This window comes from Cryptomeria japonica, chromosome 10 (assembly GCF_030272615.1).
Source record: "Cryptomeria japonica chromosome 10, Sugi_1.0, whole genome shotgun sequence".
NCBI classification, from domain to species: domain Eukaryota; kingdom Viridiplantae; phylum Streptophyta; class Pinopsida; order Cupressales; family Cupressaceae; genus Cryptomeria; species Cryptomeria japonica.
The window spans coordinates 84831243-84975421 of NC_081414.1; positions in this window are offsets into that span (position 1 = coordinate 84831243).

Here is a 144179-nt window from a genome sequence, read left to right on the forward strand (position 1 = left end):
AGTTTCTATAAACACAACTTCATAACCTTGATTGAACATCCGACTAACTCTCAATAGACTATGTCTCAAACCTCCTACATACTAAACACCATCAGTTTTATGCTTACCATCAATCAAGATGCTTCCTATACTAGAAATTGATGCAACTTGCTCTGCTACAAATTTTATTGATCCACCATCATATTTCTTCAGAGTGATAAATTTATCTTTGTCTCTGGTCATGTGATTTGAGCATCTAGAATTCATGATCTAGGTTCAACTTTAGACTGCAGTGTAGTCTTGTCTTCCAATCTTTCAAATTTCTTGATAATTCTCCTCTATAGATAGAAATAAAGACTCTTCATTCAAGTCTTAACCATCTTCTTCTTAAGATTAATGTGTCTCCATAGAGAAGAAACTTCTTTTCCCTTTATCTATATCATCCGTTCCTTAAAATAATTTCTTCTATATTCACTTTTCTTTTCATCATCCTCAAGCTTTCTATAATCTTCAAGTTGTATATACATTTAGAAGCATAATGACCAATTCTACAAAGTTTTCTTCAATCTCATCTAGGTTCTCACTTGTTTCCTATTCATTTCTTGATATCCTTGAAATGTTGAATGCATTTTCTCTTTGATAGGACTTTATGTCTTCCATTTCTCCAATTTCATAGGTAGGCAATGTACCAATAAGCTGATCAATTGTGTAGTTGTTCACATCATGACATTCTTCAATACAACACTTATTCAGTTTTTAGGGTTTTGTCAATGTAAACAAGATCTTCCTAATAAAATCACTTTCTTCAAGAACTCCACCAATAGCTAAGATAGCTTCTACTATATCATTCACTCTATGTATGTAGCTCTCAATGCTTTCATCGTCATCCATTCAACCTTCAAATTTTTGCTTCAGGTTCAAAAGTCTTTCTTGTCAAGTTTTCAGATCCCCTTCATATGCATAACACAACTTGTTCTAGATTCCCTTGGCTTCTTTCATTCCTTTAACCTTTCCAAATACTTCATCACTAAGACAGGTGATAAGGATTGTTCTAGCCTTTGCATTTGTCTCCTGAGCCTTAATCACATCTAGAGTTGATGGTTCATGATGAGGGCATTGATAACGTGTTTGAATAATCTCCCAAATTCCATTATGCAATGCTTCCTAGTAAGAACCCATTCTTTCCTTCCAATAATTAATTTTTTTTGTATCAAATGTCAAAGCTTTAACATAAAGGTCCTATGCCATCTCTAGATCTACATCAAGCGGTTAAGCTTTCCATAAAGGAACCTTACTCTGATACCAATTGTTGAACACCCGACCCTTCTAATTCACCCTTCCTCTTAGTCTTACTAGGTGTTCAACATAGAATTCACATTTCTTCTCTCTATTCTCTCTGTACTCTCACGATAGGGTTCTCCTTGCTATATTTTTTTCTCATGCAGATACATATGAATTCCTCTACTTTGGAGCATTAATTCTCCATCTTCCCTTGCCCATTCATTTCTCCCTACATTGCAATTTGTGTAGCTATTTTCCTTTTTATTTCCCACAATGTATCCTTTCCTTTCATCACACAACCTTCTTGAATTTTCACATTTTGGTTCCTTGTATGAATTTTTTTCTCTTGTAAACTTTGAAATGTTCTAAATTTTTTGCATAGTCTCTTTAACTTCAACATTTTATTTTTCTCTCAACTGCGTGCCCCATTGGAATATGTAATTATGTCTTATTTGAAGAAAATGATAGAGTTAAAGTGAAAAGAATACAATAATATAAAGTTCATCCTAGTTTGGAAAACATCAAACCAAAACTAAAAAAGAAATTAAAAAACAAAATCACAAATCCAACAACAACTACACAAAATTAATAAATTGATGCAAATTAAGTCCATCCAAGATGCTCCAACATCAGACATGTTGGGTAAGTAAAATGTTCCATGAGTTGATAAAGTCAGGAACGTAAGGAGATGCATGGGATGTAAATCCTATCTTTATTTATGATCCACTTTTTCTCCTTGTCCATGAGAGCCTTCCCTCTTCTATTCTTGTTTTCTTCATCAATTTCAACACACATCCACCTCTCTAACCATTACATTATTTGGATTTTTTGGCTAAATATTTTGTAAGTGACAAAAAATATGTACTACTTACAAAATAATAACTTTAGACATAGTGTGTGAGATATAATATCTCCTTTTGGAAAAGGGGGTCCACCCTTCTTACTACCACTTAAATCAACTAAATACTTATCTAGAAATTTAAATTAAACTATTATTGGGATGTTACATATATCAATTCCTCTTTCTTTAGGAAGGATCCACTCTCGTTTGCAACAACCTTGATACAATCTCACAATTTCTACAACTTCACTATAAAGCATCTGTTGGAGCAATAATACCAATATGTATAGTGTTTGATGAAAGAAAAACCATATACATACCAGTGAACTAACTATAAGGAAACTACACGAGCACAAAGACTTATGTACTATTCCATAATGATTTATTCAACAAAAGTGCAATATATGATAGCTCAAAGACTTTATATATAATGAAATTTGGAATCTATAAGGGTAAGAAGAATTGTGGCACAAAGACTGCAAGTTCTCCTTGACACAAGTACTAACTATTTAGTTTAAACTTGAAGTTTGCAGCTCAAAGTCTGCAAGAAATCATATTTAATACTCTCTTAAAAACACAATAATACTCTCACATATATTTCAAATGAACTCAAAATAATGCTATCACTATGACATAAGAACACAATGATTGCATAAGATAAAGATTCAACACAAAGATTGAACACTCAATCGCTCTTTTTACTAACTTGAATACTAGATTTGCAATGTAAAATCAAAGTGTTATATCACTACAAATTTTGATAGAGTTTTCTTGCTTGCATAAAATATAAATATTTACAAAGATCCCCCTCCTATATATAGGTGAGGGGCTATGAGACAAAAAATAGAACAAATATAAATAACTATTGACTTATTTCACATTACAATCCTAATTTATTTTGACTTCTAATGTGACCACGTGTCAAACAAAATTACATAACTCTACTTCCTAGAAAGCATAGAAAAATGACTAAGTGTCATGAGACACTTCTTAACTGTCTTCATTCTTGGCCATGAATTCTTCAAACTTGCATAATGAAGCTTGAATCTCATTGTTGTTTGGCCCAAATGTATGACTTGCAACAATTGTGACTGTTGTGATTACATCTCCATAGCTTATGAAAGAAATTTTATATTTCCCTAGAATACCTTGTATCTTGTCTAAGAATACTTGACCTGTGAATTTATCAATGGAGGAAAAAGAGAAATAATTGAACTTGAGTTGTGTTTGGACAAGTGAAGTGAACTCAAAGAGCACAATATATTCAGGAAGCAACACTCAATATTCACCTACTAACTTGTAGTGAATCTCTTCAAACTTGGCAAGGATATCTTGCCCCTTTTTAGTACTTGACTTGATAGATGATTCCAAATCATTTATCAAATCTTCAATTACTTGAGCTTTGTTATTCATGAGTTATTTAAACTCAATATATTATTTCTGGTAATATATTACACTATTATCATAGAACACCTCCAACTCCAAATTTGTGAATTTGAGCCAAATTTCTATATCTTTCTGCTGATATTCTAAGTCTTGAGACATGACTTCCAAAGTGTGCCCCAAGCTGGATTTGATCTTCTTAAAATTTGTTAGTGTAGACACCTAAAATTGTCATGTCTAATTAAATAAATATCTTTATTTATTTAATTATTTTAGCCTAACTCTTCTATTAATTAAATAAATCTTTATTTATTTAATTAATTCATTTATCCTCTTCTAGCCTTATTTCTCATTTAAATAAATACATTTATTTATTTAAATTATCTTTTCCTAAATTAAATAAATATCTTATTTATTTAATTAATCTGACTTCTTCTATTAATTAATAAATTTTTATTTATTTAATTAATTCATTAACCTTTTTTACCCATGACACAAGTCATTCATCTCTTAATTCATACACTACCTACCCTCTCATTATTTTCTTATTTTCTCTACCTACCCTCTAATCATAGCCAACCATTTATCTTTTACACCTCTCAATCTTATCCCTCCATTTCTTATAGTGTCTTCTATATAAGGAGATACTTCCTTCATTATCAACTATGCATCCCGATGCACTCAACTACACTATGCTTTTGAACATAGGCGATCCTACTTGCAACCACATTCCGTTGTTTGTTGAGCTCTTGTGCACATAAAATCTGAGAGCAATTATATCAAGCAAGATCAATGGAGATAGGAAGAATGGAGATCCAAACCCTATTGGACATGTGATGGTATAATCTTTGTGATTTCATTTGATTTGCATTGTCTTAGGTAATCTTCATATGTTATGGTGGATCTTTGTTGTTGTTAGGCTAGGGTTTTATGGTTGAATTCATTTAGTCTTTCAATATTGTTGTTATCCATTTTCATCGTATACATTTTGGCACGCCCGGTGGGACCCTTGTCTCTTTTGCATTTAACATCTTTCATTGCAAATTTTGTGTTTTTGAAGTTGCAGATCTGACATTTCTGACAATATTTTGATATTTTCGCGTTTGTGTACTGTCGGATCGTGTTTTTGATTTTTTGCTGCGTCTGTGACATTTGGAGTCGCATCTACGCCCTCGACAGTATTTTTTTTTTTTGCAGATTCTAGGAAACACGTCTATGTTCAGGAACCGCGTCTGTGTTAGATCTAAATGTGTCCGTGTTCAGGAACCGCGTCTGTGTTAGATCTAATCGCGTCCGTGTTCAAGAACCACATTTGTGTCAGATCTAATTATGTATGTGTTCAGGAACCATGTCTATGTTAGATCTAATCGCATCTATGCTTCTGGTAACTGCATTTGTGTACAGTTGTTGCATTTTGATTTCTTTGATCTAGTTATCGTCATTCGGATTTCAGATCTGGTTTATTTTGAGCTAACATCTTTAGATCTAGCTAACGATTTCGGGTGTAGCTTGTTTTGAAAGAAAAAATCATTTTGTTGAAGGCCCCTATTTCACAAAGTCTTTTGGATCTAAAAAATTTACTTAACTTGTGTGGTTGCAGGAAGGGGTGATCATTTGAAACAATCCAAACTACTAATAGATCTTTGTTGTAGGACCTTGGCAAGGGTTTTTGATCTTTATGTATGCCTTGTTTTCATAGATTAGCAAACACTTCAATTGGTGCACTAAAATTGAGCCATTGTTTTTTGTGTCTTGGGCAATAGGCTATTTTTGTTTAATCTTTAGAGGGCCTATCTCCCCGTGTGGTCATTAGGACTACTAGTGATGAGAGAATGACCCAAGTGGTAGCGAGGAAAACCCACCTCTTCCGAACCACTATAAACAAATGTATTCATGGTGAAAACTATGGATAACATGTGTTGATTAGTTCATACCGACACTATGTCTCCCCATAAACCTGTTTGATCAAATTTATTTGATCAGTTTTAGGGCGTAACCCCTACCGGCTGGGAGCCTTCTGTATTTATAGAGCTAAAAGTGTCGCATGTATGGCCACATGAGTGGATGCCCTTACTAGGACCTTTTTGTTTTAGAAGCCAAAATCCTTCTAGTTGTTGGGGCAGGAGGTCGGACCTCTGAAGCGGCCCACACACATACGGTTCTTAGTAGAGATACAAAGTTCACCATGAGGAGTTTTCATGGGGATTGATGCTTGGCTGCCCTGAGAAGTGAGTGCCGAGGGTGGAGCCAGTGGGGTCAAGCATCTAAGTATCCACTCTGAATAGCGTAGCCTCATGTGGGAAGCAACAACTATTGTCCTGGCTAGCCATAAGAATTGTGCTTGACTTATTTTAAACAATCAAATATTCAAGATCAAACATTAAAACATTGTGTCTTTTGTGTCTTCAAGTGTATGCAAAACATTTTTTACATCAAACAACACACTTTTCTTTGAGTCATTTTTGAGTCTAAATAGATGCAAACATTGAGTCCTCATCAACATTGTGTCCTCTTGTCATGGAAAATAGTCAAACATTCAGATTTGGTCACAACAAGTCACTTCATAGATTGGAAAAATTGCACAAAGTTCTCAGAAGTGTGTCTATGTCAGATCTAATCATGTCATATAACCGCGTCTGTGAAGGGCAGAAACATGTATGTGTTCTCTTGAGCAACATTGCACTTACAACATCTCAGAAACACGTATGTGTTTTCCAGAACCACGTCTGTGTCATTTAAGCGTGTCTGTGTTTGACATAATAGCGTCTGTGTCATTTGAGCACATCTGTGAAGTATATAGGCACATTTGTGTTCAGAATTGAAAACTTTCATAATCCAACAAACAAGAACAGTCAATTTCAAACTTATTGAGCTTCCTAGTTATCTCTCTGGGTTTTCATCTAGCATTCAACTTGTCTTTGGGTCTCACAAAGTCCATCATTGATTTACACCTTGCATTACATTCACATTTGTCTAAACTTGAGTCAAAAGGTCACTTGTCCTCATCATACTTTGTCAACACATTACATACAACAACATTTTGCTAAGTGGTCCCTCATCAAGGTCTATCACCTTTGTGTCTCATTTGGTCTTACTTAGAGTCAAGGTCAATTTACCTCATCAAGAGAAACTATCATCTCTTTGGAAGCCACACCTACTCTACTACACACATACTTGGTCTTACACTTTGGACATTGCAAGTAAACTTCAGATTCATTTACATTCTATCCAACTCTTGGTCTTCCATACTCTTTCCATTTTCATCTAGTCTCAAACATCTTGGTCAATACCTAGTTCATGTTTGAAACCCATTCCCAAAAAATAGGAGAGAAGCTAAAGAGGCTCAAGAGTCCACAAACATGAGTTCCTATGAGTATGACAATGATATATTTTTCAATTATGAGGCTCAAGAGTCCGCAAACATGAGTTCCTATGAGTATGACATTCCTATAGAGTATGGTATACAAGGACAAAACAAATATTCCATTCTTCATCATGACTCTATACCAAGTGGTCCATATACGCAACATCATTATAGACCTCCTCCATATGAACATGTCTATGATCAATATCATCCATATATGCAACATGCTCCTCCTCCACTCAATGGTTCATGCATGGGGTATGCTCCAAGAATTTGGTCTCCACCTAAGAATAATTTGGAACAACAAATCAAGGACTTACAAAAGAAAATGGAGGATATAAATGCACCAAAGCCAACTTACACAATGAGGGACATATGTCCCTATCCATTTGACAAAAACATTCCAATGCCTCCATTTCCTACACATTTTGTGACACCTAAGTTCAATAAGTATAGAGGAAAAGGGGATCCTAAGGCACATATAAGACAATTTTTCATAGCTTGCATTGAGGTAGCAGTAGAAGAGACATATTTGATGAGATTATTCTCACAAAGTTTAGGTGATCAAGCTATGGAATGGTTCTCCCAACTTCCACCTGGAATTAAGTCATGGGGTGATTTAGCAGAGGCATTTATCCAACATTTCTCATACAACATAGAGACAGACATATCAGTCAATACTTTTTGCAACACTAAACAAAAGGATGGATAATCTTTTTCATCATTTTTACAAAGATGGAGGAATCTAGCCAGTAGATGCTCTTGTGAAATTCCACAAAAACATATGGTAGAGATGTTCACTCAGAATGTTAACAAAGACATTGGTTATGACTTAAGAAAAGCTTGTTTGTCCACCTTCAAGGACATCATTGAAAAAGGCTTAGCAACAGAAAAGGTCCTAATTGAACAAGGAGTAATCAAAATATTCAAGGAAAACAAAGAGGACTATAAAGGAAAAGATAACCCAAGATTTTGGAATAAAAACAAGAACATAGTCAATGATGGTGTTGTGGATGCCAATATGGTACGACTAAAAATCATTTTTTCTGGATCAAGTACTACAAACAGTCAAGTGAATACTCAAACAACTTCAAAGTCATGAAGGAAGTACACTCCATTGGGATAACCACTTGAATTAGTTTTCAAGAAGCTAGTGGAAAACAAGATAATCACAATTCCAGATTTTCCTCCATATGAGCCAAAGGTCAAACCAAATTGGTGGAATGATGATGAGTATTGTGAATTTCATAAGAGAAAAGGTCATAAAAAAGGTAATTGTCATCAACTGAAGAACATCATACAAGATCTTATTGATAGAGGTGACATTGAGATTGAAGGACACTCATCCAATCAAGAACATGAAATGTTTAAGGAACCATTCCCAAAACATGACAAGGGAAAAGCTAAAGCCACAGATGACCAAACCAATTATACCAGAGTATCCTATAACTATGATTCAACTATCAATCACATTTCGATGGACAATTATGTCTCTACCATTATCATCAAGGATAAAACACCTGAGAATTCTACCCAAAGACCCAAGATTGTCCTAAAAGGTATTGGATCTTCTTCCAAACCTACCTCTGAATGTAATGTTACAACTCGTCAAGGTAAATTCACTTTGCAAGGTGCTCCAGCCAAAAACACCACTTCTTTGTCAACCAAACCTGAGTATGACCTTGTAGAATAGTTAGGGAAGACACCTGCACTTATCTCAATCCTTGAGCTCTTATGCATATCCCCCATTCATAAAGCCATTCTTGACAAAATCTTGAGAGACACCTCTATCCCTACTGACCTAAACGTGGAATAGTTTCAAGCCATGGTGGGATACCTTTCCATTCCACACTCCCTTACATTCATAGAAGCTGATGATGCCTCCGTGAGTCAGCCACATAATGCACCTTTACACATTGAAGCCTTCATACACAAACATCAAATAAAATGAGTCCTGATAGATGGAGGAGCAGATCAGAACATTTGTACATTGAGCACTATTAAAAAATTGGGATATTCTGATAAAGTTGTGAATTCTACAAACAAAATTACCATTAAGGTATATGATGATGAAGAGTGTTCATCCAAAGGCATAGTCACCTTGCCTCTCAGAGTTGGGCCAGTTACAAAGGATGTGGTTTGTCAAGTCCTAGACCTGAATCTCACATACAATATATTACTAGGATGTCCTTGGATTCATGAAATGAGGGCAGTCCCATCTACATATCACCAATGCATTAAGTTTCATCACAATAGAATTGAAATAATAGTTAATGGTGATCCTAATCCATACATATACTACAATAACTTGAGACCGAAAACTGAGATGATCATTCCAAGTAATAAGGAAGTTGTCCCTTCTTCTGCATACATTGATCCTGAATCATTAAAACCTTCAACATCAAAACAAGGTGAGCTTAAAGGGAAATTTCAAGACAAGGGCATGGGTGAATACACTTTGAATCAAACAATGTACTTACAACAAGTTATGAGTTCACCAAAAGAATATGGAAGACCACATCCTAATAAGCAGGTATCTATCATTATACACAAATGGGACCCTACTATCTTTCAAAGATAGGGTGAACCGGAAGAAGAAGACTTATACGAAATTCTTTATAAAGACCCTGAGAATGATACACAAGATCACATCAGCCTACCATGTGAAAAATATGGCAAAGGATTCAAGATCCTACAAAAATCTGGGTATGATGGTAAAAGTCCTTTTGGCTTAAGAAAGGAAGGCATCATTGAACCTTTACAACCTAAATTGACTTTAAAAAAGGAACGCTCTAAAGGACTTGGTTTCATGACTTCCAAGGTAAACACTCGAAAGATAGGAGAAGCATTACAAATTAAAGCTGCCAAAATTCATCAAGAGAATCGCTATTCCACAGACTCCAATGAATGGGAATGGGATTCAGACAAATCCTCTAGTGACTATAAACTCACCGAGACATTTAGAGAACCAGGTGAACCCATAGAAGAAGAGGAATTTTATAGAAAATTCAAAGTTGGTCAAGAAACAACCCCTAAGGATCCCACACAGTCCTTGCCTCTAGGTTCTAGCTCGAAATCACAAAGAATGAGAACACTTGTCCCAGAATGCGCTACTAGTGATGACCATTTGGATTTGTTCACAATCAAGAAAGATGAGGAGAGTGCCAATGATGACCTCGATAACTACCTCGACATACCTGAATATAACTACATCTTCACTCTTAGCCCCGCTAACTTCGAAGACATCAAAGACCTTCCCCTTGTTCACCACCAACTTATTGACTGGGACCATGAAGGACCTGCACAGTTCGACACATTCCAAAATGATGAAGCCTTTATTGACTATCTAGGCATACGAGATTATCTCCCCCCTGGGGACCATAAAGCAGGATACACCATATAACTCAATAGCATGGCATATTTTGGTGAGGGTGTCGGCCCTTCCAGTCGCAAAAACATAAAAATAAAAACAAATCAAGGGTCTTATGGCAAAAACCACATTGTGGCGCTGTCTGACCCCAAAAAAGTAAAAAGAAAGGACGTATTTGAGGGCGAAAACCTCTCTGAGGCACCCGAAGATGGAAGGATTGACATTCTCCTAGCATCATATGAAGAAAAATCATCTATGTTGGTAGAGGAGACCATCAAAAGAAACATTGGTACAGAAGAAATTCCACATAACATATTCCTGGCTCAATCTTTGACAGAGACAAAAAGGTCAAAGTTCATAAGTTTCTTCATGGAGTGATAAATTAATTTTGCATGTTGTACGCTAATATGCCTGGATTAGATCTGGATTTGGTAATGCATCATTTGACAGTCAAACCAAGGGCAAAAATAGTGAAACATAAATTAAGAAAGATGCATCCACAAGTGGCATTATTAGTCAAAGCAGAGCTTGAGAAATTATTGGATGTCAGATTCATACGCCCAATTGATTATCCTAAATGGATCTCCAACTTAGTGCCTATCAGTAAACCAGATCGTAGCATCAGAATATGTACAACTTTCAGAGACATCAACAAAGCTTGTCCTAAGGATGACTTTCCATTACCAAATATTGACTTGATCGTCGATCTCACAGCAAGTCATGCGATATTATCTTTGATGGATGTATTCTCTGGTTATAACCAAATAAAAATCACATCCGAGGATCAACACAAAATGGCATTTACTTGTCCTTGGGGAACTTTTTGCTGGAATGTCATGCCCTTTGGGCTAAAAAATGTAGGTGCTACATATCAAAGAGCCATGACTACTATCTTTCATGATCTCATGCACGTTACTATGGAAGATTATGTTGATGACCTCTTGGGTAAATCAATAGACAGAGATAGACATTTGGACATACTTTCAGTCGTCTTTGATCGGTTGGAAAAATATAAAGTAAGATTTAACCCCAAGAAATGTGTCTTTGGAGTAACCTCCGGGAAGCTCCTGGGATTCATTGTCTCAAAAAGAGGAATCGAAGTTGATCCAACAAAAGTCAAGGCCATCCTAGAGATGCAACCACCAAGAAATATCAATCAACTTCGATCTTTGTAAGGGAGACTTCAGTCCATAAGAAGATTCATAGCACAACTTGCAGATAAATGTAATCCTTTTCAGCACTTTCTACATAAAAACATCAAATTCAAATGGGATGATAATTGTCAATGGGCCTTCCAGATACTCAAAAATTACCTTTTGAATACACCAGTTTTGATGCCACTAGTTCCAGATCAACCTCTATTACTATACATATCAACTACTTCAACAACACTGGGGGCACTCTTAGCACAACAGGTTGCTGAGGGCAAAGAAAAGGCAGTCTACTACATCAGTCGCACATTGGTGGGATATGAGCTAAATTACACACCAATCGAGCATGCATGTGTCGCTGTGGTCTTTGCTTCACAGAAATTATGACATTACATGTTAACTCATAAAACTAAGTTGGTCGTAAGGAACGATCCATTGAAATACCTTCTCAATAAGAAACACTTCCTGGTCGACTAGCCAAATGGGTGATGCTCCTGAGTGAGTTCGACATTGAGTATGTGGACAAAAATAAAATAAAATGACAAGCCATCGTAGATCAATTAGCAGATGCTCCCATGATAGATGATGTTCCTCTAACTTCAGAATTTCCAGATGAATCCATCTTGACAGTGTCACACACAAAGCCTTGGCAGCTATACTTTGACGGCTCATACACATAGCATGGGGCAGGAGCTGGTATCCTCTTCATAACTCCTGAAGGGGATTCCATACCAAAATCATATCAATTATCATTTCCCTACACTAACAACATAGTGGAGTACAAAGCATTAACAACTAGATTACGGATTGCAGTTCAGTGGAAGATCCAAGAACTTCATGTTTTTGGGGACTCTCAACTTGTGATTCATCAAGAAACTGATGACTACCAAACAAAGGATGAGAAATTAATGCCTTACAAAAGAATGGTGGATGACCTAAAACAACATTTGAAGAAGATAGACTTTGAGCAGATACCAAGAGAGCAGAATCGAGCTCAAGATGCTATGGCTACAATTGCTTCAGTAATCGATCTACCACAGAATGAGACCCACTATGATTTCTTGGTGGAAAACCTTTTGGTTCCCTCATATGAGATCACTCCTACTGAGATGATATGTGTCGTCGGTCCTTATTCCCAGTTATATGGTCCCATTTTCACATACCTTCGTGACAATACCCTTCCTCCTAACCTATCCAATAACCAACGTCGCACTTTCATTCGCCAATCTTCTTGATACGTCATTTAACTGATATCCTATACCATCGAGGTCTAGATGACACTCTTCTTAGATGTTTAGAAGGGGATGAAGCTCAGATTGTGTTATGTGAAGTTCATGAAGGGATATGTGGTCCACATTCTAGTGGTCCTACCTTAGCCAAGAAACTCATTCGGACTGGATATTACTGGCCCAATATGGAAAAAGACTCATATCAGTTTGTCAAGAAATGTAAGCAGTGTCAACTTCATGGAGACCTCATTCATGTGCCAACACAACAACTTCAACCAATTGCGACTCCTCGGCCCTTTTGTTAATGGGGACTCGATCTCATAGGCAAGATTCACCCTCCTTCCTCCAATGGTCATAAGTTCATCATCACTGCCACAGAGTCACAAAATGGATCGAAGCGGTGCCTCTTTTACAAGTCACCGGAAAACAAATTGATACATTCATTCTCAACTATATCGTTTGTCGATGCGGTATTCCTATTTCCATCATCACCGATAACGGGAGTCCCTTCAAAAATCAGGATGTTCATGAACTCTGTGACCACTTCCATATTACCCATCATTTCTCCACACCTTATTACCCCCAAGGTAATGATCAAGCTGAGGCATCTAATAAAACAATCCTTAAAATCCTGAAAAAGACTATCGACGATGCTATCCGCAATTAGCATATCCAACTTAATCCTGTACTTTGGGCTTACCACACAAGCATCCGAACACCTATAGGAGCTACACCCTATTCACTTGTTTATGACACTGAAGCTATCTTTCCTATTGAGGTCGAGTTACTTGCTTTACGAGTCTCTTTGCAAAACATTATCAGTGATGAAGACTACAGGGTCTCTCGCTTACAAGAACTTGAACTATTGGATGAATGAAGACAAACTACTTTTAATCATCTCAAGGCTTATCAACAATGAATGAGTTGCAGCTACAATCATAAAGTCAAGCCTCACACATTTGAGGTAGGTGACTTGGTTCTCAGAAAAAATCCTAAAAATCAACAAGACAGAGAGAAGAAGGGCAAGTTCGAACCAAACTGGCTTGGTCCTTACATCATCACAATAGCATATGGATCTGGTGCATATCATCTCTCAACCAGAGAGGGTGAACCTTTGGAGGATCCTATCAACAACATGCACCTTCCCAGGTTTTACACATAGATCTTCAGAGTATCCTAATTCAAAAATACAAAAAAATCAAAATATATAAAAAATACAAGAAAATCATAAAAATAAACAATCATTACTTGGTGAAAACCTGGCAAATAGGCACCTTTTAGCACAAAAAAAAATACAAAAATATAAAAAAATCATAAAAATAAAAAATCGTTACCTAGTGAAAACCTGGCAAATGGGCGCCTTGTAACATAATTTTTTTTTGAAAAAATAGAAAAACATCTCATCCAATGGTGAAAACCACTTTGGTGGCACCCTGGGCAAGTACCATGGTGAAAACTGGTCACCAGTGCCATGCGTAGAGACATTGCTCCTCCCTCCTTCAGGATCCCATTTCATCCTTTCACTTTGCACACACTCACAACCTATCCATCCATAATAAACTTACTCATTCCCATCATGGCTTGTTATTGATCTACCTAAGATTGGTTAGCCATTCATAATAACATTCCTTTTCACCTCTTTCCATCCATAATAAATTAGCTCCTATATGTGGCTAAGGCAAATCCTACATCTAGTAATGGGTGTGGAACTGAGGGCATCACATGTTTCGAGGAGTACAGTTTCTTCCAAATTTTCTTCAGTCTATCTGCGCACAGCCCACAATAAAGCAACATTTGCATCGTCAATCTGCAATGAAGTTCCATCTTCTCCATAGTAAAGTATCAGTTTCATGGATTCAGTTAGATTCAGATGAGACACAACAATAACAATGGCCTTCAACAAATCAAATCTTTCAACAGACTCAGACAACATTATGGTTCAGTGCTATCTATCCTTTTGTGAAAGTAAACATTGTGACCACAATCAAATAGACTTATACAAGTGACAAGAGACACCAAACTTGAGGACTTCAGTGGATGTTGGTGTCAAGTCTTGATTTTATTTTGATTTTATCTTTTGGTGACATGTCTTTTAGCTTTTGCAGGATGTCTCTGACTAGAGATTTTATCTCTAGGATGTCTTTGACTAGAAAGGAAAGGATGGGGTATTGTCACCTATTTTTCTTTTGCTATCTGTGGATTGTCTCTTAGTAATGCTATGACTTGTCCGAGGATATGAGGACACTGTGAGTCTAGTGTGAATTGGGGCATTCCTTGTTTGTGACTGTCTAATCTCCATGCAAATAGGTACAATGACTTTCTGGGTCGAACATATGCCTCAATTGTCATAACCTACTTGCCATAATAAAGCTCAATGATGATAAAGCACAAGAAACTCTTTCACTTTCATATCTTCTACCTTCCATCCCACTTTCTTAATTGACCTCCATCATCCTTCTTGAGTCCGTGTAGCCTGCTATCACATAACTAAGTATACTGACACGCCAAAAACATTTGCATTTCATGTAGTTGCACCTGCATTACCACATATTAAGCATTTCATACATACATATAGATATCACAATTGCATCACATCCTGCACACAACACATATTAGTACATTTTACATTTGCCTCATCATATTCATTAACATTTCATCACATTTACATTGGCATAACATATAAAACAAAAAAGAATAAAAATATTGCATTGCATCATATACATATTTGCATCCATATCATAACCATCACATAGAAACATACATCATGAAACATCTCATCACATAGGTACACATACATATAGCTGCCACGAAGATGAATCATCTCATATAAATATTAACAATCATAAGTTTCATGATACAATGATGTCAAAATCATATGGCTACAATCACCCGAAGGTGTCTACATCATCATATAGAATGGTACAAAACTGATACATAGGGAGCCCTCTAAGGCTATGATGAACTCCCTCCCTTGAAGCCGCCTAGCCTTGACAGAGTCTGAGCCCTGGAAGGACCTGCCCTAGGATCATCTCTCCTGTCCCCTCTATCTGGTGGTGGTGGAGGACCCATAACCCCACTACTAGATGTCTGTCTCCTGTCCCTCCCTCCAGTGGTCATCGCTATCCGCAATGGTCTATGAAAGCTCTTAGCCTAATACGCCGGTGGCACAGCCCCATAGTATAGGTCTCTCTAGTAGCCTATCTCCTCCCTGGCTCACAAAACATAAGCGTAACTAGCTCTTGTGTCCTCTGCTGCCTGCCTCCCTACCCTTAGTGCTGTCTCAGCCTGAGTGTAACACTAAATGACCTGATCCTGCTCTTGCTCTATGTCCCTCAGCTGTCTTCTGGGCCTAGCTATCTCTCACTCCATATCCTAGATCTCATCTGCTTGTCCCTGGCAAATCTCCCTCAACTCTAGTAGCTCATCCTGCTCCTCCTCCTCCCCCCTGCACTTGTGGCTGCCCATGTACTGGTGGCTTTACTGATGGTTGCTCCTGTGGCTACCCCTATACTGGTGGCTGTACTTGTGGCTTCTCCTGTGGCTGCCTCTGTCCCTGTCCCTGCCCTTGTACCTGTCTAGGACCCTGTGTTGATGGCACCTGTAATGGTAAACCACCTTAGCCTCTCACCACCCGAGCTTGTCTCTCCTCTCCACCCTCTCTTTGCAAAGCCACTCTCCTCTCTCCTATCATCCCCCACCTCCTCCTTCAGCTTCTACCTTTGCCATCTCCATCATCATCCTCATCCCCTCCGCCATCTCCATCTATCAGCTCTCCTAGATCTATCAACCATGGAAATGGTTGCTCTGCCCAATATGCAGTATACTCTGCATCCATCCCTGCATCCTCGATCTCTAGCCACATATCCCAAGACATGGGCACCATCTCTACCAGTTGCATCACTACCTGATCATATGATAATAAAGGCCCAAAGTGTGCCTAATCCCTGACTGTCCGAGCATACATCTCGAAACCCCGTGGCATCCACTGGATCCTAGCAAACTATCTGCATACTCTGTCTACCAACTACCTCTCTAGTACATAGGGCATCCACCTAATCAAATACATGCTCCTGAAGGTGTATGGTAGCTCCACTGCATCATCCTCCCACTCCTCGCACTCTTGGTATGGCCTCCATACTACAGTGTCAATCTCATCAATAACCCTGAGCTAGTGCTCGAATCTCCCGATTTGCGGCTGTGAGGTAATCATATCATATAAATGCACAAAACTATGCCCATGGCCCCTACCTCTGAAATGTATCAGTTGGGTCACCAGTAGATGCTCATAAGCCCATACCTATAATAATGTCACACCGCAACCTAATCCTACAGATACATGATATACAAACCGATGAAGCTCATAATACAAGTGTGCCAACACGCATGGTCCCCAAACATATCTAGTATGTTGTGTCACTAGTGTCTCTAAGGTACTCCCCTAGCCCACAACCAACCCTCATGTCACCCTATCTGGACATAGGAACCCACTGATCACTCCTTCCCGTACCACTGGTAGCGTCAAGCCTGTCACTGTCATGGTATCCCTGGCGACATGTCCTACCCTCATCTCCAATCCTGGATCCTAGAACACTCATCTCAGGGCATCCCTATCTCCATCTTGATCATAGGGTATCAAATCCCCATCAATCGGTATCCTCAGTATCATGTACAATCCTCCAAGGTGACTATCATCTCACCCATTGACAAATGAAACATGTCTTAGAGTGTCATCTGTCAGCAAGTGTAGTCAGCAATCCCATGTTCACCTGAAACTCAGGCACATACAGAATGAATCTCAAACCCATAACCTCAATCACGGCTCTATCCTCAAATGTCAGCTTTGGTCGCAACCTCTGAGTCAAAGGGAATCTCTCCCATGACTCCAGCATAGGTAGATACTCCTGCAGTCAAGCAAATCAGCTATGTCAGTCACTGCGACATTCCCTATTCATCACAAAATGCTGCTTATTATCCTAAGTGCTTATGATACTCTATCCTAGTGACACTCACTATTCATCACAAAGTGTTGCTTCTATCCTAGTGGCATTCCCTGTTCATCACAAAATGCTGCTTTTTATCCTAGTGGTACTCACTGTTCATCATAAAGTACTACATGTTTTTGTATTCACTGTTCATCACAAAGTGCTGCTCTTTTTAGTACTCTCTGTTCATCACAAAGTACTCTATCTTGGTACTCCCTGTTCATCACAATGTGCCTTGATCTATCTTATCCTAGGGCCTCTACTTGAGTGTATCCTCTTGAGTAGTTTCCTAATTGGCAACAGATGTTCTATCACAGAATTGTCAATCCTAGCCCTATCTGCTATTCTGGTCTTCCCTAGAGGACCTGCTTGAGTGTATCCTCTCAGCAACTTATCCAATCGATAGTGTATGTTCATTAAAGAATTGTCGATTTGGCCTAGAAAACACAAACATGCCTTCATGACATAAACACACTTACATACTAGACAAACATGCCTGCTCTGCACAGACGCACCTGAAATACACAGATGTGCCTATGATTTGCACATACGCGCCTGAGATACAAAGATGTGCCCACATAGCATAGACACACCTACACAATACAGACACGCTTGCATTTAACATAGACGTCTTTTCATTCATAGACGTGCCTGACACAAACACAGATGCACCTAGCTAACCTAGACGCGCTTGACACCAACATAGACGCGCCTCAACATTTTTGGACCTTGTTTGATATATTCTAGAATGCATTTATTGCGCTACCTAACATGCATTAATGACAAAATTTATTGCAACAAAGTACAAGGAGGTTTTGTGGTACTCATCGGCTCTCTTGCATCTGTTGGCCTCTAAAATCGGTGAATGCGATCGAATCTATGCACCAAAGCCATTGCTATTGACTACCGCTGCTCTATTCTCTCTTGGCACTCTGATCTTTTGGATGTGTGGATGACAATGAGGATGTTTTCCCTCGTAGTCTATCTTATAGACTACTTTAGCCCTAGTCTCTCAAGTCAGTCATCTTCATCCCATGACTCTGCCACTCTATTCTATCCGGTCAATCCATTCTAGCCTTTCTTTCTTATCGAGAGATTGTTTGCAATCTTTTCAGACATTTTCATCCAATTTCTTGAGGGGGCATATCATTCCCATCTTGGGGTAACTTTGTATCAGTTCATATTATCTTCTTTGAAACAACACGACAAGATGCATTGTCTCAAAGAAGGGCAAAATGTAGACACCTAAAATTGTCATGTCTAATTAAATAAATATCTTTATTTATTTAATTATTTTAGCCTAACTCTTCTATTAATTAAGTAAATCTTTATTTATTAAATTAATTCATTTATCCTCTTCTAGCCTTATTTCTCATTTAAATAAATACATTTACTTATTTAAATTATCTTTTTCTAAATTAAATAAATATCTTATTTATTTCATTAATCCCACTTCTTCTATTAATTAAATAAATCTTTATTTGTTTAATTAATTCATTGACCTGTTCTACCCATGACACATGTCATTCATCTCTTAATTCATACACTACCTACCCGCTCATTATTTTCTTATTTTCTCTACCTACCCTCTAATCATAGCCAACCATTTATCTTTTACACCTCTCAATCTTATCCCTCCATTTCTTATAGTGTCTTCTATATAAGGAGATACTTCCTTCATTATCAACTATGTATCCTGACGCACTCAACTACACTACGCTTTTGAACTTTCATATGCGATCCTACTTGCAACCACATTTCTATTCTTTGTTGAGCTCTTGTGCACATATAAAATCTGAGAGCAAATATATCAAGCAAGATCAATGGAGATAGCAAGAATGGAGATCCAAACCCTATTGGACATGTGATGGTATAATCTTTGTGGTTTTATTTGATTTGCATTGTCTTAGGTAATCTTCATATGTTATGGTGGATCTTTGTTGTTGTTAGGCTAGGGTTTTGTGGTTGAATTCATTTAGTCTTTCAATATTGTTGTTATCCATTTTCACCGTATATAGTTAGCATTTGAAGGGACTCGTTCATGAGTTGAGTACCTTGTTGCAACAATATATTAGCCTAAGAATCTATTGCCCTTGGTTTGTCTCTAGCTCTCTCAACCTTTTTGATGGATCCCTCAGTAATGGATGAGGCTAATGGATCAACTATTTCAGTAGATTTGGTGATCTATTGGAGTAGTGAAATGATCTATTCATTCTACTTCTTCAATGGAACCATCTTTGTCTTGGTTGCATCAAGCCTTTTTATCAACATAGCCATTGATGAGTGTGCATCATGCTTGGTAATCTCATCGGTTTTCTTGCCTAGTTCCACCCTCTTGAATGTATAGTTTGAATTTGAAATGTATCTATCTTTCTTATCTAAAGGGGGTTCAACCAATTTTGCATATTTGTTCTTCTATTTATCGACCATGAATATGGAAAGAGTCTTAGCCTTCGTGACACCCTTTGGATTAGGCAAAACAATCTTTTTGAAGTCAAAATCCTCTAGAGAAATATTTTGTTTCTTTCTCTTAGGAGTGACCATACTTAGCCATGGGGGAAGATCAGAGGAATCTGCTTGGATACCTTCAATTATAGTTTGGGAAGGGATATACGGTGTCTGCACTATAATGGCTACTATGGGTGGGGTGATAGTTTGTATTGCATAAGAGATATGCTCTGTTGATACATTTGGCGTAGACTCTGACATGAATTTGTCAAAGTCAATGATGGTAGAAGATAACATCAAAGTAGATACATCAAACAAGTTTAGGTGTCTCTAGATCATCATGTGGGATGTCTAAAATAAACTTAGTGGCTAAAGAAGGAAAAATTCTATAGGTAGACACAATGGGTGCTACATGAGGAAAATCTACTGTGGAGAAAGAATCAACATTAGTGTCTGAAGGGAACATTGAAATATTTATAGGGGTAGATTGATAGACTTATAAAGCATTGAGAGGGGGGGTGAATCAGTGATCGGAAAAAAAATACCACTTTAAACACAGACTGGTAAAAACAATTAACTAGTATACTTACAACTATGCATGCAATCCAAAGTGATATAAAAGAATCCACAATAAGTAAAACATCCACCATAACACAAGTGTTTTTACGTGGAAAACCCAACTAAGAAAAACCATGATGAGATGAGACTCACAAGTTAACTATTTGTAGTAATAGGTAACTCACCGGTTAAGGTCTATAAAGTGCTCTGCTAGGAGTGAATCCTTTTAGGAGCTATACCCAGTTAAAGGTAGTACCCTGTTAGGAGTAACCTCAATAGAGGATTTCAAACCCAAACTAATGGATCACCTGGTTAGAGGATTTGTGCAATGAATCTTGTTAGAGCTTACCTGATTAGGGGATTTAACTATTGTAGTGATTAGAAAACAATAGGTGGTGTGATCTAAAAATATCACATCTTGCTTGTATAGATCCTCTTTTGCTCACTTAATACTACATCACCGACATACTCTACAACTCCTTCAATAAATCGCATCAACTCATCACTTGTATCTCGCATCATAAATAGTTCATCACAATGTCATGATATAGACATTAGATTTCATGTTGGCTCAGGAACCTCATCACAATTTCCTAGGTGCAGTGTATCTAGACAATATTAGATAACACATGACAAATTACCACCAAATCTATCGATTAGGGATAACTCATCACGACTAGTGATAACTTATCACACAATTAGTAAAACTAGTTGGAACACTCATAACGGTTGAGTGTTAACCTCTTCCAACTCATAGACCGATTGTCCTCCATTTGCTTCCTTGTTGATCTCTACAGTATCTCCAAACTGATGTCAGTGAAAATGACCAAAACCAATTGTCATTCTTGCATATACCAGTTGTCTACATATACCAGTTAGACACCTTCAAACCAGTTTAACTACTGTGTACAAATAATACCAGTTTACAATACAAAGACTTACGAGTAGTACTGGTTTCTCTTAACTAAGATGACTATGATAATGTGAACATATGTGTGTGTATATGTGCCATCAATGACAACACATAGAGTCATCTATTACAAAAAAAAATCATCATCAAGCCAACAATCACCCCCTTTGGCATTGATGGCAACACTTAGAAAATTTTACAACTTTACAACTAAGTGTGCTTACAAACAAAATTGTACATATATATTTCTACTCCCCCTTAATAGTACATACAAATTTTTTTACAACACATACATATGTCTACTCCCCCTTTGACAACAATGCCAAATTTAATAGTAAAATACATATATATTATATCAAAATTTGCATCAAAAACTACATATAGATAAATATAAGCATTTTTCAAGGAGTAAAATCATTATCCCATGTTTCCAATAATGTTTCAGTGATCTCAATATCTATCATAACTTGTGTAGCAAATTATTCCATTTCATCCACTATGCTCATCTCAGGGGTCGCCAAAACTGCTTCTGAATCCTTGTATGCCCTTTGTAAGATGTCCACTTTTGGACTCAACTAGTTCTTTAGTTCTTTCAAGGATCCAAGTCTCTTAGCCTATTCAAAATCATAAACATCTAACCGATGTTGCAAAGCATCAACTGATTATCCAAAAGCTAAGGTTGAATTTGATGATATGATGAATCAATAAGGATCCAGACAACTACTAAGAGGGGGGTGAATCAGTAGATAGAAAACTAGCTATAACCAATTGACTAGCATATCAAAATAGCAGTATAACAAATCTAAAACTCTCAAACCATTAAACCAAAACATCAAACCTCTTTACTAGCAATAGTAAAAACACATTTCAGATTACTGTTGTGTCGACTTGAATTTCATCCTCAAAATACTACCTGCAACAAGTTAGTTTCACAAAATACCAATGGAAATGCTACAGGAAATCTAAACTCAACCAATGAAACTACATGTAATACATATGAAATAAAGATACTAATATTACCTTCATGGTTTATGTCTCATTGTGTCCTAACTCCACTGTTCTTGGTTGCAGATGGTGTGCTCTCAGACAATGCACTGATAGCTTCCAAGATGGCATATGAAGCATGGACTGATAATTGATAGTTAACTAATATTATGATATGAAATACTACATGATTATGCTAAAATGATTATGCTATATAATAATTGCTATTTGCTTCAAGATTAAAACTCACAGATGCCTAAGTTTCACAAATGATTTGCTTGAAAATGCACTTCAAGTCTAACTCTCTCACAACTGAAGCTCTTGATTTTATAGACTTTGAGAGGATTAGATGATGTGGCTTAGATCAATGGTCATGATCAGATCTACAGATTTGGATGGTTGTGAGAAAAGGTGAAGGTTGAGAGAAAGGGGGAAGGAGAAGACAAGTGTCGCTCATCTCACCTTGACTGGGTTGTTGATTGGGGGAATCTAGGGATGGTTAGAGAAGATTTAGGTATGATAGAACAAGTGGACTCAAGTCCTTCCTAAGATGTAGGGGGTGTTGGACAGAATATAGGAGATGGTTATGAAATATGTGTATGTACACAATATTCATTAAGTTTGGAGGTTGAAGATAAATGATGAATTAATATTTAAGAAATATTAATGTCCTTAGCCACATGTTTGATGAGTTGGCAAAGGGAAGATGAAGTGGAGATGGAAGGTGAGATGGAAAAGGGATTTAAATAATTTAAAGATTATTTAATATTTGAGACTATAGGATAGGAGACTACTAAATATTAGATATTTAATTGTTTGGAGAAGATAATTAAATAGTAGATATTTAATTAACTTGGTTAGAGAAATAATTAAATATTAGATATTTATTTAATTAGAAGAAAATGATAAATGAATTAATTAATAAAATATTAATTAATAGAAAGACACGAAAAATGAATTAAAAAATTAATCTTTTCAAATTAACTATTTAATAGAAGAATAAACATTAAATAAATATATAATATTTATTTAATCACTCATAGCCAATTTTATGTCTATACATTTTGTCCATCTTTGAAATGATGTCAAGAGAAAATTGTTTCAAAGATTAAATCAAGTCTCGATAATGCGCCTAATGAAGATGAAAACCCTGATTGTGTGCCCCTTCAGGAGATTGATCGTGAAATTGTTGAAAACTTTGGTTTGAATGATTGATCTCATGATAATTGATAAAAATTCTGTCAATTAAATTAATTTGTAAAAAACAAATTAAATTGCCCCATTGAGTAGCATTAATTACTCTTCAAATAGTAAATATAAAATTAACCAAGGCTAATTTTAACTTCATTGTTATCCTTGTCAGCTTTGTGAAGAAAATATTCTCGGTGAGGTGGCGAAATGGTGATTCTTCTTGAGAACCATCATTTTGAGCATGTTCGACGATATCAACGACCTCCCAAGTATGGGTGTCCGGTATGTATCTTATCCCGAGCTTTATTTTCAACTTGTGCAACTTTTAATGTTTTAGGCGTGTTTTTGTGAATTTTTGAATTTTTTTGCGATTTTCAGTATTAGGTTAGTGCATTTGCATTTTTATTTAGCGCATATGCAATTTGGGTTAGCACATATGCATAGATTATTGCTTATCATCATTTTGTTAGCACATAGGTTAAGTATGATAGCGCATATGCTTAGGATAGTGCTTCTACTTTGTTTGTTTGTGCTTTTGCAGCTAAAGTTAGCGCTTTTGCTTTGTTTTGCACATATGTTTGTAGGGTTAGCGCATTTGATCAAAAAGATAGTGCATATGCTTTTGTTTAGTGCTTTTTCTCAATAGGATAGTGCAAATACTATAGTTTAGCGCTTTTGCTCAAAATTGATGTTTTTGATAAGTGCAAAAGCTAAAAATTACTTTGATGATTAGATTTAACATGTTTGATACGCATGTATAATGAATAGGGACTTGATTGATTGATTGATGTTGTTGGATATATCGATTTGTATTGTTTTGATAGAGTAGCTCTAAAAAACCGATTTAGTGTCTACTGTAAGAGCTTAGCATAGTTTTGATTGAACTCAGTGATTGATAGAAAACCATGATTGATAGGTTTTAAAATGATTTGATATCTTAAGTTGCTTGAATTTGATTTGATATATTGATAGCGTAAGTTGGCTTGAGTTTGATTTGATTTGATAGATTGATAGCGTAAGTTGGCTTGAGTTTGATTTGATAGATTGATAGCATATGTTGGCTTCAATTTGATTTGATAGATTGATAGTTGATGATTGATTGAATTCTTTTGATAAATAGGAGAAACTTGATGTTCTCCAATGTCGAGAGAAATTACCAGTAGTACATCATTTAGTGCCAGAGCTAACACAGGCTAAGGTTAGACATATAGATGCCTGTGGTTTATGCCATCTGTTGTATATGCCTGAGATTACACATAATAGAGGATTGTTGATGGCATTAGCCAAAAGATGGCACAATGAGCATAACACTTTCCACTTGCCCACTAGTGAGATTAGTGTGACGCTTGAGGATGTGTATAGGATTCTGCACATCCCAGTGACTGGCGAGTTAGTGCAGTATGATTTTCAGGATCATGTTGGGACAGAGGCTTGCAGAGCCGTGTTTGCTGATGATAGCATCACTAGAGGAGAGATCCGATGGGAGGATATGGTGATGTATTACGAGACTCTCCCTGTGATTCATGCTGGTTTGATTGGAGGATTTATTTGTCCTAATAGGCGATCACGAGGTTTTGCTGTTGGATGGGTGAGATTCTCTTGAGTATAATGCAGCATCGTACTTGATATGTTTGGGGTGTTTGTATGTTGGCACATTTATATCATGATCTTCATCAGGTGGTGTATGATGAGAGTGCTAGTTTGTCTACATGATGCACTTTATTGCAGATCTGGTGTTGGGAGCACATTGCTATTACTCGGCCTATCCATCACAAAGTTTGTGGAGAGAAGCAGCCATATGTGTATTTTTATGCAGGTATCCTTACTCAGCATAAGCTGGGTAAGATGGATTATTTGTGTTGGGTGCTTGATTCATTGGATAGCATTACTTGGAGACCATATGTTGATTGTGAGCCATGGATGGATGATGCATGAACATTACCATTTATCATGCAGAGTAGATATTGTATATGGTGAAAATGGATAACAATGATAACAATATTGAAAGGCTAAATGAATTCAACCACCAAACCCTAGCCTAACAACAACAAAGATCCACCATAACATATGAAGATTACCTAAGACAAATGTAACTCAAATGAAATCAAAAAGATCATACCATCACATGTCCAATAGGGTTTTGATCTCCATTCTTCCTATCTCCATTGATCTTGCTTGATATATTTGCTCTTAGATTTTATATGCACAAGAGCTCAACAAAGAACGGAATGTGGTTGCAAGTAGGATCGTAGTGTAGTCAATTGCATAAAAGATGATTAGCATGAATGATTAGGATGATTGATTAGAATGCATAGAATGATTAGGGTTTGATAATGAAGGAAGCATCTCCTTATATAGAAGACACTATATGAAATTGAGGGATAAGATTGAGAGGTGTAAAAGGAGGTCGGCTATGATTAGAGGGTAGGTAAAAGAAATAATAAAATAATGAAAGGGGTAGGTAGTGTATGAATTAAGAGATGAATGACATGTGTCATGGGTAGAAAAGGTTAATGAATTAATTAAATAAATAAAGATTTATTTAATTAATAGAAGAAGTGGGATAATTAAATAAATAAGATATTTATTTAATTTAGGAAAAGGAGAATTAAAATAAATTAATGTATTTATTTAAATGAGAAATAAGGCTAGAAGAGGATAAATGAATTAATTAAATAAATAAAGATTTATTTAATTAATAGAAGAATTAGGCTTGGATAATTAAATAAATAAAATATTTATTTAATTACACTGGACAATTTTGGGTGTCTACATTTTGCCCCTCTTTGAGACAATGCGGCTTGTCGCGTTGTTTCAAAGAAGATAAGATGAACTGATACAGAGTTGCCCTAGGATGGGAATGATATGCCCCCTCGAGAGATTGGATGAAAATGTCTGAAAAGATTGCAGACAATCTCTCGATAAGAAAGATGGGATAGAATGGATTGACCGGATAAAGTGACAAAGTCACGGGATAATGAAGACTGACTTGGAAAATGAAGGTGAGGGCTAGGGTAGGCTATAAGATAGACCACGGGGGAAATACATCCTCATTGTCATCTACACCTCCAAGAGATTAGAGTGCAGAGAGAGAAAAGAGCAGCAATAGTCAGTAGCGATGGCTTTGGTTCATAGATTCAATCACGTTCGCTGATTCTAGAGGCCAGTAGAGGCAGGAGAGCCAGTAAGTACTGTAAAACCTCCTTGTACTTTGATGCATTTATTTTTGTCATTAATGCATGCTAGTTAATGTAATAAATGCATGTTTATGTCAGGAAAACACGTTTGTGTCCAAAAATGTGAATTTGTGTCTTCTAGGTCAAATCGGCAGTTCTGTGATGAACATATGTTGTCGATTGGATAAGCTACTAAGAGGATACACTCAAGCAGGTCCTCTAGGGAAGACTAGGATAGATCAAGGCACTATGTGATGAACAGTGAGTACCAAGATAGAGTACTTTGTGATGAACAGGGAGTACTAAAATATGAGCAGCACTTTGTGATGAACAGTGAGTGCAAATGTGAGGAGCAGCACTTTGTGATGAACAGGGAGTGCAAATGTGAGTAACACTTTGTGATGAACAGGGAGTGTCACACACGTAGTACTTTGTGATGAACAGGGAGTACCACTAGGATAGATAGCCATATGCATTTAGATGAAAAGTAGCATTTTGTGATAAACAGTGAATGCCACTATGACTGACACGATTGATTTGCTTGACTGCAGGAGTATTTGCCGATGCTAGAGTCATGGGAGAGATTTCCATCGACACAGAGATTGCAACCTAAGTTGACACTTGAAGACTGAGCAGCGATTGAGGATATGGGATTGAGACATGTTCTATATGTGCTTGAGTTTCAGGCAAACATGGGACTACTGACTGCATTGGCAGAGAGGTGGCACTCCGAGACATGTACTTTTCATTTGCCGATGGGGGAGATGACAATCACCTTGGAGGATGTATATAGGATTCTGTGGATACCGATCGATGGGGAGTTAGTACCTTAGGATCAAGATGAAGATAGGGATGCACTAAGATGAGTGTTCTAGGATCCGGGACTGGAGATGAGGGTGGGACATGTGGCATGAGATACCATGACATGGACAGGATTAGCACTACCAACAGTGTTGGCAGGAGTTATCAGTGAGTTCCTCTATCTGGATAGGGTGACACGACGGGTGGTTGTAAAGGACACAGGGGCCAGGAGAGATGATCTTGGGGAGGGTCCTTCTAGGGCTTAGACTCCATCGAGGCCAGCCGGCTCTGAGGAAGGGAATTCATCATAGCCGTAGAGGGCTCCCTATGTATCAGTATTGTACCATTTTGTATGAGGATGTAGACACCTGCGGGTGATTGTAGCCATATGATTTTGACATCATTGTATCATGACACTTTATATATATATGTGAGATGATTCATCTTTGCGGAAGCTATATGCATGCATACCTATGTGATGTATGTTTCTATGTGATTCTTATGATATGGATGCAAATATGTATATGATGCAATGCAATATATTTTTAATTTCTTTTATGTTTTATATGTGTATGCATGATGCAAATGTGAATGTATGTAATGCAAATGAATATGATAATGCAAATGTAAATTGTGCTAACAGGTGTTGTGTGCAGGATGTGATGCAATTGTGATACCTATATGTATGTATGAAATGCTTATATGTGGTAATGCAGGTGCAAACTACATGAAATGCAAATGTTTTTGGTGTGTCATTATACTTAGTCATGTGATAGCAGGCTACGCGAACTCGAGAAGGACGATGGAAGTCAATCAAGAAAGGGAGATGAAAGATAGAAGATATGAAAGTGAAAGAGCTTCTTGTGCGTTATCATCATTGAGCTTTATTATGGCAAAATAGGTTATGACAATCAAGGCATATGTTCGACCCAGAAAGTCATTGTACCTGTTTGCATGGAGATAAGACAGTCACAAACAAGGAATGCCCCAATTCATACTAGACTCACAGTGTCCTCATATCCTTGGACAAGTCATAGCATTACTAAGAGACAATCCACAGACAACAAACAAAAATAGGTGACGATACCCCATCCTCGCCTTTCTAGTCAAAGACATCCTGGAGATAGAATCTCTAGTCAGAGACATCCTGGAAAAGCTAAAAGACATGTCACCAAAAGATAAAATCAAAAGAAAACCAAGACTCGACACCAACACCCACTGTAGTCCTCAAGTTTAGTGTCTCTTGTCACCTGTATAACTCTTATTTGATTGTGGTCACAATGCTTACTTTCACAGAATGGATAGATAGGACTGAACCATAATGTTGTCTAAGTCTGTTGAAAGATTTGATTTTGTTGAAGCCCATTGTTGTTGTTGTGTCTCATCTGAAACTGACTAAATCCATGAAACTGATACTTTATTGTGGAGTAGATGAAACTTTATTGCGGATCTATGATGCAAATCTTGCTTTATTGCGGATTGTGTGCGGATAGACTGAAGGAAGCTGGAAGAAACTGTACTCCTCAAAACATGTGATGTTCTTAGTTCCACACCCATCACTAGATGTAGGATTTGCCTTAGCCACAGATAGGATCTGATTTATTATGGATGGAAAGGGAGTGAAAAGGGAGGTTTATTATAAATGGCTAACCAATCTTAGGTAGATCAATAACAAGCCATGATGGGAATGGGTAAGTTTATTATGGATGAAGAGGTTGTGAGTGTGTCCAAAGTTAAAGGATGAAAGTGAATCCTGAAGGAGGGAGGAGCAATGTCTCTACGCATGGTGCTGGTAACCCAGTTTTCACCATGGTACTTGCCCAGGGCGCCACCAAAGTGGTTTTCACCATTGGACAAAATTATTTCTCTTTACTTTTTTTGATTTTTTGATTTTTTTGTGTGTCACAAGGCGCTTGTTTGCCAGGTTTTCACCAAGTAACGATTTTTTTTGTTTTTATAAATTTTTTGTATTTTTGAATTTTTTTGATTTTTTTGATTTTTTTGATTTTTTTGATTTTTTGGATACTCTGAAGAGCTATGTGTAGAACCTGCGAAGGTGCATGCTATTGATAGGATCCTCCAAAGGTTCACCTTCTATAGTTGAGAGCTGATATGCCCCAGATCCATATGCTACTGTGACGATGTAAGGACCAAGCCAGTTTGGTTCGAACTTGCCCTTCTTCTCTCTGTCTTGCTGATTTTTGGGATTTTCTTTGAGAACCAAGGCACCCACCTCAAATGTGTGAGGCTTAACCTTATGATTGTAACTGCATTGTTCCTTGACTGAATGATATGTAGCTCGAGTGACTGTCTTCCTTGATAAAGGAGCTGAGATAGAATTACTAGTGTGTGGACTACACAGGCCCGTATGCATGTCACCTGAAGAAGTTTGGGCATCCCTGATAACAAATTCCTTCAAGGAAGCTCCATTAGAGGTCCATGATGTATTGCCAGAAGGGAATGGATGTGTGGAACATGTGGATGAGTAATGCAGGCTTATGATTGCGAAAAGAAGTGAAAGTAGGATAGCATGATGGAGACGTAGGATCAACAAGTGATATTTTTGACTTGCAATTGTAGAATTTTTGTCCCCAGTTATTTTGGTATTAGGGGAGATCAACTCTTGTTCTTTTTTCTTCATTGGATTTTTATCCTTGACCTTGATTTTTGCAGAGTCCAATAGCTTTTGATTTTGATTTGGACTAAAGGACTTTTCTTTATTATTGACTCTTAGATTTTTCTTTTCAAATCTTGATTTTTGATCCCCAATGAGTAAGGGCTTTTATAATTCTTGTCGATCCAAGTCTGGGAGTGGAGTGGAAATGCAATGAGTGGATGAAATGGTAAGGCTATGTGAGTTATCAAGAGGGTTGGTGATAGACTCAATAGATTCTTTGCTGGAACCACTCTTAGGACTATTTATATCAAGAGATGCTTGCACCACTAGAGGAGATTTGCATTCAGACTTAGTAGCCACAACACTAGGTGGTTCACACCCAATTCCTTGCAAATTGTTTATAGATTGTTCATGTTGACTAAATACCTTAGGAGATAGTGGGAGTTGATCAACATGAAAGAAATACTCCCCACATCCCATGTCTTTAAACTTTAACTTTTCTTTGATCTCTGCTTGTTTTGATGTAGAAGCTTTTAATGATTCTGGATCCACATATGCTGATGAAGGAATAGCTTCTTGATTCGCTGGAATTGTTATTTCTGGCTGAGGTTGTAGATTGTTGCAATATATGAATGGATTTGGATCCGCTTTGATGGTCACTTCAACTCCATTGTGTGGAAACTTGATACATCGATGATATGTAGATGGTATTGCTCTCATCTCATGAATCCATGGATGTCCTAGCAATATGTTGTATGTGAGATCAAGATCAAGGACTTGACAAACCACATCCTTTGTAACTAGCCCAACTCTGAGAGGCAAGGTGACTGTACCCTTGGATGAATGCTCTTCATCATCATATGCTTTGATAGTAATTTTGTTTGTAGAATTCACAGCTTTGTCAGAATATCCCAATTGTTTAGTACTCTGTAAGGAAGTTAAGTAGCGAAAACAACTTCCTACACTAACCTTGAGAGGAGGGTAATGCAAAACTTTGTTCAGATCATTACAACAGTTACAGAAAATAGAAATAGATATAATAGCATTCATACCACAACACAGTGATTTACGTGGAGAAAACCCTTTCGGGAGAAAAACCCCACACTCCAAAAGCAGCTCAATATTTTATTCAACAATCAAAAATAGATTACAACATACTTGCAGAGCAAGCTCTTTGTAGGAGTACCACTAATCAGAGATTCAGAGACAACTCAATAGCCATAAGACTCTCTTACACCCAACCTTTATCTCACACACCTCATAAATAGGAGATACAATACAAGAAACCATCAAATGGTATTACAAAACCATGGGCTAAAACCACCCAATAAGGTGTAGCCAACCTTATCTCCCTTCTAGATGCCCTATGACATGTTAAAGCACACATCAACATGTGTCGCTCCCTTTTACAGCTCATTTATGCATCCGATATAAATTATTTTTCCTATTTCAGGAGTACAAACTTCCGAAGGCCATAACTTGAGAACCGGGTGTCCGATTGACGAACCGTTTGAAGTACCGGAAAGCTCGTGAAGTGCTCTATCACCTCATAACCCACTGTGCTAGTTACAGCCACTTTTCAGGGTGTTTTGGAGCCTCTAAAGCCCCCAAAATTAAGTTTAAACATTTTATCACACCCCTCCAAGACGAAAAATTTAATATCTTCAAAACTAGCTGTGACCTTGCGACGCAACTTTACCGGAATGCTTATCTAGCCAACCAGAAGCTTCAGGGAGAGTTTCAGACCATTTCGTGCTCAAATGAAAACTTACTATAAATAGTAACCTCACATAAATGCAAGGTTGAGACACCATTTTTCCCAACAAATCTCCCACTTGTCGAACACCTTGCAGGAGCAGAAAGGAATGTCAACACAATGAATCAATTGCTAGGGGCCATAAGGCCCATAGAATCTGAACACCATCTGAACTTCTCTGTGCTCATAGCCTTAGTTAAAGCATCTGCAACATTCATCAAAGTTTCCACCTTAACCAGCTTCACCTTACCATCTTCGACCATATCTCTAACAAAATGATACTGAACATGAATATGTTTGGTCCGGGCATGAAATGTCGGGTTCTTAGCTAGGCTAATAGCACTCTGACTGTCACAGTAAACTGTCACCATACTTTGTTTTATTCCAATATCTGAACACAGTCTCTTAAGCCAAATGGCCTCTTTACAAGCATGAGTAGCTGCCATATACTCTGCTTCAGTAGTGGATAAAGCAACCACAGCCTGTCGCTTACTCATCCAACTAATTGCACCACCAAACAAAGTAAACACATAAGCACTGGTGGATCTTCTGCTATCAATATCACCTACCCAATCTGAATCCACATAACCATGGATATCAAGGGAAGTCATGTCTCCAACTGAATTACCATGATAACACAAAGCATACTCTGAAGTACCCTTCAAATATCTGAAGACTCTTTTGACTGCATCCCAATGAACTCTACCAGGATTAGACATATATCTAGAAAGTACTCCCACTGCTTGGGCAATGTCTGGTCTAGTACAGACCATAGCATACATCAAGCTTCCAACCGCACTCTGGTAAGGCACTCTGCTCATGTCTTCCATCTCCAATGGGGATGTAGGACAATCTGAAACAGATAGTTTCGTTCCAACTGTAAAAGGAACACTCAATGGTCTACAATTTTGCATGTTGAGCCTCTGTAACACTAAATTCACATACTTACTCTGGCCTAGCCATAGCTTTGTGTTCACCCTATCTCTTTTAATTTCCATCCCAAGAATGTGCTTTGCTGCACCAAGATCTTTCATTTCAAATTTAGTAGCGAGCTGAGACTTCAGTTCTGAAATCATACCTTTCCCTTTACCAATGAATAACATATCATCAACATACAATGCAATGAATAAGAAATGATCACCATCAGATTTATAATAAACACAGTGATCTGATTTAGAACGTTCAAATCCCAAACTCAACACATATGTATCAAATTTCTGGTACCACATCCTAGGACTTTGTTTGAGGCCATACAAAGATTTCTTCAATTTACAAACCAAATTACTTTTGCCTTTCACCACATAGTGCTCCAGCTGTGTCATATAAATATCTTCCTCCAAATCACCATGAAGGAAAGCAGTTTTCGCATCCATTTGCTCAACCTCTAAATCATAAGCAGTAGAAATAGAAAGCAAAAATCTAATGGACGTCATTTTTGCAACAGGAGAAAATATCTCACCATAATCAACACCCTCAACCTGAGAGTAGCCTTTTGCAACCAACCTTGCTTTATACTTCTCAATGCTTCCATCTGAACCAATCTTTTTCTTGAACACCCATTTACAACCAATAGGTTTTCATCCTTCAGGCAATGGTACAAGATCCCATGTATCATTCTTTTTCAAAGCTGGCATTTCTTCCTCCATAGCAATCTTCCAGGATTCTGCATCATTCATACCTAATGCCTCTTCTACAGATTTCGGTTCATCCACACTAGTATTCAGAGCAAAAATACATCTCCAATCATTAGGTGAATACCTTTTAGGTGGTTGTCTATGTCTTGTAGACCTTCAAACAAGCTGAGTTGGAGGTTCTTCCTCCTCTTCTAAAGATTCAGAGCTAGATGAGCTCTCCTCAACTTCTTGCCTATCTAGGGGTCTCGATTCAACTCTTTCAGGTGTAGAAAGAAGTTGAATCACATCTTCTTTTTTAGTCTGTTCTAGCTGCAATGTAACAGAAGGAGACTTAATTTCTCTAAAAATAACACTTCTACTATGAATTACCTTTTGTGCAATAGGGTCCCAAAGCTTGTATCCTTTCACACCATAACTATACCCGATGGAGATACATTTCACAACCTTGTTCTCCAACTTTGTTCGCTTCTCCTTTGGCACATGTGCATATGCCTCGCAACCAAAAACTCTAAGATGTCTCAATGAAGGCTTGTGACCTGACCATGCTTCCATAGGCATTTTATCAACAACAGCTGATGTACGAGACCTGTTAATCAGGTAGCAAGCAGTGGCAACAACTTCAGCCCAAAACTTTTGTTCGAGACCAGCACCACTCAACATACTCCTAGCCTTCTCCATCAGTGTCCTATTCATTCTTTCTGCAACTCCATTCTGTTGTGGAGAATACGGAGTTGTCTTCTACCTGTTAATTCCATAGTCTTTACAAAATCTATCAAAATCATTAGAGAAAAAATCACCGCCATTATCAGTTCTCAAACATTTTATTTTCTTTCCAGTCTGCAACTCAACCATTGCTTTAAATTCTTTAAAATGACTAAAAACTTCAGATTTACTCTTTAGAAAATATACCCATGTCCTTCTACTAAAATCATCAATAAATGAAACATAATATGTGGATTTTCCAATCGAAGAGACATCTACTGGACCAAACACATCAGAATGGATAAGATCCAAAATACCACAAGTTTTATGAGAACTCGAGTAAAACTGAATGCGGTTTTGTTTTCCATAAATGCAATGCTCATAGAAATCAAAGTCAAGATTACAATCATTCAAACCTTCAACAAGGTTTTTATTTTTCAAGGTCCTTAGACCCTTTTCTCCAATGTGGCCAAGTCTCTGGTGCCATAACATAGTCTTCTCTGCAGGTAACTTTGCTTCAGATGAAAGAGCACCCTTAGGTACCCAAAAACCATTTCCATCTGCTGAAGGTGAAACCTTCAAATCTTTCAGTGAAGTATCCACAGATTTACTTTTTACAGAAGTGCTATTACACTCAACAGTGTATCCTTCAAACTTATACAAAGTGCCAAACCTGACACCTCTAGCAACTACCATAGCACCCTTAATCATCTTACATCCTGCTTCAGAAAAGACTACCTGCACACCCGCATCTATCATTTTGCTCATAGATAACAGGTTTCATTTTAATCCAGGGATATGCAGCACACCATTAATCCTTTTTATTCTACCATCAGAAAACCTAATTCTAACTTTACCTCGACCAACAATGTCTAGAGGTGAATCATCATCCAAGTACACCTTACCTCCATTAAATCCTTCATATTCAGAAAACCAATCTCTATTGGAAGTCATATGAAAAGATGCACCTGAGTCAATTAGCCAGGCATCATTACCTACATGAGTCCCCAAAGCCACAATAAATACATCGCCATCTTCCTTGTCGGACTCAGAATCAGAATCAAACTTTTTCTTTTTCTTCTTCTTCTTTTCTTCTTTGCAGTCCTTACGGATGTGACCCGGTTTACTGCAATTCCAGCAAATGACTTTGGACTTTCCAGGAGATTTCGATCTCCCTTTGGATTTGGACTTGTCGCACTTCTCATTCTTCTTGCCTTTCTCCTTAGGTCTTCCATGAATGGTTAGGGAATACTTTGAACTGATGGATACCTTCCTTCACATCTCTTCACCGAATAGGGCACCCACCATGTCTTCAGATTTCAAAACAACTGAAGTACTACCGATAGCCATAACAAGAGAATCCCACGAATCAGGCAAAGAACAAAGCAAGATCTGACATTTCTCCTCTTCATCCATCTTAACATCGACAGATACTAATTGAGCCACCAACATATTGAATGCTTCCAGGTGGTCTGCAATTCATCCACCCTCTTCCATCTTCAAGGAATACAATTTCTTTCTTAAGAAAATTTGATTTAATAAAGATTTCGCTTGATACATCTCACCAAGCTTAGTCCATAGCTTCTTTGCAGAGTTTTCTTCATGGACATTGATTAGAACAGAGTTTGCCAGGCACAGTCTGATTAGACCCTTGGCTTTTTGGTCCATAACATCATACTGAGTTACCGCAGTAGGATCTGAGGGCCTTTGGACATTCGCATCAACAGCATCCCAAAGATCTCGATCTATTAGCAGATCTTCCATCTTCAGCTTCCACATCTCAAAATTACTTCCATTAAATTTCTCCACCTCTATTCTCCTTGATGAACTCGCCATCTGAATATTCCTGCAACAAGATCAAAAAGTGTCTTCTGCACAAGCTCCCACTCAAATCTAGATTAGTTCAAAAAACCCAACTGCCCACAATTGAAACCAAAGGTGATCAGGCTCTGATACCACTTGTAAGGAAGTTAAGTAGTGGAAACAACTTCCTACACTAACCTTGAGAGGAGGGTAATGCAAAACTTTGTTCAGATCATTACAACAGTTATAGAAAATAGAAATAGATATAATAGCATTCATACCACAACACAGTGATTTACGTGGGGAAAACCCTTTCGGGAGAAAAACCCCACACTCCAAAAGCAGCTCAATATTTTATTCAACAATCAAAAACAGATTACAACATACTTGCAGAGCAAGCTCTTTGCAGGAGTACCACTAATCAAAGATTCAGAGGCAACTCAATAGCCATAAGACTCTCTTACACCCAACCTCTATCTCACACACCTCATAAATAGGAGATACAATACAAGAAACCGTCAAACGGTATTACAAAACCATGGGCTAAAACCACCCAATAAGGTGTAGCCGACCTTATCTCCCTTCTAGATGCCCTATGACATGTTAAAGCACACATCAACATGTGTCGCTCCCTTTTACAGCTCATTTATGCATCCGATACAAATTATTTTTCCTATTTCAGGAGTACAAACTTCCGGAGGCCATAACTTGAGAACCGGGTGTCCGATTGACGAACCGTTTGAAGTAACGGAAAGCTCGTGAAGTGCTCTATCACCTCATAACCCACTATACCAGTTACAGCCACTTTTCAGGGTGTTTTGGAGCCTCTAAATCCCCCAAAATTAATTTTAAATATTTTATCACACCCCTCCAAGACGAAAACTTTAATATCTTCAAAACTAGCTGTGACCTTGCGACGCAACTTTACCGAAATGCTTATCTAGCCAACCAGAAGCTTCAGGGAGAGTTTCGCACCATTTCCTGCTTAAATGAAAACTTACTATAAATAGTAACCTCGCATAAATGCAAGGTTGAGACACCATTTTTCCCAACATACTCAATATTTATTTATGACCGTTGATCTGTTAATGAAATAAAATGCTTATAATGTAACTGACAATGAATGCTTATAATGTAGATGAATAATGAGCTAATGAAATGATCTAACTAAAAATGATACTGCCATTCTTCATATGCGATGTTTGTAACAGTGCTTTGATTTCATCATTGAGCTTTAAAATGTTGTAAGAAAATACAAGGAACTTGACATAATGATTCAAGATGACCTGATTATTCCTTACATGGATTTTGATATAACAAGTTAATATAAGCAACTTGATATAATGAGTCAAGTTGACCTGAGTATTGCTTGCAGAACAGACAAGGATTATCTCCTTTCATGCATGACTTGGAACATCCTCCTTGATGTTTTTCCGATCATATCCTGAGACAAGTTCATACCGTAGTAAGAGATAACCCACAGACAACAATCAAAGAAAATAATCATGCCCCATCATAGTTTCTCTAGTCATGGACATCCTTGAGTCGCATAGAGTACATGATTAACAATAAAATCAGGATATAAACAATGAATCTTGCATGTCATTCACATGTTCTTATGGTCATTAAATGATATAATCATCTTGATGAATGATCTTTGATAATCCTTTATTACTTGCTGATCGATTCTTCATTTTCCTAAATTTCACAATTTAGTTATTGATTAAACACCTTGATTGATTTGTTGCTTTGTTGCTCGTTATCTGTTTCAAAATCCTAGGTGTTTTTGGTTTTTCTAATTTTTTCAAATGTTTTGGTATTTTCAAAGATTCAAAAGATCACCTTAGCAAAAAGGAAGTAGGATTTTGCCCCTAGTGGAAATAAAATTATTAAGGATGTATGAATTGATCTAGATCCAAACCATGGCGGGATACAAATGTAGATATGATTGATTTTGATAAAATCTAAGATAGTTCCTACAAAAAGTATGTCAAAGATTGATAACTATTGGTAAGTTGCATATTTCTTGCTAAATGGTTCATAGCAAATGGATGTGAAAGATGGAATGGATAAGCTAAGATATATGGAAGCGATAGATGCGATAGGATGGAGTAGATAGGTGCCCCAAATGATCTCATAGATGGAGGAACTTACTTCTTAGATAGTGCTTGTTTACCAAGTTTTCACTATCTAAATTTATTGCATTTTTTCCATATTTTGATTTTTTAAGACTTTATATGTTTTTTGTTGATTTTTTCAGGACTTTATATGCTTTTTGTTGATTTTTTTCAGGACTTTATATCGTTTTTGTTGATTTTTTCAGGACTTTATATCTCAAGCATAGAATCTCTTGAGATGGATAGAATTGATAGGTTCATCAAACCAATCACCTTCAGGGGTAGATAACTTTTATGCTCCTGATCCATATGTTGCTACTATGACAAAAGGTCCTAGCCAATTTGGTTCAAATTTTCTCTTCTTTTCTCGATCTTGCTGATTTCTTGGATTCTCCCTTAGAACTATATCTCCAATCTGAAAAATGAGGAGCTTGAATCTATGGTTATAGCTTCTTTCCATTCTTTGTTGATATACTTTCAAATAATCTATTGCATTTTGGCGACGTTCCTGAATTGATTCTAGTTCCTGGAGTCAAGAGACTCGTTTTTCTTCTTCTAGTATAAGACCTTGCAAGGATACTCATAGAGAAGGTATCTCTACTTCTATAAGTAATATGGCTTCTGATCCATAGACAAAACAATATGGAGTTGCCCCTATTAGAGTGGGGATGCTAGTTCGGTATGCCCAAAGAGCAGGATTTAGCTGAATGTGCCAGTCCTTTCCAGCTTCATTGACTATTTTCTTCAAGATTTTCAAGATAGTTTTGTTTGATGCCTCAGCTTGACCATTTCCTTATGGATAATATGGAGTAGAAAACCTATGTTGGATATGAAATTGTTCACATAGCTCCTTCACATCTTGATTTTTGAATGGTCTTCCATTACCAGTGATAATGGTCATAGGAACTCCATAGTGATAGATTATATAATTCAAAATAAATGATGATATTTGTTTTCCTATCACTGTTGTTATAAGCACTGCTTCAATCCATTTAGTAAAATATTCAGTAGCTATCAAAATAAACTTATGTCTATTAGGAGATGAGGGATTTATCTTTCCTACCAAATCAAGGGCCCATTACGAAAATGGCCATGATCCTATCATAGGATATAACTGTTGTGGTAGCACATGAATGAGATTCCCATGGATCAGACATTTTTTGCATTTTCTAGCATATGTGAATGAATCTCTCTCCATAGTAGGCCAAAAGTAACCCATATGAAGAAGTTTCTTAGCCAATGTTAAACCACTTGAGTGTGTGCCCCAAATACCTGCATGAACTTCGTCAAGAACTTTTTTAGATTCTTCTTGTTCAAGACATCTTAATAAAGTACCATCTAGACCATGCCTATATAGGATATTAGAGATTATAGTAAAGCGAGAGGACCGGCGAATAAAATTCCTTCTCTAATTGCGAGATAAGTCAAGAGGAAGGATATGTTCTTTTAAATACTGATAAGTTTGACCGTATGAGGATTGACTGGTTCCTAATATATGGCAAATTCGGTAGGTATGCTAGGATTGAATGGTAGGGGTTAAGATATCTTCCATGAGAAATTCGTAATGTTGTAGATTCTCCTTATTTTGCAAGAGAGATGCTATTGTAGCCATTGCATCTGCTGCTTTATTCTCATTTCTTGGAGTCTGCGTGAATGGTATTTCTTTAAAGTGTCCTTTAAACTCCTCCACCAGTTGTTTGTATGGCATAAGCTTATCATCCTTTGTTTGATATTTGTCATTTACTTGGTTGATTATAAGTTGTGAATCACCATAGACATGTAGTTCTTTGACATTCCATTCAATAGCCATTTTAAGCCCAATAGACAATGCTTCATACTCTGCAGTATTACTAGTGCATAGAAACCGCAGTCTATATGATTTGGGAATTGTGTGTCCTTGAGGTGTGATAAAAAAGATGCCTGTGCGTGATCCATATTGTGTATAAGAACCATCAAAGTATAATTCCTAAAAGTTTGTACAGACTGTCAAGATATCTGCATCAGGAAATTCGATGTGCAAAGGCATGTTATTTTGTAAAGGTGCATCAACCAATTGATCAACGATAACTTATCCCTTGATAGCTTTCCGATCAACATACTCTATATCAAATTCACTCAGTATCATAACCCATTTGGCTAGTCTCCCTTTCAATGTTGAGCTGCTCAACAAATATTTGAGAGGATCTATCTTTGCTATTAGTTTTACATAATGAATCAACATATAATGTCACAGCTTCTGAGTTGCAAATACAACTGCTAGACATGCCTTTTCTATTGAGGAATAATTTAATTCATATCCAACAAGCATTGTACTGATATAATAAATTGCTCTTTCTTTTCCTTCATCATCATGTTGGGATAGGAGGGCTCCTAATGATACATTTTTTGCTGAGATATAAAGTAACAATGGTTTTCCTTTGGTTGGTGATATTAGTACTGGAGGACTCATAAGATATTCTTTTATTTGCAAAAAAGCTTCTTCACATTTTGGATCCCATTTGAATAGAACATTTTTATGTAGAAGATGGGTAAATGGAAGACATCTATCTCCTAACTGAGAAACAAATCTCCTGATTGATTGCAATCTTGATTGTAAAGATCGCAATTGACTTATGTTCCCAGGTGACTCCATCTCCATGATAGCTTTGACTTTTTCAGGATCTACTTCAATTCCATGAGCTAATATAATGTAGCCAAGGATTTTTCTAGAGGTTACCCCAAATGCACATTTCTTTGGATTTAATCTCAATTGATCTTTCCAACATGTCAAAAATATTGCTTAAAATGTTCAAATGTTCTTGTCTTGTATGAGATTTTGCAAGTATGTCGTCGACATAATATTCCATAAATGTATGCATTATATCATGGAAAATTGTTGTCATAGCCCTTTGATAAGTCACTCCTGCATTCTTAAGCCCAAATGGCATAACATTCCAGCAATATGTTCCCCATGCACAAGTGAAAGCTATCTTTTCTTGATCTTCAGGTGCAATTCTTATTTGATTATATCTTGAGAAGCGATCCATTAATGAAAACATCTCATGCCTTGTTGATAAGTCCACTATAATATCAATGTTTGGTAGCGGGAAATCATCTTTTGGACATGCTTTATTCAGATCTCTGAAATATGTATAGACCCTTATGCTTTTATCTAGTTTTTATACTGGTACAATACTTGAAACCCATTCTAGATAAGCAACAGGTCTTATAAAACCCACTTCTAATAGTTTCTTTAGCTCAGTTTTTACAAGAAGAGAAATGTGTGGATGCATCTTTCTTAGCTTCTGCTTAACTTGTTTTGCTTTTAAATCCACATTAAGATGATGCATGATAAGATCTGGATTAAGTCCTGGCATATCTGCATAGGACCAAGCAAAATTTATTTGTCTTTTCTTAAATAATTCCATGTATTCATTCCTCTCTTTTTCTGATAATGAGGCAACATAATGAAGTATTTTAGGATCCTTTGATGTACCAATGTTTACTGCTTCTATTGGTTCTATCAAGATAGTAGATCTCTCCTGAAAATATGCAGAAAGAATGTCAAACTTTCCATCTTCTGGCACCTCAAAGAGGTTTTCACCATCAGATACGTCCTTTGTTTTATCTTTTGATTGATCTAATGTTGCCATGAAATGGTTTTCAACAATAGGTCTCTTTCCTTGTTTTATTTCGCTTTTGCGACTGGAGATTTTGGCATTCTCCTAACTATGAGAAACATCACTTGATTCTGCAATGTAAGATATCTTAGGTGGGATGGGTTCAACAACATTAAGGTACACGGATAAGTCATGATAATTGGAAAAGACATTTAGTTCAAGGTTGTCTAAATTATCCCAATCAATTAGTTCAGGATGAAGAAGGGGTAAATCATAATCATTGTCATCATTAGGCGTTTCAACGTTCATGACATAACGATCATAACTTGGCATAGAATAGGTACCATCATAGATTAAATGTTTTTGAGAATTGTCTTTCTCAAGCATCTCCAAATTAGTTCTAACAAAATCAATATTAGCATTTTGGAGTTCACACTCAAGTGGTTCTTCAACTGATGTTTTTCCCTTAAATGAATGGATTATATCAACACACACATCTTTAATACTGCAAATTCCTTCTTGATTGACCTCATTTGCATTTTGGAGTTGACATACTTGTGTACATGATAAAGAGGATTATTTTGCTAGATTTTGTCTCCTTTCAAACTCAACTTCTTCTATAATAATAGTCAATCCAACTTGACCTTCTCTTAATTCTTCTATGGTTCTGCCAAATCTCGATACATCTTGTTCCTCTAATGATGAAAAATCTTGTATTTTAGATTCTTTATCTATCCTTGTTTATACTTCTTGTGGGATTACTTCTTTGTCTATGTCATTCCCTTTCCTAATTGCATATGCCTCTTTTCTCTGAATTCTGAGTTTTTCTTGTCTTGTTCTAACTCCATCTTTTGTTTTGCAATAGACAAGTCTTCTTTTGTGATAGCTTCTTGGTCTTCATTGTGTTCCTTACTTGATGTAGTAGATAAGACATTTGGACCCCAGTCATACTCATTTGAATCTATCTCTGAATCATGATCTAGGACTAATCCACTATACCATACAGGAATGTTGTCTGGCGCAAAAAGTTCCCTGATTTTTGCCATCTCTATTTTTACTACTTCTGGAATATCTTGTTCAAATTTTGCATTTTTTTGTATTTCTAGAACTTGTCGACAAGATTTTTCTTTACCCTTGATGGTAATCTCCTTGTCTTTCTTTTCATGTTCTTCTTGCTCCTTTTGTTTATTTGTTACTATTTATGCCGCTTGATGTAGCTTTTCTTGCCAATTTTCTTCTTTAGAAACTAATTTCTTTTTCCACTTTTGTTGTGGATGATTATGTTGCTTTTGATTGGATTTTAGATATCCAAGCCCAAATGTATCTTCTTTGGATTGCGAGTGTGGACAAATAGGTTCTGAAATACCTTGATGTTGCTTACCAATTAGTCCTTTTCCTTCATATCCCATTTTTTGCATGATTTCATAACCTTTGCCATATTATTTTATGGGAATATTGACTTCTACTGCTATTGCTATAGTTTTATCTTCATCCTTGTACAACCAACCAAGAATGTCTTTGTCTTAATTTTCTTCTTCAAGAGTTCCAGCACTAACAAATGTCCCTTTAAACATATATTTTGATTTTTTTGATTTCTTTGACTGAATATTTGTAGGCTTTCCATATGACTTAGGGGAAAGTGGAAAATTATGCAAAGAATATTTTCCCATTCCTTCCTCATTTAATTTGAGCTTTTCCTCAAAAGTTTCCCATAACTTTGCTTGAATTTATTTGGTAGGATATATTGATTCTTTGTTATGTGGAACTCTTGTATCTTGTGTTGGCTTCAAATTATTGCAATATTGACTAGATTCTGCAATTATAGTGATCTCCTGTCCTTCATAAGGACATTTCACACATTGATGATATGTAGAAGGAACTGCTTGCATCTTGTGAATCCATGGTCGTCCTAGAAGAATGTTGTAAGAGATGTTCAAATCTAAAACCTGACACAATGTATCCCTTTCCATAGGTCCTATTTTTATTGGTAGCACAACAATTCCTTTAGAAGAATGTTCTGCTTCATCATAAGCCTTGATGGTTATTTTGTTTTTTGGGTCCACTGCATTTTCTGAATATCCCAAAGCTTTTATCAAACTTAATGCATAAATGTTTAAGCCGGCTCATCCATCTATGAGTACATGTTTGACACGAGTTTTCTTAATGGAGACTTCAACATCTAAGAGAGCATTGTGAGGATGTTGTAAGGATGCGTCATCATTTTTAGAAAATGATAAGAAATGAGAAGCTATAAGGTGTCCTACCATGTTTTGGAACTGATCTATATCCAAATATTTTGAAACTGTTGTTTCCACTAAAGCTTTCTCCAAAATTTCCTTATGCATAGATGAAACCTTGAGAAGTTCTACAATTGATATTTGAGTGGGTATTGTTTGTAATTGCTCTACTAAATTGTATTGTTGTGAAGTGGATGTTGGATCTTTTGCTATACCTAGAAATGTAACCTTTGCTTTGCTTCTAGTAATAACATTGATTGGCTCTAAAGATATATTATCTTTAACAATGATCACATTTACCACATCATCATATGTATAAGTGCAATTCACTTTGGCTTTCCCGTTTTCATCTTTTAATTGTGATGGTTCACCTTTGTCATAATTTGGAAGTAGAGTTTTGAAAGCTAGGTGTGATTCATTTGTCTTATAGATATCCACTATGATGGTTCCATTATCGATTAGATCTTGGATAAGGTGTTTCAATCTTTGACAATCATTTGTTAGGTGTCCTTTATTTCGATGGTAATTGCAAAAATGATTGTCATTCCACCAATTTGGCTTGACTGGTGGTTCATAACTTCTTGCTTCTGGTAAAACAATCAATTTGTTGGCAAGTAGAGTTTTTAGAGTTGATTCGAAAGGTTTTCCAATGTTTGTGAATTTCCTCCGAGGATTGGAGAAAAAGGACTTGGCTTTATTATTTTTTGGATTATTATTGCTTGGGATTTGACTTGATAGATTAAAAATTGGTTGTTGTTGTTTTGTAGTACTATTATCGTCATTTTCTTCATTGCTGACATTCCTATTCTTTGACCAAAACTTGATTTTGTCATTGTTATTGTTGTTGTTGTTGGAATTGTTGTTGTATGAATTATTGTAAAGTTTTAGTTCTCCTTTCTTTACCATTGTATTCTCTATTTTCAAACCATTGTTGATCATTTTGGCAAAAGAGGGAGGACATTGCATTCTTAGTCGATAACTCATTTCACTAATAAGATTATCAATGAATATGTCCATTTTTTCTTGATCAGGTACATCTCGGGGATACCTATTAAACATGCATTTCCATCATTGTAAGAAGATCATAAAAGATTCACCATTCTTTTGTTTAACATTGTAGAGATCCAACATCGTTATCTCATTCCTTATATTATAGGAGTATTGTGAAATAAACCTATTCACAAGTTCTTCAAAAGATTTGATTCCAGATGGTAATCTTGAAAACCACTCCATTGATTGTCCATTTAAACTGCTAGGAAAAAGATGCATAAGGTAAGTTTCATCATGAGCAAATTCCATGCTCATAGTACAAAAATCCCTAATGTGATCCTGAGGATCAGATTTTCCTTCGTATTTGTCATATTTAGGAATATCGCAATGTTGCAGAAATGGTATCAGATTCAAATTCTTATCGAAAGGATATGGGCATATATCTTCTAATGAATACTTGTTGGAGCTTGTTCCATTTTGCATGTCTTGTATCTGTTGTTGTAAAGTTTGCATTTGTTGAGTAAGGTTTGATAATGGATTATCCACATAGCTTCTCCTTGTTTCTTCGTGAGTTCTTTTATCACTACGTTCTTTTCTTGTGTCATCCATTTATTTCCTTGTTTCTTCATGAATTTCTTTGTTCATATCTTCGTTATTTGGATCATCTATTTTTTGGGTGTTACTTGCCTCTACATCTTGTTTCAAGCTTTCTATGTTATAGTCTTGTGGTAGTTTAGCTCCAAATTTTGCCAACATCAAGAGATATTTCTCTTTTTGTTTTGCCAACAATTTTTCCATTAGCCTGTCAAATTTGAAATCTTGCTTGAGGTCTCTAATGGTGCTATTGAATGCTTCTTTGTCAACAATGATAAACCCAAAAGTTTGGAATACAGGATTATCTTCTTCCTCCATTTGTTGTTGTTTTCTAAGTTGTTCATATTGGGCTCTAGTCCAAACTGGCATGTGATTATTTCAAAGTTGTTGAAATTTCCAATGGACAAAGTCAATAGGTGATTATTGGTTTAGGAAGATATGCTTTGTTGATTTTACTGCTATTGTTTGTTCATTGTGATAAATCGTCTCTTTGTTGAAAAGAACGTCTTTGCAAAATTTCACTGTCAAACTCTGTACCACAACCACGTAAGTAGTGACAAAAACAGTGTAGGAATGTCCTATGTTTTAATAAGATCTTGTGATTGATATACAAGAATTTTATTCTTTTCTGAGTAGCTTTATAATTGGGTTTTCTTTTCTTAAGGTGATACTTAAAAGTCATATAAGCATTTGACAATTTACAAGTTTATTTGATTCCAATGTTGGTACAATTCTAATTTTGATATAACCTAGGTTCAAAATAGGAAAGATATATCCAAGATTATGAACGTAGTATAGATTGATCAAGCTTTGTGATAGAGGATTTGATTATCCTAATGAGAGACTTGACAATGATGTTGATTTTTTTGCACTTAAGATGTTTGAATCAATAGCTTGTTGAATGTTGACGTTTATAGAAACCTCTTGGGAATAACCTGTTGGGTTAGTGACCTAGTTATTGAGCTAGTTTGAAAATATGTGATGGTGTAGAGACAAACCCACTTCAAGAAGTATTTTGATACTGACATTTTGACACTTTGGTTTTGATTTGGTGTTTCAAGTGTTGGAAAGCTTTTGTATTACCCTTTTGATCAAAATATTTCAGCAATTTGTTGGATTTTTGCTCACTCATAGATGATAATTTTCTTCAATTTTTTTGACCATTTGGAACATGTAACAAACATAGAAGACACAATGTTTAATAAATAAAATGCACAAGCAAGTACAAATCTTATTGCAGGCTGAGACAATAGTTGTTGAATCTCACATGGGGTTTCCCCTGAGGCTACGCTATTCAAAGCAGATATTTAGATGCTTGACCCCACTGGCTCCACCCTCGACACTCACTTATTTGGGGCAGCCAAGCACTAGTTTCCATGAAAACTTCCCATGAAAAACTATATCTCTACTAGGAACCGTATGTGTGTGAGCCGCTTCAAAGGTCCGACCTCCTACACCAACAACTAGAAGGATTTTGACAACTAGTACAAGTGGTTTTTAGTAAAGGCTTATGGTCATGTGGCCATAAATGCGACACTTTCAACTCTGTAAATATAGAAGGTTCCCAACCTATAGAGGCTACGCTCCATAGGGTTTATGGGGAAACATAGTGTCAGTATGAACTTATCAGCACATGTTGTTTGGGACTTTCGTCACAAACATGATTTATTTATAGTGGATTGGAAGGACTCAGTATTAGCCCATTTCCACTTTAGGTCATTCCCCTCTCACTGGCCCCCTCAAGGCAGCTTGGGAAGGCAGACCCTCTAAAGGATTTAATTGCTTTGAAAGTAAAAAAAAGAGTGGGTTTGGATTTTTGGTCACCCAATTAAGGAGAGAGCATATACCTACCACTTTCAAGACACAGAATGTAAGTGTTCTTTTTAACCTTTTCAAAGAAATCATTGGCTAAGTCCTATTTAAAGATGTTGCTCCAACAAGCATGGTGTTTAATTTAGCCTTTTTAGAAGTCTATGTGCAACTATTTTAGAGAAGTTACTAAAAATGCAAGTTGCATGCTGTGAATTTATCCTCTTAGTTAGACTAAATGAACAAGACATGATATATTATTTCCCAAAATAAGGCCTTTAATTAACTAGATGAGGAAATACACAAAATTTGCCTTAAATATCATCTTGCACATGCATGTTAGTAGTTTGAAAAATCTAATTTCTTGGACATTCGAGCCTGCAAGAAAACTTTGTTAGTTGGAAACAAAAGCACTATTCTAACACATGCACTATCTTTCTCCTCAAAAGCACTGACCTGTAGAGAAAAAGTGCTAACCTAGACTACAAAAGCGCTGCTCTGCAGATACAAAAGAGTGATTGCTTTAATAAATGCGCTAATCTAGAGGACAAAAATGCTAACCTAGAAGACAAAAGCGCTAACCGACGATGCTAATGCGCAGATTTTTCAGACAAAAGTGCTAACCTGCATGGCATATGCACAAACTTGTGATGCAAATGCACTAACCTATGAGAAAAAGCACTGTCAGAATTCACATATGCGTGAATCTGCATTACAAATGCATTAATTTTACTTTTTGTGAGATTTTTAAAGGTATGTGCGAGGTCTATGAGCCCCACATTGGACGTCAATATGTGTCGACTTGAATTTCATCCTTAGAATGCTACTTGTAACAAGTTAGTTTCACAAAATACCAATGGAAAATGCTACAGGAAATCCAAACTCAACCAATGAAACTACATGAAATACATATGAAATAAAAATACTAATATTACCTTCGTGGTTTATGTCTCATTGTGTCCTAACTCTACTATTCCTGGTTGCAAATGGTGTGCTCTCAAGCAATGCACTGATAGCTTCCAAGATGGCATATGAAGAGTGGACTAATAACTGATAGTTAACTGATACTATGATATGAAATACTACATGATTATGCTAAAATGATTATGTTATATGATAATTGCTATTTGCTTCAAGATTAAAACTCACGGATGCCTAAGTTTCACAAATGATTTGCTTGAAAATGCACTTGAAGTCTAAATCTCTCTCAACTGAAGCTCTTGATTTTATAGACTTTGAGAGGATGAGATTATGTAGCTTAGATCAATGGTCATGATCAGATTTGCAGATTTGGATGGCTGTGAGCAAAGGTGAAGGTTGAGAGAAAGGGGGAAGGAGAAGACAAGTGTCACTCATCTCACCTTGACTAGGTTTCTGACTGAGGGAATCTAGGGATGGTTAGAGAAGATTTAGGCATGATAAGACAAGTGGACTCAAGTCCTTCCTAAGATGTAGGGGGTGTTGGAGAGAATATAGGAGATGGTTATGAAATATGTATATGTACACAATATTCATTAAGTTTGGAGGTTGAAGATAAATGATGAATTAATATTTAAGAAATATTAATTTCCTTAGCCACATGTTTGATGAGTTGGCAAAGGGAAGATGGAGTGGAGATGGAAGGTGAGTTGGAAAAGGGATTTAAATAATTTAGAGATTCTTTAATATTTGAGACTATAGGATAGGAGAATAACTATTAAATATTAGATATTTAATTGTTTGGAAAAGATAATTAAATATTAGATATTTAATTGTTTGGAGAAGATAATTAAATATTAGATATTTAATTAACTTGGTTAGAGGAATAATTAAATATTAGATATTTAATTAATTAGAAGAATATGATAAATGAATTAATTAATGAAATATTAATTAATAGATAGACACGAAAATGAATTAAGTAAATTAATCTTTTGAAATTAACTATTTAATAGAAGAATAAACATTAAATAAATATATAATATTTATTTAATCACTCATAGCCAATTTTATGTGTATACAACTGTCGGTCATCTTAACATAACTAAGTGGATTTAATAGTTAAGCAAATTAACCATATCAAAGACATAACCACAAAAACCATTCACCACTTGACACAAAGATTTTTGACATGGAAACCCCAATGGGAAAAACCATGGTAGGGATGAATACGCATAAGTATTCTGAACTCTTCTGAAGTTTGCCCTGTTAGGAGCCAAGCTTGTTAAAGCTTTACAAAATGTCATGTTAGGACCAGATCCTGTTAGGGACTACCTGGTTAAGGGATTGACTACAATACTTTGTTATGAGTAACCTCGATAGAGGATTTAAAATCTAAGCTAATGGATCACTTGGTTAGAGGATTTAAATATCACTAAGCCTATTAAATCTTAACCGATTAAGGGATTCAACTATTCTAATTGTTAGAAAACAACAGGGTTTTGCTAATCTGTTAAATAGCACTACTCTACTTGATCAAATCCTTTTCACGCTCCTATCTTCCTTCACACATACTGCAGATACTCCTTCTGGTTCGGCAATCAGTCACACCAACACAACCAAAATTGCCAACACTACTACAAAACAACTCATCGACCTTATAAGAAAAACAATAGTTTGGTAACACATCACAAACCTAAGATCTCATAGAGATTACAAACAAATTGGTTCAAGTATGACTTTTAAATTACATAGCAATCATTGCACATTGTACAAGACAACCTTGATCGCTCCTTGATCACTACTCATTGATTCTTGTAACTCATAACATGGTTTCCTCTTCATGCAATGTACTTTTTCATTCCCAAGATAAAACCTTTATCTCTATGCACCAAAAACCTCTTGAAACTCATCACATGCAACATGCATACGTGGCACAATCATCATCAATCGCCATTTGATCATAAATCAACACAATCGATTCACCAAGCTCCATCGGTTAGGGTTTGGCATATCAACAGGTAGGATTACCAGTTGATCTCACTGCTTCTAAAGTAATACCAGTTTCCTTCACTTTCTCAACTACCGGTTGCATAACAACATCATTACCAGTTACAATTGACATCAATGACAACAAAATAGTTCATCAATGAAATCTTCAATCAAATGCCAACAAAATCTTGTAAAGGTATGTAAGCAGTACATATCCTTTCCAGTTCCTTTTCTGTCTCTTCTCGCCTCTTCTTCAAATTAGAATAGAAAAATGAAACGTTAGATGTATATGCCCAAATCCTTCCTCCAGTTTCAACAAAAGTTCTCAAAAGATCTTTATTCAAAGATAAAGCAATCTTCCCGGTATCAATATTTCTCATTAGATTCTCTCCCCTCTTCTTTCTATAATTCTTTTCAGCTAATGTTTGTGCAACTTCTTCAAGGGACTTCAGTTGGTCAGTAGCATCAACAACCAACTGTCCAAGATTGCTGATAGGTGTAGTCAAATTGCCAGTGTCAGTCTCTAGTAGGAGACTTGACAGAATGTCAACAATAGTTTGTATAGTTTCTGCTTATGTTCTCTACTCTTTTAGCCTTTTCTTTTGAGACTAAGATTGCATCACTGTAGCAATCTCCATTACTTCAGATGCACTCATATTATCTACATCTATAGGTCCTTTAATGCTTATTGAGTCTTCCTCTTCATTAGTTTGCTGCTTCACCTTTGCTTTTTCCTTTTCATCTATTTTCTTTGCTATCTTCTCCTTTGTTTTCTCTTTCTCTTCATCCTTTTTCTTTCCATTCTCCTTCTCTTCAACCTCTTTCTCTGGTTTCTATTTCTTTGCCACTATTTGTTTCTCTTGTGTAGCTTTAGTAACCGATGGCAGTTGATTTTCAACTTGGTGTTCTTTTTCTAGTGGCGGTTGAATACCCACACTAGGTTTTGACCGGTGCTTCAACTGCTTCCTGTGTAACAGTTACGTTCGGTTGCTATACAAGTTCCTTAACTGGTTCAATGATATTACTAGTTGTATCAATAGCATCTTGTTTTTATTCAATATCATCTACAAAGAAAATAACCAGTGGAGAAGTTGTGTCATCCTTATTCTCAATAGGATAGACAACATCCAATGTAATAATCTCTTTAGCATCTAGCTCCGATGGAGCTCCGGTGTCTATTTTGTCAAGTTTATTTTTATGATACTCCAATTGCTCATTCATCCTTTGAATGTCTTTATCTATCCGATGAGTATCATCTTCAACAGGTTGGACCTTTCCAACCAATAACATCAATCTTCTTGACTTAGAATGAAACTGTCCTTTGAACTTATCAAGCAATGCTAATAATTCATCTCTAGATAACTCAAGAAAATATTGAATGAAAACTTTATCAATAATTTCTTGATCCCGTTCTACATCCATTTTCCATTTATTTGCAAGAATAGAATACAAAGAATCAGAAATATCCTTTTCAATATCTTGAGGCAATTGATTGTGTAGACACATAAATCTGTCCACTTATTTAAATGAATAATTAGTATTTATAATCATTTTTGAGAGATCACCCGATTTTTTGAATTTTTTCGGCCCATCTCTCGAGGGGGCATACCACCCACTAAATTAATATTTATGGGGCATATTTCTCATACCTATTTTTTTTCTTTGAAACGACGCGATAAACCACACAGTCTCAAAGAGGGGCAAATGTAGAAACATAAATTTGTCCACTTATTTAAATGAATATTTAGTATATTTTTTATTATTAACCATCAGTCAATAATTAATTAAATTTATATTTAATTGATTCATCCTCAACCTCTTCTATTAACTAAATAAATTATTCAATTTATTTAAATTAATTCATTAAACCACACTCTAACAATTAATTAAATGAATAAAACATATTTGTTTAATTTAACCCCTTTCCTCATCTAAATAAATAAATATTTATTTAAAATCTCTAAACTCCTCCCCCACTTGCATTCTCCTACAAATGCAAGTTGCACACTTTTAGTTGAAATAAATGAATTTTATTTTATTTAAAAACCTATTTTCTCTCACCCACAAAACCCACTTGCATCCTAAACCCCTTCTAGATTCTTCTAATCCATTCCAAATTAGCCTAATTCTATCCCCTAATTATTGTCACATTACTAAGAAAAGAGAAGTCACTTCTCAAAACCTCCAAAGTCTTTGAAAATCATTAAAGGCTTTTTATTCTCCAACAAGTTAACCCCCAAAGTCTTCTAAACCATTTATGGATCTTACATAACCATTTATGGCTCTTATATGACCATTAATGGTTAAAATCAACTCACCCACATGGTTAGAGGATTTCCTTCTAAATCAACCCTCATTTAACTCATGGGTCTTTTCAAGCATTCATTGCTTTTACCATGGTTATCCCCACTTACTTGTGCACAAGAGTTTATCCATTGGATAAAGACATTATTCATTGGATAAAAGCTTTATTCACTAACTCAAGCCTAACCAAACCCTCCCAAGGTAACCTTCAAGTCATCTCAAGAATTTAATGCTTCTTCACTCTCCTCTCAAGCCATCTCATATTGACATTTGTCATCATGGCATTGGGTTGAAAGCCCTCACATGGATCATAAACCCATCAATCATGACCCTTGTTAAGATTACTCAATCTTGACCATCCATTTCCCTATTTTCCCTATAAATAGAGCTCATTCCTTCCTCAAAAGGATCCAAAAATCTTATATGCATCAAACTTATAGTTATTTTGAGAGCATTTAGGAGCATTTGCTTTGTTATTTTGCTAAAATTAACATAGACTAATTAGGTTCTTTCTCATAGTAGCTTATTTACACTTGCATAGACATTTGTTCTTATTTTCATAATCATCTTGAATCTTCATAAGACATTCATAGATAGTGCAAAAAGCTGAGGGCTACACTCATGTGGAGCTTGGAGAGGAGAGGAACAAGGGATGAGAAACTATGAGCATTGTGGGGTGCATCTTAGGGGGTTTTCTTTCCCTCTTTCATTTTTGTATGCTTCTTCTTATATGCTTCTGATCTCTCTTGATATGCATGTTTAGGTTCATAAGTTCATTTGTTCTTCACTTCTATTGTCACTAACATACTAACATTTGAACTTGTCTTTGTGTTCCTTTTTAGCATGCATCATTTGGTGAACCTGACGTGAATTGAACATGCAACCTTCTGATGTTTCCAATCTAACTTTTTGTGATTTTCTTATTTTCTTGACACACAGGTTGCACTTTAGCACTTTTGTCTCGTGTTTTGGCGCTATCGACATAATATTTTAGTGCTTTTGTTTGAGTTTTAGCACTTTTTCTATAGGTTTAGCGCTTTAGTCATATTTTTAGCACTTTTGTTCATTTAATTAGCGCTATTGTAATAATCTAGCGCTTTTGCGCTCTCTGTCTGTCAGTCTGTTAATTCGGGTAAACCTATTAAATTAGCATTGTTGTTCATATTTTAGCACTTTTGCTAGTTGTTTTGTGTGATTGTTAGTACTTCGACACTTTTGCCTGAAGTAGCACTTATGTGTTCTCACAGAGTAGCACTTTTGTAATAGAGAGCTAAAAATAATAATTTTGTAACTGAAAAATTGAAAACTTAGGCTTGTGGAAGCCCACCAAAGGATTTTTATTTCACTAATTTTTCTTCTTACGGGTTACTAACGATTTCTTGCAGGTTTCGAGGAGTTAGAATTAGGAAAATTTCATTTCTTTCTATCTTTTCAAAGTTGGGTAAAAAGAATTCATTTTCCTTTTATTTAAAATGAACCTCATATTTCATTTTGGGCTAAAAATCAACATCTTCATTTGGGCTTAAAACGAATCTCATTGTGAGCTAAAAAGAACAACAAATCAAACAACTTTGCTTTCTTGCAAGTTGAAAAAAAATATATTTCAATTTGGGCTTAAAAAGAACCAACAATCGTTCATTTCTTGCAAGGATAAAATTCACAATCAATCTTTTATTTGCAAATTAAAAAGAACAATCAAAACTTGTCCGTTTTGTTTACAAAGTGATTTTACTTTAAGCAAACATGCTCTCATTTTGTTAACCAGGATTTCACTTTCCTAGTTAGAAAAAAATTTGCTTTGCGGAATTAAAAAGAACATCATGTCTGTTGGAGCAACATCTCCAAATAGCAAATAGATCATATTTCAAAAAAAGGCTAAAAAGAAACAAGTGTTTTTTGTGATTGGCATGCTTGTGAAAAACTCTAGAGTAGTCCCATTTCTAACACACAATATCCTCTCCCTTGGCTCTCGTGGTCCTAGGTGCAAGAGAAAAGTGTTAGTAATGCTCTAAATTTTCTATTTTTAAGAGAGTCCTGCCAAGAGACACATCACTCTTGGGAATGACCTTGCGCAGTAAATCCTTCAAGCCAATATAGAAATCAGGTGAGAGTGAATGGTGTAGCCTTGGGTGTAGCTGTTCCTATAGTGTAACTTGTTGAAAGGACATATGGGCTCCACCACAAGTTACAAGGCTTTTAAGTGAGTCACTACAGGATGAACTTACATCCAAAGACATCAAACATTACTAGACACCTCCTATTTTAGAAGCCCACCCATTCTATTGATTGAGGATATTTTAAAAAAGTTCAGTGTAGAATCATAGATGGTTTTGCTCCTAAGATACTCACCATACATATTTCCTTGAGTAGAAATAGGGCTTTTTGAAAGGCTACTTGTAGCTTGATGGAAGTGGTGACTCCCCCATCATATGAATCATCTATCTGTTATGCTCACACAAGACTTAGTATATCACATCCTTACCTACCATGACGAGATACACAAGGTATGCAGTACCAAAGTCAAAGAAATATCAAGATGTGGGCTGAAAATATCGCAACTCGCCATGACCTTAGGGATAAAAAGTGTTTGAGTTGTCTTCACCTTGTTTCAAACTAGTAATAATTTAGCCCGACTTCAGGCTTTGGGAACATAAAATACATTTATAAAGGGTCAAAAAGTTCATGATTGGGTTGATTTAGACCCACACTTCTTGTGCCTTTTATTGAAAAGGGGCAAGGTTATTGTGCTTGTTGTGTTTTCTTGTCAAAGAAATTTAAAACAATTTGAAACCAAGTATCCACCCAACAAATCTACATCAAACATTGATAAACAAAACAACATCAACAAGTGAAAACAAAGTATCATTTTGTATGACCAACACTCATATCTTGAGAAGAAGGAGTCTTCATCAAAAGAACAAGTTGAAGAAAGACAACTTGGTTCAAAAGCCTTAATCAAGAAAAGGATTTTTTTCTATCTCAATAGACAGCTATTTCACTCACATAGGGTATTCTTGCATCATATACACTTGTACCTTCAGGGAAAATCCAATGAATTTGATAAAGAGCCTTTGAGAAATAGAGCTTTCACTCAATATAGAGCTTTTGATTATCACAAAAACAAAGGGGGCAAGATCAATCCCGCTTTCTTTCCTCAAATCTATATCACATACAATGAAGCTCGAGGGGAACCACCAACCCCTGTAAGAGAGGAAGAAGTAGAAACCTCCTTCATAACAAAATAATTTTATTGAGACATATATCCTACCCACTTTCACGTTCAAACAAACACAAATCTATTCAACTCTCAAATAGGAAAAGGTCTTGTCCTTAGTACTTTCAGACGTTGCTTAAACAACCCAACAAATCACATTTAGCATCTCTCTACATCTAGGATCAATCATCCTAAGGGGCATTTCTACACATCTAGATAGGTTAAAAATAGTTTATGAGTGCATCCTCTCATTATTAGGTAGTTTGGTTTATAACACATCTCAAACCTTGCTATACCTCATCACATCAAAATTGTTGAAAAACACAAGAGCAATTCACAAAGAACTCTATTGACATCCAACCTTCAATGTTAGAGATCTATCTTCGACCAAACATTTCAAAAAACTTATCTTCTATCAAAAATTTAATCACCACCTCATAGTAACTTTCACAAACATCAACTTTTAAAAACATGGCTCAAACAAGATCAATGCGAAACCGACAACCAAAAATTAAAGAGGAGGAAGAAAACCTCAATGACTATCATGAGGCCTTTGGAGGAGGCACTAATGATGAATATCCCAACACTCCAACTCTAGAAGACATAAAAAAAGCACAACATAATCCCAAATTCAACACTCTTTGATGAAATCTTTAGAAACAATGCCAACGCTCATTTCTTGAGACTTGCTCAAGAGGGTGCCAAACTACCCTCCAAATTTGATACAATGCAGATACAAAAGACATCTAAGAAAAATATCCATCATGATGGTGGAGGAGGTAGAGATTACTTCTGCTATGACCCTAATCATCAAGGTAATCCTCCACCTCCTCCTCCTCCTTCAGAAATAGACATGTTGAGGCAACAAGTAGAAAATCTCACCCAACAACTGAATAGTGGTGTGAAGACTACTCAGTTCTCACTTAACAACATTTTTCCCTATCCTTTTGATAGGAACATGCTTATGCCACCTTTTCCACGAGGGTTTGAAACACCCAAATTTGAAAAGTATAGAGGCAAAGGAGATCCTAGGATCATGTGTAAGAATTTCACTCCGCTTGCTTAGAGGTGGCCTATGAGGACACATATCTAATGCACCTCTTTCCTCAAAGTTTGGGAGACACAACCACACAATGGTTTTCATGACTGCCAGGTGGCATTAGAACATTTGAAGAACTGGTCCAAAAATTCATCACTCATTATGCACACAACATAGAATGGGATGTCACCATGGAAGATTTGTGCAACACCAAACAAACATGAGGGGAGTTGTTCTCAACTTTCCTACAACGGTGGAGGCAAATGTCTAGTAGACGCTTCCTTCATCTACTTGAGCAAGAACTAGTGGAAATTTTCATTTCCAACTTAAATGATGAAATATAATTTCATGTGGACATGAAGGGTACATAATCATTCAAAGAAATGATCACTCAAGGACTAAAATGTGAAAGATATCTCATCAAAAAGGGACTTATCAAAATTTACAATGAACCCAAAGATGGTCCTCGTCCGCATTTAATATTGATAAACTAGAACTTTAGAACAAAAAGAAGAAGGTTGTCAATGATGGGATAGTGGACGCAAGAATAGTAAAAATTGCACAACTTGTGGTCAGGTTTGTAGGACAAAATCCCCCTCCTAACAACAACACCATCAATAATCCATAAAATCAAAGTCGCAATACACAACAAGAGGAACCAAAACAAAAGCAACAAAACTACAAGCCAAAACACACATATACAACCTTAGGGGAACCTATTGAAACGATCTTATGTCAATTGGTACCCTCCAATCTTGTGACCTTACCAAAAACATCTAATTATGAGCCTCCATGGTGGCAAGATCACGAACATTTTGAATTTCACCGAGGAAGAGGGCATAAAACAAGCAATTACCATCAACTAAAAGATCTTGTTTAGGATCTTATTGATAGAGGAGAAATTGAAATTGAAGGACATGACCCTAAAACATCCAATGGTGATCATTTAATGTTCAAGAATCCACTTCCATCACATGATCAAAGGGGTCCTTCTACCTCAAGGAGAAACATAGATACCACAACCAATTACACACAAGTTGCATACAATTATACTGTGAATCACCTTTATGATGCAGATGAACAAGTTGCAACTCTTACCATAAAAAATCCAAATCCTACATGCAATGTTGTTACACATCATAGCAAGGCTACTATTCGAGCGACACCACAAGGAATGACACCCCTCCCAAATAATATAATCTTGTAGAAAAATTGGATAAGATGTTAGCCCTCATCTCCATATTAGAGCTTTTGCGCCTATCCCCCTCACATAAAACAATCTTGGATCAAGCTCTCCAAGAAGCTTCCATCCCCACCAACCTCAACACAAATCAGTTTCAAATGGTTGGTAATCTAAAGTCATCACCATGTCTCACTTTTACTGAAAGTGACAACACATCCTTCCAACAACCCCATAATGCATCCCTTCATATTGAAGGACTCGTAAACCAACATAGAATCAAGTGAGTCTTGATTGACAATGGAGCTGACTTGAACATATACATCTTGCAGTTAGTCACAACATTGGGTTATGCAGTAGAATCAGTGGATCCCAACAAAAAAATAACCATGAAGGCATATGATGATGCTGAAAGTTCTTCCAGAGGAGCTGTTATATTACCCATTAGGGTTGGGCTAGTGGTGAAGCATATAGTTTGCCAAGTTTTAGACCTTCCTTTGCCATACAATCTCTTGTTAGGAAGACCTTGGATACATGCCATGCAAGTTGTTCCATCTACCTATCACCACTGTATCAAGTTTCCACATAATGGGGTAGAAATTACAATCCTTGGTGATGCTAATCCATTTGCATATTGTAACAACATTCACCATCAGCCAGAGATCACCATTCCTAACAACAGAGAAGCTATCCCTTCCTCATCATATGTTAATCCAACCTCTCTTTCCATTTTAACAATCTCTATACCAAAGCAGGAGAAATTAAAAATGAAAATAATTGAGGAAGGTCCTGAAGAATATAATCTTAGCCAACACATTTGTGCTGGGCAGTTGCTCACATCCCCTAGAACTCATGGAAAACCCCAAGGTTTACTTGAAACACCACTGGCCAAGAGAACATGCACTTTGGCATAAATCACCCCTGGTAGAAGTCAAGAGGAGGAAACCATGGATGAAGGCCTGACAAAATGGATCTACATAGACCTTATTGACAAAGAAAGCCCGAAGGCTAAGCTCCCCACTGACAAATATGGCAAAGGCATCACTATAATGCAAAGAATGGGCTATGATTGCCATAGTTCTTTAGGACCTTGCAAAGAAGGACAACAAGAGCCTTTACAACTAGAGCTGAAACCAAGAGATAAAACTGGAGTAGGTTTTCAAAAAGAATCTCTTCCTAAGCTTCGATTCAAAGGAAAACCCATCAAAATCGTATATTAGCCCATTAATCCAAGGATGCAATCCTTGACTATATCTGTAGCACCAATAACCCCACCAACAACATTAGTTGCACCAACAATACCAACATCATCAACAGAATTGATAACCCCATCAACAACATCTGTAGCACCAACAACATCAGCAGCAGCAACAACCCCATCAACAACACCAACAACCCCACCAATAGCACCAACAACACCAACAATCCCACTTCCAAAAGTACATAAGCCTGTAACTAATGCACTATTCAATTGAAAAGACATCCCAACTTGGTACAATAATCAGATGCTAGAGAGTGATTTAGAAACAGAGTCACATGAGGGGAATGAGATTCAGTGCATTTAAATACTTTAGACAAGGAAGAAACATCACCCCCTCCACCTCGTAAATATATACCATTTCATGGAGAAGCATGGATTTGTTAGATACTTGATCAGTCCCAAAGACACTGAGAGGGGGAGGTGAATCAGTGTCTAACTAGTAAACAAAAGATTTAAACTTGTTTGCTACTTTATAACCCAAATTAATATATTGGTAAACAAGTAATAATGTTGTAAAGAGAAATATGAGAGACAACATCAATGCACACCATAACACAAGATATTTTGGTGAGGAAACCCGGTAGGGGAAAAACCTCAGTGGGATTTGTGACCCACAATATTTACTCACTGGCCAATATGAATAAATATTACTAATACAATAGGGGCCTGCACATGCAGGAAGGCCAATAGCCTAGAGCTCATTGCTCAACAACAAAACTAGAGTCCCACTGACTACAAAATTGGATGATTAAATCCAATGACAATTTACTGCTCTAAATAGCATCTGCAATGCTGGATTCAGTACCGGTTTAAGCTCTCTCAGATACCTCTACCATAAACCTTGCTTTACTCTGCTACAATTTTATTCACTCATAAAATACTTACATCAAAATGCATATAAAGGTATTCGCTCTCATATTTATTACCTAATTACATAATCTTTTAATACAAAATGACCTACAAGATCTCATACATATATGAGTCTTTACAATACATCATGTCGGCTACAAATAATTAATTACATTACAATATAATTTGCATAAACAAAAAATTATCTTATGTCGGCTTGGTGCTGGTATGATTCATTGCCGGTGTAAACTAGATGCCAGTGTGAATGAACTTTGTGTAGCTAGTAGTGTCGGTATGCGAAGTCTGTTGCCATTATAATCAATAAAATCCTGTAGAACCCTGTTACCAGTTGGTTTCCATCAATGACAACATCAACCATTTTCATCTGAGCATGTAATACCAACAATCTCCCCCTTTGGCATTGATGGCAACACTCATGAGAAAAACCATAAAACCAAAATTGCTAAAACTGAAAGTGCTCCCCCTAAGCAAATGATCTCTTTTAGTATACCTTTTCCTTTTCTCTATCACTCTCCCTTTGACATCAATGACAAAGGTTGTCAAAAAGAATCAAAAATTCAAAAATTCTACCTAGAAACCTGTAACCGGTTATGTATAATATGAAAGATATCCACTACAATCAGATTAAGTCCTTGCAAAAATTTAGAACTATCAATAATGATATCCTCAATCTATTGGATTATGCCAGTTAGATGATGCATTTGTTCCTTCAGTGATCTTCCTTTTGGAATAGTAGCCTTAGATAGTCCATTCCGGTGTGTCAACATATTGTCCAATCTAGGACCAAGTTTGTTCTTTAACTCTCAGGTTTTTAACTTTAATCGAGCTTTCTCCTTTTCAAGATTTTCTATTTTCTCCTCATATACTGCCATTTCTTGATCTAAAACTAAAGTGAGTTAACAAGAAACAATCAGGTTGTCTGCTATATCATTAATTTCCTTCTGTGTCTGTTTAATCTTATCATCAATATCAGCTGTCAAATGGTGTGGCTTGCTAACATCTCTATACAGTTCCTTAAACTCCAAAATTGTTGAATTTAGTACCGGTATTAAGGAATATAACTTTCTTGTATAGTCCTCAATAGATTTATAAAAAAAATATGCATTCTCCTTATTTACCCTTTCTCTAATTGTCTCCTCATTAATCTTATCAATCAACTGAATATTAGATGAAATGAATTTAGACAATGTGTCTAACTTACCAATAAAGCCTACAACATCATCTACCTTACATGTCGGTGCTATCTGTTGTAAAATAGGTAAGGTGTCATCAATAGCCTTAAATGCTAAGTTGTTGCATTCAGTGATCTTCTTGATAGAATCTAATAAAACATCTTTTACATTTGTAGGTATGTAATCCATGGTGGAAGTGCTAGGCGGAGTGAGATGTTCTGCAATAGGTTTCTTATCATCTCTGGATATCTGCACATTAACCACTTCTACTAACTTGCTACCATAATTTACCTCTTCTTTATTTATTGTTACTTCTTTATGATCACTCTATTTTTCAATCTTGTTACCATCCTTACCAACATCCTTGCTGCTTGCCTTGTTGACTGTTGGTTCAACTATATTCTATTCTTGTCCCTTACTTGTTTCAGTTTGTACTTCTACTTGTGCATCTATCAGTTTTTCAATGTTTCGCTGAGAGTCAACATTGTTGACCGGTGAGCCAGAGATCTCAGTGTTTGTAGCTTCAATTTTCTTTTCTTCAACATTCTTAGAAGATTTATCTATAATTACATTGATATCCCGAGTGTCCACATTCATGGTAAACAAAATGTTTGACTCCAGATCAATATTCTCAGTGTTCACTTCCTTTGTTTTCTCTTCCTCATGTTCAACCTGTGCCTCAACTTGTTCTTTAACCTGTTCCTTTGCTTGTTCCTCAACTTGTTTCTCTGCCACTACCGATGGTGTTTCTTCAGCCGGTGGGGGTAGGTTATCCTTGATAGTCAAGTTAGGAATACCACCAACTTTTTTCTTACCCTTATCACTTTTCTGATATACTTTAGTGAAAGATTTGTCTATTTTTTGTTTATCCTTCTCTTCCTTCTTCTCCTTTTCCACAAAGAATATATCCCATTTTTCAGTCGTTTCATCATCAATTTCTTTGACTCTGCTAGCCATTAAGCTAACTTGTCGGTGACCACTAGCAAAAACTGACTGGTTGGCTTCTGCAATCAATTCATCAATCTCCTACTGGGAATTGACAAGGTGAACCACCAAAAATGCTTCAACTTTTAATTTCTTGTCAAGTTCCATTATAGACATTCTTTTTGCCTCAAGTCTCAGATAAAGATCATTAGGAAAATCATCAATGACCTCAATTAAAACTTTCTTGTAAATATCAAGATGTAGAATGATACTTTCATCAATTGTTCCCTTATCAGAATCTTTGGAAGTATGATAACATTTGCTGATATTGCTAAGGTTTCCATCTTGGGTAATTTCATTTATAAGTTCTTTCGGGGATAGAATATCTGATACCTTAGGTGTCGGTTTCTTGGTGTAAGTTTCTTTCTCTGAATGTTGGGCTCTCTCATAGCTTGTTGTTTCTTCCTTAGTGTTCTTGTCCTCTTTGGAGAAGGAGTAGGTGTCAGTGAAGATTTCCTTTTCTTTCTTTCAACCCTTTTAAATTCTGCTACTTTATCACTTTCTATCTCAGAAGAAGTAACAACCGGGGAAACATGAGCTATTGATTGTTGTCTGGTTTTACTTTCCTTCATGCTCTTAGCAATACCACTCATGTGTTGAAGTCCCATCAATCCTTTCTTAACATCTGCTACAAACTTTGGAGCATCTTTCATTAATTTTTCTCTTTCCTTCCTCTCCATCATGAATACATCACTCTCAATTGTTTCAGTTGTGCCAAATATTTTCTCAGTCGGTTCGCTTGGTGCATCAAGAAGTACCCTTGCATAAGACTCAAGAATGTTCAAATCTACTTCGTAGCCCATCTCTGTTATCCAAATGGTTCAAAGAGTAACAACCTCCATCCATGTCTCATCTCTCTTTATTATAAAACATATCTATTTGTCATATTTGTCCACAATTCTTTGAGGAATCCTTTCCCTTGCCTTCATCTTAGTTTGAAAATTATTGAAATAATCTTTTACCATCTTGTCACCATCAGCACCTATGCTGGTAATTGCTTCCATAATTTGTTTTCCAATAGGGGTGTCATAAGCAAAGTCCTTGTGACTAGTGTCGGGGATCTCCTTTGTGAAATAAAGCATTAGGCATACAAGTAAGTTACCAAATCTGAAGGTTCCTTTCTTATCACCCTTGATCATCCCCAAATTTATCTAGCAGTTCATCCTTTAGCCATTCACAAATGTCAATGTTTGCACTGTTCTTCACCATTTCATATGCACTATGTATACACAAACTAGAAACAAAATTTAACCTATTTGTATGAGCAACTCTATAACCAATTACCATACTCAAATATTTCACATTCTCATCAGTGATATCACTAACCCTAAGGGATCTACTATTAGATGTACCACCGATTAGGTTCATAACCATCTTATTTGGGATCTTCATCTTCTTGTTAGGCCTAGTACCAGTAGAGGGTAAACCAGTAACAACCCTGATTGCCTCCTTAGTAATTTTGAAAATAAAATCTAACCACATAAATTTGCCATGAACCCTGCTAAGTACAAGACAAACTATCTCATCCGAAAATTTAGGAATGTTCAAGATATCAATAAATCCTAAATCGTCAACAATCTTATGCTCTGGCTTGATTAAACCTTGTTTATCAGCTATAACGTTCTGGTATATGTTTTTCAAATCATCAAACCCTAAATTCTCTATGTTGCAATGAATATATATCCTCAGATCTTTAGCAAAAGCAACTCCCTTCGAAATTTTAGAAAATGCACCAATGGAATCTTGCTTAGCAATCTTAGGAATGATCTTAAAAATGGGTCTAGGACACTTAACATTCTCTACCATAGTAGGGTTTGCAATGAATTCTGGAACAAAAGATGAAGTAGCCATGATACTAAAATAAATACCTTTTCTGCAAGTGAAATCCTCTGAAATACCCTGAAAATGTCTTAGTTGCTTTGCCTCTTGAATGCCTTCACTCTCTTCACGCTCTTCATAAATTTGATTGCTTTGTGATTCGAAATGAGGGATTTCCACACTTTATAATCAAAAAGTTTTCCAACAACCGCATTAAATGCTTCTAGTTAAGAAAAAAATTAACATGTCTACTAGTAAAGAAGAAATATAACTTCTTACCATCAACCGAGGGTAAAATGCATGATTTTCAATTTGCTGCCTTACCCCTAAGGATTATTCCTCAGTTAGATGAAGCACCTCCTGCCATTGTAGGATTACTCTACTCTATTGGTGCAGAGACAGATTCATCACTACTTTGATCTCTCTTCCTAACCCATTGTTTAGAAAATTCTTGCTTGATTTTAGTCACCCTTTCTTTGCCTTTGTTATTGGATCCTTTATTGTTCACTGGTGAATTCTTGCTTCTACAAAATTTTTCAATATGCCCAATCTTGTTACATGCATAGCAAGTTATATTATTTCTCTGAATTGTTGTAATGCCCACCAAAATACCCTAAAGAAACTAAACAATAATATACAAATGGAGGTAATTTTTTTCTTAATTAACATCTAATATCAACTAATGCAACATTTAACATCTCCATCTATTTACATTTATTAACCAATTAACCAACATGAGCATACATCATTGCTCATTTCATCAAATAACGCAAGCAAAAATAACACAACATCAATAATCTTTCTCTAGGGTACTTTAACATCATTACTTAATTAATTTCCATAATAACATACCACACACGCGATAGGTATATTTCACCTTCAATAATGCATCATATCCTAATTCTTTAACCATGAGATATGCATCCTACAACATTACTATTTCCTCATGATATGCATAATTTCCTTTCTACCAATGCATCTATGTGAATCATTGCTTTTTACTAGATCCAGTTAACATCTTCTAACATATTCACTTATTAATCTACGAATATTCCTCTTTCAAGATTATTTAACATTCTAACTAGCCTCTAAACATTCCATTCAATAATACAACTAATCCATAAAGCAATTCCAATCTATTCTAACTATAATCCACTTTATCTCCATGATTCATAAAATCACATCTCTACAATAGTACAAATACAAATATGCCTTAATTCCAATTTCCAACTACAATTCATCTTAAAAATAAAAGTACATTAAATACATTATGAGCATAGCTCTTTCTACTACAAGAATACATCTACTATATACAAAGATGTTACATTACATGCATTCCATCTTATCCATTACATAAATCTGATACAAGGTACATCCATAGTACATCATGAAGAAGAATCCACATCCACACAAGAATAATCCAAGAGAACATCCCAATGGATAAAAAGCACCAACCTCCCGACCATGTGAAACCAAAGGAACCACCCCCCATGCTAGGAGATGATAAAAGGTCCCAACACATACTCTAAACCTAAGCTGGCACCTATAACCAAGGAGACTAACCACACAAGGACTCTCAAGCAAAAACTCACACATATAATAAGAATGAGCTCCAAGAGGCGTAAAACTCATCAAGACATAAATGCATCCAATAAGCATAATCATAAATCATAAAGGGGAAACACATGTAGGAGTGGAGTGTCATCACATGCCATCCTCATAACATAATAACATAATAACACAAGGCACTAGCCTTATGGACATGTGGAGCCATCTCAACCAATGAGAGACTAAGGGAGATTAGCTTACCGTCTTCACAACCTTCTCATGCTTATCCTAAAACAACCTCTCTAGGACTAAGTCATGAGGCATAAATCAATTTATCATCTTATTAGTTAATCTAACTACCCAACCCATCAATTATTAGGTTATCACTTATTTACAAATTATAGAAAACTCCAATGTGCCCTAGTGATCTAGACTTCATGCATCCTTACAAGAAACCTCATGCAAGCCTATCTCTCGTGACCCTAATCATCACAAGGGAGCCCACTCCTCCTAACATGGCCCAACAATAAATCACAAGAGGCTCTACCAACATAATTACATGAAAATAATACACAATGCAGCCAACAAGCTCCCCACATACTCTTACAACATAAACAAGGCTACAACAACATATACAACATCAACATAGCAAAATGAGCCTCTTGGCTAGCAATAAACAAAGGCATATCAAGCCATCAAATAAAGAATAACATCACAACAAGGGCTACTCACTTGCTAGTCCAAGAACAACATAGAAATCATCTCAATCATCCATGGGCTATCCACATGGAAGAGAGTCTAAAATGTCCATAATACATAGAGAAACAAATATACTCAAAAATATCAAAATGCTCCAAAACTGATCAAACCCCAAAACTGGGAAATATTCATAGACCTCAAATAAATCCTCTGGTACAAAAATCCTTTCGAGCAAATACATAAAAAATGACCAAAACTGGGAAAATACAAACATAGTCAGGTTAGCACTTTTGCCCCGCAGGACAACACTTATGCCATAAAGAACAACGCAAATGCAACACAGGACAATGCTTTTGCATTCCAGAATCACGCATATGCATTCTAAAACAACTCTTATGTTTCCAGATTCACGCTTATGCATCCCAAGACAACGCTTATGCTGCGCAAAGAAACGCAAATGCAATACAGAACAAAGCAAATGCAATATAGAACAACGCTTTTGCAGGAACAACACTTTTGCACATAACTTACGGAAAACTCAGAAAACTTTTGGGTAAAATAATAAAATATAGACTTCATGAAAAGGCTCAAAAAACATATGAAAAGAAACACCCAGAAGTAAGGAATTCTTGGCTATAAACACAATAAAATAACTCAATCGATAAACCAAGATTTGAATCAAATAACTTTAGAACCATTTCTCACAGAGCCGTGAAATGCCATACACAGGAAACCAAAAACACATATTCTAACAACTATACAAAACATAAATATTATAAAGTTTCTCCCCAAATATTTCCTTTGAGCAATAAAAAAACTATAGCATATAATATTATTTCAACCCAAGCCCAAAACAATGCAGACATAATGCATACACAGAGAAGCCATTGAAAACAAAATACAAAGTGAAGAACTCCAACTTGCAACTTGAAGTAATGGAAATGAAGCTGAAGAAGAGCTCTCGCAAGCCAAACCAAGTCCAATCCAAGCTCCAGCCAAATCCAAGTGAGAAGAAAACCAAAACCAAGGAAGAAAAATTGCTGGAGAAAATTTTCCAGAGAAGAGCCAACCAACCTGAAAAACCTCACGGGAAAGAAAATAAAAAGCAACAATAATCCAAAACCCTAGCCTCAATTTCAACCAATCAAAATATTCCATTTTGGAGTATATTTTACCAACCCACCATATAATATAATTTATTCAACCATTTTGAATTCGACCAATGAGAGTGAAGGGTGGGTAAAATAAATAAAATATACTTATTCAGCTAAGTGGGAAATGTTTTTATTTCTTTATTTAATTTAATGTGTTCATACACCCCACTTAAGAATAAAAGTCAAACTATTAAATAAATATACGCCGTAAATAAATAATCCAAATGGGGATTAAAATCAAATAAACCAAAAGCTAATAAAATAAATTAAAGAGCCAAGTAACTATAAGATATCAAATAAATATCAAATCATAGAAGGTCAAATAATTAATTAAATAATCAAATACCATTAAAGATTAAATCACAAATATTAAATAAATATTAAACAACAATAAAGCTCATCAATTATTAAATAATCATAAAATCAATAAACATTAATTATCAAATAAATATAAATACCAAATAATTAAATATTCAAAACTTATAAATTAAATACACTAAAATGAACATTACCAAATATAGAACTACACATCAAGAGCCACATAATTACTCTAACATAATCAAGTAAATTAACCAACATAAACTGAACTCACAATACCAAAAGACCAAGATTACTAACTGACATGGCGAATTATGCCAAGACATTGACTACTCACAGTGAACAACTTAGACCTAGAGTGTGTGAGGGGAAACTCCTGCCATCTCCGAACCACATAAGCCATTGCAACTAAGACACGCTCAGACCTGTGAAGCCAGGTGGAGTCGATGTTTGGTAACTACAAAATCCTGCAACCACAAAACGACAATAACACATATACATATACATATATAGAACAAGCAAGTGATAGAAAATCACGATGACACATCTTGCTCGCAATGAGTGATTTGGAATTGTCTCTATCATGAAGACAGACAAACAATAGTCAAACACATCTCATAAACATCTCATCATATGTAATCATGAAGTAGGGTTAGCATAATCATAATCATCACCAAAACCATGATAAATTTCATCTATTAATAATCCATCACATAGTGAGCATATAAAATCCATCGATTACATGTATCATCAAATCACATGATCAATCATGATAGTACCAACATCCATATAGATAATCAAAATAGCATATGTCGAATATTGTCTAACATAAATCGTAAGTCACTGAAGCATATGAGTAATCATCATCCAAATCATCAAAATATAGTCTAGAAAAGTCTATCAAGCATAATATGAAAGTCAACTCTAGTCAAAATAAGTCAAATCAAGGGTGGACACTACAATTGCCTTTCCATAATCTTGACCAGTTTGAGTTTTGCATTGATTAGATAAATTTCCAAATCTACCACAAACATAGCATTTCACATTCATTTTGCAATTTTCTGAGTTATGTCCATTTTTATTGCATTTGGAACATTGACCGGTGGGTAAGTTTGTATTCTGATAATTTCTAAATCTGTATTGATTTTCTCTATGACCAAATTTGTTGCAATTAAAAGATTTCCCATTAAATTTATAAGCATTAGGTTGCCTTACCGGTTTGCTGTGATCATGATTATTTGCAGTCCCAAAACTTTTTCCATGTTCAAATCCAAGTCCAATTGTATCTCCATCAGGTTTCTGACTTTTCAGCATATCATCAAGATTATCTAAACTTTTCTTAAATTTGTCTTTGTATTCATTAGTAGTGACCAACACACCTTCCAAAGAGCTAACTTGTCTCATAAGTTCCTCTTTGTCATGTTGCATGTGAATCAAATTTGTTTTGAGCATATCATTTTCATAACTAAGCCTTAGATATTCATCTGATCTTTCATTAAGTCTTCTGGCCAAATATTCTTCATTCTTCTTTCTATCTTCAATATCTTTGCATAGTCTCATGGTTAAATCTTGCATCTCATTCTTCATGTTACTGTTCTCTTGTCTCAATTTCTGTGCAATATCTCTGAGAGTTTCTTTTTCTTTATCATCTTGATTTTGTAATTGCACATGTAATTCTTTTCTCTTATTCTTTGCTATAACCAGGTTATCTTGAAGTGCTTTGATGAATTCCCAAGCAGTTCTGAGTTCATCTTCCAGTTTGATATTCTTTAATTTTTTTGCATCAAAATCTTCAAGATCTCCTTCCAACTGTTGTCTCAAACTTTCTATCATTACCGGTTTCAGAATCTTCCTCAAGTTGTTAGGCTTTTGCAAATAGAGGACTATGCTCTGATACCAATTGTTAGATACTTGATCAGTCCCAAAGACACTGGGGGGGGGGGTGAATCAGTGTCTAACCAGTAAACAAAAGATTTAAACTTGTTTGCTACTTTATAACCCAAATTAATATACCGGTAAACAAGTAATAATGCAGTAAAGAGAAATAAGAGAGACAACATCAATGCACACCATAACACAAGATATTTTGGTGAGGAAATCCGGTAGGGGAAAAACCTTGGTGGGATTTGTGACCCACAATATTTACTCACTAGCCAATATGAATAAATATAACTGATACAATAGGGGCCTACACATGCAGGAAGGCCAACAACCTAGAGCTCACTGCTCAACAAGAAAATTGGAGTCCCATTGAGTACAAAATTGGATGATGAAATCCAATGACAATGTACTGCTCAAAATAGCATCTGCAATGCTGGATTCAGTACTGGTCTAAGCTCTCTCAGATACCTTTTCCATAAACCTTGCTTCGCTCTACTCTTCTTTTATTTGCTCATAAAATACTTACATCAAAATGCATATACAGGTATTTGCTCTCATATTTATTACCTAATTACATAATGTTTTTATACAAAATGACCTACAAGATCTCATACATATATGAGTCTTTAAAATACATCATGTCGACTACAAATAATTAATTACATTACAATATAATTCATATAAACAAAACTTTATCTTATGTTAGCCTGGGTGCTGGTATGATTCATTGCCAGTGTAAATTGGTTGCCAGTGTGAATGAACTTTGTGTAGCTATCCGTGCCGATATGCGAAGTCTGTTGCCGGTATAATCAATAGAATCTTGTAGAACCCCATTACCAGTTGGTTGCCATCAATGACAACATCAACCATTCTCATCTGAGTGTGTAATGCCAATAGGATTAAAAAAATTTGGGTTCCTGAGCTAGAAGCAACTTCCACAGGCCCTACGTCAAATCCTATGTCTTAATCTAACAAGGAGAGTACCATTAGTGTACTTCACACCTCCATTTTAACCCTCACTAATGCCTCCCATGAACTCAACTTAATCAATGAAGTAATGCCTATCATTCATCCCAAACTCACTAAATGGAACCAACCAAATCCCCCATGCCTTGACCATTTCCAAAATGATGAGGCACTCATAGAATTTCTAGAATTATGGGATAACATACCAAGCAGGGATCATAAAGCTAGGTTTTCCATTGAACTTAATAGCACAATATACTTTGGGGCAGATGCCAAACCTTTCAGCTGCAAAAATATTACAATAAAACATGGATCTTCTAGTGAAAACTAAACAGTGGCACTTTTTGATCCCAAAAAACTAAAAAAAAAGAGCGTATCCAAAGGTGAAAACCTCTTCGAGGTGCCTAAGGATGAAAGGTTTGACATCCTCCCCTTTAGTACGAATCAGGAGAGATCAACCATCCTAATAGAGGAAACAAAAGAATTCAATGTGGGGACCCTTGAGACTCCTCACCAAATACATTTGACATCTCTATTAACTCCAAAAGAGCAACCAAAATTTGTGGAATTCTTCTAGAAGCACCAAATCAAATTTGCATGGTCTTATGCAGACATGCTTGGCTTAGATCTAGATTTGGTCATGCATCACCTAATAGTAGCAGAAGGAGCTAAACCTATCAAACAAAATCTTAGAAAGATGCACCCACAGATTGTCATTCTTGTCAAGGTTGAAGTTAAAAAGCTATTGGATGTTGGTTTCATCAGACTAATTGACTATGCAGAGTGGATCTCCAATATTGTACCTAATGGGGGCATCCATATATATAAGGATTTCAGAGATTTGAATAAAGCATGTCCTAAAGATGACTTCCCCTTACCAAACATCGACATGATTGGCGATCTAACAATAGGTCATGCAATGCTTTCTCTTATGGATGGCTTTTTCAGGATACAACCAGATTAAAATTGCTCCAGAGGATCAACACAAAGCTTCTTTCGCATGTCCATGGGGAACATACTATTGGAATGTGATGCCATTTGGTCTAAAGAATGCAGGGGCAACATATCAAAGAGCCATGACTACCATCTTCCACGATATGATGTCCACAATAATGGAATGTTATGTGGATGATTTACTAGCTAAATCATTAACAAGAGAGGGTCATCTTGTAGTACTAGATAAAATCTTCAACAAGTTAGAACAATACCATGTCCATCTCAATCCAGAGAAATGTGCCTTTGGAGTAACTTTGGGGAAGCTGTTAGGATACATTGTCTCAAGTAAAGGCATTGAGGTAGATCCTGCGAAAGTCAAGGCAATCATGGATATGCCACCTCTGAAGAATATCAATCAGTTGAGTAAATTACAAGGGTGGATACAATCAATTCAGTGGTTCATTTCACAATTGGACGATAAATGCCATCCCTTCACCCATTTGTTACACAAAAATATCTGCTTTCAATGGGATGAAAAATGCCAACAAGCATTCCAAATGCTTAAAGACTACCTAATGAATACACCATTGTTGATTCCACTAGATCCAAGAAGACCTCTATTGTTAAACATTTCAACTACAACCACGACATTAGGAGTATTTCTTGTACAACATAATGCAAAAGGAAAAGAATGTGTTGTCTACTATATCTCTCGAACACTAGTAGGCTATGAACGCAATTACACACGTATTGAGAGAGCTTGCCTTGCAGTTATCTTGGCAGCCACCAAATTGAGGCACTACATGTTAACACACAAGGTACAACTCATTGCCAAGATAGATGCACTCAAGTACCTACTTAGCAAGGCAACATTAATAGGTCTCTTGGCCAAATGGGTTATAATCTTGAGTGAATTTGATATAGAGTATGTGGACCACAAAGCTATCAAGGGACATGTTATTGCAGATTAGTTGGTTGATGCACCACTCAAAGGTGACCATCCTCTTATCTCCAACTTTTTGGATGAAGAAATCATCATGATCATGGCTACACAACCCTGAAAACTATATTTTGATGGCTCATACACCAGACATGACTCAGGGGTGGGTATTCTTTTTATCACACCTCAAGGTGACAACATCTTGAAGTCCTACAAACTCACTTTCCCCTGCACAAATAATATAGTAGAATATGAGGCCTTGATCACAGGACTCAGATTGGCCATACAATGGAATTTAAAAGAACTACAGGTATATGGAGATTCCCAGCTAGTCATCCAACAAGTCACTGATGAATACCAAACAAAGGATGATAAGCTCATGCCATATAAAAGGATGGTGGATAGTTTCAAAGAATCATTTACAACTATCATATTTGATTAAGTACCAAGAGATCAGAATCAAGCTGCCGACACAATGGAGACAATTGCATCTCTTCTGGATCTTCCACAAAATTTGACACACTATGAGTTTTTGGTGGAACAACTTTGGATCCCCGCTTATGATATCCCTAAAACTAAAATGATATGTCACCTTGTCAGTGCTTACTCCCCATGATACAGTGAGTTTTTCACTTATCTCCATGACCACACACTTCTTCCTGACCAATCAAACAACCAACGAAAAACCTTTATCTCCCAAACTGCTCGATACACCATCATTATCGAAAGCCTATACAGACAAAGTCTTGATGGTACTCTCCTTCGATGTTTAGAACAAGATGAGATATCAAAAGCCTTGGAAGAGGTACATGAAGGAATTTTTGGGGCTTACTCAAGTGGTCTTTCACTAGAAAAGAAAATCATGTGAGCCAGATACTATTGGCCCTCCATGGAAAAAGACTCCTACTACTTTGTCAGAAAGTGCAAGAAGTGCCAAGTTCATGGAGACTTGATACATGCCCCAACACAAGAATTACAACCTATCACTACACCATGGGCCTTTTGTCAATGGGGACTTGACATTGTGGGTAAAATCCATCCATCTTCATCCAACGGTCATAAATTTATCATTATTGCCACCGAATACTTCACAAAGTGGATCGAAGCCATTTCACTCACCCAAGTTACCGATAAGCAGATCGCCACATTCATCCTCAATTACATCATCTACCGGTATGGTGTACCCATGTCCATCATCATAGATAACGGGCTCCCTTTCAAAAATCAAGATGTTTGTGAACTCTATGAGAAGTTTCATATCCAAAACCATTTTTCCACCCCATATTACCCACAAGGCAATGATCAAGCCGAAGCATCCAACAAGAAAATTTTGAGGATCCTCAAAAAGATAGTCAATGATGCTGGTCATGATTGGCACATTCGATTGAATCCAACAGTATGGTCATATCGAACTAGCATTCAAACCCCTACAGGCGCAACCCCCTACTCATTGGTTAATGGAGAAGAAGTCATCCTGCCTATTGAGGTTGAAATACCATCTCTATGGGTCTCCTTGCACAATCTTATAGATGATGAAGCATACCCAGTCTCGCATATTCAAGACTTGGAACTACTTGATGAAAAGCGACAAGTTGTCTACAACCACCTAAAAGCCTATCAACAATGCATGAGCAGAAGCTACAATCATAGAGTCAAACCTCACACATTTGAAGTAGGATATTTTGTTCTTAGGGAGAATCCTCATAATCAACCAAACAAAGAATATCAGGGCAAGTTTGAGTCCAATTGTTTGGGTCCATATTTCATCATTGTCGTCTTTGGGCTTGGGGTATATCAGTTAGCCACTTCAAAAGGAGAACCACTAGCAAATCCGATTGACAACATGCATCTAAAAAGATTTCATACATAAGCTGTGCAGAGCATCAGGCTCCTCCAATATCAGAAAATACCAAAAACATTCAGAAAATAGTCCTGAACAAAATACAAAAAATTCAAGAAAATAGTAAAGAAAAATCATTCATCCAAACAGTGAAAACCACTCTGGTGGTGCCTTGGATAAGTACAATGGTGAAAACCTAGCAAACAAACACCATTTGTAAAGGCTATGGCTCCATTGTCTTTCAAACTCATTGCAATCACATCCATTTCATTTATTCACCCATCATTTATACCATGGCTTGTTATTGATCTGCAAACAGGGTTATTACTTCATGCGTCCTGCATCACACTTTCATACTGACATCCAACTAGAGGCAAATGTGCTTAAACCTACTGATGGAAGTGAATTCTCCATTGCTTGTGATTCATTGAGTTTCTCATTCAAAAATGTCCTAAAGATAATACCAAAAACATTTATAAAATCTTCAAAAATCCCAAAAACATTTGTGAAATGTCCTAAAGATAATACCAAAAACATTCACAACATTAAAAAAAATCCAAAAAAATGACAAAAACATTGCAAAGCATATTATTCCTAGTACATACGCATCACAAAAAGACACAAACACAACATTTTGAGCTACTCAAATGAAGACCACTTATTAAATCAACCAGCCAATCAAAAACATATGCACACAACCATCTTCATAAGGATGCATCTTTCCTCACAGACAAGACATGGTAACATTTTCTTTGACAAGAAAATTTAGTGGCTGATAAGTACTTGGTTGATTTGTTATTTGTTTATTTAATATCAGGTTCATACGCTACTCCAAGATATCCACAAGTGATTAGAGTAGTCCAAATGGCTCCTGATATCTTTTTCTTTGTTTGTTGTTTGTGGATTGATCCAATGAAGTTTTGGGGCATGTACTAATGGTGTCTATGTGGGAAATTCACTAAGCTACATGATCCTATGCAAAAATACAGTCATGGATCACTATGGCTTACTAACTACAACGTATACCTCGACCATTTGTACATGAACCATAATGGAGGGGAACTTTCCTTGTTTGCGATGTTTGCTTACAGGTGAAATGCTCAACCGTGGTTTTGGATACCTCAGTCAAGATCGATACTACTATGCTCGATGATGAAAATCAAGAACTGTAAATAATCTATGGATCATCATTTCATCTCATCTATTTATTTTGCATTCCATCCATCCATATATCCATATCATTGCATATCATTAATACATAGTCATGACAATGTATACTCTATTTTGCTCCTCTTACATAGGAATGGGTCCTAGGTCCTCCATACCTTCTATCTAACATTGAAGTACCCCCCTCACCCTCCCTATCTCGATCATCAACATCATATACCCTACATCATGCCCCATCAACCCAATCAAGCCACGTTCATCACCGTCCATCTCTAACATGAGGGGTTGTGCTTCACATCCTAGGTCATCCTATAAGCAAAGAAAGTTACTCTGTCTACATAGGTACATCTCCTCACGCAGACCTAGACTATCAACAGATACTTTTTGATCAAGTATCTTTGGGTCTCAACAAGTAATCAATTATGGAAATCCTAGAGTACAACATGCATTTACATCAATTGCCTAGTCTCAATAGGTACGCTGAGTCCAACAAATGCTACAAACAACCTACAACACAAACACTATCAATTGATCAATCAATCAAACATAATCAAAATAGACAATTACATCAATTGTCTAAGTCTCTACAGGTCACTTTGATTCACTTACTCAGACTTTATCCTATCCAAGCGAACAATTGGCATCAACTATCATGCTTTGATTCCATCAGGGCAATTCAACCGATTGCACTAGATTATCCAACCAATTTTGATTAATTGTATAATATCTATCAAAAGCACAAACACTACATTTTCACTATATCTCTTGCATGACGTAAGGGTACTCACTGGCTTCCCCTTTCTCCATATTCACTCCATCTTCTCCCATTATTTGACCATTCTTCCTAAATTCTTCTATTCTACCTCCCCCCAACGTCTTTCTCTTTTTTGAGAGATTGCCCGATTTTTTGAATTTTTTTGGCCCATCTCTCGAGGGGGCATACCACCCACTAAATTAACATTTATGGGGCATATTTTTTATACCTATTTTTCTTTCTTTGAAATGACGCAATAAACCGCATCGTCTTAAAGATAAACCACGCTGTCTCAAAGATAAATCGTACCGTCTCAAAGAGGGGCAAATGTACACACATAAATCTGTCTACTTATTTAAATGAATATTTAGTATTGATTTGATTATTTAACCATGAGTCAAAAATTAATTAAATTTATATTTAATTAATTCATCCTCAACCTTTTCTTCTATTAACTAAATAAATTATTTAATTTTTTTAAATTAATTCATTAAACCACACTCTAACAATTAATTAAATGGATAAAACATATTTGTTTAATTTAACCACTTTCTTCATTTAAATAAATATTTATTTAAAATCTCTAAACTCCCCCCCCCCCAACTTGCATTCTCCTACATATGCAAGTTGCACAATTTTAGTTGAAATAAATGAATTTTATTTTAATTAAAATCCTATTTTCTCTCACCCACTAAGCCTACTTGCATCCTAAACCCCTTCTAGATTCTTCTAATCCATTCCAAATTAGCCTAATCCTATCCCCTAATTATTGTCACATTCCTAAGCAAAGAGAAGTCACTTCTCAAAACCTCCAAAGTCTTTGAAAAGCATTAAAGGCTTTTTATTCTCCAACAAGTTAACCCCCAAAGTATTCTAAACCATTTATGGTTCTTACATAACCATTTATGTCTCTTACATGACCATTAATGGTTAAACTCAACTCACCCACATGGTTAAAGGCTTTCCTTCTAACTCAACCCTCATTTAACTCATGGGTCTCTTCAAGCATTCATTTCTTTGACCATGGTTATCCCCACTAACTCTTGCACAAGAGTTTGTCCATTGGATAAAGACATTATTCATTGGATAAAAGCTTTATTCACTAACTCAAGCCTAACCAAACCCTCCCAAGGTAACCTTCATGTCATCTCAAGCATTTAATTATTCTTCCCTCTCCTCTCAAGCCATCTCATATTAGCATTTGTCATCATGGGATTGGGTTAAAAGCCCTCACATGGATCATAAACCCATCAATCCTGGCCCTTGGTAAGATTACTCAATCTTGACCATCCATTGCCCTATTTTACCTATAAATAGATCCCATTCCTTCCTCAAAAGGATCCAGAAATCTTGTATGCATCAAACTTATTGTTATTTTGAGAGAGCATTTAGGAGCATTTGCTTTGTTATTTTGCTAAAATTAACATAGACTAATTAGGTTCTTTCTCATAGTAGCTTATTTACACTTGCATAGGCATTTTTTCTTATTTTCATAATAATCTTGAATCTTCATAAGACATCCATAGATAGTGCAAAAAGATGAGGGCTACACTCGTGGAACTTGGAGAGGAGAGGAACAAGGGAGGAGAAACTATGAGCATTGTGGGGTTGCATCTTAGGGGGTTTTCTTTCCCTCTTTCATTTATGTATGTTTCTTGTTGTATTATTTTTATCTCTCTTGATATGCATGTTTAGGTTCATAAGTTCATTTGTGCTTCGCTTCTATTGTCACTAACATACTAACATTTGAACTTGTGTCTTTATGTTCCTTTTTAGCATGCATCTGATTGTATTGACACAGATGGTTGATTACCTCTTGAACAATTTGTTGTTTCTGACCATCATCAAATGAATGAAAATACTCTTTCACACTATCAAACCATTTCCTCCCTAATGTTTTTAATGTCCTCTCAAAATCTGTCATAGGTTTGTATGATGTAACATTAATAGGAGTACTTTGCTTTGAAATGTCTCCTACTGGTTTGGATTTCTTAACAGTCACTTTCATCTTCGTTGGTTCCTCTTCAGTGTTAGTATCCTTAGATTCTGCTTGAAGAATGAGATGTCTACCTCTCTTCTTTGTTGCAATCTACTTCTTTGCATATACTTTGGATACCAGTTCCTTTTTTACTTGAATATTTCTTGATACCCTTGTACCAGTGATCATTGAAGGTGCTTGCTTGACTTTCTTCTTTTTCTCTTTGGCACTACTGGGTGGAGAAGGTACACTCCATTCCTGGTAAGTTCCCAATCTTTTATTCTTCTTATCCTTGGGAGATGCCAAGAGGTTGTTGGCATAACCAATTAATAAGTCATAGTTGACATCATAACTCATTTCTTCCATCTCTTCTTCCCTGGGTTCAACGGCCTCCATAAGGCAAAAGTCAGTGGTTACTATGAAACAAATGTCTTTTTCAAAGTGTTTCACCACTTCATCAAGTAGTATTAACCTCATTCTCATCTTGTTTTGAAACTCATTAAAATTATGTTCATGGCAATAGTAAATATGTTCTTCACAACCTTAATGTTGTTCTTGATTTGAGTTGTAACTGGTATGTCCTTCGACCATTGAATGTCACCAATTCCTAGTATGAAATTATGAAAATAGAGGAATAGACCAATCAATAGTTGACCATATTTGAACTTTTGACTATTGTCATTCTTGATTGATTTTAAGTTCAACATCAATTGGCTTCTCATTACCTCGCACAAGTCATAATTTGCATTCTCTACAATCACCTTGTAGGCTGCATGCACAACATCAGATGACACATTGTTCATCCTGATGGAATGAAATATCCGGTAACTAATGACCATAGTTGCAAATCTGACTATTGGTTTTGTAATGTTTTTGACTGATATCGCATGACCATTAGCAGTGGTCTGAGCAGTGCAATCATAGTGTCTTTTGAAATTGTCCTTGTTGGCAATATGGATGAATTGATTATGTGTTGCATTGATGTTTTGTCATTGATGTCAACACTAGTTGTTATGGTTCATTACCAATAGACAGGTTTTGGTTACTGGTAGAAGATCTTGTATTACCGATATGGGTTTAAGGTCTAACCAGCAGAGCTTTCACTGAGAATCCTTGACAGAATGCTAAGTGGTGTTGGTGTGGCTTCTAGATGGAAGTCAAGATGCAGAAGGTGATCCTTGATCGCACCTCAACTGATTGAAGACATCACTTTGGCATGGTGGACATAGATTATGTTTGGTACCTATCTAGGTTATGGACCAGTATCATGTTAATGTGTTCTCTACACATTACCAGGATGATTTATGGATTGGTTATTATTGTTTTGGTCTAAAGACGACATGGCATATCATTATAATATAGATGTATGTAATGATCTTATTATAATATCTTTTAGGTGGCTGACCTAATTGGTTTAGGCCTTAAGGTTTGTATAAATTAATGTAAGTTCTCATTTTAGATCATGTGTCATGGTCGTGGAATGCAATATCATATGCGAAGGAGATTTTGTCGATCATAGGTGATCAAATTGGGTTTAAGGAAGAGGTCAAAGGCCTCTGGTATTGAGCTTATCTAGGACTGTAATCAGGCATAGTAGATGCTATCTTTGGTAGTTCATTACTCTGGATTGTTGTCCAATTAACTTGAAGTGGTTATAACCTCTTTGTAGTTAGTGAGACTCTTTTGTAATGAGCAGTATGCTCTAGGCAGTGTGCCTTCCTGCATGTGCAGGCTCCTCATTGTATCACATACTTTCTATAGAAGTATTATCTAACTGTGGGTAGGGTCCCCACCATGGTTTTTCCCTTTACCAAGTTTTCCATGTACAAATCATGGTGTTATGTGGTATGGTTGCATTGTGTTAATTCTCTGTTTCATTCTTAAGTTTTATTGCTTATCGGTATCTGTTTCTTCTATTTTGGTATTCAATGTTTATGTGCTCCGGTTAAAGGTTATAAAGTGGTTTGATTGATATAATCTATTAACAGCTGATTCAACCCCCACCCCCCCCCCCCCCTTCTCAGTTGTTCACTGGTTATCCTAACAATTGGTATAGAGATTTGGTCCTCTTTTGCAGAAGCTTAATCGCTTGAGGTAGATCCTATGGCAACTAATACTTCAAATCCATTGACAACTATTTTGAGAAGAGAAATCCCTAATCTTGATTGAAATAATTATGGGATATGGAAAATATGAATGGAGACCCATCTTAGATGTCTTGGCAAGGATATTTGGGAGATCACTGAGAAAGGATATATACCTTATGATTCGGCATCTGGCAATTTTGCTCCTGCAAACCTGGACAAGAATATTGAAAATGAGTGCAGAGTTAGAGAATCCCTTTTGTGTGCACTTACTGATCAACAAATCATGGGATTAAGTGATAAATCATTGGCAAAGGTTATGTGGGATAAATTGCAAAATCTGAATGAAGGTGATGCTACTGTCAAAATTGCTAAACTTGATGGTTACCGGTAATATATGAAAACTTGAAGATGGAAGATAATGAAAGAATTGCTACATTTATGGAAAGAGTAAATGAGATTGTCATGAGAATTCAATGTTGTGGAGGATCTCTAAGTGAAGATGAAATAGTTTCCAAAGTCTTGAGATCCCTTCCACCGGCTTACAAGATGAAGGCAACTGTAATTAATGGACTAAGAACAATGTCAAACACTTCAGTTAACAAAGACATTCTGATTGGGAAATTATCTGCTTTTGAGCTTGAAGAATTTGGATCTTCTGGAGCTGTTAAATCCGAACCTGCTTTTCATGCATCATCATCTACCAGAAAAAGTGATTGGAAAGCCCTATATGAAAAAGAATTGGAAGATATGAGGAAAGAGGATGAAGAATTTGAGCAACTTGAAGCCTTATTTGCTAGAAGAGTACCTAAAGGACCGACATGAAGTAAGTATGAAGGAAAATCACCTTTTAAATTTTTTGCATGTAATAAGATTGGTCATTTTGTATCTAGATGTCCTAAAAGGAATGCAAGACTTGAAGAGCGAGGTAAGAAATCATTTAAGCCTAATCAAAATAGATATAGATTCAAGAAAAGTAAATAATGCTACATAGCGGATGAGGAAGGAGTAAGTGATGACTCTAAGGATGAATAGGCATCAGACTCTATTGGTGGATCCAGAAATGGAAAGGAATGGGTTCTCTATGCTTTAAAGGAAGATGAGTTGGAACCAGCTATCATGAATGAAGAAAAAGCCCTGGCAGAAAAAGTTGAAGACAAGGATGAATGGGTAATTGATAGTGGATGCTCACATCATACGACTGGAGATAAAAGAAAAAAATTGTCCCTGCAAGAAAACAATGGAGGTCAATTCAGATTTGGAGATGACAAAGCATGTATGATCAAAGGTAGAGGTATTATTTCTCTGGATGGCATAATACTGATAATGTCTATTATGTAGAAGGTTTAAAGCATAATCTTTTAAGTGTTGGTCAATTGGTGGACAAGGGTTTCCAACTATAGTTCAAAGATAGAAAATGCAAAATCATTAACAAAATTGGTTTGAAGATTGCAACCGGTACTCGGACTGTAGGTAATATCTTTCACTTGAACACTGGTAATAAGACATGTTTGATTTCTCATATTGATGAGAGTTGATTATGGCATAAAAGGTTGTGTCATGTTAATTTTGATTGTATTGTCAAGATCAGCTCAACAAAGGCAGTTAGAGATATACCTAAGATTATGAAGTGTCATAATCCAGTATGTAAGGAATGTCAATTGGGAAAGAAAATTAGAACTTCTTTAAGGAGAATACATGATAAATATAATGATGTACTTGATTTTATTCACACTGACTTATGTGATCCGGCAAGGACTAGAAGCTTTCAAGGTGATAGGTATTTCATGTTGATTATTGATGACTATTCTAGGATGATGTGGGTGACTTTTCTTAGGGAGAAGTCTGAAGCCTTTGAGAAATTCAAGATCTTTAAAGCAAAGGTAGAAATGGAAATTGGATTGAAAATCAAATGTCTGAGATTAGATCAAGGCAGCGAGTTCACTTCTCATGAATTTAACAGTTATTGTGAGACAAATGGAATTAGGAGACATTTATCTACACCTAGGACTCCTCAAGAAAATGGAGTAGTGGAAAGAAAGAATAGAACCATTTTTGATGCAACAAGACCTATGATGATGGAATCCAAATTTCCTCACATCTACTGGAGAGAAGCAATAGTACAACAGTCTACACATTCAACAGAGTTCACATCAAAGGTGAAACCGGTAAGACCCCTTATGAATTATGGTTTGGACATACACCTACTATTAAATATTTCAGAATTTTTGGAAGTAAATGTTATATCAAAAGGGATGATTCAATTGGGAATTTTGATCCTAGATGTGATGAAGGGATATTTCTTGGATATTCAATTCAAAGCATCTAATATAGATGTTATAACAAAAGATTGCAGAAAATTGTGGAGAGCACAAATGTGAAAGTGGATGAGCAATACAAAAATCAATCTATATCATATGACAGGGAACTGACAGTGGAAATGATCATAACTAAATTGAAAATGCCTCAACTGGTACAAGACATTAAAATAGTTACACCAGTACAATCAAAAAATTCAACTGTGACTGATGATCAGAATAGTGAACTTGAAGTTCAAAAGACACCAAGGTATGTAAGGTTAAATCATTTTGAAGATCAAATCATTGGAGATAGGAACAAGGGAGTTATGACAAGAAGAATACTGGAAAATGAAGAGGTATGTCTTATTTCTCAAATTGAATTAGCATCTATTAGTGAAGATTGTAAAGATAAACATTGGTTAAAGGCTATGGAAGATGAATTAGATCAGATAGAGAAGAATGAGACTTGGACTTTAGTTACCCGGCCTAAAAATAAGAATGTTATTGGAACCAAATGGATTTTTAGGAATAAACTAAATGAGGATGGTCAATTTTTAAGAAATAAGGCTAGATTGGCTTGTAAAGGATATTCTCAAATGGAAGAAATTGATTATGGTGAGACATTTGCACCTATAGCTAGAATTGAAGTTGTTAGACTATTTCTTGCCTATGTAACTTATAAGAACTATAAGGTCTATCAAATGGATGTTAAATGTGCATTTTTGAATGGAAAACTTAAGGAAGAGGTATACATTGAGCAACTTGATGGATTTTCACTAACAGATGATAAAGATATGGTTTGCAGATTAAGGAAAGATTTATATGGTTTGAAACAAGCTCCTGGAGCTTGGTATGCAAGGTTGGATAAATATCATTTGAAGCTTGGTTTTACTAAAGGCAGTGTTGGTAGTAATTTATATTATAAGATCACTGATGATGATATTCTAATTATTGAAGATATCATTTTTGGAGGAGAAGACAAATTGTACATGGAATTCTCTAATAACATGAAGAATGAATTTGAAATATCGATGATTGGTGAGATGAGGTTTTTCTTAGGTTTGCAGATTACTCAAAATGACAAAGGCATCTTTATCTATCAAACTAAGTATCTAAGGTAATTGCTGAAGAATTTTGGTATGGATAATTCCAAACCAGTAAGTACTCCTATGGTGACAAGTGATAAATTATCTATCAAAGATACATCTACACCGGTAAATCCGACAAGGTATAAGTCTATGATTGGTGGCTTGTTATATTTAACTCAAACTAGACCATATATTATGAATGTAGTAAGTATTGTTTCAAGATATCAAAGTAATGCTAAAGAAAATCATGAATGTGTAGTAAAGAGGATATTCTGGTATTTACAAGGAACAACAAAATATGGCTTATGGTATTCTAGAGATGATGACTTCACTTTATGTGCATATACAGATTTAGATTGGGTAGGAGATACTGATGATAGGAAGAGCACTTCTGGTGGAGCTTTCTTTCTTGGAAAGAAATTGGTTTCATGGATCAACAAAAAATAGTCATGCATTTCTTTATCTACTGCAAAAGCTGAATATGTTGCAGTAGCAAATAATTGCACTCAAGTCTTGTGGATGAAGCAAATGTTGAAGGGTATCAAGGTAAATTGTAGTGATCTGGTAGTTATCTATTGTGATAACTCTGTAGCTATTGACATATCTAAGAATCTGGTATTTCACTCTAAGACTAAACACATATTAATAAAATATAACTTTCTGAAGGACAAGGTGGAAGAAAAGGAAGTCAAATTGGTTTATCTGAACACTAAAGAGAAGATTGCAGATATATTCACTAAACCATTGTCTAAGGAATCATTTAAGTATATGAGAGACAGTTTAGGGGTTTTTGCCCCTCCGATAGAGACTTGATTGATGTAGTTTGACATCAGTTTGACATGCATTATCAGAGACACCATTCATTCCAGCATTGATGAGTGGTGCTACTACTCAGGGGGAGTAGTCATCTTTGAGATTCAAAGGCTTGTATTATTGCTTTAATATTTTTGTCATATTTCTAGCATTGATGTCAAAGGGGGAGAGATAGCGATGTGAAAAATAATTGCAAAAATTTTTCAAAGATATTATTCACAGGGGGAGAGTTATTGATATTCAAGAGATTGTTGGTTGTCTTCCACAGGGGGAGACTTGTTTGGCATTCTTGGTACCTAGATGTTTTTTACATCTAGTGTTTCCATCAATGCCAAAGGGGGATATTGTTGGCAATATGGATGAATTGATTATGTGTTACATTGATGTTTTGTCATTGATGTCAACACTAGCTGTTATGGTTGGTTACCGACAAATAGGTTTTGGTTAGCGGTAGAAGATCTTGTGTTACCGGTATGGGTTTAAGGTTTAACAAACAAAGCTTTCATTGAGAATCCTTGACAAAATTCTAAGTGGTGTTGGTGCGGCTTCTAGATGGAATTCAAGATGCAAAAGGTGATCCTTGATCATGCCTCAATTGATTAAATACATCGCTTTGATATGGTGGATCCACATTAGGTCTGATACCTATCTAGGTTATGGACCAATATCATGTTAACGTGTTCTCTACACATTATCGGGATGATTTATGGATTGGTTATTATTGTTTCGATCTAAAGCCGACATGGCATATCATTGCGATATGGATGTATGTAATGATCTTATTGTAATATCTTATAGGTGGCTAACCTGATTGGTTTAGGCCTTAGGGTTTGTATAAATTAATGTAAGATCTCATTGTAGATCGTGTCTCATGGTTGTGGAATGCAATATCATATGCGAAGGAGATTTTCTCAATCATAGGTGATCGAATTGGGTTTAAGGAAGAGGTCAAAGGCCTCCGGTATTGAGATTAAGTGAGACTGTAATCAGGCATGGTAGATGCTATCTCTAGAAGTTCATTATTATAGATTGTTGTCCAATTATCTTGAGGTGGTTATAACCTCTCTGTAGTCAGTGAGACTCTTTTGTAATGAGAAGTATGCTCTAGGCAGTGTGCCTTCTTGCATGTGTAGACCCCTCATTGTATCACATACTTTTTGTAGAAGTATCATCTGACTGTGGGTAGGCTTCCCACTGTGGTTTTTCCCTTTACCGAGGTTTCCATTCACAAATCATGGAGTTATGTGGTATGGCTGCATTGTGTTAATTCTTTGTTGCATTCTTAAGTTTTATTGCTTACTGACATCTATTTCTACTATTCCAGTATTCAATGTTTATGTGCTCCGGTTAAAGGTTATAAAGTGGTTTGATTGATATAATCTATTAACAATTGATTCAACCCCCCCTCTCTTAGTTGTTCACCAGTTATCCTAACGGTCCTCAGTTTTGGTACTTCACCAGTTTGCCAGAAACTAGTCACTGCATGAATTGTTTCCTTTGTGATTATGTGTGACCTATCAAGATACATATTCTCTCCATGCACATGACTAAGGATAATCCTAACATGCTCTTCCTCAAAATATTCAAGAAAATATGTCACATTATGAAAACCTTTTCATAAACCCTAATGTATTCGGGTTTGATTTCCCCTCTCTTATCACACAAAGATTTGAGTTCTGAATAGATTGACAGTGATCCTAGATCCTCAATTTTACAGTCTATATAACTGGATAAACCACCTTTGATCATAACACCATCAGGAACTTGAGACAATGCATTATATGATTCTATTTTATTTGCTTCCATAAACTCCATAGCTTCAATAGTAATCATAAGTCTCTCTGCTTGTGTAGATGACGATGCCATTCTAGATAATCATGATTTGAGAGAGAATAAAAAAAGAATACCTTACTCCCTTCATGCTAGCAAGGTTTCCAATTGATCTCTTGAATTCACACTCATTTCACCTTCTCTTATCTTCGAATATGATTCAACTTTTGATCTGCAACACAAATCCATTCACAATCAGCTAACAATTCTCTGTTTCGCTCTGTAGGTGCTCAAAAACTCTTCTTCAAAAGCAATTAGTGTTAAAATAATTTAGTAAAACTTTCTTTTATAAACTTACTCACTACATTAATTGTACAATTGATAGGGTAACAAACCCTAGTATACCACTTAACAAACTCACCTATACCGATAGGTATATAACCGGTTGGTAATCCTTAGAGAACCGATAGAAAATGATATCAAGAATTCTCATAATACAACTCAAAATACAAAACTCTCTTACCATACACTCTTCAAGGGGTCCAAAAGTAGATTTACCACTATGCTCCCCTTAGGCTTGTTGAAAAGCTCAGATCACTGGTGCAGGATTCTCCACACTAGGTGAAGGGATAGATTCTTCTACAGGTTTTTCCTCTCTTTTCTTTTTCCAAATTTTGTTCATCTCCACTCTGGTTTCTTCAATATCAACCTTCTGCTAACCCTTCCGATCTTCAAATTGGTTAACTAGTTTGTTCCTTTTGGTTCTATAGAACTAAGCCATGTGTCCCAGTTTAATGATAGCATGCCATCCTAGATGCTCTCCAAGGTCCTACATTACCTCTTCTAGTTCTCCTTCTGCAATTGATAACCACATGTCCATAGTTATTGCAAATTGTGTAAATCACATTTGTTACCTTTTCCATTTCATATGGACTGAACTGGTTGACATAGGGTTTCTACTAGTTCATGTTTCTCTGGTTGTCATAGGTCCTTCTCCAGTCACCGATAGGTCTTGGATTCATGTGAGGTGCCCGATTGTTTACTCCATATCTGCATTCAACTAATCTATGTCCATACATGTTTCATATGTAACAATGACCTTTAAATCTTCTAGACACATATCTAACATTATAATTATAGCATGTGTTCTAATTAGGTATGCTTCTACACACATTAGCAATATGTCCAGGTTTGTAACAAATAAAGAAAACAGGTTTGAAATATTTCTTACCCGTAGGATTCTTAGCCTTAGGACCAATTTTTCCTTTGTGCATGTTGCTCTTGGTACCGAAAGATTCTCTTTCCTTAGATGTATTGAAACCTAGTCCAGATGTGTCACCTTTCATTCTTTGAGATTGGATTTGCTCATTCAACATAGAAGAACTCTTATTGAACTTTTCAAGCTTCCCATTAGCCTTAGAAAGCTCTTTGGTAAGATCTTCATTATGATTTGCTAGAGTCTCTCTTAGAGACATTGCCATTTCAAGATCTAACTACAAAGCTTCTTTCTCTTTGTTATCCTCATGCCAATGTTCATGCAAAGCTGCATTCTCCTACTTGATCTTGGAGATCTCATGATCTCTCTGTTTGATTAGGTCTTCAGCTTCCTTCCTTTCTTCAAGTTCTTGGCTCATACAGATTGTTAGGGCTTCAAGTTTTCTCCTCAGATTTAGCTCTTCACCATTCATTTTTTCCACTTCTTTAGCCAGTGCATCAATATTGGCCTCATCTGAAAAACTATTGTCAGATATCTCCAATAGTTGCTTAGTCAGCTCTCTCCTTTTAACTTGTGAAGCTTTAAATCCACCTCTCAGGGTTTCAAGCTCTTCATTGGTTGCATCAAGCACTCTAGCCATCTCTCTATAGCTCATATCCCCCATAGTGGCTTTAGGGTTTCCTTCCAAGTGATTAAACCTTAAGAAAGTTAGGCTCCGATACCAATATATAGACTTATAAAGCAATGAGAGGGGGGGGTTGAATCAGTGATAGCAAAAACAATACCCCTTTAAACACAGACCGGTAAAAATAATTAACCAATATACTTACAACTATGCATGCAATCGAAAGTGATATAAAAGTATCCACAATAAGTAAAACATCCACTATAACACAAGTGTTTGTATGTGGAAAACCCAATTGGGAAAAAAAATGGTGAGATGGGACTCACAAGTTAAATATCTACAGTAATAGGTAACTAACCGGTTAAGGTCTACAAAGTGCTCTGCTAGGAGGGAATCTTGTTAAAGATCTCAAATCCTTGTTAGGAGCTATACCTGGTTAAAGGTAGTACCCTTTTAGGAGTAACCTAAATAGAGGATTTCAAACCCAAACTAATGGATCACCTAGTTAGAGGATTTGTACAATGAATCTTGTTAGAGCTTACCCGGTTAGGGGATTTAACTGTTGTAGTGATTAGAAAACAATAGGTGGTTTATCTAAAAATAGAACATCTTGATTGTATAGATCCTCTTCTACTCACTTAATACTGCATCACTAACATACTCTACAAATCCTTCAATAAATCACATCAACTCATCACTTGTATCTTGCATCATAAAAATAGTTCATCACAATGTTATTATATAGACATTAAATTTCATGTTTGGTGCAGGAGCACCTAGGACTTAGATTATCTAGTTTTTTAAAATTTTGGCTTGTACTAACCCTAGCTAAGTTTGTAGTGAATAAGGACTCTAGGAGGGTTCAAGATTTAGTGTTTTGAGTCAATGTAGGCCTAGGTTGAGTTCATTCTTCTTAGGTTTGCATTTTTGTGTAAATAGTGGATTTGAGTAGGTAGTTGACCTTCTTGATGGTCAAAAATGTCAAAACTTGGTATAGGCATTAGGGAGGGTTAAATTAGTTTTATGAATGTTTAATAAGTGACGTGTGATGATTTGGAATAGGTCTCATAGGTTGGAAAGACCAAAAAGTGCAAAAGTGCAAAGTTGCAAAAAGTTGTCATGACAACTTTTGAATGTTGTCATGACAACTTTTGTCCTGAATTGGTTAAGCGTTGGAGTTAGGGATTGTTAAATGCCCTAGGATGAATCCACATGTGGGAAAAATATAAGTACCTTCTCTTTCATGGTTACCAAGGTTGGAGAATGTGTCATGTAAGTTCAACAATCTGAAACTACTCATTTTTAGACTAGTTGGCAACATTTTGGCTTGATTTTACTCATTTTGTAACTGAAGATGGATTGAATCCATTGATCCAACAATGGATTGAGTTTCTATAGTGTGTTATAGTAATTTTTTTTCTATTTCAATCTTTGTATATATTTTTCATTAGTGTTTTCTTGCTTTAGTTTGCAAGCAGTCAGTTTTGGCTTGTATATAGCCATCTTTTGTAAATATGGTTGCCCCATGACTTCCACACGTGCTACCATCATAGATTATTGGGAAATGGAGTGAAACCACCTATAAAATGTACATATGTAGGGTTAAGTGATGGAGAAGAGTTTAAGCATGACTATCACCTTTTTCTAGGTGAGTCCAGGAGCAACCCGGCTAGAGGAAATAAGGTGAAAACGTGGTATAAAGTGAAGGGGTGAGTACCAAATCACTATCCAAGATTTTGGATGGGTCCAAGGATTTGGTATAGAGTCTCCAATGCAAGTAGGAGCCTTTAAAATTTCATTTGATGCTCAAACCTCAACTTGACCATTCACTACTGGTTAGAGGCCTAGAAAACCCTTCAAAACCCTCATTTTGGGGTTAGCACATTGAATGGTGGGAAAAGAAGACAAAACCAAAAAACTATATTGAGGTTAAATGAATCATTGAAGTAAATACAAAATTTTTAGGGGGTCTTTTGGACCATTTTCACTCAAGCCCTAAAAAATCGGTTTTAGGAGGCCTAATTGAGCTAATTCCTTGTAGCCCTTTTCTAGGCAAGATTTTGGAATCGGTAAGAAACCTATTGATTGCAAACCTCAAATGGACCCTAAATGAATTAAAAACATGAAAGAAGACACCTTCACACCTTTGCAACATCTCACAATGATAGGAGGTAATTTGACAACTTGAAGCCAAGAAGCCATAATTGAGCACATGGGAAGCACTGTGAATTGGTGGGGTTCCTAGCCAAAACACTTGAAGAAAACACCTTAGGAAGGTAAAGAATCAAGCCCTAGAAGAGACTAAGAAGGACTTGGAGGTCTAGAGAGAAACTAGGCCTGGTGAGTTGGTGGAATTGAGCAACAATAGTTGGGAGAAGTGTTGAGCAAACTAGGTGAACCCCATCAAATTGGTATCAGAGCCTATAAGATTTGGGCTAGGTGAGTAGATGCCCTTAGTGGAATCTGTAGGAAACAATAGCATGTTGACCAATTTAGAGTTGGAAAAGAAAGTGGATGATCAGGAGGAAGATAATAGACTCCTGAAGGAGAAGTTGCTAGAATTGGAGAGTAAGCTTGGTGAGGTAGAAACCAGAGCAGATGATGTATTGGTAAAGGTGGAAGGAGTAGAAGGGAAGGGTAAAGAAGTGTCAGAGATAGAAAAGATACCTGAACCTAATCCTATCCTAGAGAAAGAACCTTTCCTAAAGGCATTGAAGGCCTTGAGTGGTAAATCACTGGAAGGATTGCCATTGTTCACTGGTAAGATGGAGGTAGAAGTAGTCCTAGAATGGATAGAAGGCATGGAGAACCATTTTGAATGTGAAGGCATAACTAAAGCCCGTAGTGTCAAGGTAGACAAGTCAAGGATGAGAGAAGTTTCTCTCACATGGTGGAAATTTGTGCAAGATCAAAGGAAGAAAATGGGCAAAGCACCCATCTCTTCTTGGAAAGGGATGTTAGTGAAAATCAAAGAAGTCTATCTCCCTGATGACTATGAAGTGCAAATACATAGGAAGAGGAAAAACTTAAGACAAAAATATTTTGATGTCAGTAGCTATACGAAGGAGTTTCACAAACTTAGCCTTAGATCTCATGCGGTGGAAGAAGACAGTCTCAAGGTTGCTAGGTACCTAAATGGTCTACGATGGAACATCCAAGAAGAAATCAGTCTAATGAGCCCAAAAATAGTCCATCAAACCTATCAAATTTCCCTTAAGGTGGAGGAAAAACTAAAAAGAAGACATGAATCAAGAAACAATAGGGGCAGGGGTAGAGGAAAAGACAATAGAGGCCATAGAGGAGGCTTTGGAGGGAGAATTTCTGAACAAAAAACACAAGGAGAGTCTAAACTCACCGAGCAACAAGAGAGTGGAACTAATAGAGGAGGATTCAATAGAGGAAGGGGATCCAATAGTGGTTTCAGAAGAAGATCTAGTGGCCAAGGTAGAGGTTCCTCATATTTTGCAACAATGAAGTGTTACCATTGCAACCAACTTGGTCATCCAGCATATAGGTGTCTAGAGAAGGGATCATCATCACATGGTAGTGAAAGAAGAGTGAGCTATCTTCAAGAAGAGTCTTCAAACAACAAGACTTCAGAGGTTTCTTTAGAGTCAAAGGTAGGTGACAAATTGATGATAAGGAGAACGTTGATAAAAAAACCGGTTAGAAAAGAGCCAAGCCAAAAAAGGTCCTTATTTAGGATCAAATGCAAGATTATGGACAAAGTGTGCAAAGTAATCATTGATTCAGGGTCTATAGACAATATTGTGTCAGAAGAGGAAGTTAGTAAGCTCAAATTGCAAAGGGTACCTCACAAAAATCCCTATAGAGTCACCTGGTTGAACAAAGGCCAACATGTCCTAGTCAATGAGCAAGCATGGGTGGATTTTACCATTGGAAGGTATAAGGACAAGGTGTTATGTGATGTATTACCCATGGATGCATGCCATTTTCTATTAGGAAGACCATGGCAATTTGATAGACAAGCTATCCATGATAGAGCCAAGAATGCATACTCATTCAAGAAAGGTGGAGTCACATTCAAGATTCAATCTATCCTTGAGGAAGGTGAAAAGAGGGCAACAGGTCCTAATGTTCTTTTGGTGAGTGAGAAATAGTTCTTAAAGAAACTTGAGGAAGGTGAAGGTATAGGGTTTGCACTTGTGATGAAGCCCAAAGAGGAATACAAGAAAGAGCAGCTAGATTTGCCATTAGAGGTGCAAGATTTGTTGAAGAAATTCAAAGGCATAGTAAGTGAAGGATAGCCAGCCACCTTACCTCCTAAAAGAACCATAAGCCATCAAATAGACTTCATTCTCAGAGAATCCTTGCCTAATAAGGCAGCTTATAAAATGACCCCTCAACAAAAAGTTGAAATTGTGAAGCAAATCCAAGAACTCTAAGACCAAGGCCTAATTAGGAAAATCATTAGCCCTTGTGCTGTCCCTACCATGTTAGCACCCAAAAAAGGTGGTACTTAGAGATTGTGTACTAACTCTAGAGCCATAAATAGGATCACCATCAGATATAGGTTCCCTATTCCTAGAATAGAAGACCTAATGGATTGTTTAGGGGAAGCTGAGTACTTTACCAAGATTGAACTTAAAAGTGGAATCACCAAATTAGGATTAAGGAGGGTGATGAATGGAAAACTACATTTAAGACTACTGAGGATCTTTATGAGTGGCTTGTAATGTCATTTGGCTTATCCAATGCTCCAAGCACCTTCATGAGACTCATGAATGAGGTGATGAAGGACTTCATAGGTAAATTTGTGGTGGTATACCTTGATGATATTCTCATTTTTAGTAAAGATAGGGCGGATCACATTAATCATTTGCAAGATGTATTACAAAGATTGTATGATGAAAAGATAACCATGAACTTGGATATGTGTGAGTTTGTTAAGTAGGAGTTGGTTTACCTTGGGTTTGTATTGTCTCAAGGAAACCTCAAGATGGATCCCAGTAAGGTTGAAGCTATTGTAAATTGGCCCACTCCTAAGTCAGCAATAGAGGTGAGAAGCTTCCATGGACTAGCTCAGTACTACAGGAAGTTCATTAGGCAATTTAGTGCTATATCTGCACCAATGCTAGACACCATTAGAGGTGGAGTAAAGGCAAAGTTTCAGTGGGGTGAAGCAGCAAACAAAGGTTTTGAAACCTTGAAGGAGAAGATAGCTACCTAACTGGTGCTAGTGTTGCCTAGTTTTGAGAAACTTTTCATTGTAGAATGTGATGCAAGCAATGTTGCAGTAGGTGTTGTCCTAAGCCATGAAGAAAGACTAGTAGCTTTCCATAGTGAGAATCTAAGTGATGCCAAGAGGAAGTACTCCTCTTATGATCTTGAGTTGTATGCTTTAGTGCAGGCATTGAGGAAGTGGAGACACTATCTCCTCCCTAAAGAATTTGTGGTCTATACGGACAACCAATCATTGAGTTTTCTAAACTCACAAGAAAAACTCAGTAATAAACACATGAAATGGGTGGAGTATATGTAGGCCTATACATTCACCATTAAGCACAAGAAAGGGCAGTTAAACCAGGCAACTGATGCACTAAGTAGGAGGATTTTGACAATCCAAGAAATCCAATTGAGAAGCATAGGTGTGGATAGTTTTAGAGACTTGTACCCAAAGGATGAAGACTTCTCAAATGCCTACAAGGTGTGTAAGGAGTATCAAAATCACCTCCATAGTGAGTATTCTGATTTTACTTTGCAAAATGGACTATTGTTCAAAGGTGGGCAGCTTTGTGTACCTAGAGGCTCAATGAGAGAAAACCTTATTCAAGAGAAGCATAATGATAGTCTTAGTGGACATTTTGGAGTCAATAAGACTCAAGAGTTGGTTGAAAGGTATTACTATTGGCCAAGGATGAATCAAGATGTGAAGAAATATGTGGAGACTTGCATAGTTTTCCAAAAGGCCAAACATACTTCTACAAATGTCGGTTTATACCAACCTCTTCCCATACCAGATAGACCTTGGGAATGCATTAGCATGGACTTTGTAGTAGGTTTACCAAGGACAAAGTAGGGATATGACAAAATTTATGTCATTGTGGGTAGATTTATCAAAATGGCTCACTTTGTGCCTTGCAAGACTACTCATGATGCATGCCAAATTGCTAAATTGTTCTTCAAAGAGGTAGTGAGGATACATGGTTTACCCATGAGAATTGTTTCAGATAGGGACTCAAAGTTCATGAGTCATTTTTGGAAGACACTATGGCAAACTCTTGGCACCAAACTCTCTTTTGGATCAGCCTACCATCCTCAAATAGATGGGTAGACCGAAGTGGTGAATAGAAGCTTGGGAAACTTATTAAGGTGCCTTACTAAGGAATATGGCCAAACATGGGATCAAGTACTTTCACAAAGTGAATATGCATATAATGACACCATAAATAGGACTACCGACAAGAGCCCTTTTGAAGTGGTCTATGGTGTGCACCCAAGAGGCATTTTGGAGTTGAGAGACTTAGGAAGTGCAACAACAAGAAGTGGATATGTTTGAGCACATGGGAAGCATTGTGAATTGGTGGGGTTCCTAGCCAAAAAACTTGAAGAAAACACCTTAGGAAGGTCAAGAATCGAGCCATAGAAGAGAATGAGAAGGAATTGGAGGTCTAGAGAGCAACTAGACCTAGTGAGTTGGTGGAATTGAGCAACACCAGTTGGGAGAAGTGTTGAGCAAACTAGGTGAACCCCATTAATGTTGGCTTAGGAACCTCATAACAATTTCCTAGGTGTAGTGTATCTGGACAATCTTACATAACACATCACAGATTACTACCAAATCTGTCGGTTAGGGATAACTCATCATGACCGGTGATAACCCATCACACAATCAGTGAAACTGGTTGGAACACTAATACCAGTTGAGTGTTAACCTCTTCCACCTCATAGACCAATTGTCCTCCATTTGCTTCCTTGTTGATATCCACAGTATCTCCAAACTAGTTTTAGTGAAAATGACCAAAACTAATTGTCATTCCTACATATACTGGCTATCTACATATACCAATTAGACACCTTCAAACCGGTTGGACTGCTCTATACAAATAATACTGGTTTGCAAGACAAAGACTTAGGAGTAGTACTAATTTGTCTTAACTAAGATGACTATAACAATATGAACATATGTGTGTGTATATGTGCCATCAATGACAACACATAGAGTCATCCATTACAAAAAAAATCACCATCAAGCCAACATAGATACCTGAGGAGCGTCATCAGAGGTAGGTTCTACATCTAATACAACTAGAGCTTCTTGTGCTTCTTGATGATCCCCATTTTATGATCTTCTATTTCAAATGTTTTAAGTTTTTTTGGGACTTTATCTTATATTTTGAAGACATGAACCTTGTGTTAATATCCTTTTTAAAGTCATAATGTTGAAGAACCTTGTTATGTCCCCAGTCCTTTGTGATGTTGCTATGGATGTCATATGAATGCAATATAAATGTGTTTTTATCTATAAATAGTGTTAAATGTTTTAGTTTAAGTAATTATGAATATTTTAGGATCTTTTTATGTTTACCTTGGTAGATGCTATTGATGGAAGATGTCTAAGTTGTTGAGATGGAGTAAATGCAGTCATGGAGATGTGGTAGAACTTTGAAGGGGTCATGGACAATGAAATAAGTAGTCAAACTATTATTTGTGGCCAACCATATATTGTCACTATTTGGAGACTCCTTAGATTATTTAGAAGACATGTATCCTTTCATTAATTTGCCATGTATATTGGTAGAGAGGATATAGGAGAAAGATGTAGATGAAATAATGCAAAAATAGAGTCCTACTTTGCTTCAGTCTTCTTGTTCCTAGATTCTATGTTTTCAATATAATACCTCCTCCTAAATATTAGGAGTGGAGCCACTATAGTGGTTAGGTAGTTGAGTCTTTGTTTTCTATAAATTCTCTCAGTCTTTCTTAAAGAGTTGGTTAGAGAAAGCATGTAATTTTTGTACTTACTGTTCAAGCATTTGAATAAAGATATAGTTTATCTCTATTTGTTATCAGCATGAAGGGTGACATGATTATGTGTGTGTAGAATTTGAGATTATAGTTAACAATTGAGAATAATCATCCAAGTGGGCTCACTTGGTGAGGATTCTATGTATTTACTTTCTACACATTTACTTTCTAGTTACTTTAATTCTATTTATGATAGTTTTAGTAGTTGACTATTCTTGTAGCCACATAATTATAGCTCTATGACTGATCCTGTAGCCAAAGTAGAGCAGAGTAGTTGTCTTTGTTAGTTAGAAGGATTATTATTTCAGAATGATTTTTAGTTGAGTTCTTTTGTAATAGAATGCAGTCAAAGTGCATTAGGAGTACTTTCCTTCATTTTAGCACTTCAGTTGTTTAAAGTTAGGATAACATAATTCCTAAAATCTCTCAATGCACAAATAGTGTTGTCCCATTTTAAGTCATACATTCTTGGTTCTGATAAGATAAATGAGCTTTAATGATGGAATTTGATGGCTACTATGTAAAGATATCATGTCTCTAATTTGAGGTCTCGTGCCTAGTTATCTATTCATTGTTCAAGGCCAATAATTCCTCCACTTGATCTTCTTCACCTTGATCTACATCTTGTAACTCAATGTGTCTCTTTAGTAGATGTCTCCTCTTAAGGCTTATCTTGGATTTCTCAATGTTAATTTTGATCTTAGTCCCTTTATAAGATGCAACATCCTCTTGATTTTTTGTTCTCAATTAAGATCTATAACCAACTGGTCCCACTATATTATCTTCTGACCTAGTTTTGAACTTCTTCAACTTTATGCCTTTTCTTTTGAACCAGGAATTGGTATTAGCCAAGATAGGTTGAAATATTTTCTTGATTGATACAAATTACTTTTGGGACCATCATATGGGAGGGATAGGAGTCTCTGCAATATTTTTTTGTTCATAAGATGGATCAAGAAGCTCTTTGTCACATACCATGTCCTTAGGATTATCAGCTAGGTCTAGATCCATAATTTTCTCTAGAGTGAGCCTACTACAATCCATTCTCTTGACATATTCATATATGTTATGATTAATCCAAACATCCTCAACAAGGTGGACATGTCTAAAGGCTCTATTTATCTTGTCCTTCATTCCCTTGTAATTAAAATATTTTCTAATCTTGAATCTCTTCAATGTTATCCCTTGAAGTTCAGTCTCCATGGCTTTATCTTTAGCAGAGGCTGTCAATGAATACCTTCCAATGATGAGGGGATTTTGGGTGGATATGATTAAACCTTGTTTATGAGTAGCCAACTGCTTCACATGGAAAAACATCATCTATCTTCTTAGCTCCATCAAGATGATTTCATTTGTAGGATACCTTGGTAGCATATATAGATGATCATTAAAACAACTTAATCTCATTTATGTATGTATTGTTGTAAATTGTACTCACTTATAATTGTGTCCTCATCTAAGCCTCACTTTGGTGTCTCAAATTTGATGTTTGATTATAGTGCCGATTCTACTCACACTGCATCCCAAGCTCATATTTTCATCACTTGTCCATTCTCCCCCATTCTAGAGTCTTGTTTTTTAGGACTAGGGCATATGACACATTGGTCCTCCTAATCAAGACCTAAATTTGGGCCTCTTAATGGTCATTTCATTTGAGAAAGAATTTTTTCATGTGTCAGCTTGTTTCAAAAATTAAACTTATTTTCGAATGATCAAGTATAAAAGGAGGTCTACCCCTCTCATTTAAAATCCTAAGCTAATCAATCACCTAATTGAAATCAACATCTCAATTGCACTTTGGCAAAATCCAAGTCAACAAGCAATCAATCATTCATCAAGCATTGGAGAAAAAGTGAAGTCAACTTCAAGTATTGAAAATGGCATCCATGATCAATGTTTTATGAAGACATCCTACATGAAACCCTAAAACTTTTGTGTGAAGGTCAAACAAAACTTAATCAAGATATATAATATGTTTCAAGCATTTTCAGCCTTTTCCTCAAAAGAAAAGTATTTCATTACATTTATCAATTCAATTTCATGGTTAATTTGGAAATTGGGGTTTGACTTAAGGCAAACTCCTATTCTCAGCATCTTTCTCTCTCTTTTTGTGTGCATGAAATAGGCACTGGAGCTATACTTAAGAATTCTGACATAGTCAATAGTGACGAACAAGTTCAACTTTTGATAGCAAAAAATTCAGAGGATGAGGGTGGATCTGTGCTCCTTGGTCCTAAAAAGTTAGGCTGAACTTCTAGGAACATGTTCTAAACATTTTATTTTTCCTAGATCTTAGTTGATGGCTTTGTGGGACATCTGTAGCTTATTTTTTTTTATAATTTACTTCAATTATTCATGCTTTCACCTTAATTTCATAATTACATTCCAAATTCAACAAAGAAAGAGGATAATCGACCCCAACTAGTGAATCCAATCAAAATCTCAGACCTTTCCCCATTATGGATTGAGCCTAGATCTAATGGGTTCACTCCTCTTTCAATGTAATTATGTTAATTGGGTTATTTAATGGATTTACTTGGTGAAACCCTTATTCCTAATTTTCATACATTACATTATGGTGAACCTGACATCCTTCATGCTTAATTCTAATTTCTTGTCTCAGATCTAATTTTATATTAATTTTAAATTCAAATTTGCATTCATAATTTTTATTTTCAATTGAATTACATAAATTTAGAGATTAAATTCACAAAAACTCTAATTTAATATTCTAAAATTAACTTGTGGCTTGCATAATTTTTAAGTGCATTTTCAAATCTGATTCTTATGACATGTTATATTATGATTTAAATGTATTTATTGTTCAAAATCATAACTGAAATTGCTTAATTAATTGGTTAATCAATCATTTCTACAACAAATTGCATCAAGATTAATCATAGTTTTCAATTTTTGCATTCAAATTTCACTCCTTTGTGCATGAGTTTTGTTACCATTAGTCCTACATATAATATTCTCATGAGAAGAATTTGTAGACTTAAGGCTTCCCAAGGTTCAAACACTAAGGATATGGAGCCCCAGTTGGATCACTTGTTCCATGAGAATGTTGGTGCTTACTTTAATCCAATAAATGACATCATTTATCCCCATTCTCCTCATAATTCTTGAGATGTAGATGAATAACTAATTAGGGTTACTATTGAGAAACTAGAGAAGACTGACAATGAATTTAAAAATCTTCAGTAATGGATGTGTTGGCATTATTGGCATTAAGTTGTCATTGATGTCAAACTAGTTTGGCAAGGTCACCAGTAAGTAAGAAGTGGTGACCGGTATAAGAAGAGAAAGACATATGATGGAAATGTACATGCGAGTAAGAAGATAGAAGGGAGGCTACCTGTACATATGACTTGTTTCATCTGTCGGTAAAGAAGGCTTACTGTTAAGGCACAAACCGAGATGAAGGTTGTTTTGTTTGTTATGAAGGCACAACACCTAGTGAGATGAACAAAGAGGATGTGTTGCCGATACAGAGGATGTTTGTTGGTCATACCGGTAAGGTGAATTGAGCCAGTAGTTAACCTTGGTCAGCAAAGAATGTCAAACCGACATAGGAATCCAAGTAGAGGTGGATGTTGCCAAGCATGACAACTGGATGCTAGGTGGAGGTATTGCACAATTCGGTTGAGTGTGCATTGATGTAACAAATCAACAAGCAGGTCAGCTATTATGAAGAATCCGCAAGTCATGGAGGATGCCAGAGGATTGCGGCTCAAGGAAGGTAAGATGGAAAAGCGACTGAACTGATCCTGCAAGAAGATGTGATCTTTGTGCCCATTTGATGAAGGAAACAACAAAGCCATTAATGACATATGATAGAGAAATGAAGAAAAGCATGGTGCAGACCTCCAGATTTAGAAAACGCACATTGGAATGCGAAGCTTTGCGGGTATTGATAAATGTCATGAAGATAATATCCCTGGAAAAGAAGATCGAATCAAATCTGATTTGGTTCGAGTTGGGGAATGCAAAACCTAACACGACATTTTTGAATGCGATTTTAGGGGGGAATCCAAGATTAAAAATAGATGAGCTCGAGACAAAAAATTTTGATGCTTGATGTGAAGAAGGAGAGTGAAGTGAGTTTGAGTGCATAGAAGGATCATCTTCCATAGAATTTATTCTAAGAAAGTTGCAGAGTGAGCGAGCAGGCAAACCGGTGAGAGGGTTTAACTGATAGTGTCAGAGTACCGGTAAACTATTGAAGTTCTAAAAATTAAGCTAACCAGTGAGGAGTGATTGATTAAGAAGGCATCCAGGTGTGATATAGTGTGTTGTGTGATTGAGGGTGAAGTAAGAGTAGCCAAGAATCAGAGAGAGTAATCTCATAACCAATAGCATGAGATCCAATGAAGAAGAGAAGACTGTTAACTGATAGAAACCTATTTGATCAAGAGTTATAAAACTTATTTGCAACTAGAAGCTATAACTTATCAAAATTGTATTTCACTATTCATCACCAAGTTGGAGATTAGTGCAGGGGTTGGTTCTCCTTGGGTTGGTGCGCTAAATCAGTAGGGGTCTATGCTCCTTGGGTTGGTGCCCTAAATATTTGTAATTCAGTGTTTCATTGTTAGGCTGGATTGGAGCAGTAGTCTCCAGCAACATTTCTCACTGAGGTTTTTCCCATATTGGGCTTTCCTCGTACATCTGGTGTTGTGGATTGCATTTGTGTGATTGTCTCTTTTAGTATCCTCATTTGTCTTACCAGTTTGATTATTTATTGCTTAGGATAACAACCAGTATTCTAAGGTTTCTTTAAAAGGGAAAAGAGTTTAGAAACCATTAATTCACCCCTCCCCCCCTCTCAGTGGTACATTGTGTTCAACAGGATGAGTCAATAATAACCAGAAAGTGAGGCAAGCCCTATGCTTGAAGGATTAAAAATAATGGTGAAAAGTGGTAAAATTGTTGTTGATTTTTTGCATGGCCTTGCTCATATTTTGACACTAATATCATGCCAATCAACAGTTGTGTCGAAGTCCTTGGTTACTCTCAACCCACTAGTTTAGTTAATCATTCCATTCCTATGCCTACATCCTTGCCTAGTGTGCCTATATTTAAATCTTCTATCATGACTACTTCCACACAAAATGTTAATCGTACAGATGTTAGTCATGGCAGAAATCTCGTTAATCAATATTCTTACATATATACTTTTGTGATTCCATTTGTATCCCAATTATCTCCCATATCCACATACCACAATGCTCCACCTCCTTATTCTCAACCTCCGCCTAGATATAAAAAATGTTACTCCTCCATCCCAATCCAAGATGTCCAATTTTAATCCATCCACCGAAGGAACCATCAATAACCTAGCCCAAACTATTACATCCCTACAACATCAATTAGCTTCCATCACTCAATCCAAGTTCAATGTTCCCACATTTGATGTAGAAAGCCCATTATATGATGACATTGTCTATTCAATCCCTCCTAAACATATGGAAGTCCCTCAATTAGAGTTCTATAATGGAAAAGGTGACCCCTTGATTCATGTGAAGACATTTGAAACTTTGTGTAGTGATTTTTCTCATGATCAAAGACTTATGGCTAAATTATTTAATTGAACCTTTAGAGATGAAGCTTTGCATTGGTATTGTTCTTTGTCATCTTTTTATATTACTTAATTTTAACAATTGGCTGATGCTTTCATTCAACAATTCCAAAATAATATTGGTTCTAAAATTACTTTGACTGATTTGATTCATTGTAAGCAAGGAGTTAAAGAAAAATTGACTAATTTTATTGGTAGATATAAACATTTGCATTCTCAAATTGCTTATCAAATGCTTGATCTTGATGTTAAAAGAAATTTTATTGCTACTTTATAAAAAGAAATTAGAGATAAGCTTCTATTTTTTGAGTTTACTTCCTTTATGCAATTGTGTGTAGTGCTTCATAATTATCAGCTTCAAGTGGGTCAATTTGAATCATCCTCATCAATGACTCCAGTTGATAAGACTGAGGGTGCCCAATAATAATTTGCAAAGTTTAAACCCAAAAAAGGTTACATCAAGATAAGTGACAACATCAACACTCAAGTGGAAACCATGACATGAGGTGTGACCACTTTATCCAAATACTTTACAAAAGAATTAACTCCTCTTTCTGAGTCTTTGCATAGTATAATGTCAAAGTTGATAAATTCTAATGTGTTGAAACTTCCTCCCATCAAGCCAATTGACACTTCTAAACCATTGCCACCTTACTATGACCCCAAGTCCTTTTTTCAATATCATCATCAACTTGGCCATGATAGTAAGAAATGTTACACATTGAGGAATAAGATTGAAGACTTCATTGATAATAATATAATATCTGTAGCTGGTGTGGATAACAAAGGAAATAAATTTGTAGATCCTCCTAATCAAAATCTCCATATCTTCACCAATCCTTTTACTTCTTACTCTACCAATGTTATTGAATACGAGTCTCTTGCCTTTTCTCTTGATTACTTTGGTATGGAATCTAACAATGTTGTGAATCTTTTTGATAAACCTATACCTCCTAAAGACCTATGTATTACTTTTGATCCTAGTGAGATCATTGTTGCACCTGATGGCCCATTATATATCACTGCAAAGATCAAGGAAAAACTCTCATGAGAAGTTCTCATTGATCTAGTGTGTATGTTGAATGTGATTACTGAAGAATATCTTTATATCTTACTGCAAAATGGCCCCATTTGACCCTCTTTGTTCCCTAAAAGAGAGGTTTTTTTTGTTTTGGCCATAACTTGGGCATACGATATCATTTTTTGGCAAAAAAGATATCATTGGAAAGATGGTTTTGCCTACTTTCCATATTTGTGGGTCTCATCACCTGATTTTTCCATTGGTACATTCTACAACCATTTGAAGTCAGTGGTACTATTTTCAGTCCCGAGATCATATCTTTTCACGAGTTTCTCTTTTTTTGGTGATTCCAGTGGTGTTGGGATGGTGTTTCAGAGCTCTTCACAGCCATCCATGAGATTTTTTCATATTTTACTCTTGGTACATTTTATTTAGTGTGTAGGGGAAAAAGCTAGACTAGGTTAACATGCCCTAATCCTACCTTTTGACACACATTACGGAATACGAAAGAGCCTAGAGATATCGCACAATTGGCTACTTCTTTTTGTGAAAGAGAGAGCCACGGGATATCTATTAGGATTTCTATTCCTTTGTTGAAATTGGAAGATCAAATGATGCAAGTTCAATCCCTAACCCCAAAGTGCAAGTATGAACTAATAACAAGATTGCAGAATTGAACTTAAACAATGGAAAGCTGTAAATACAAGGATGAAATAAGAATGCAGGTGCGTACCCAGAGTTAAAATCTGACTGAAAATGTTCGGGACAGGGGCGCGGGCACCATTGTCCTGATTCTGCCCCTAAAACTGCTCCGGAAACTACTGTTTTTGCACTTTGGAAAAAGCTGTCAAAAATGCTGAAAATGCTGTCGGACCAGGGCGCCCAGCGCCCCTGTCCTAGGGACCAGGGCGCCCAGTAGGGACCAGGGCACCCAGAAGGGACCAGGGCGCCCAGCGCCCCTATCCTGGCAGGACCAGGGCGCCCCACGCCCCTGTCCTGGTCTTTTTCTCTGAAATTTGGTGGGAAGGTCGGTCTCAGTCTGCTTCTCCCGGATCTGCAACCTGTGGCGTCGTCCGAGTCCCGAAACCTACACTTATATCTGAAAAGGTGTTTGGGCGGCTATATAGGGTTTTGCCTTAGTCAAACCCCCGCTTCGGTGATTTCCACCTCCACGAATAGCCAAGTTGTATTGTAAAATGTATTGTGTGTGCAGACCTAGTGTGTGTGCAAGGTCCTTAAATGCAAGAAAGAAAACTAGAGCAACCTAGAAAGTAAACCCTAATTGCTTGTAAATGATAATGTAAATGCTCTAAATCAAGATGCAAAGTGATCTAAAGCATGAATAAAGGATATATTGAAGCTTATTCAAAGACATGAAAACAACATGAAATCATACCCAACCCTCAAGGGAGGAGTACAAGCCAATCTTCAGTCGGTAATTTCCTATTGTTCTTCAATGTCTTCCAAGCCCTAAGTGGATGAATCAATTTGATAAGTGCTTGATAGAGGAATGTTGAATGTTGTTGAAGTCTTCAAAGATCTGCTCTTTCGCTGCATAGAAGGTCCTTGAAAGCCAAAAATCGGATCCTTTCCAATGAGGAAAGAGAGCTTTTATGTATGAAACCCTAGGTTGTAAATTCATATTTTGGCCGACCTAGAGATTGAATGTCCCGCCAATTTCTTGGGGTTAAGCTTTATTTTATGATTGGATCGTGCTCCCAAAATTTCGGGAAAAATGTCCGGGACCATGTTGCACGGGCGCCATGGTCCCGACAACTTTTCACCATATTTTCAGGGCCGTTAGATATGATGATTTTAGAGAGAATCCCAAAGTTACAGGTGATTTCGAGATGTTTTGACCCCCGAAATCAAGCCCCCAAGTTCAAAATAGGACCTAATTAGGGTTTTTGATTAAATGATGTATTGGAAGAATAAAATGAAAGGGGCACACTTTAATGAAAGGGCCCAACTTTATGATATGGGAGATGATAAAATAGGACCTTAGACCTAATTAATTTAATTAATTAAGTGCTAAAGGGGAAATGCAATGCAAAATGCAAAATGCGCCAAGGCGGGTGCTAAACTAGGTGTGAAATTGTACCACCCTAGCAAGTGCGTACAATTTACGACGCTACATTTAGCCCCCACTTTAGCGGTCATATGAACACTACGTGCATATGCAAGCTAAAGTACAGAAAAGTAAACATTATTTGAAAAAGGATATATCCATAAGTCTGTCGAACGAAGCCCCCAGCGGTATCTGCAGTACACAGTTAGGAACCACACCCTACAAAACACACGTTAGATCACAAAATCACCTAATGCTTACTAAGGAAGGTGATGAAAATTCGAGGGTAGCTATATGCCCCCCCCTGTTTCGGCTTGCTAATTTTAGTGAGTTGAAACAGGGTATCATGTTTACCACTTCGAATTGTTAAAGAATATTAATGACAAATGCTCACAAGAAGATTTGATATGAGATCAAAAACTAATGTAGAATCATTTGGTAAGAAAGAGGACTAAATCTCAATTTCAACACAACAAAGAGTGTGAGGATTTGAGAGTTCTCTAACACAAGATGAAGGATGTACATGGAAACAAAATGCAAAGAGAAGAAAAAGAAAGGAAAAAAGGCATGAATACACACATTGGTGATCCATGAGTTAGACAAATATAACATCTTCTAGAATAAGACAAAGAAGAGAATAAGAATGCAATACTTCCTTCTTTTGCGAGGTGAAAGTGATTCTTAATGAAGGATGATGCTCCTTTTAACGCAATTAGGAGAGTGAATTCATTATAGATGTATTTTACCAAGTGCAAAAGAGGTTGTAGTCAAGGACTTACACTTCTTGTAAGAGAGAATCCTTGAACAAACAACAAATGCCTACAAGGAATAACATCAAGTAATAAAGTTCACACCATCCACAAAATAGGAAAAAAAAAGTGGATCCTTAGATAAAAATAAGGAAAGATCATTGCCTCAATGAGAAGGACTTACACAATCTTCTAGGGAGAGATTTGGACATAAGCAAAAGAAGAGATATATGAAATCACTCTTGTCCCCATAGGAACAAGAAAATTAGGCTATTATGTTGCTTCAAAAAAAAAAAATGATTGCACTTGACATTGTACCATCATGAATGACAATGAGCCCCCAGTAAATGAGCTACCAATGTCACATAATGATGAGCAACATAATAGCCATTAATGTTATTTAAAGACATGATAGATTGAATGAGGTATTTGAATATGACATGCTAAATGCTCAACTATAAGTGAGATCAAAAACATGTATAAAATTGAAGAAGAAAAGTCACAAGAACTCTTAGAAGAGGGATAAGTGTAATTTATTAGAGCCTTATCCCTGGAGGAAAGGACTTTATGATGAATAGGAGATAAAGATTCATAAGTGGATTTAGAAATTTGAGGGGATTCATAAAGAGATTTGTTCATTGCCAAGATTTCCTTATGAGGGGAATGAGAGTTGATAGAAGTAGAAGATGATTTAGTTGAAGTGAGATCATCATCACTACTAAATATAGCATTCACATTGAGAGATGGTCTTTTAGATGCTTTAGTACGTTTGCAGGGATTATAGCCGAGTCCAAAGGCATAATTGTGAAAATTAGTCTCTAGAGGAACTTTTATCCCTTGTTCATGAGTGCCACAACCATTTCCATGATACCCATGCTTAGCAAAAATGCGAAAACCACGACCATAACGATCAACCATTTCAGGAAGAGAAGGTGGTTTTTCATAAGACAAAGAATCAAATCCTTCAGAATTCGAAGTGTGAGGAGAAGAAGTTTGAGAAGCGGCCACAAAATTATTGCTCATAGGTTCAAGTAAGACTGATTGATCTCTAGTTTCTTCCTTCTTTTTACCTTTAAGATCTCTAGGAGGAACCCTATATTCACCTACAAAGGTGGGATTAAAATCAAGGGATCCCCAATCATCTTCTGCGAGAACCTTCTCAGGATCAAAAGCCTTTTCATGTGTAGACTCAAGTCGAGAAGGATCTTCTTCAGGAGCTTCAGACTCATCCAAAGAATTTTGATTATCAGAGGGTGATGATTCATCCATAGGTATCTTGTTTAACGAGTCATCACTAGAAGATGAAGGCTTAGAAGAACTCCCTTTGGAAGTAGATGTTTGCAAACAAGCCTGAAGTTTAGTATCACCTATCAAGGTATATGTCTTATTGTTATAAATAAATTTAACTTGTCTATGCAATGTAGAGGGGACAGCTTGCATACTGTGAATCCAGGGTCTCCCTAATAACAAGTTGTATGTTAGATTTCCAGACATAACATGGATAGGAGTAGGCAAAGTAACAGGTCCCACTGTGACGGGTAAGGTGATAATACCTAATGAAGACTTAGCCACGTTATCAAAGCCTCGAATGGGATGAGAGTCAGGCTCAATAAGGGATGTATCCACATTCATCTTATGCAATAGATTGATGCTACACACATTAAGGCCAGAGCCATTATCTACCAATGTTCGTCTTATAGCAGTGTCATTTATGATAACCACAATCATCAAGGGATCATATTGTTGTTGAATTTCACTAGTAGGCAACTCATCTTGGGTAAACACAATTTGAGCTTTAGGATTCATCACAGGGTTAACCAAAGACACTATATTACTAGATGTATTAGGTGGAGGAACATTCAAATCTTTCAAGGCATCTTGTAACATTCCATGATGAGCAGAAGAAGTTTGGATCAAATCCCAAAGGGATATCTTAGCAGGGGTAGCTTTAAGTTGTTCTATGAGATCATAGTCCTTACTAAGCATTTGTGAAATACGAGGCGCTTGAGGAAGAATAGGTTGGGAAGGAGGAAGTGAAGTGGGGATAACTGGAGGAGGACTAGGTTGCCTATTGTTTCTTGTGTTATAGGTATGAGCAACCGCATGATAACTCTCTCTAGTTAGTTGCTTAGCATACTCATAAGGGCTCTTAGAAGAATAACCTCCTTGCACAGTAATAATGGGTTTCTTAGGAGTGCAAAAAGAATCAGTAGCATAATCACCTTGAACCACTAAGATAGGCTTATTTAAAGGTTGAGAATTTTGAGAAGGACAAGCACCTTGGACAGTGAAGAGAGGTTTGTTAGGTGTCTCATTCACATGTATCAAATTGATTGAGGATGGTTTAGAGGAATGAACAAAAGTGTTGGAAGAATTATTGATAGTCTTCTCTTGCACTAAAATCTTATCACGGATTAAATCAATTTTAGGAGAGAGACAAGGGGTAAGCATTGATGTTCTAGTAGGAAGAGGAAAGGTCATATCATCCTCTATCATCAAAGGATCTACATGGGGAATAAACTCTCTAGGAGAAGGATCAACACTACTCTCTAAAGTCTCACTTTTGAGACGGAGATCTTTGAAAGAAATGTTAACCATCTTGCTTTGAACTAGGGTTTCCTTATGAGTAGAACCAAGTTGAGGAGAGGGAGATGCTTTATTTTTAGAGGGAGAATAATTGAGATTCAAGGAAGGGGAGAAACTATCAAGGGAGTTTCCAATCTTGATTTCATCCCCTTTGGCTAGGGGTAGAGAATAATCTATACCTTCTTCTAATGGTTCATCCCAAATAGTGAGGTTGTTGAAAGGAATGTTTAAAGTATTGTCAATTTCGGGAGAGGAGATAACATTGTTTATTAATTCTTCATCCTTAGGAGGGAAAGCATCAATAAATGTGTTAAACTCATCCTCTTTCCTCAAAATATGTTCAATATGATCTTTAGGGGAGAGAGAATTAAGGAAATTGCTTATTATTTCATCTTCTTTCTCTAAGGGATGCTTATGGGTAAGACAAACTTTAGGAGAAGGGTAAGCATTTATCATTAATTCATCATCTCTAGTGGGAATTTTGTTGGAAAAGGAAAGGTCATCACTAGGAAATGTAGGGATAATGTCATCTTCTTGCACACAAGGATCCTCATGAAGGGAGCATTTTTTAGGAGACACAAAGGCATCAAGGGCATCATCCCACAAAGCATGATCATATCTATTAAAAGGTTTATCTTTTGATTCAAAAGGAGATATTTCCTCATAGAGGGGATTATTGAACACAACCATGTTACTAGATTCAGTGGAAGAGTTGATAGGAATGTACCCTTGAGAGGAACCATTTGACTTATCTTTCTCATCACATCTAAATGGCATAGTAACAAGGTTTATGAGTTTTTGGTAAAATGAAGGTTTGGTATATTTAGGTTTCAAAAATTCATCTAAAGCTTCATCTAACTCATAATCATCACAAATATGATCATCTTGCAAATAAAAATCTAACATTTTGAAATTGCATAAAATTTAAACACACAATGCAAAGAAACACACTTTTTTTTTTCTTTTTAATGAAAATGAAATGAAAACACACTAAATCTAGATCTAGATCTAACAAATGCAATGCAAGAGGAAGCAATGATAGATTCACGTCGGGTTCACCAAAATGTGTAGGGGAAAAAGCTAGACTAGGTTAACATGCCCTAATCCTACCTTTTGACACACATTACGGAATACGAAAGAGCCTAGAGATATCGCACAATTGGCTACTTCTTTTTGTGAAAGAGAGAGCCACGGGATATCTATTAGGATTTCTATTCCTTTGTTGAAATTGGAAGATCAAATGATGCAAGTTCAATCCCTAACCCCAAAGTGCAAGTATGAACTAATAACAAGATTGCAGAATTGAACTTAAACAATGGAAAGCTGTAAATACAAGGATGAAATAAGAATGCAGGTGCGTACCCAGAGTTAAAATCTGACTGAAAATGTTCGGGACAGGGGCGCGGGCGCCACTGTCTTGATTCTGCCCCTAAAACTGCTCCGGAAACTGTTGTTTTTGCACTTTGGAAAAAGCTGTCAAAAATGCTGAAAATGCTGTCGGACCAGGGCGCCCAGCGCCCCTGTCCTAGGGACCAGGGCGCCCAGTAGGGACCAGGGCGCCCAGAAGGGACCAGGGCGCCCAGCGCCCTTGTCCTGGCAGGACCAGGGCGCCCCACGCCCCTGTCCTGGTCTTTTTCTCTGAAATTTGGTGGGAAGGTCGGTCTCAGTCTGCTTCTCCCGGATCTGCAACCTGTGGCGTCGTCCGAGTCCAGAAACCTGCACTTATATTTGAAAAGGTGTTTGGGCAGCTATATAGGGTTTTGCCTTAGTCAAACCCCCACTTCGGTGATTTCCACCTGCACGAATAGCCAAGTTGTATTGTAAAATGTATTGTGTGTGCAGACCTAGTGTGTGTGCAAGGTCCTTAAATGCAAGAAAGCAAACTAGAGCAACCTAGAAAGTAAACCCTAATTGCTTGTAAATGATAATCTAAATGCTCTAAATCAAGATGCAAAGTGATCTAAAGCATGAATAAAGGATATATTGAAGCTTATGCAAAGACATGAAAACAACATGAAATCATACCCAACCCTCAAGGGAGGAGTACAAGCCAATCTTCAGTCGGTAATTTCCTATTGTTCTTCAATGTCTTCCAAGCCCTAAGTGGATGAATCAATTTGATAAGTGCTTGATAGAGGAATGTTGAATGTTGTTGAAGTCTTCAAAGATCTGCTCTTTCGCTACATAGAAGGTCCTTGAAAGCCAAAAGTCGGATCCTTTCCAATGAGGAAAGAGAGCTTTTATGTATGAAACCCTAGGTTGTAAATTCGTATTTTGGCCGACCTAGAGATTGAATGTCCCACCAATTTCTTGGGGTTAAGCTTTATTTTATGATTGGATCGTGCTCCCAAAATTTTGGGAAAAATGTCCGGGACCATGTTGCACGGGCGCCATGGTCCTGACAACTTTTCACCATATTTTCAGGGCCGTCAGATATGATGATTTTAGAGAGAATCCCAAAGTTACAGGTGCTTTCGAGATGTTTTGACCCCCGAAATCAAGCCCCCAAGTTCAAAATAGGACCTAATTAGGGTTTTTGATTAAATGATGTATTGGAAGAATAAAATGAAAGGGGCACACTTTAATGAAAGGGCCCAACTTTATGATATGGGAGATGATAAAATAGGACCTTAGACCTAATTAATTTAATTAATTAAGTGCTAAAGGGGAAATGCAATGCAAAATGCAAAATGCGCCAAGGCGGGTGCTAAACTAGGTGTGAAATTGTACCATCCTAGCAAGTGCGTACAATTTACGACGCTACATTTAGTATTTTGTGTTTTCACACTCTAGTGAATTACTTGGACATATGAGCTCGTGAAAACTTCTAGTTTGTGTGGGATGACTCAGTTTTGTTGTTCTTCATGTATTTCCAGTCTTGTGTCTTTGTTTTTGAAATTTTGAGATTTCATTGTAAGCACTTATGCTTTTGTAATCGCACTGAGATAAAGTGCCTCTATATTGCACATCTTGTGCCTTATTGTACTGCACTCCATTATAAAGTTCCATGGGGGGGTTTGATGTTTGCCTTTGTTTATCATATACCTTTGTTAGGTGATTGTTCCTTCCATGACATTAGCCTCATGATGTGTCTCAAGTGAGTGGTCCTTCCACGACACTAGCCTTTATATGTGTTTGTACTTTTTGTTGCACTCTCATTGTTCTTGGTTCTTCGTCATGCATTTTTTCTTGGCATCCAGTTTCAGTGTACCTGTCACCTCTCCCTTGTTAGCATTATGGGGGGGGTTCTCCTTTTGGTTGTTGGTTCTAATGCTTCCTTGGTTCATTGGAGTGAGCTATGTAATAAGTATTTGTTCTTATGTACTAGGTGGATGTAGTGGTTGGTTACCTATGCATTTCGGTGAGATGGATCATTTACCATATGGACACTCTTTCATTCCTATTTGTGGAGGCAACCTTCTATCTTTGATTGATAATCTCTTCAGACTTTGGTGTTTTTGACATCTGTATCTTTGAGTTTAGTTGTTTTCATTTGTTTGCCTTATGATTCGAGTACTGTTATTTGAGGGCACTCATGTAGATTACAGTCTTCTCTACTTGATCATCTTCTATTTCAATGGAGGTTCTTCAAATCGATAGTTATTCTTCGATAATGTTTACAACTTCATGCTTTAGTGGAGTTCTTCATGTTCATCCTTTGTTTCTTTTTTTTGGGACATTCTCTTGTTTGGAGGCTTCTTCAATCCTTCACTTGTTTTTCTCTCTTTAGGAGAGGATTTTTTCCCATGAGGTTTTCTCCTTTTCTCCAGTTGTGAGAGATCTTTTGTACTTGGGTACCTCATTAGGCTTTTTTGTCAGGACCCAAATTTGCCTTCTTCATGTAGTTGCATTTGCTTCATGAATTTAGTTTTTAGCTACTCCCTAAGTTCATCTTAAGGGGGGGTGTTAGAGTTATCATGTATTAGCTAATAATTATTTATTTATTTATTAGTCTATTATCCTCTACACTTAAACTAAACTTAGGTATTTAATAATATTGTAGGTATTTAATAATTATTCTTTTAATACACATTATCCCTTAGGGTTTCTTTAGGGTTGCATAATCTCCTTTTATAAGGATTGTATTGTATTTCTCTATTCATTCCCTCTCTGAATGATAATATTTTTCTTTAGAGCCATTATTGCTTTTTTGTCTCCATTCTTCTGTTATGATAGGTATTTTTCTTGCAAGTGTTCCTGGGATCTTTGAAGTTGTATTTCTCAACTTCTTCACTTACAATTACATCAAGTAACATATGATAAATCTGATGTTATGCTCTAAGTGTACGATGGTTTCTCTTGTCTTACTATTGGTTCTATTACTCTCCCTATTGAGGTTTTTACTAAGTTCTTAGATGTGACTTTTTCTATTATTCCTACATTAGATCAACTTCATGTGAAGTTGGGACATCCATGACTCTCTTCCATGAAAAATATACCTTGTACAATCCATAAATGTTTGAAATTCCCTCACAATGGCACTAGCATAACAATTAATCAAAGCCTTTCCCAACCCATAGTGATGTGTGGTAATTTCACCCTTGATTACTTTTGGCATAAACAACCTAAACCTCTTAAGCCTCAGAGTGATATCCTTTTCTTATCTTATCAAAAGTGGAAGAATGAGATGATCATGTCCTTGAGTAAGCCTAGAGATCCTATACTTATGGATATTCCTCCTCCTCATAATGGACTAGGTGTTTTTCCTACTCCTTCTATTCCTCCTATATATGCCTTAGTCCTGCCTCCTACATCTTACAAAGGAAAGCACTTGGCATCTTCTATGTCTCAGCCTAGTGGGGTTTCTCTTATTCTTTCTCCTTTAAGGGAAGAAAAGAAGCCTATGTCCATTGATCCTCAACCTTCACAAGTCTCAGCTAACACTAAAAGAAATCATCGTATGAGAGAACGTGGATGAAGACGTCATTTGAAGGCTCATGAGCTTGCTTCCCAAACCATTTCCTCCCCAAAGACACCAAATTTTGACTTGATTACATTTGTATAACTTTCACCTAACCCTAGGGAGGAATTTCAACTTAAATCACAAGATTAAAAATGCTTAAGAAAAATGATGGTTCAATTTATTTTCGCATTCGAGATCCTATTTTTATTAATCTAGATGATATGGATGATAATGTTGTTCATGCTAAAAATATTGATTCTAATGATTTTTGATGATATGTATTAGCTTATTGATGTTAATCATGATTTATCTTGACATTTTTCAAAAGCATTAACCCTAGCTCCTAGCAACAAACAAAGTGACTCATCATTAGAGCATGGTCCTTGTTTGGAACTTGTAATAGATTCATCTATTGTGATCAAAGTGGATCCTCTTACATCTTGTCCACCATCTCTAAATAATGTTCAACAATATCAGGAGGTGGATGATTTGCTTAATTAGCTTCATTTGTGTCATGGATCCTCTCTTGTGTGTTTTCTTGTTTGTAATGTCCTTCCCCCATGATGTGTTACTTGATATGTTTTTGTGTTAAAAACAGAAATGCCAAGTACCAAAACTAATAATCTCCAAAAATATCATAAATAGAAATCAAAATACAGATACAGAGAGTAATAATCTACCTTAAATAACAATCTATCCCCCTAGGAGCAACATGTGTTTTCCTTGTGTTTTTCAAAGTTTTTCCATAACAATCTCTCCCCCTTTGACATCAAATGTCAAAGTTACAAGAAAACCAAGTTCATATACAAAATACCAATAAATTCAATATACCAACTACTCCCCCTGAGAAGTAGCTTCCCATCAAAGACTGGAATAAAGATTTCTCTGTTAATTCCACCGATTGATGACAATCATCAACTATCTAAGTCTCTACCTGTGGTGGTATGACTCCAAGCAATTCTCTAAGATATTCAAAAGTCTCCTTAGGCAAAGGTTTTGTAAAAAAATCTACAAGTTGTTCTTTAGTATTCACATAAACCAGTTTTATTTCTTTTCCTTCAACTTTTTCCCTTAGAAAATTCAATTTGATAGAAACATGCTTGGTTTTAGAATGTAATACCGGATTCTTAGATATATCAATTGTTGCAGTGTTATCACAATAGATAGTAATAGGTCCTTTGCAACAGTAGCTATAATTGAGGCATTCGGATTATTTTTGGCTTTTGCAGAACACAAGAACTACAAAGTTTATAAAATGGATATTAAATGTGCATTTTTGAATGGAGATCTTGAAGAGGAAGTATACATTGAACAACCTGATGGATTTTCTTTGACAGATGACAATGATATGGTTTGCAGGTTAAGGAAAGCTCTGATACCAATTGTTAGGTCCCAGAGACAACTGAGAGGGGGGGGGTGTGAATCAATTGTCAAATAAATTTAAACCAAAAACAACTTAACCAACTTAATGCTTAATACCAGTAAACCAGTTCAATATGTTAGTAGATAGTTTTAATAGTTAATTGCTATACCAGTAAGGATTAGTGCATGAAACATAAACATAAAGTTATCCACAACACATAACACCAATATTTGTACGTGGAAACCCTATAAGGGGAAAAACCACGATGGGAAACCTTACCCACAATCAGATGATACTACTACAGATAGTAAGTGTACATAAATGGGGTCTGCACATGCAAAAAGGCCAACCGCCTAGAGATCACTGCTCAATCACAAAATGGGAGTCACACTAACTACAATTGGATGGTTAAATCCAATAAGAATGTATTGCACAAAATAGCATCTTCATATACTGGATTCAGTACCGGTGTAGTTCTGATTATCTTCACAAAAACCCTCCTTCAATCTTCAAATGATGTCTGCATGTATAGCTCTACTTATTTTCGCATATAACTTCACACAATCCTTTTTCACATTCCACATTTGATCTTTCAAATAAGATCTTACATTTATACCATAACCTAAGACCAATTTTAGTAGGTTGGCTCTACAAGATATTACAATAAAAACATTTTACAAATAATATAATATCTGATGCAATAACCGATTGAACATGTCGGCTTAATGCATTTACAACAATAATTAATCATCTCCATAGCATGCCATGTTGATTTGGAAAAGATAAACCTATCGATGTAACCCTGGATAACCCTGTACCTATTTGCCGGTAACAACAAATATGCAACTATGAATATACCAATGAACAAAACTCCAGGACAAGATGTCCAAACGATGTCTTCGACACAACCATGTGTTTTCCATGCCATTCCAAGGGTCGGTGATCATTATATCCTACCGGTGTACCATATACCAGTAATTATGCAATAGTTACTTGCTTGCCGGTGAATGTTGTTGGATCTCCAAAGTGCTAGAGTTGATAAGTGTTTAGTAGGTGTTGACATCAATGACAAAACCATACCAAAATACCAACAAGATCACATCGGGATCCAAGGGATCTAATCAGAGAGGCTATGCGCCTCTAGCCACCATCTTTTGGGTGATCTACCGATGGGGTAGAAGCTAAGGCTTGGCTTTTGAGCCTAGATAGGTGTTTTGCATTGTGCTCTTATGAGAGCAATCTAAAGGCATATGTAGCAGTCCACCTATTGAGAGCAATGACCTCCACATGGTGGAGACAGGAGGAATACAAGTGTGGTTTAGCTGCTGATACTCTCACATGGGAGATTTTTATAGAGAGGTTCAGGGAGAGGTACTTGTCAGAGTATTACAGACAGCATAGGATAGATGAGCTCCATGACCTCTAGCAGAAGGGTCTCTCAGTGACCCAGTACTAGAGCAAGTTCTTCGAGCTCTTTCCATACGTGGACTACCTAAGAGACGAGAAGCTTCTCGTCAATCATTTTATCAGAGGGCTAAATGTCAGCATAGCAAGACCAGTGAGGATGTCTACTACAAGGAGCCTTCGAGCTGCTGTGGAGATTCAGGTTAGGCCACAAGATACAAGGGATCGGTTCCTGAACCGAAACCCTATACCCCAAACATACGGGTTTCAGAAACCCCATTGGAAAGGTAGTAACAGACATACACCGGGGTTCTCCAAACCCCATCCTCCACAACAGTCACAACAAAACCAGAGGCAGAGGCCTCTGCAGAGTTAGCAGGGCACAAAGCCCAAGTAGTGGTAGTCTTAGGGTCAGAGGTGAGATCAGTGATCTTAGGTTCCTTACACACCTCCGGTGAGGACTCAATAGTCCTCCAGGGGTGGGTATAGTGGCTCTAGCAGGACAGGGGGACAGTCTTTCTCTAGGCCTCAGGGCGTTCAGTTTCAGGCACGTAGTGCTTGTTTCACATGTGGAGCCATGGGGCACATGGCGAGAGAGTGTCCTCAGGGTCAGATGGCAAGGAATCAAAGGATGGTAGCATCAGAGCCTACAGTTGGAGATGTGGGCAAGTCCCATAGAGTTTTTGCAGTGGTTGACAACCGTCAGACAGAGCACCAGGCCACAATCATTGAGGTTGCAGTTATGATTAGAGGTAGTAGTATATCTATATTATTTGATTCAGGATCTACTGACTCCTTTATATCTCCATTGGTTGTGGAGCATTGCAGGCTAGTGGCAACTAGAAAAGGTGTCAGTTGGGAAGTGGAGTTAGCTTCAGGGGCTAGAGTGTCAGTGGAATCAGAGGTTAGGGCATGTCAGCTTCAGATTGGCAATACCACCACCTTAGTAGATGTTAGAGTTACACCACTTGGATCATATGGCATTGTACTTGGCATGGATTGGCTTTATGCCCACAAAGCCAAGATGGATTGCTGCCAGAAAGAAATTGAGTGTGAGGATGATCATGGTTCGCCCATAGTAATCACTAGGATTCAAAGACCTATGTCTCTTCGTATGATTTCCTCAATGCAGCTTAAGTGGAGCATGCGAAAGGGATGTTAGTTATTTGCCATCACCATCAGTGATAGAGGGGAAGTAGACAAAAAGGAAACATCGATTGATGATCATCCTATCCTTAAGGGATATTCAGATGTGTTTCCTTCAGAGCTACCTAGAATGCCACCACATAGAGAGATTGACTTTCATATAGACCTTGTACCAGGAGATGAGCCAGTTTCAAGAGCACCTTATAGGATGACCACAAATGAGCTTAATGAGCTCAAGATGCAGCTTGAGGAACTCCTAGAGAAGGGTCACATACGTGCTAGCGTATCCCCATGGGGTACACCAGTCATCTTCGTGAAGAAGAAGGATGGATCTCTTCGGTTATGCATGGATTATCGTCAGTTGAACAAAGTAACCATCAAGAACCGATATCCCTTACCCAGGATCAATGATTTATTCAACCAACTTCAGGGTGCCAAAGTATTTTCCAAAATTGATCTGAAGTCAGGATACCATCAGTTGAGAATAGTGGAAAGTGATATCCACAAGACCACATTTTGCACTAGATATGGCCACTATGAGTTCACCGTGGTTCCATTTGGTCTTACAAATGCTCCAACTATTTTCATGAGCCTCATGAATGGGGTATTTTGCACATTTCTTGACCATTTTGTGGTTGTGTTCCTCGATGACATATTGATATATTCTTAGAATGAGAAGGAGCATGAGGAGCACCTGAGGCAGGTTTTGTAGTGTTTGAGGGACAATCAGTTGTATGGAAGTTTGTCAAAGTGTGCTTTCTTTCATTCAGAGGTCAAGTACCTTGGGCACGTTATTTTTGGTGATGGGATCTCAGTTAACCCCTAAAAGATCAGAGCTATTATGGTTGGCCAATGCCAACCAGTGTGACAGAGGTCAGGAGCTTCATGGGCTTAGCAAGTTATGACTGATACTTTGTTGAGGGATTCTCTAGAGTCGCACATCCCATTACCTCTCTTTTTATCATAAAGGGAAGAAGTTTGAGTGGACAGAGAAGTGTGAGAGGGCCTTTCAGTAACTCAAAAAGGCACTTACTAGTGCACCTATCCTTGTAGTACTAGATCCCTCAGCTGAAGTCATGGTTTGCATAGATGCTTCCCTGAGGGTTTAGGAGCAGTCCTTATGCAGGATGGTAGGGCTATAGCTTTTGAGTCTAGGAAACTTAAGACTCATGAGCTTAACTACCCTACTCATGAGCTTGAGCTTGCAGCAGTAGTGCATGCACTTGTGAGGTGGAGACACTTCCTTTTGGGTCATCATTTTGAGCTTCATTCAGACCATCAGAGCCTTCAGTACATATTCACTTAGCCGAACCTTAATGCACATTAGAGGAGATGGATGGAGTTCTTGTGCGAGAATGATTTTGACGTTCACTACATCAAAGGGAAAGAAAACGTAGTTGCAGATGCTTTGAGTAGGAGATGTCATGAGGTATACAACATATCTATGGGCATGGATCTGGGAGATCGTATATTGCAGCAGTTGCCAAAGGATGGATGGTATTTAGAGGTTTGTCAGGTGATACAATCTCAAGAAGCTCTAGAAGGGAAATACATGGATTATTCCTTATAGTTCGATGGGCTATTACACCATAAAGGGCGCATCTACATACCTTATTTCGGGGGATTGTGAGAGTTCATTGTCACGGAGGCTCATAGAGCTCCTTATGCAGCACATCTCAGAGTGAAGAAAATGCATGTTGACTTGAGATAGTTATATCATTGGCTAGGAATGCAGCAGCTCATTGCTGAGTTAGTAGCTCTATGCCTCGAGTGTTAGAGAGTCAAGGCGGAGCACCACCATCCAGGTGGGTTTCTCTAGTCTCATGCTATACCAGTGTGGAAGTGGGATACTAAATCCATGGATTTCATCATTGGTCTCCCTATGTCATCTCATCGCCGTGATGCCATCTTGGTGACAATTGACAAGTTGACCAAAGTGGCCTACTTTTCACCAGTTCGGACTAGCTTCATAGCACTAGTAGTAGAACAGGTGTTCTTGTAAGACATTGTCAAACTTCATGGTGTTCCACACATGATTGTTTCTGATAGGGATTCCCTCTTGACTTCTTCCTTTTGGAAGGCATTATAGGCAGCTATGGGCACCAAGCTCAATTTCAGTATAGCCTATCATTCAGAAATGGATGGTCAGACAGAGAGGGTTAACTAGGTGTTAGAGGATATGCTTTGCATGTACATCATGGATCATCAGACTAGATGGGAAGAGCACCTTCCCTTAGTGGAGTTTGCCTATAACAATGGGCATCACACTTCATTGGGGATGCCACCCTATCACGCATTATATGGCAGGCCTTGTAGGACACCGTTGAGTTGGGATCGCATAAAGGACAGAGTTGCTATTCGTCCTAAGATAGTTCGGGATATGGAGTAGTAGGTGGATTTGATTAGGCAGCATCTTAGAGAGGCACAAGATAGATAGAAGAAGTATGCAGATGTGAAGAGGATAGATCGTAGCTACTTGGTTGGAGACAGAGCCTTTTTGAGAGTGTGGCCGCATAAGAGTCCAATCCGTTATGGAAAGGGTTCTAAGGTCGCACCTCACTTTCTAGGACCATTTGAGATCCTTGAGAGGATAGGACTAGTTGCCTATCATTTAGCATTCCCACCTAGCCTATCATGCATCCACGATGTGTTTCATGTACCAGTTTTGAGGAAGTATATCTATGTTGAGTCTCATATTTTAGATTGGGATGCCTTGCAAGTGGAGTCGGATGGGCAGCTAGCTTTGGAGCCCATTTGCATTTTGGCATGCCAGACGCTGGCCCTTCGAGGTCGAGAGCTAGACCAGGTTAGGGTCCAATGGGATTGCTATGATGAGGTCACGGCTTCATGGGAGGACGCAGCACGTATGAGATCACAGTACCCCCATCTTTTTGATGAACTCCAGGAGGAAGTTCATGCCTAGAGGGGGAGGGTGTGAGGCCCTACCCTGACTCATCCTAGCATTCCAGTTATTTTCATGTTGAGACTATTATGGATGCTTTATTTTTATGCATTATGGATTTAGAAATTATATGATTCCATGATTTGGATAACATTGATATATATTGATGCTTCATTTCTATCCACTATAGATATAGAACTCTATATGATTCTAGAATAGGATAAGTTTGAGATGATGTATGTCATTATTGGATTTGCAGGACTTTACTATGATGATAGAAATAGGATGCATGTTTTATGTATGGATCAAAATTATGAGGATTATGATGATTACTTATGTGGATTTATTTGGATATAAGATATATTGATTTTGTTTAATGTCAATTGTATGCAGAGTGTTTGACATGTATTCTTATTCATGTGTTTAAATATTATATGAGGTTATTTTAAATTGCTAATGTGTAATTGAGATGCATAGGAAAATTATCCATGTGACCATGGAAACATTATGGAGAACCAAACCTAGACCTATGTACATTCGTAAAGCCAGAGGTTCTCTATTTGGAGAGACAACATCCCATATGTATTGTATTTTATTTGTAATAGTAAATGATGCATGTGTGTTAAATTTTATTTATTGATTTATTTAAATCCAACAAGAGACAATTTCCATGTGTAATTTTATAATGTATTTTATTGTGTCACTTGACACATGTGTTGATTTATGTCTTGAATTTTGACTTGTGTCTTGAAGGGAGTTGTTCAACTATAGCTTTTTCAAACATTTGAATGTGGTTCTAAAATTTTCCTTGGGTAGAGAGTCTTTGGAGTGGTCAACACAAGTTTGACCCGAAATTTAACTTCAAATGAGTTTATAAGTGGTCAAATGGACTCCTAGGGGTAGTTTAAAGGTGTTTCCTAAAGCCCATAAGGTATACCTATGGGTTAGGAGTATTTTTAGGCATGTGTCTACTCCCATGTGGTTGTTTAGTCACCTCAAAAAGTGAGTTTCCTAAGGTGAGCAAAAATTGAAATTAGAAGGTGCCATCTAGGTTAGATAACCTTCCCTTTTGATGAGAGATCCTTTTTGATCTTTTTCTTACTTTTTCCTTTTTCAAGTTTAGAAACCTGTGAGAACTCTCACTGAGGTCTTCTTAGGCATGAATGAGAGATTTTGTGGGTAATCACCCACTCTCCAATTTTGGAGACTGCATTTTGAAAATTTGGTTTTTGGATTCGAAATTTGGCTAAGTGTAGAAGGGAGGATTGTGGATTTAGGCTGCTCATCCTCAAACTAGTTCTAGCATACCTTTGGGTAGATTGAAGGTTGGTTCATCTCTTTGTTTTTTTTTTACATTGCATGTCTATGTTGGAAAGTTTGGTTGTATGTGAAAGTGATTCCCTTGTATTTTTCTTTTGTGAAAATTATTATTATGCGATCTGTCTTTTATTTTCTTGTATGCATTTTCTGTGTTTTGGGAGTAACCAAGGCCTCCTACTCTTGGGAGAGTAGGATGGTCTTGTGGGTGGTAGAAGTTTGATAGCCCTCGAGTGAGAGACGTTCATTATGAGAGCAAACTCAAGGGGTGTATATGTGACCCTTGCTGCATGGCCTAGTTTGTGCATTTGGGGGTCATGAGGGGAGAAAGAATGGCATGAATGCCTTGGGGGGCATAAGGAATGTGGGGTTAATGAACTTATGATATATCCTTATTTTCCATGAGGTGGCTTTGTGAACTACTAATCTTGCAGTCTCCTCAGGGTATTTGGTCCACTACCACCCATGTAAAATCATCACATTTTGTGATGGAGTGTAGCCTTGGTTGGGAAAGTGTTTGCTATATGTTTTTCCCTTGCTTGTTGTGTTTGCATGTCTATAACCTGTCTAGGGATTGGTTCTCCAAGCTTGGGGGTGGCTTCTAGTAAGCCTAGGCTGGGAGGTGAGCACTCCATGGTCAAGCCTTATGATTTATTTGCAGGTTGCTTGGAATGGGAAAAAAAAGTCAAGCTAGGAGTTGCTGGTTTTTGTACATGATTTGTAGAAAAAGAATCAGAAAAAGGGATGCTATATTTTAGTTGCAGAAATGTAAATGAAAAGCTACATATTGTATTTACTTTTGAAAAAGAAGAGCATCCAATGTAAATGTTGATTTTGTATTTGAATATACTATCAGAAAAGTGCATTTACTAAATTCTAAATTCTATAATACTATTGTAAATATATTTAATTCTGTTTCATAATGAGTCATGTATTTTGTTTATTTCTACAAATTTAAGAAGGGAAAAGAAATGTAATATGTCTTAATAAATATTTTCTTGCCAAGTTTAAATGTTGTTAAATTATGTCATTTATTCATTCTCTGATTTTTTGGAAGTGAAAAGGAAAGAAATGCAATATGTCTTAATAAGTATTTTCTTGCAAAGTTTAAATGTTGTTAAATTATGTCATTTATTCATTTTCTGATTTTTGGAAATAAAAAGGAAAGAAATGCAATATGTTTTATTAAGTATTTTCTTGCAAAGTTTAAATACTGTTAAAATCTGTCATTTAATCATTTTCTGATTTTATTTTATTTTACATAATAGAAACTAACCCATCCACAGAAGAATATGATACCTGGCACCGCCGCCGCTGTGTGTACACACAGTGGTGGCCATGGAAACCCCATGCCACCACTCCCTCCCTCTTCAAAACCCTCCACCTCTCCTGCCCTGTATCAAAAAAAAATTCACACACACACTTCCCACAAGAAAAATATCATGGCTAAGCCCTAACCCGAAAATAGGGTTAGGGCAAGGCATTTAGATGGAAGAAGAAATAAAGTTGAGAGGGGTATTTTTATAATAAATTAATTAGGTTAAATGAGTATTGTTATATTAATGTTATTTAGAAATTAAGTATCCCCATGTGTAAAGTTCTATGTTTAATAAATAAATAAACATATATATATATATATATAGTTAATTGTATGAATGTATTAATCTAACCTTAGGTTAATTATTTTAGTTGAACATTCATATTTTATAACCGATTATATAAACATTAAATATGATGTTTTTTTTTAAATTGTAATTAATTTGGAGATAAATTTCTTAGGAACTTATAATAAGTTTATAAGTTATTGTGACTTTAAGGGATTATTTAGTCCACCTAAATTTAGGCTATTCTAGGCTAAATTTTATAGAGCAATCTACATTATAGATTTAATTGACCCTTTAGTCGAATTAGATTAATCACATTTTAATTATTGTTAAAATAAAATATAGGCATTAACAATTTAATGCTAGGACTAATTTATTTAGTTCCTAAAAGCAATTAATGGTTATGGGAGATTAATACTATCTTTGTCACTTAATTTAGAGATTTTTGGTTAAGTTAATTTATTATTTATTAATTGATGAGATAATAAATAACTCTTTTAGTATTTCGCATTTAATTCAAATTATTTTCACTTACTTGAGTTAGTGGTTAGAGTTAACTCAAAACGTTGTTAAGACAAAACTAGTTAGTGCATTTCGTATTAGCAAATTTAATGTTATTAGGTTGTTATTTAAAAAAAAAAATTATCTCATCCGTGCCCAAAAGTTTGGGCATGACACATACACTCCACTCAATGTTACACTTTATGCACACACCATTATATAATTTTGATACTCAAGTTACTTTGAAAACTAAGTCTTTTTCTTTGTAATTTTTTATTTTGTTTTCCATGACTCATAGTAAGCGAATCTTACTATGGTACTGCAGTCATGTGTTCTCTCTCTTCCCATTTCTTATGTTGTCTCTTTTATCTGGATATTAGAGTAGTGATATCCTAAAGTCCTTGGGGCCTTAGTGTGTATTGCCTCTTTGATATATTGGTGATTTTTTTTCAATATAAATTTGTACTTTACCATGAGTATGCTTAGTCTCATACTCCGGTTAAAGTGGGCGATAAATGTAGCATCGTAAATTGTACTCTCTTACAATTTGCAAACTAAGCCTTTTGCTTTGTAATTTGTAATTTTTATTTTCATGACTCATAGTAAGTGAATCTTACTAGGCTAGTGTAGTCATGTGTTCTCTCTCTTCCCCTTTCGTATGTTGTCTCTTTTATCTCGATATTAGAGTAGTAAGATTCTAAAGTCCCTGGGGGCTTAGTGTGTCTTGCCTTTGTGATGTCGTGGTGATTTTTTTCAATACAACTTTGTACATTATTGTTAGTATGTTTGGTCTCGTACTCCTTCTAAAGTAGGGGCTAAATGTCACATCGTAAATTGTACTCTCTTATAATTTTGTACTCACCTAGGTCTCACTTTAGTGTCTTAGCTTTTGATGCCCAATTATAGTGCTAATTTTGCTCACACTGTATCCCAAACTCACATTTTCATCACCTGGTCATCCCCCCTATTCTAGACTCTTTATTTTCAAGACCAAGGTGGCCCACACCCTAGTCGTAAATCAATACCAAGGTGTACCATGCCTTGGTCCTCCTAATTAGGCCCTAAATTATTTCCTCATAATGATCATTTGAGTAGGAAATTTGATCCCGTGTCAGCTAGTTCCAAAATTTCAAAAAAAATCGGATGGTTGAGTATAAAAGGAGGTCTACCCCTCTCATATGAAATCATAAGCTAATAAATCACTTAATCAAAATCTAGATCTCAATTATACTTTGGTGAAATTAAAGTGAGTAAGCAATCAATCATTCATAAAGCATTGGAGCAGTAGTGAAGTCAAGTTCAACTATTGAAGATGGTATCCATGATCAATGTTTTATGAAAACATCCTACATGAAACCCTAAAACCTTTATGTGAAGGTAAAACAAAACTTCATCAAGGTATACATTAATGTTTCAAGCATTTTTAGTCTTTTCTTCGAAAGGATTTCATTACAATCTTTCATTACATTTATCAAAATGAATTTCAAGGTTAATTCAAAAACTGGGGTTTGACCTAATGCAAAACCCTATTCCCAACCTTTCCCTCTCTTTTCTGTGTGCAAGAAATAGATGCATGAGTTGCACATAGGAATTCCAACAAAGTCAATAATGATGAACAAGTTCAACTTTTGACAATGGAAAATTCAGAGGACAAGGATGGATCTGTGCTACCTGGTCTCAAAATATCGGGCCAAACTTCTAGGAACAAGTTCTAAACATCTTCTTTTGCCCAGATATTAGTTGGTGTCTCCATGGAACATATGTAGCATATTGTTTCTATCAATTTACTTCAATTATTCTTTCTTTCACCCTAATTTCACAATTACATTCTAAATTCAACTAAGAAAAAGGATAATTAACCCCAACCATCAAATCTAATCAGAATCTCAGACCTTTCCCCATTAGGGATTAAGCCTAGATCTATTGGGTTCACTCCTCTTTCAATGTAATTATGTTAACTAGGTTGTTTAGTGGATTTAATTGGTGAAGTCCTGATTCTTAATTTCCATACATTACAATCTAAATGTAGGCAACTATAAGAAAAGGCAATCATATTCATTGACCTTCTTCCATGTTGCTTCAAATATTCTTCTCTTCTCAATTGTGTTATCAAAAGAACACATACACACACCATAGAAGACATCATGGACCCTTCTATAATTTTGTCTGCTTGTCTTTAGAGTCAATTGATCATAGTATGTCCATATTGGTACCTTTTTCCTATCACCATTAGCAGTAAGACCTAGAAATTGTTGAATGAAGTTGCAAGATACACTAAGTATGAATTCATGTAGAAAGTGAGAGTGGAAGGAACTAGTGAAAATTTCTCACTTAAAGCATCACTAATCTATTCACCCTAGAAGATTTGTTGAACACCCTTTTTCATGATGGAAATATACCTATGCATCTGAGTCTCAAATATATTAGATTTCTTCAATTCTTTGATCATGTTGAGGAGAGTGATCATATCATTAATGTCCTCTTTAAAATAACATCGATATAGCTTAGGCCACCTACTAGTTGTGGCTCTTTGCTTAAAAAGCCAATTAGTATTAATGTTCTTCTTACATGATTCCTTATTCTTACTATAGTGAGCATGAGATTTTTCTTTTGTGATGTTAGCATGTGTAGGAGGAGCTAGAATCTTGAAAATTTAATCAATAGTCTCTAGATCCAACCTAATTATCACCTTTCCATCATCATTCTTGATTGTCCTTTTTTCCTTGTCAAAGTGAGTATCACAAGCCAAAACAAACTTTGGTTCCAAAATTACCACTTGGAAGGATGATTCCAAATGAATGTGTCTATCAAGGAGCTATTGCATGTTGGGTTTCATTGATTGCTTATGATTTCTTTCAATAAAATCTGACATGTCAACATGTCCTATCTCAATATCTTTGATTTATTCAATGTTAGAAGTCAACGAAGAAGATGAGATGGAATTTTGATACTTTTGGTACTTATATTTCATCTTCTTATCTGGCGAGGTGATTGGTTCTTTAGACAATTAAACTCTATCTGTAAAGTTGAGATGAAAGGTCCAAAGTGTGAGGACATTTGCTTGGGTTACTAAAAGCACAATGATATCATCCATATAATGGATGTGATGCAAAACTAAAGATTACTCCTTGATTTACAAAATTTGAAAGAACATGTACATAGGACTAATGGGGGTCTTACATGAGAAGGTGAACACAAGTGAAATGTAGGCCAGGTTGTAATTCGAGTTCCAAAGATCAGAATGCAAGTACACAAGGGAAAGACAACAATTTACACATGTAATTGGGTCTCGGAGACCACATTATGATTACATGCACAAAGGGAAGGGTAGGTGACCAATGTAATCGGGTCCTACCAACCAGATTACATGAATGAAAAAAAAATGTACAAGTAAGGTGTAGTTAGGTCTCAGAACCTTGACTACAAGCTTACATTATAAAGGGGAATTCATGTGAAAATGAAACCCTTCCTTGCAATCAGGTCTCTATGACTTGATTACAAGTGACCATAGTGTCTCCTTGTAGTCAGGTCTTAGAGACCCAATTACATGAAGAAACATTTTAAAGGTAAAGTGTAATAGCATAGGTTTTAGGATTGTTAGTTGGGTCTTAAGACCTCACCAACATTCAAGAAATCCCTTGGGTATTGGTTAGGCCTTAAGTCCCACCCAACATCCAAGTGATGGAGAGTAAGCATTGATGTGTAGTCAGGTCTTAAACCCCAACTACAAGGGGAAAGCAAAACATTGTTCTAAAAAAAATATAGTTGGGTCTTTAGGACCCGACTACATGGTAAATGGAAGTTCATACTTAGGATAAAACACAACACTGATTCCAAGGAGAAACAAAAAAAGAGGTGAAGACTCATAAATATATTAACATAAATGTAGATTGAAAACCCTTAATAACATAGAAATTTTTTTATATGAAAATCCCTAACTCGACAAACAATAACAATGATAGAGGTAAAGGAAAAAGGAAACCCTGAATGCAAACATGAAAGAAAACATTTAAACAAGAAGCATATCTATATAAAAATGCACAAAACCTACTGAATAAACACACAATCTTCTCAAAACATAAATGCAAACAAAAGCATCACGCTTAGTGGAGGATAAAAAATATAACAGACGTAAACATGATTAAAAACTCAACAAATGAGTTTAAAAATGAAAATAGAAGAGTTATAAATCATTTTTACTTTTACCTCTAAGTGGTATTTAATGCACTACTTGTGTAATCAAGGGTTCAAGGCTTGATTATAACTAGCATGGCACTCTCATGTAAGTTGGGTCTTTGTTGAGCACTTATAATGTTGGGTATCAAGACCCAACTTTACATGCAAAGATAAAACTTAAACAATAAACATAAAAACTTTATTAGTGAACAGATTTGGTCTTTCTTTTAATTGAATTGATTCTAAGCTCTGTTACCCCTTTTGAAAGAAAAAAGTTCAACTAAACAATTGGGTAAGTGTGATATACATCACTTCCCTCTGAATTTTAGATAGGTACAACTCCTTCCATTAGCTATTCAAGGAATAATCTAACTAAATAAACTGATATGATTTTAACCTTAAAGCACATAAGGTTGCCTACTTCATTCTTAGATGTGAGGCTAGGTAATATGTAAAATATTTCAGGATAACTTTCTACACAATGCTTCGCCATGAAAATCAGAAGTAATCAAAGCAAAGTTCAATAACACTGATTTCAACACTTCTTAAAAATAAACAAGAGAAGCAAAGTCTCTTTTCAACTAAATATCTTTCTAAACAACATAGAATGAAGCCCCAGATTAATAACAACATCCACCATTAGAAAGGTAATCATACACATTTTGATTAGATTAATATTTGCAGAGAAATACTACTCCAAATATTCAAAACTCAAAGATTTTCCACCTCAAAATGCATATGATCTTTATATATGTATTTCATGTAACAAAGACATAACAATACACCCATAAGTTCTTTCCAATTTCAGATCCTGAAAAATTGATCACTTCCTTAAGACAAAAACAAAACTTCTAAAAATCTAAGTATACTGTTCTAACCCTTTCTCTATCTATCTTCATCTAATTTATAGTAGTTTTTTAAAGAGTAGAGGAGGTCTCCCGCAAAACCTGACCTCCTCTGAAATAGTTATAAAAACCAATAGATTATTTAGGGGACAGATGTCCCGAAGGTCATTGCAAGGTTATGAAAAGCATATAAAATAAAAACAAAGCATAAGCATCATGTTATGCCTCATCTCCATCTTCATCCTCTCCTCCACTTTTTTGGGCATCGTGGGCGGTTGAAAGCTCCTGAATTATAGATTGACTCGGATTTTTCATGGTATTGATATTTGCTTTTGCGGCTTCCTTCTCCCACCTGTGTTTCACCATTTTCTCGGCATGCTTAGGTAACTGATCGTTACCAATGAATGTCATGGACTCAATTTAGGTGATTTGTGTTATATCTTTGGAAGTAAAATTGCCTTTGGCCTTAACTTTCTCCATGTGTAGCCTAAATGCCTTTACCGCATCCTGTGTGTTCAGCCCACAAAGTCCCAGTTGCCAATCATGGTCTGGGTTAACCACTTTATTGTCATTGGCCAAGCTACACTGAAGTTCCTAAAGCTCATAAATAGAGGCCCTGGCTCAGAAATCATAGACTTGAATGTAATTACCTGCCATGCTATAGTTTTCTTCAATACGAAGAGCTGGCACTCATCAGTTACCAATTTAATTGAATTTTCTGCTAAAAACTTTGTGGCTCTGTATTTTTCTATCTTGGTGAGCATGGGTCATAAATTTTCCCATTTATGCTCTTCCTTTTCCCATGGCACAATCTGATTTTGAATCTCCGTAGTGAGGTTTTGCATTTCATCACATAGCTTCCTAGAGTCTGTAATATATTTTTCGCCATCTCTAATCACTCCTTCAATCCATTTCTCTACGGCCCCTGCGATGCTCTTGGCTCGCTGAACTTGATTCATCAGTTTCTTGTTCTCTGGTGAAGTAGGGTCAAAACTTTCTGAAGCATGCGATATGGGAAGTGCTCCAAAATAGCCTATGCTATCAATGAATTGAGCTAGAATCTTGATATGTCATTTCAGTTCTCTTTTCTCTTGCCCATCTTTTTCTGACCTGGTGAGCATCTTCTTAGCCGTAACATTGAAAAGGTCGTTATCAGAGTCCCTGCTCATGTTCCCAAGATCCACTTTGGTGACCTCAAAATTCTCTGCATTTATTTCCTTATTCTCATCTTTGGGCTTATAGGAAGCAATTTCAGCAACCCACCTCCCAATCTTTTCATCACCATCCAATCTGGCAGTTGTTTTGAACTTAATCTGTTTGGGACCCTTCTCCATATATTTGACCACCATGTCTTGAATTGGGATGGAAACTAGGATGGAGCTTCATTTCTTGCTTACTGAAGTAGTTAACCATTTGGGAGTTGTACTTGAACTAGCTGTTCCTCTGGTTACTTTAGGTGGGGGTGTCATGGCTACAATGATTGCATGAGAATCCATGGTGTTGACAATGTCACTATCAAGGTCCTCAACCTCAAAAATATGAGTATCAAGGATCTTGTCTTTTACCTCTGTGTCTTTGACTTGGTCCATTTTCCTCTGTGCAACACTCTATGACCATGTATATTGAGGGGCAGGAAAGTTCAAAGCAGGATTAGGCTTGTGCTTGGTGTGAGATGACTTCTTATTTTTACTTGCATCAACAGACATATAAGTGGGGTTAGAAAAACATTTTGGGGAAGGTAGAGAAACCGCATTATCTCTTGCAGGATCAATCTTGATGCCTAATTTCATTGCTCTTTTCTTATTAACCCAATCTATGGTTCTCTCCAAAACTCTCTTTGTTCTAAGTTGTATATCATCCTCTTCTTCCACATCCCAATTAATGCAGGATGTTTCGGGTTCAGTTTGGTGTAGATATCCAGGTTCAAAAAGCTCCAGATAATCCTCTTCGATCCCACTTATATCAAGTTTCACCTGTAGTGAAACTACATGTTCCAGAACCATTCTCATATTTTCTCTTTTGCACACTTCAATCTCATCACAACAATCTTCCCAAAAGTCCTCCAAGTGTGGGATAGGAAGGTGCGGCATCAAACCAAGACTCCATGAGAAACCTTTATTATCAAAGCCCTTCCTTTCATGATATAGTGGAAAATTAAAATTCTTCAATTCAGCTCCTATGCTCAACACATCTGACATTGAACTACAAGATAAAATGCCCAATTGAACAAGAAAATGATCCTCCCATTTATCTCTGGGTTGAGCTTTCTTAATTACAGTAGAAAATTGCCTACAAATCTCAGCAAGGACAAAACAATCTAAACAAAAACGTGGAAGTCTGAAAGGCTCTTCTTCAAAACCACCTATCCTTATATAACAAAAATGAGGAAACTGATCAAAAAAACTACCATATCTTTTCACTAAGGCCTGGGCATCTTCAGACATCCTTTTAGATTTCATGTTCTTCAATTCATAATACAAGTCTCCTAGGAAAGCATTATGTACTCTCCTAAAATCTTGCAATCCATTATCTTTTTGCAGCATGGGGTAAAAGTCGTATACAGAAACATCCCCTTCAACAAGTTGCCTAGGAATTCCAATTATTTCTTTGACACATGCTAGGCAATATATAAAATATGAGGACATAAAGAAATTTTGCTTGAACTTCTTTGCCATGCTTAGTTGTTCCCTCATGGAGTCAGCAATAAGCTCTGCCCAGTCAAGGTATTGCTTTCCTTCCAACACCAGTTGCACATAACAGTAAATCCAGTCATCAAAGCTGTAGGCCTCAGCTGAACCTCTAACTCAGTGTAACAATAACATAACATCATGGATGTGGGGAATCATGTGATTTTTGTTGGGATATTTAGGTAACCTGGAGCCACCCCTCTGAGGAATTTTCAACCAATGCTTCACTATATTGTTCCAGTTTCCAATTTTATCTGCATTGAACTTAGTGACTGATTGGGCGAGAGATAAATTTGAGAACTTATAATCAAGCAATTTGAAAATAGAAGAAATGACTTCCCTATTAATTGCGAGGAGGGTTTCACCATTATCTCTCTTGATAGTTCCATAAATAGGATCATATCTCGCAATGCACTCCCTAACTAATTCTGGACAAGGAATAGAAGGAGGAAAGGCTGCCGCCTCTACGAGGCCACTACTTAGAATTTCTAAACCAAAAGAACCATCAATTCCCTTAAACACCCTTTCCTTCAAGACCTCTAAATTCTCTCCTTTTAGTTTTGTGTCACTGACAATGGGTTATGTGCAAGCAAGACTGAAAATATTTCTGAAAAGGTGCAGAGTGGACTTCATAATATTTCTGAAAAGGTGCAGAGTGGACTTCATAATTCATAAATAACAACCCTTATTTCTCCTAGCAAATTTTATTATGAGAGAGAAAAATAGCTAAAAATCACTGGAGAAGATAGGAATCAAAACTCACCTTCATAGTTGAAACCAATCGAATGATTACTAACAGACAAACCTTCTATCAAACACTCTGCAGCAATGAAGAACAAGTTTCAAAAATTAATCACTTCATACCTTATAGCAAATGAAGTGATAAAAGCTCATTTAGTGCATTAGTTTCGATCATCAACTCAAATGTGTTGAGCATTGGGATTTGACATCACGCATGTGTATTGAATGCATGGCAACATTTTCGGGGTAATCGCCAATTCCCAAAAATGATTACTTGCCTTCAAAAATTGGCTAGTTGATGTCACCTGAGATATGGTTCAATCTTCATCATACTTAGCAATAAATGCGCCATCATGTGGTTTAGTCCATGGGACCCACCTGATTTGAACATGCATGAACAATTTGAACTAACTTCATGAAGGTTTAGGTACTTCAAAGCGTGCGTTGTGCCAAGGAAATTTACTTTGGAAAGATTAACTTAGTTAATTGCCGCTAGCTTTTTGAACTTTATCGAACATGTTGAAAATCACTGAACTGTTTGAACTAGGTTCAAATGGTTCATGGTTTGGAGAAAGAGGATATGAAACATCATTCATGACTATGAAATATAATTGCTACAAAATACCTGAGTGGACGTTAGCTTGAAAACATTTTAGACACAACTTAGAACCTGCGATACCTAAATGAACATTATGAACTCTTTTCAAAATGGTTCAAGGGGTTCATGAGGTTCAAACAGACCATTGAAACTCAATGCTACAAATTAAGAGATAATTTATAAGCGGATTAAGGATTGAACCAAGGAATTTTTAACAAGATAAAGACTCAAATAAAATTTTGTAAGGCAACTTAGTCTTGTTATGAGGGATGAATGACAAGGTAACAAACTTATAAAAATGACAACTTGTTCTTTCGACCTTTAATAAAAAAATTACTTGAAGACAAAAAATGCTTGAAGGTACAAGACTTGCACCTTGATAAGCATGCCTTATAGTATGTAGGATACACAATTGTTTGATTTCGTAGGGGTTATCCCATGTTTTGGCCTAAGCTGAAATCAAGGATAATAGGATTGATATTCTCTTTTCCTTTACTACACTGTTACAACAAATTAGAATAAAATCTGCCTGTTTGCCTAGAAATATGTCCTTTGAATGTTTGTAAATTATTATGCTCAACCCTCTCCTCTTCTTTTGTTCACTACTTTCTAGCACTACAACAAAGTATGTAATTTGATTTTACTGCTTCTCATTCTCCCTTAGAGGATTTAATTTCTACTTTTGACCATCTTTCTAGATGGTGTACACATTCTTACAGCCATCATGAATGGCCTTCCTATCAAATTTTCATGGCCTACCCAACAACACATGACAAGGAATCATAGGCATCACATCACACAACACCTCATCTTTATAATAACCTATTCTAAAATTAACAAAATACTACTAATCAGTGGCACCTCATGTCCCTCTTGTAACCAAGAAACTTTCTATGGACTAGGGTGCTTACACCTTTTCAAACCTAGCCTCTCTACCATCTCCTCTAAAAATAAGTTATTCATACTACCACTATATACTATAACATTGCAATACTTACCTCTAGCCTTGCACACCATAAAAAGGAGGCTCTTTCTTTAAGATAGTTCCTCCTTAACTACCTTGGGATTCACAAACACTCTCTTCATTATGAGAAATTCACCCCCTTTGGGGTCTTCACCTTTCGATGATGCATCATTGTCCTCATCCTCTTATGTCAAGTGGTTTCTTTCTACCTTCTTCTTGCTAAATTCTTGTATTTGAGGATAATCATAAGCATGATGACTATCTTCCCCATAGTAAAAACATTTTTCTTGGAACCCTCTACTGCTATGATCAAGTCCTCTTGATGGGAACTCCTTTTCCTTTGTGAATTGGCTCACTTCCTTATTTCATTTGGGCTTGGATTCTATGTCGACTTGAATTTCATCTTCATAATACTACCTGCAATATATTAGTTTCACAAAATACAAAGGAAATACTATAGTAAATCCAAACTCAACCAATGAAACTACATTAAATGAATATAAAATAAAAACATTATTACCTTCATGATTTAAGTCTCATTGTGTCCTAACTCCACTATTCCTAGTTGCAGATGATTTGCTCACAAACAAGCATTGGTAGCTTCCAAGATGGCATATGAAGAATGGACTGATAGTTAACTGATACTATGATATGCAAATGATATTAAGCTAAAATGCTTATGAAAATGATTTATGCTCAAAAACTCTAAAATGCTATTTGCTACAAACTCAAACTCACGGATGCAAAATGAAGACTCCTAGAATGACTATATGAGTAGCTATTAGTCTATTTTTCTATTATTTTCAAAATGGCTTAGGAGACCTCTTTTTATAGATTTTTGAGTGCATGAGATTAGGTGGAAAAGATCAATGGTCATGATCGAATCTTGTAAACTGGATGGCTATGAGCAAGAAGCTGAAGGTTGAGAGAAAGGGGGAAGGAGAAGACAAGTGTCACTCATCTCACCTTAACTGAGTTGAAGACTTGAGAAGATATAGGATAGTTGGAGAAGATGTAAGAATTAGAGGACAAGTGGACTCAAGTCCTCCTAAAATATAGGGATGTTTTTTATTAAGGTAAAAGAAAGTTTTGAAGGGGCCTTGAAACCCTTTACAAAAGATCCTTAAGAAAAAAGAGCATTAAGAAACAAGAAGGAACAAACATCTAAAAAATCAGCATAGCAACTAGCAAAATCTAGCAAAACAGCCCCACAAAACCAGCAACTACTTTTGGTTTTTCAGGGAATTAGCCAAGTTTCCGCTAATCCCATATAGTTCTTTAATATTATCCCTAAGTTTAGGGATTTTCTTAGAAGAGGCCACAACAACTTTCTTCATGCTCGCCCTTGTTCTCTTTGTCGCTCCACCAGGAGTACTTTCCGCAATCCCAGTCTTGATTGCATCTTCATCAATATCAAGGTCCACAACTGGTTTGGGAGAGCTAGAATTTTCAAGGACCTTAGAGATTTCCTCTAGGTTCTTAGTGACAGCTATCAAGATATCCAGAATCATTCCCAACAGGTTTTTCATTGCAGCTTTTCCTTCCTCCAGGTTATCAATCTGAGCTTCCATCTTCTTATATTTTTCCTCCATTTCTTGCTTCCATTGCTTCTGGTCCCTTTCATCTTCCTTCCTTTTATCTTCCAACTTCTTCCCATTTTTTTCCATATTCTTTATAAATTCATAAGTCCACCTGTCAAAACCCAATCTAGCCTCAGATAGGTTTCTGAGATTATCCACAAATAACCCTTCTCCAGCACACTCCTCATCCTTGCTCAAATTCTCCTTGATCATTTCCTACTCAAGTTCCTTATTATTCTCCTTCTCAATATCCATTTCTTTTTCCTCATTAATCTTATCATCCTTCTCCTCCATTGGCTGGTTGTTGTCATTGCCTAAGCTAGCAATATGGGTAGGACTATCTTGGTTGGACACATCCTCAGCTTCACCTTCCTCTTCCCCCACGTCCTCATCTTTCCAACTTTCCTCCCCTCCAGACTCATCCATTTCCATCTTACTACCATCTTTTCTGGTATCCTCAGAATCATTCTTGTCCTCTTGGATTTTCATCCCAGAAGCACTTTTTCTCTTTTTTCTCTTAGTCGACTCTTCCTTGTTGGGTCTGCCTTCCTCCACCTTTCTCTTGCCTTTTCCTGGAGATGAAAACAATCTCTTATTTTCCTAGATAGCAAGGATTTTGCAGTGCTCATATATGAGAAAAATGAGGCCACAATGAAGGACTGGATTCGAAGGATTCTTGTTGTGCTTATTAAGAGACCTTGACAGATACATGAAGAGGTAGTAGGGTAGAGAAACCATTTTCTCATGCCTGAAATGATTTAACAACACAAAATGGTATGTATGGGCCCTAGTAAAATGACCCTCCATTGATGTATTCCATGATAGCATTCAACACACAGCCCCAAATTTTCTTAATGTTGGAAGCATCATAATAACCCCCGTAGCTTTACCAATTTTTGCCCTCTCCTCCTTGCACGGAAAAGGCTTGATAGTGTTATTAGAAACTTTCAAATCTCTAAAAAAATTGATACTTGAGTGGGGCATACCTATTATAGTCTCTATGAGGCCCGCATCCAATTTAAACCTCACACCATGAATTTTAAATGACCCGTTACTCCAGTTTTCAGTGATTTTAGAGACTACAAGATTAACCCTACCTTTATCATAATTGACCAGCTTCTCCATGAAATTTTTCATAAACCCTTTTTCCAACTTAGTCCATACCTTTGGCATTTCCTTCCATCTAGAGATATTATCTGGTTCCTCCCTCCTTAGATCCCCTCCCATATTCAAGTTCAAAATACCAACTCTGTTTTTCTGCAATTTCGGAGCTTTCTTCCCATTGTCTCTCAAAATTTTGAAACTGTTAACCCACAAAGTGTGCGGAGGATTAATATCTTTGATTAGGATTCTGCCACTTTTCCAAGTAATCATAACCTTTCTATAAATGTGTAGATTACTCATTACAACTATCATAATTGATTGTGTGGTCCCTCTTTCCCCATTAATTTGTCCTTTCTTAGAAGATCTTTAATATTAAAATTAATATTACCTTCCCCATACCAAATGCTTTGAGCTTCGGAATTAACACCTAGGTTTGCCAGGCCATCTGCAACCAAATTTTTTTCTCTAAAGGCATGTTCAATTATAATAACTTTAAAGCTAGCAATAATTTCTCTAGCTTTAAAAATTATGTTTTCTATAGACCACGATGGCTCAGTTTCCCCTTCAAGCACTTGATAATATTTAGAGAATCTCCCTCCAGCCACAAGTTATCATGATTTAGATTCTTAGCAATAATCAAAGTATTCAAAGCTGTAGAATCTGCATAATGACTAGTTTGACTACCCAGGGGGCCGGCGACTGCCACAAGGCAACTTCTAGCAAAATTCCTGACAATGCCCCCATAACCAGCTTTACCCAAATTCCCCTTCGATGCCCCATCAAAGTTGGCCTTTATCCATCCCTGAGACGAAAAGCACCATACCAGACTATCCCTACCCTTATCCTTACTTGATTTGATAATAGAAAGGTTCCATCTATCATTAAAGTCTTCTTTAGCCGCTAAACCATGATCAGTTCCATTTAAACATTTGATTATTCCTCTATAGATTTTATCCACCACAACTTCAGGGTTAGCACTTTTATCCCTAAAAATCCTATTGTTGCACTCCTTCTAGATGTTCTAGATAACATTAGTGAGAGTAAGTTTCCATAGCTCAACATTCTTAGGGTTGGAATTAGGATAGTACCATTGCTACAAGAACTCCCCCAGAGAGTTTGGGAAAACCCAGCTCAACTTCCACCTACTAAAAATAATTTTCCAAATTTCCTGGTTGAAAGTGTACTGGTAGAGAATGTGACAAGCAGACTCCTCTTTCTTGCAACAAAGAGAACACCTGTTAGGAAAAACAAATCCACGCTTCTGGAGGTTATCAAGAGTCAGCACCTTATTTTGGATAAAAATCCAAAAGAAGATATTAACTTTAGGAATTAACTTCTTATTCCACACTTTAGCCCAAATAGGAATCTCTTCCAGAACTTTGTTGTGGATGGCCACTGTCGAAGACACAGAGTAATTCCCATCCAAAGTTTCCCTCCAAATCAAACTATCCTCTTTATTCCCCCTCAAATTTTTAGAAGAAAGCAGAATCTCAAGAAACTTTAATCCCAGACATTGTTGGTTGAACTCAGTCCATTTCCCATTTCTCCAATAGTCTCTAACAAAACCACCATACCTATTTTTGAACCAATCTTTCCAATCTTTAAGGATTGGAATATCCTCCAAAGGTTTATACAAAAGCCATCTGTCTTCCCAAAATCTGATAATTCTTCCATTCCCCAATTTCCACATTCTTCAAGCAGCAGCTCAACTTTTAGTCGTTTGAACTGCATTCCAAATTGCAGAACCTTCAACAGTAAAAGAGTTATCCAAAAATTCTTTCTCAGAAGGTTGCATATAAAGATATTTCTTTTTCCAGATTAAATTCCATTCTCTTTCCTCCCCTTTCATTCTCTAGATTTGTTTTGCTAACAAGGCATTATTCATAGAAATAATATTCATTAAACCCAACCCCCCAAAAGCCTTAGGAGAATAGATTTTGTTCCAAGCAATAAGGTGAATTCTATTCTTGTCTTCCACTCCCGACCAAAGAAACTTTTTTTGGATTCTTTCAATTGCCTCCGCAAACTTTCTAGGGATTTTAAACAGACTAAGGGCATAAGTAGGCAAGTTTTGGAGAGTAGCTTTAAGTAGCATAACCTTGCCCACTTGACTAAGGATAGCTCCTTTCCAACCAGCCAATTTAGAGTTGAATTTGTAAACCAACTTCATCCAGAAATTCTCTGAAGGCTTAATACAAAAGGGAAGCCCCAAGTAAGTAGAGGGAAACTCAACAATGTACATCCAAGATTAGGATGTTGGAGAGAATATAGAAGAAGGTTAGGAAATATGTGTATGTACACAATATTTCATTTATTTTGGAAGTTGGAGATAAGTGGCTAATAAACGTTTTATTTTAATTAATTTTGTTGAATTAATTTAGCCACATGATGGATGAGTTGGCAAAGGAAAGATGAAGTGGAGATGGAAGGTGAGTTGGAAATGAATTAAATAATTAAGAAATTATTTAATATTTGAGACTATAGGATAGAAGAATAACCATTAAATATTAGATATTTAATTGATTGATTATAATAAGAATATATAACGAATTAATTAATAAAATGTTTCAATTAAATTAATTAATAAAAGGATATGAAATGAATTAAATAAATTAATCTTTTCAAATTAACTATTTAATAGAAGAATAATTATTAAATAAATATAAAATATTTATTTAATTGCTCATAGCCATTTTTATGTATACAAATTCTACTTCAATCTACTTCCCTTTGTTGTTGCTCACCCCTTCTCTATTGTAAATCTTTTGCAACTATAGAGGGGGAAAATTGAACCACTTTGATAGGCGGGTGAACACCAGTCAATGACTCACTCTTTGACCTCTCCACTCTATCTATGTGGTACAAAGTGTATAACTGTTTGGTACCCCTTAGATGACACTAAACATGTCATAGAGGTATTTTGACGCAACCCTATGACACTTTGTCTAAGGATGCATACACGGGTCTAAGATGACGGTGCGATGTGCTAGCATTCCATACGGATAGAGTCACAAAGTTCATACAGAGGATGGAATATGATGGAAATGTGCCTAAATAATGAAAAGGTAGGAAATAATGATAAAAAGAAAGAGCATGACTAACTATGGAATTATGTTTTCTTTTGGTTTTGATTGTGTGTGTTTGTTTGCATTTTTCATCTCCTTGAGCTTTCTATCATCCTAATGATGGATCACAGAGTGTGATCTGAAATGTTGATGCAAACAAACACACACAATCAAAACCAAAAGTGAACATAATTACTAATATGAATTGTAGAAAACTAATCTCTTTAACTAAGGAATGAAAAGAAAGAAATGAAGAAAAGCCTCACAACCGATCCATGCTTGAAGCCACTATCTAGCTCCTCAAATCAACTCGAAAACCTTCTATACCCAAAGAAAGAAGCTTGCAAGATGAAGAAGAAGAAACTAGTCTTCCTTGAAGCATGATGATGGTGGTAATGTGAGAGAGCCAAGTATACAACCAAAGAGAGCTTGTAGACAAGAATGGATGCAAGAAACTAGTAGAGAGATCAAAATCATAACCAAAGAGATTGAATGAATAACTAGAGAGAGAAAAATGGGTTTCAAAGGAGAAGATATGCATCCTGGACGAAGGTGAATTTTGATGGTCATTTGTAGAGATGTTATGGAAATCTTCCAAGCATAGGTGTAACGCTCAACTAGTCACCTTCAAGTTTATAGATTCATGGGATGTGAGTGCAGTGTGTGGACGTCTTTGTAGTGTGCTAGTGTCTATGAATCAAATAGTCAATATGGTTAGGAAAAGGACAAGGTGAAGGTTGACAAGGCTAGTGAAATGGACAAAAGGGAAAAGTGCTCAAGGATTTCTCCAATCACCATAAAGCGAAGGAATTTATGTAGCATAAAATTACATATGGTGTAATTTATGACACTACATTTTCCTCCCACTTTAGAAATCACATTATTATTATTAAAATATGAGCTAACTACGGATTGTTGATATTCCATGGGGAAGCAAAATCTTACCCCTAGGGAAGAGTCCTAAATCTTCAAAGAAATGTTGGGGTTGTTCCATCAAAAACATGTTAGTTGTTGACAAACATGTTAGATGAAAAAACTAATAACATGATACGATAGGCATTGAGATAATAGATAATGATAGAAAGATGAATGAATTTCACTGATATGGGTAGCACGTTGTTCTACATAGCCATATGAAAGGGAAATTTTAGATAGAGTGGATTGGCCCCCAAAAAGGTGATAAGATCCAGTGGTTTGGTCCCCATCAAGGCAAACAAGATAATGGTTTATAGACTTTTCGAGTATGGGTAACAAGTTATGCTAGATAGCCATATGATAGGGTGATCTTAGATCAAGTGGTTTGGCCCCCACTAATAGGTAAATAATATAATATATTTTCCTAGTATGGGTAGAAAATTATGCTAGATGGCCATACAATAGGGTGACCTTAGATCAAGTGGATTGGGCCCCACTAATAGGTCGCCTCCACTAATAACCAAATATGATCAAGTGGTTTGTCCCCCACCAAGGCAAATGAGATATTACATTATGTAGATATGATCATACAAAAATACAAAAATATGAAGGCATGGGAGGCCTCCCCTTAGAATGGTATGTGTGAAACACATGCCATTCTAAGGAGAAGAGATGTTGTGTCATGTAAACATTGCAAGATGTTTCCATGGAATGCCACCTTGCAACCGATGACACAAAACACCCACAACATCAACAAAAATAAAAGAGAATAGGGGGATCCGCTACTGTTAGAACCCATATCAATGAGAAAAAGATAATATATACTTGCATATGGGTGTTTCATCATGGTACTGAACTTTGTGGATCGTATGAAGAAGGCACATGAAGACAAAGAGAAAATAAAAATTGGGTCCACATGGAAGAGAGCCTAAATGCTCCCAACACTTTGCATCGTCCTCGATGTTGAAAAGAAAGATACAATAGATAGAAGAAGGGTGATTAACAAATAGAAGAAGATTACAACAAAAAATCCCTTTTTGCCAATGGATCAACTTGGGTCCTTTAGGAGAGCACGTAACATATAAAGATAGATTACCTCCCATTTCCAAGTACCAATAGGGCACTTGGGTCCTTCGAGAGAGAACAAACATGTAAAGCAAGTATGGAGGAACACAAGTAGACATGTTTTGATCTACAAGATAAATAAAGAGAGGCACCAACCTACATGTCATCCACCAACATGTCACTATCCTCCCAATCTTGATCATATGGGGAGGGAGGTCAAGATCAAAGAGGGATAACTGCAAGGGGAGCATTTGTCATGACACCAACAACAAGGGCTAGGGACAAAGAAGCTTCCATATTTTCATCTAAAATCCCTTGGGAGGAGAGGGTTGATGATTTTGTAAAGATTGTTGATAGTTCCAGGATTTCCTCTAGGGAGTCAAATAGACATCTCTCATTGGAAGAGGTGGGTGACTCATCCTGAGGTGGTGGAACATAAGCTACACTACCAACCTTTGAAAGAGTGGAAAAAAAAACCTTTGGAGAAGGCAAAACCTCTGCAACAAATGAATATAGAGGTAGATAGAGATACATAAAACTTTGGTTTTTGCAAAGGTGAATAACTTTGATCCATCATAGTAGATTTAAGGTCCCCAAGAAAGCTTTGATGTAGAGGTAGGTGTGAAGTAGGTGGAGTAGATAGGGCTACACTGGGCACCAATTAAATGTGGAGCATGTTCACAAGCTAGGAGAAAGGAGGAACATATGGCAAGGAAGTGATCAGGGGAGGCTCCAAGGAAGGAGTGATGAAAACTTGCACTCACTTAGAGTGAGGCTCGCCAATAGTTCCTAGGATAGATGACAATAGGACAAAAGATGAAGCAGAGAAAGATCAATTGTCTCAGAAGGAGGAACAGAAGGTAGGGACATACATCATCGGTTCACTCATGGCACTTGCACCAGCTTCACACTCATAGACCATCATGTGTCAAGGATTCTTACACTTATGTACTCATTGATTATGGCATAGATGGGGTCCAAGAGTGGAATTTTGGGAATGCTCAGGGGCATTGTGCTCCATAAGAGAGGCCTTCAAAGATAGAGTTTCCTAGAAAAGGAGAAGGCCCAACTAGTGAAGTAGGAGGTGAAACTAATATAGGCCTCACATTCATTGCCATAGGTGTGCTTCCTCATTTTCCTTGAGGATTAGTTGGAGGAACATGGGACACCTTTGAAGGTTTTGATTTGGGAGCTAATGGAGATGAATGAGCATGAGGTGAATGTCTACCATTATCATACCAAGTAGGATAAGAGATTTAAATAAGGATAGGAATCTCAAAGAGAGGGAGGGATGTGGATTGTAGCAGATATTAGGTACATATATAGGAACACAAGAAACTATTGGAGGATGCATGATCCTAGGTGAATGAGGAGGTCTACCTTGAGGAACAGGTTTAACCTTAGTTCCTAATGAAGAAGGAGCATAAGGTACTACCCACTCAAGCATAGAAATAGATGAGGTGATGATAGGTGAAAGAGGAGGCAAGAAAACTACATGATGAGCTAATGAAGAGGCCAATTCTCCTATATTGTATTTATAATATGTGTTATATAGAAAATCACCATAGGGAGTCATGGGCCCAACTAGAGCAAGCCAAAAATGGTCTAAGGTAAAACCTCCATGGGTAATCAATGGTTGGAATCTAGTGTCTTGGACTATGTGCACTATTCCTTTGTGATGAAACTTAAAATATTTGTGAACTACTAAAGGGACTTCTTCCATGACAATTAGCCAATGGATATCTAGCTTAACCCAAAATAGGTTCAATTTGGGAAGGACAAAAAAGGTGGTGGAAACTACTTTGAGTCCCAAAAGGACCATCAAAGTGGTATTCCCAAGAGGAAGAAATGAAATCCCATCATGTGTTTGGAGAAAGGCATGACACACATCACACCTTTCCCTATGCCAACCATTAATAAACAAAACTTCCTTTGTGATGGCATCAAATCAGCATGTGGGATCGACCATCACACCTATAACAATCTAACTGTTGATCTTGGTTGGGATGTATAATGGAGTAGGTTACCCTCTATAGGTAGTATCTAAAGGTGTGAGTGATATTTTCTTGTTTCAATTTTTTGGCTAGGGGATGAGATAAGAGTGATAGTGACCATGTTGACAAAGCAGCCACCACCCAAATCGAGGTTTGATGATGTAGAAATGATAGAGAAGGCAAATGAAAGAAATAGGAGATGAATATAACCTAAAGATATGTAAGGTGGGTTCATGTTAGGCTCACCAAAATGTAGAGGAGGAAAAGTGAACCACTTTGATAGGCGAGTGAACACTAGTTGGGGACTCATTATTTGACCTCTCTATTGAATATACAAGCAACTTAGAGGGGGGGTGAATCAGTTGATAACTTAAATCAATTTATTAAATCATTTTACACATCTAGAATAACAAACAAATTTAATAAGTATAGATATAACATGAAAGCTCATACATAACACAAATCACACAATGAACACCAAATATGATGTGGACAACCCAAGAAGAGAAAAACCATGGAGAATGTTAGTTCTCAATATAAAACACTTGTTAAGGTGATTTTTACAAAGGGTGGATCACTACCACAATTCTCACTATAGGTGGGCTCACTACAGGTGGGCTCAGTGCCTAGAAAAAGGCTCACTATTGAAGAAAGAAAGAAACAAAAGAAGAATCCACCACTATAATAGAATCTGCAAGGCTAGAGTGCTTCTAGTGCCTCAATACCAATCACACACTTCACACATCAACATTGAAACTTAGATCCTTACTTCTCAATCTCATATCTTCAATAACAATGTTGCACATTTTCCATACTAACACAATCATATCATCCTCATATAAATACTATCTTCCAAGTCGTCCAAGATAGGGATCTAAAATAGGGCAATACTAAACATTCTGATGGTGGGAAGGAATGAGAAGTAGACCATACCACAACACATATCAACAAGAAGATCAAATACAGTACATTCATT